Source organism: Oncorhynchus kisutch, unplaced genomic scaffold (assembly GCF_002021735.2).
Source record: "Oncorhynchus kisutch isolate 150728-3 unplaced genomic scaffold, Okis_V2 scaffold3378, whole genome shotgun sequence".
Lineage (NCBI taxonomy): Eukaryota > Metazoa > Chordata > Actinopteri > Salmoniformes > Salmonidae > Oncorhynchus > Oncorhynchus kisutch.
This window is the reverse complement of record NW_022265323.1, coordinates 7364-140000: the sequence shown is the minus strand read 5'-3', so window position 1 is coordinate 140000 and position 132637 is coordinate 7364. Positions and strand designations below refer to the sequence as shown.

The window sequence follows — 132637 nt, the reverse complement described above, 5'->3', positions numbered from 1 at the left end:
TCGAAATGCATCCTGTTATGTGTTATCTGCTGCCCTCTAGTGGATAGAAGCGGCTCTGCAGACCTGCGAATCAGCTGGTGCGTTTATGAAGAAATGTCTCTTTCTGTTATTAGTTGTGTTGTAAAATATATTATGCGTCTAAATGTTTATTTTATTTTTTATTTACAAATAATTTAATTGTTATCATACAGCCCTAACAATATTTATAAAATATTTTGCCACTTTCCTCGTCATGTCTAGATGGGATACAGCTTTTGTCAAATTGACATTCAAGTATATTATTATTTTGTAGCATTTTAGCTAACCCGAACCATTTTCCTAACCTTAACCTAATTATCATAATAACCTGCTACGTACGTTGTCCTAAACTTACTACGAAACGTGAATTTTGACAAAAATCTGTATCCCTTCTCGACTAAAAAAAACACGGTCCTCCCATAATCCTCTGCTTCCATTTTAGTCCCGTCATCCACTGCGGTCTTCACCCTCTCCAGCGAGCAAGATGGCGGACAGAATAGGTACGTCTGGTTTACGGGGTTTTTATTTATTATTATTAAACTGACATATTCTTCACTTCAGCATTTTACATGCGAAACATTGTATTTTATTACATAAAAAAAGCGAGATGTTTGGAGTTAGTTGATGTTCATATGTTGTGTGTGTTTGAAGGCCGCTGTAAATCCATGATTAGAGTCAAGTCAAGGACTTTGCTGTCATGGTCATTTTTTAAATGCATGGGGAAGAGAAACACACATATAATCCCTGACAGTTTATTTTAAGGGTTGTACATTTAAACCCATTTTTAATGTTTGCTATGTGGTTAGGTATTTAACCAGGTAGGTTAGTTAAGCTAGTTAGTCTACAGGACTAATAGCCTCTGCAGCCAGTCGGGAGTTGGCAACGTGTTGTACCTTTTACCGGATAATGACCGATAACCGGTTATAACAACAGCCTTGTCTCAGCGGATCCAGGCTCAATCACAACTCCTGTGACTTTGATGTTGCTAACTATTTAACTATTTAGCTTTGTGTTCTCTAGACCGCTGTCTTAACTTATGCATCTAAGTGGTTTATGAGTATTTTACACCACTGGACTCTTTAGTGAAATACTACCAAAACACGGTAACCTTATAACCTGTAACAATGAATGCTATCTTCGGTGGTGTGTGTTTTGTGTGTGTTTATTGTGTGAGAGGGACGGCAGGTGTGTGTTTATTGTGTGAGAGGGACGGCAGGTGTGTGTTTATTGTGTGAGAGGGACGGCAGGTGTGTGTTTATTGTGTGAGAGGGACGGCAGGTGTGTGTTTATTGTGTGAGAGGGACGGCAGGTGTGTGTTTATTGTGTGAGAGGGACGGCAGGTGTGTGTTTATTGTGTGAGAGGGACGGCGGGTGTGTGTTCATTGTTTGTGTACCTGTGTCCCTAGTTCCCTTGGGTGAGAAGCGTCTGATGGATGTGAAGCTGGGAGAGTTGGGCTCCTGGTTGGGCAAGAGGGACTTCACTCCTAACGGAGTCCTCGCCAGCATCCGCAATGGTACCCCCCCCCTCCACCCTCCAACACACACAGTACCTAACATGTCCCCCCCAGGCCATGACAGAGGTTACAACCAGTACCCCCTCCCCAACACACACAGTAACATGTTGTCCCCCCCCCCCAACACACACAGTAACATGTTGTCTCCCCCCCCCCCCAACACAGTAACATGTTGTCTCCCCCCCCCCCCCCCCCCCAACACAGTAACATGTTGTCTCCCCCCCCCCCCCCAACACACACAGTAACATGTTGTCCCCCCCCCCCCAACACACACAGTAACATGTTGTCTCTCCCCCAACACACACAGTAACATGTCCGTCCGCCCCCCCCCAACACACACAGTAACATGTTGTCCCCCCCCAACACACACAGTAACATGTTGTCCCCCCCCCCAACACACACAGTAACATGTTGTCCCCCCCCCAACACACACAGTAACATGTTGTCCCCCCCCCAACACACACAGTAACATGTCTCCCCCCCCCCCCCCCCCCCAACACACACAGTAACATGTCTCTCCCTCCCCCAGGCCATGACAGATATTACAACAAGTACATCAATGTGAAGAAAGGAGGTATTGGAGGCGTGGCCATGCTGCTGGTTGGCTACGTGGCCCTCAGTTACATGTGGGAGTACGACCACCTCAGTGAGTACAGACTCTGGGAGTACGATGACCTCAGAGTCCCCACCACATACAATATCATTCACCTCAAAGCACTGTGAAGGACAATCTGATCTGACTTAACCTGCGTCCCTCTCTCTTCTCAGAGCACGACCGCTGGAGGAAGTACCACTAAAGCCCCTCTCCTGACCCAGCAGGGCAAAAGCCTGACCTCTGACCCCCTAGCTCCAGCTGTCTGTATAATACCACCGTTGTGACAAAGAATAAATAAAACTACTTCTGACATTTAACTTGATCTGCTGTGTTGTGGTTTTATTACAGTGTTGGATGTTGAGGTGTTGGGGTTTATTACAGTGTTGGATGTTGAGGTGTTGTGGTTTTATTACAGTGTTGGATGTTGAGGTGTTGTGGTTTTATTACAGTGTTGGATGTTGAGGTGTGAGGGTGTTTATTACAGTGTTGGATGTTGAGGTGTGAGGGTGTTTATTACAGTGTTGGATGTTGAGGTGTGAGGGTGTTTATTACAGTGTTGGATGTTGAGGGGTTTTATTACAGTGTTGGATGTTGAGGTGTTGTGGTTTTATTACAGTGTTGGATGTTGAGGTGTGAGGGTGTTTATTACAGTGTTGGATGTTGAGGTGTTGTGGTTTATTACAGTGTTGGATGTTGAGGTGTTGTGGTTTATTACAGTGTTGGATGTTGAGGGGTTGGGGTATTATTACAGTGTTGGATGTTGAGGTGTGAGGGTGTTTATTACAGTGTTGGATGTTGAGGTGTTGGGGGTTTATTACAGTGTTGGATGTTGAGGTGTTGTGGTTTTATTACAGTGTTGGATGTTGAGGTGTATTTTATTACAGTGTTGGATGTTGAGGTGTTGTGGTTTATTACAGTGTTGGATGTTGAGGTGTTGTGGTTTATTACAGTGTTGGATGTTGAGGGGTTGGGGTTTTATTACAGTGTTGGATGTTGAGGTGTGAGGGTGTTTATTACAGTGTTGGATGTTGAGGTGTTGGGGGTTTATTACAGTGTTGGATGTTGAGGTGTTGTGGTTTTATTACAGTGTTGGATGTTGAGGTGTTGGGGTTTATTACAGTGTTGGATGTTGAGGGGTTTTATTACAGTGTTGGATGTTGAGGGGTTTTATTACAGTGTTGGATGTTGAGGTGTTGGGGTTTTATTACAGTGTTGGATGTTGAGGTGTTGTGGTTTATTACAGTGTTGGATGTTGAGGTGTTTTATTACAGTGTTGGATGTTGAGGTGTGAGGGTGTTTATTACAGTGTTGGATGTTGAGGTGTTGTGGTTTTATTACAGTGTTGGATGTTGAGGTGTTGTGGTTTTATTACAGTGTTGGATGTTGAGGTGTTGGGGTTTTATTACAGTGTTGGATGTTGAGGTGTTGTGGTTTATTACAGTGTTGGATGTTGAGGTGTGAGGGTGTTTATTACAGTGTTGGATGTTGAGGTGTTGGGGTTTTATTACAGTGTTGGATGTTGAGGTGTTGGGGTTTTATTACAGTGTTGGATGTTGAGGTGTTGTGGTTTTATTACAGTGTTGGATGTTGAGGTGTGAGGGTGTTTATTACAGTGTTGGATGTTGAGGTGTGAGGGTGTTTATTACAGTGTTGGATGTTGAGGTGTTGTGGTTTATTACAGTGTTGGATGTTGAGGCGTGAGGGTGTTTATTACAGTGTTGGATGTTGAGGTGTTGGGGTTTTATTACAGTGTTGGATGTTGAGGTGTTGTGGTTTTATTACAGTGTTGGATGTTGAGGTGTGAGGGTGTTTATTACAGTGTTGGATGTTGAGGTGTTGTGGTTTTATTACAGTGTTGGATGTTGAGGTGTTGTGGTTTTATTACAGTGTTGGATGTTGAGGTGTGAGGGTGTTTATTACAGTGTTGGATGTTGAGGTGTTGTGGTTTTATTACAGTGTTGGATGTAGAGGCGTGAGGGTGTTTATTACAGTGTTGGATGTTGAGGGTTTTATTACAGTGTTGGATGTTGAGGTGTTGTGGTTTATTACAGTGTTGGATGTTGAGGTGTTGTGGTTTATTACAGTGTTGGATGTTGAGGTGTTGTGGTTTTATTACAGTGTTGGATGTTGAGGTGTTGGGTTTTATTACAGTGTTGGATGTTGAGGTGTTGTGGTTTATTACAGTGTTGGATGTTGAGGTGTTGTGGTTTTATTACAGTGTTGGATGTTGAGGTGTTGGGGTTTTATTACAGTGTTGGATGTTGAGGTGTGAGGGGTTTTATTACAGTGTTGGATGTTGAGGTGTGAGGGTGTTTATTACAGTGTTGGATGTTGAGGTGTTGTGGTTTTATTACAGTTGGATGTTGAGGTGTTGGGGTTTATTACAGTGTTGGATGTTGAGGTGTGAGGGTGTTTATTACAGTGTTGGATGTTGAGGTGTGAGGGTGTTTATTACAGTGTTGGATGTTGAGGTGTTGTGGTTTATTACAGTGTTGGATGTTGTGGTTTATTACAGTGTTGGATGTTGAGGTGTGAGGGTGTTTATTACAGTGTTGGATGTTGAGGTGTGAGGGTGTTTATTACAGTGTTGGATGTTGAGGTGTTGTGGTTTTATTACAGTGTTGGATGTTGAGGTGTTGGGGTTTTATTACAGTGTTGGATGTTGAGGTGTTGTGGTTTTATTACAGTGTTGGATGTTGAGGTGTTGTGGTTTTATTACAGTGTTGGATGTTGAGGTGTTGTGGTTTATTACAGTGTTGGATGTTGAGGTGTTGTGGTTTTATTACAGTGTTGGATGTTGAGGTGTTGTGGTTTATTACAGTGTTGGATGTTGAGGTGTTGTGGTTTATTACAGTGTTGGATGTTGAGGTGTTGTGGTTTTATTACAGTGTTGGATGTTGAGGCGTGAGTTATTATTCGCTAGTTAAAATGACTTGTGGACATCTATTTTTATTTTTTCAGTTAAATGGGGAAACGTTAAAGTGAAATAAGTGTCACATACGTGTTTATCAGATGTTGGTGCTCCAATAGTGCAGTAATATCTAACGGGCACAACTTGATGCTCCATGTCAGAGCGACTTAGAGACAGTATATACATTTTATTTTACTTTATTGTTTATCCTCAAAGCCATTGGATGAATCCCTGAACATATTCCAGTCTGTGCTAGCAGTCCTGTAGCGTAGCATCCGCGTCATCTGACCACTTCCGTATTGAGCGAGTCACTGGTACTTCCTGCTTTAGTTTTTGCTTGGAACCAGGAATCAGGAGGACAGAATTCATGCGAATGACGGGGATTTGGGCCTGGCCTCCGGGAAGCAGTATATTCTTCGCATCGGACTCATTAAAGGAAAAAATCTTTGTCCAGTTCGTGGTGAGTGATCGCTGTTCTGATGTCCAGAAGGTATTTGCGGTCATAAGTGACAAGGGCAGCAACATTATGTACAATTTATTTTTTAAATAACCAAAAGAGCACAGTTGGTTAGAAACCTGTAAATCGGTGCCATTATCTACAACAAAACAGGAGGATCAAGAGAATGACGAGAACAAGTTTATTGTATTTTACAGACCAGGAGGAGCAGGTTTATTGTATTTTACAGACTAGACCAGGAGGAACAGGTTTATTGTATTTTACAGACCAGGAGGAACAGGTTTATTGTATTTTACAGACCAGGAGGAACAGGTTTATTGTATTTTACAGACCAGGAGGAACAGGTTTATTGTATTTTACAGACCAGGAGGAGCAGGTTTATTGTATTTAACAGACCAGGAGGAGCAGGTTTATTGTATTTTACAGACTAGACCAGGAGGAACAGGTTTATTGTATTTTACAGACCAGACCAGGAGGAACAGGTTTATTGTATTTTACAGACTAGGAGGAACAGGTTTATTGTATTTTACAGACCAGGAGGAACAGGTTTATTGTATTTAACAGACTAGACCAGGAGGAACAGGTTTATTGTATTTTACAGACCAGGAGGAACAGGTTTATTGTATTTTACAGACTAGACCAGGAGGAACAGGTTTATTGTATTTTACAGACCAGGAGGAACAGGTTTATTGTATTTTACAGACCAGGAGGAACAGGTTTATTGTATTTTACAGACCAGGAGGAACAGGTTTATTGTATTTTACAGACCAGGAGGAACAGGTTTATTGTATTTTACAGACTAGACTAGGAGGAACAGGTTTATTGTATTTTACAGACTAGGAGGAACAGGTTTATTGTATTTAACAGACCAGGAGGAACAAGTGTATTGTATTTTACAGACTAGACCAGGAGGAACAGGTTTATTGTATTTTACAGACCAGGAGGAACAAGTGTATTGTATTTTACAGACTAGACCAGGAGGAACAGGTTTATTGTATTTTACAGACTAGACCAGGAGGAACCGGTTTATTGTATTTTACAGACCAGGAGGAACAGGTTTATTGTATTTTACAGACCAGGAGGAACAGGTTTATTGTATTTAACAGACTAGACCAGGAGGAACAGGTTTATTGTATTTTACAGACCAGGAGGAACAGGTTTATTGTATTTTACAGACCAGGAGGAACAGGTTTATTGTATTTTATAGAACTAGACCAGGAGGAACAGGTTTATTGTATTTTACAGACCAGGAGGAACAGGTTTATTGTATTTTACAGACCAGGAGGAACAGGTTTATTGTATTTTACAGACCAGGAGGAACAGGTTTATTGTATTTTATAGAACTAGACCAGGAGGAACAGGTTTATTGTATTTTACAGACTAGACCAGGAGGAACAGGTTTATTGTATTTTACAGACTAGACCAGGAGGACCAGGTTTATTGTATTTTACAGACCAGACCAGGAGGAACAGGTTTATTGTATTTTACAGACTAGACCAGGAGAAACAAGTATATTGTATTTTACAGACCAGACCAGGAGGAACAGGTTTATTGTATTTAACAGACTAGACCAGGAGGAACAGGTTTATTGTATTTAACAGACCAGGAGGAACAGGTTTATTGTATTTTACAGACCAAGAGGAACAGGTTTATTGTATTTTACAGACTAGACCAGGAGGAACAGGTTTATTGTATTTTACAGACCAGGAGGAACAGGTTTATTGTATTTTATAGAACTAGACCAGGAGGAACAGGTTTATTGTATTTTACAGACTAGACCAGGAGGAACAGGTTTATTGTATTTTACAGACTAGACCAGGAGGAACAGGTTTATTGTATTTTACAGACCAGGAGGAACAGGTTTATTGTATTTTACAGACTAGACCAGGAGGAACAGGTTTATTGTATTTTACAGACCAGGAGGAACAGGTTTATTGTATTTTATAGAACTAGACCAGGAGGAACAGGTTTATTGTATTTTACAGACTAGACCAGGAGGAACAGGTTTATTGTATTTTACAGACTAGACCAGGAGGAACAGGTTTATTGTATTTTACAGACCAGGAGGAACAGGTTTATTGTATTTTACAGACCAGACCAGGAGGAACAGGTTTATTGTATTTTACAGACTAGACCAGGAGAAACAAGTATATTGTATTTTACAGACCAGACCAGGAGGAACAGGTTTATTGTATTTAACAGACTAGACCAGGAGGAACAGGTTTATTGTATTTAACAGACCAGGAGGAACAGGTTTATTGTATTTTACAGACCAAGAGGAACAGGTTTATTGTATTTTACAGACTAGACCAGGAGGAACAGGTTTATTGTATTTTACAGACTAGACCAGGAGGAATAGGTTTATTGTATTTTACAGACTAGACCAGGAGGAACAAGTGTATTGTATTTTACAGACTAGACCAGGAGGAACAGGTTTATTGTATTTTACAGACTAGACCAGGAGGAACAGGTTTATTGTATTTTACAGACCAGGAGGAACGAGACTGACCTGAACAGGTTTGTTGTATTTTACAGACCAGGAGGAACAGGTTTATTGTATTTTACAGACCAGGAGGAACAGGTTTATTGTATTTTACAGACTAGACCAGGAGGAACAGGTTTATTGTATTTTACAGACTAGGCCAGGAGGAACAGGTTTATTGTATTTTACAGACCAGGTTTATTGTATTTTACAGACTAGGAGGAACAGGTTTATTGTATTTTACAGACTAGACCAGGAGGAACAAGTGTATTGTATTTTACAGACTAGACCAGGAGCAACAGGTTTATTGTATTTTACAGACCAGGAGGAACAGGTTTATTGTATTTTACAGACTAGACCAGGAGGAACAGGTTTATTGTATTTTACAGACCAGGAGGAACAAGAGACTGACCTGAACAGGTTTATTGTATTTTACAGACTAGGAGGAACAGGTTTATTGTATTTTACAGACCAGGAGGAACAGGTTTATTGTATTTTACAGACTAGACCAGGAGGAACAGGTTTATTGTATTTTACAGACCAGGAGGAACAAGAGACTGACCTGAACAGGTTTATTGTATTTAACAGACCAGGAGCAACAGGTTTATTGTATTTTACAGACCAGAAGGAACAGGTTTATTGTATTTTACAGACCAGGAGGAACAAGAGACTGACCTGAACAGGTTTATTGTATTTTACAGACCAGGAGGAACAGGTTTATTGTATTTTACAGACCAGGAGGAACAGGTTTATTGTATTTTACAGACTAGACCAGGAGGAACAGGTTTATTGTATTTTACAGACCAGGAGGAACAAGAGACTGACCTGAACAGGTTTATTGTATTTAACAGACCAGGAGCAACAGGTTTATTGTATTTTACAGACCAGAAGGAACAGGTTTATTGTATTTTACAGACCAGGAGGAACAAGAGACTGACCTGAACAGGTTTATTGTATTTTACAGACCAGGAGGAACAGGTTTATTGTATTTTACAGACCAGGAGGAACAGGTTTATTGTATTTTACAGACTAGACCAGGAGGAACAGGTTTATTGTATTTTACAGACCAGGAGGAACAAGAGACTGACCTGAACAGGTTTATTGTATTTTACAGACCAGGAGGAACAGGTTTATTGTATTTTACAGACCAGGAGGAACAGGTTTATTGTATTTTACAGACTAGACCAGGAGGAACAGGTTTATTGTATTTTACAGACTAGGAGGAACAGGTTTATTGTATTTTACAGACCAGGAGGAACAGGTTTATTGTATTTAACAGACCAGGAGGAACAGGTTTATTGTATTTAACAGACCAGGAGGAACAGGTTTATTGTATTTTACAGACCAGGAGGAACAGGTTTATTGTATTTTACAGACTAGACCAGGAGGACCAGGTTTATTGTATTTAACAGACTAGACCAGGAGGACCAGGTTTATTGTATTTAACAGACTAGACCAGGAGGAACAAGTGTATTGTATTTTACAGACTAGACCAGGAGGAACAGGTTTATTGTATTTTACAGACTAGACCAGGAGGAACAGGTTTATTGTATTTTACAGACCAGGAGGAACGAGACTGACCTGAACAGGTTTGTTGTATTTTACAGACCAGGAGGAACAGGTTTATTGTATTTTACAGACCAGGAGGAACAGGTTTATTGTATTTTACAGACTAGACCAGGAGGAACAGGTTTATTGTATTTTACAGACTAGGCCAGGAGGAACAGGTTTATTGTATTTTACAGACCAGGTTTATTGTATTTTACAGACTAGGAGGAACAGGTTTATTGTATTTTACAGACTAGACCAGGAGGAACAAGTGTATTGTATTTTACAGACTAGACCAGGAGCAACAGGTTTATTGTATTTTACAGACCAGGAGGAACAGGTTTATTGTATTTTACAGACTAGACCAGGAGGAACAGGTTTATTGTATTTTACAGACCAGGAGGAACAAGAGACTGACCTGAACAGGTTTATTGTATTTAACAGACCAGGAGCAACAGGTTTATTGTATTTTACAGACCAGAAGGAACAGGTTTATTGTATTTTACAGACCAGGAGGAACAAGAGACTGACCTGAACAGGTTTATTGTATTTTACAGACCAGGAGGAACAGGTTTATTGTATTTTACAGACCAGGAGGAACAGGTTTATTGTATTTTACAGACTAGACCAGGAGGAACAGGTTTATTGTATTTTACAGACCAGGAGGAACAAGAGACTGACCTGAACAGGTTTATTGTATTTAACAGACCAGGAGCAACAGGTTTATTGTATTTTACAGACCAGAAGGAACAGGTTTATTGTATTTTACAGACCAGGAGGAACAAGAGACTGACCTGAACAGGTTTATTGTATTTTACAGACCAGGAGGAACAGGTTTATTGTATTTTACAGACCAGGAGGAACAGGTTTATTGTATTTTACAGACTAGACCAGGAGGAACAGGTTTATTGTATTTTACAGACCAGGAGGAACAAGAGACTGACCTGAACAGGTTTATTGTATTTTACAGACCAGGAGGAACAGGTTTATTGTATTTTACAGACCAGGAGGAACAGGTTTATTGTATTTTACAGACTAGACCAGGAGGAACAGGTTTATTGTATTTTACAGACTAGGAGGAACAGGTTTATTGTATTTTACAGACCAGGAGGAACAGGTTTATTGTATTTAACAGACCAGGAGGAACAGGTTTATTGTATTTAACAGACCAGGAGGAACAGGTTTATTGTATTTAACAGACCAGGAGGAACAGGTTTATTGTATTTTACAGACCAGGAGGAACAGGTTTATTGTATTTTACAGACTAGACCAGGAGGACCAGGTTTATTGTATTTAACAGACTAGACCAGGAGGACCAGGTTTATTGTATTTAACAGACTAGACCAGGAGGAACAGGTTTATTGTATTTAACAGACCAGGAGGAACAGGTTTATTGTATTTTACAGACCAGGAGAAACAGGTTTATTGTATTTTACAGACCAGGAGAAACAGGTTTATTGTATTTTACAGACCAGGAGGAACAGGTTTATTGTATTTTACAGACCAGGAGGAACAAGAGACTGACCTGAACAGGTTTATTGTATTTAACAGACCAGGAGCAACAGGTTTATTGTATTTTACAGACTAGACCAGGAGGAACAAGAGACTGACCTGAACAGGTTTGTTGTATTTTTACAAAACTAGAACATACTGAAATTGTGTGTAATCTACAAAAGGCAACACAGATCGGTCAGACCAGATCTCACCACCTCCTCCTCCTCCTCCTCTGGGGGGAAAAAGCTGTGAAAGGATCCAACACAGCAACATCACAGCTCAAGAGTTCTATTTCAATTCATTGAAGGTTGAGTCTGAAGCCAGTAAAATGGGGTATTCAGGATGAACAACAGGTCAGACCCTTGGTTAGAATGTATACTAGTCTCTTCACTCACATACAAGAAGGTCTGAAGATCGGATATCGTTCCAATATGTTGATCGAAACCTGGGTCGAATCGTTCAACGTTTGAGTCCATGGATGAACCAAAATCAAGGCTTCAGATAAACCACAGTTGGCTCCGTTACACACTTCCTCTACCCTCCCTGAAGCACATGAAGCAATCTGACAGAATTGTATGGATAGAAGTACCAATCCCAGCTTGGGTCCCAAAAGTGTCCCGGGGTTAAAGGTTAATCCAACAGAAGGATTTGATCAAAGCGTCAGAAGCACTGTCCAATCTAGAAACAGGTCTGTCTGTCCGTTCTAGAAACAGGTCTGTCTGTCCGTTCTAGAAACAGGTCTGTCTGTCCGTTCTAGAAACAGGTCTGTCTGTCCGTTCTAGAAACAGGTCTGTCTGTCCGATCTAGAAACAGGTCTGTCTGTCCGATCTAGAAACAGGTCTGTCTGTCCGATCTAGAAACAGGTCTGTCGGTCCGATCTAGAAACAGGTCTGTCTGTCCGTTCTAGAAACAGGTCTGTCTGTCCGTTCTAGAAACAGGTCTGTCGGTCCGTTCTAGAAACAGGTCTGTCGGTCCGTTCTAGAAACAGGTCTGTCTGTCTGTCCGATCTAGAAACAGGTCTGTCTGTCCAGAGGTCCAGGGTTCCTGACGACTCAGCGAAGGACTTGGAAGTTTTCAAAATAGCATCTCAATCTACAGACGTTGTGCTCTGCTCTCCGCTGTCTTCCAGCTGAACGGAGTCCAACCACGGCGTTGTGAGAGAGTTACTGTCCACTGAGGAAGGCCAGGTGTCCTTTGGTGCATTTATTGGCATAGTGGCCCTTCTCACCACACTACAGACAGAGAGAGAGAGAGAGAGACGAGTGTTAATCACAGAGATGGAGGCTGGGATTCAATCTGATCACTGGTTGTCCACAATGCGGCTTTTAAAAGGCAATTTCAGAATGCAATCTACAGCTTTTACTGTGAATGCGGGAACATTGCATTGTGGGCCAACAAATAGATTGAATCCCAGCCTGACACAAACACAGGTATATTGATATTGAAACAGGGCTGTGTGACAGACGTGTGTGGTCTCTGTTTACCTTGTAGCAGGTGACCTGGTCTAGTGGGCGTGGACCCCTGTTCCCTCCTCCCATGTTGTTGTGGTGCTGATGCATGCTGGGACCAGAGGAGTATGGCTGGCGTTGATGGTGTTGATGCTGGTGAGGACCTGCACCTCCCCCGGGATTGGTCAGCTGGATGAGTGACAGGGACGAGCGGCCAAGCGAAGGCATCGGCTTGGACGAGGACAGGTAGAGAGGAAAGAAATATAATTAAGTTGAATATAAAGAGCGAAGTGCAGTGTGTGTGAAAGAGAGAGGGAGAGAGACAGGGAGAGAGAGAGACAGAGAGAGAGAGAGAGACAGAGAGAGAGACAGAGAGAGAGAGACAGAGAGAGAGAGACAGAGAGAGAGAGACAGAGAGAGAGAGACAGAGAGAGAGAGACAGGGAGAGAGAGACAGGGAGAGAGAGACAGGGAGAGACAGACACAGAGAGAGACACAGAGAGAGACACAGAGAGAGACACAGAGAGAGACACAGAGAGAGAGAGACAGGGAGAGACAGAGAGAGAGAGAGAGAGAGGGATGGGGCGAGAGAGAGAGACAGAGAGGGACGGGGAGAGAGAGACAGAGAGAGAGAGACAGAGAGGGACGGGGAGAGAGAGACAGGGAGAGAGAGACAGGGAGAGAGAGAGACAGGGAGAGAGAGACAGGGAGAGAGAGAGAGAGGGACGGGGCGAGAGAGAGAGACAGAGAGAGGGACGGAGAGAGAGGGACGGGGAGAGAGAGACGGGGAGAGAGAGACAGGGAGAGAGAGACAGGGAGAGACAGAGAGAGACAGAGAGAGGGACGGGGAGAGAGAGACAGGGAGAGAGAGAGACAGAGAGAGACAGAGAGAGACAGAGAGAGAGGGAGAGACGGGGCGAAAGAGAGAGATGGGGTGAGAGAGCGACTGTGTGTGTCCTACCTTCTGGTGACCCAGTATCTGTGCTGGTAGAGGAGGCTGTTCTGTGGCTCCCATCGGCAGCTCAAACCGCGGGCTGCAGAAACACACTCATTATTCTGGACTCATTTCATCTCACGGCCTGCGCCCTAAATGCTATGACTTTTACAGTGCACCACTTGACCCAGAGGGCTCTGAGAGGACTCAGAATCAGAGAGGATTATGGTTACTGTAGTATTACCTCCTCCTGGATTCAGAGAGGATATAAATATGACCAAGAGGTGCTACTCAGGATGGAGGGGCGTTAACTCAAATTCTAATCTGGAACTCAAAGCCAGTTCCACTGCTATTCACCACGCAGAGTAACAGTTGAATACCTCTACAGTATCCCAGACCAGGCAGGGTAACAGTTGAATACCTCTGCAGTATCCCAGACCAGGCAGGGTAACAGTTGAATACCTCTACAGTATCCCAGACCAGGCAGGGTAACAGTTGAATACCTCTGCAGTATCCCAGTATCCCAGACCAGGCAGTCTAACAGTTGAATACCTCTGCAGTATCCCAGACCAGGCAGGATAACAGTTGAATACCTCTACAGTATCCCAGTATCCCAGACCAGGCAGGGTAACAGTTGAATACCTCTGCAGTATCCCAGACCAGGCAGGGTAACAGTTGAATATCTCTGCAGTATCCCAGACCAGGCAGGGTAACAGTTGAATATCTCTGCAGTATCCCAGACCAGGCAGGGTAACAGTTGAATATCTCTACAGTATCCCAGTATCCCAGACCCAGGCAGGGTAACAGTTGAATATCTCTACAGTATCCCAGACCAGGCAGGGTAACAGTTGAAGATCTCTACAGTATCCCAGACCAGGCAGGGTAACAGTTGAATACCTCTGCAGTATCCCAGACCAGGCAGGGTAACAGATGAATACCTCTGCAGTATCCCAGACCAGGCAGGGTAACAGTTGAATACCTCTGCAGTATCCCAGACCAGGCAGGGTAACAGTTGAATACCTCTGCAGTATCCCAGACCAGGCAGGGTAACAGTTGAATACCTCTGCAGTATCCCAGACCAGGCAGGGTAACAGTTGAATATCTCTACAGTATCCCAGTATCCCAGACCAGGCAGGGTAACAGTTGAATACCTCTACAGTATCCCAGACCAGGCAGGGTAACAGTTGAATACCTCTGCAGTATCCCAGACCAGGCAGGGTAACAGTTGAATACCTCTGCAGTATCCCAGACCAGGCAGGGTAACAGTTGAATATCTCTGCAGTATCCCAGACCAGGCAGGGTAACAGTTGAATACCTCTACAGTATCCCAGACCAGGCAGGGTAACAGTTGAATACCTCTACAGTATCCCAGACCAGGCAGGGTAACAGTTGAATACCTCTGCAGTATCCCAGACCAGGCAGGGTAACAGTTGAATACCTCTGCAGTATCCCAGACCAGGCAGGGTAACAGTTGAATATCTCTGCAGTATCCCAGACCAGGCAGGGTAACAGTTGAATACCTCTGCAGTATCCCAGACCAGGCAGGGTAACAGTTGAATACCTCTGCAGTATCCCAGTATCCCAGACCAGGCAGGGTAACAGTTGAATACCTCTGCAGTATCCCAGACCAGGCAGGGTAACAGTTGAATACCTCTGCAGTATCCCAGTATCCCAGACCAGGCAGGGTAACAGTTGAATACCTCTGCAGTATCCCAGTATCCCAGACCAGGCAGGGTAACAGTTGAATACCTCTGCAGTATCCCAGTATCCCAGACCAGGCAGGGTAACAGTTGAATACCTCTGCAGTATCCCAGACCAGGCAGGGTAACAGTTGAATATCTCTGCAGTATCCCAGACCAGGCAGGGTAACAGTTGAATATCTCTGCAGTATCCCAGACCAGGCAGGGTAACAGTTGAATATCTCTACAGTATCCCAGTATCCCAGACCAGGCAGGGTAACAGTTGAATATCTCTACAGTATCCCAGACCAGGCAGGGTAACAGTTGAAGATCTCTACAGTATCCCAGACCAGGCAGGGTAACAGTTGAATACCTCTGCAGTATCCCAGACCAGGCAGGGTAACAGTTGAATACCTCTGCAGTATCCCAGACCAGGCAGGGTAACAGTTGAATACCTCTGTAGTATCCCAGACCAGGCAGTCCTAACAGTTGAATACCTCTGTAGTATCCCAGACCAGGCAGGGTAACAGTTGAATACCTCTGCAGTATCCCAGTATCCCAGACCAGGCAGGGTAACAGATGAATATCTCTACAGTATCCCAGACCAGGCAGGGTAACAGTTGAAGATCTCTACAGTATCCCAGACCAGGCAGGGTAACAGTTGAATACCTCTACAGTAGAGGTTATAAAAGGTGAATATTGAACAGACTGAATAAGAGAATAAACTCACTGCATGAATTTACAGGACCGGCCCTCTGGACAGAAACCAACCAAGTAGTTCATACAGATTACTCTTCTGGTGTGGCGATGTCTACAGTCTGGACCTGTGGAGGAGGGAGAGAGAGAGAGAGGTAGGGAGGAGGGAGGTAATGGAGGAGAGAGAGAGAGAGAGAGGAGGGAGGGAGGAGAGAGGGAGAGAGGAGAGAGAGAGAGGGGAGGGAGGGAGAGAGAGAGGGGAGTGAGAAAGAGAGAGAGGGGAGTGAGAGGGAGAAGAGAGGGAGGAGAGAGAGGTGATTCAACATGTAGAATCATCAGGAAGTGAACAGGAAATGACAGTTGATGTTCTGAGGAGAAGAGACACCTGCTGCTGTGAACCATTGGTTGGTTTAGTCTTTTAGTGCTGGAGCAGTGTGAGTGAGTGAGTAGAGAGAGAGAAGAGGAGAGAGAGAGGAGAGGGAGGAGAGAGAGGGGGGAGAGGGGAGAGAGAGAAGAGGAGAGAGAGCGAGAGAGAGGGGAGGAGAGAGAGGGAAGGGAGAGGGAGGAGAGAGAGGGGGGAGAGGGGAGAGAGAGAAGAGGAGAGAGAGCGAGAGAAGAGGAGAGAGGGAAGGGAGAGAGAGGGGGGAGAGGGGAGAGAGAGAAGAGGAGAGAGAGGGGAGAGAGAGAAGAGGAGAGGAGAGAGAAGCGAGAGAGGGGAGGAGAGAGAGCGAGAGAGGGGAGGAGAGAGAGGGGAGGAGAGAGAGGGAAGGGAGAGGGAGGAGAGAGAGGGAGGAGAGGGGAGAGAGAGAAGAGAAGAGAAGAGGAGAGAGAGCGAGAGAGAGGGAGGAGAGAGAGGGAAGGGAGAGGGAGGAGAGAGAGGGAAGGGAGAGGGAGGAGAGGAGAGGGAAGGGAGAGGGAGGAGAGAGAGGGAGGAGAGAGAGGGAGGAGAGGGGAGAGAGAGAAGGAGGAGAGGGGAGAGAGAGAAGAGAAGAGAAGAGAGAAGCGAGAGAGAGGGAGGGAGAGAGAGGGGAGGAGAGAGAGGGAAGGGAGAAGGAGGAGAGAGAGGGAAGGGAGAGGGAGGAGAGAGAGAGGGAAGGGAGAGGGAGGAGAGAGAGGGGAGGAGAGGGGAGAGAGAGAAGGAGGAGAGGGGAGAGAGAGAAGAGAAGAGAAGAGAGAGCGAGAGAGAGGGGAGGATGAGAGGGAGGAGAGAGAGGGAAGGGAGAAGGAGGAGAGAGAGGGAAAGGGAGAGGGAGGAGAGAGAGGGGGGGAAGAGGGGAGAGAGAGAAGAGAAGAGGAGAGAAGAGGAGAGAGAGCGAGAGAGTGAGAGGGGAGGAGAGAGAGGGAAAGGGAGCGGAGGAGGAGAGAGAGGGGAGAGAGAGAAGAGAAGAGAAGAGGAGAGAGAGCGAGAGGACGTACCATGTTTGCAGAAGCCTCTGTCATACCAGGGACAGTCTTTGATCTTAGACTCTGGGTCGATGTGGAGGAACGGACACTCCCTTGTTACTGCACTCTCCTAGACACACAGAGACATGCACAGTTAGCAGATACAGATGGGGGGGCACAGTAGACAGTTAGCAGATACAGATGGGGGGGGCACCAGTAGACAGTTAGCAGATACAGATGGGGGGGGCACAACCAGTAGACAGTTAGCAGATACAGATGGGGGGGGCCACCAGTAGACAGTTAGCAGATACAGATGGGGGGGGCACCAGTAGACAGTTAGCAGATACAGATGGGGGGGGGCACCAGTAGACAGTTAGCAGATACAGATGGGGGGGGCACCAGTAGACAGTTAGCAGATACAGATGGAGGGGGCACCAGTAGACAGTTAGCAGATGGGGGGGGCACCAGTAGACAGTAGCAGATACAGATGGAGGGGGGCACCAGTAGACAGTTAGCAGATACAGATGGAGGGGCACCAGTAGACAGTTAGCAGATACAGATGGGGGGGCACCAGTAGACAGTTAGCAGATACAGATGGGGGGGGGGGCACCAGTAGACAGTTAGCAGATACAGATGGGGGGGGCACCAGTAGACAGTTAGCAGATGGAGGGGCACCAGTAGACAGTTAGCAGATACAGATGGGGGGGGCACCAGTAGACAGTTAGCAGATACAGTTGGGGGGGCACAGTAGACAGTTAGCAGATACAGATGGGGGGGCACCAGTAGACAGTTAGCAGATACAGATGGGGGGGGCACCAGTAGACAGTTAGCAGATACAGATGGGGGGGCACCAGTAGACAGTTAGCAGATACAGATGGGGGGGCACCAGTAGACAGTTAGCAGATACAGATGGGGGGGCACTGCAGTAGACAGTTAGCAGATACAGATGGGGGGGCACCAGTAGACAGACAGTTAGCAGATACAGATGGGTGGGGCACCAGTAGACAGTTAGCAGATACAGATGGGGGGGGCACCAGTAGACAGTTAGCAGATGAGGGGCACCAGTAGACAGTTAGCAGATACAGATGGGGGGGCACCAGTAGACAGTTAGCAGATACAGATGGGGGGGGGGCACCAGTAGACAGTTAGCAGATACAGATGGGGGGAGGGCACCAGTAGACAGTTAGCAGATACAGATGGGGGGGGCACCAGTAGACAGTTAGCAGATACAGATGGAGGGGCACCAGTAGACAGTTAGCAGATACAGATGGGGGGGGGGGGGGGCACCAGTAGACAGTTAGCAGATACAGATGGGGGGGCACCAGTAGACAATTAGCAGATACAATGGGGGGCACCAGTAGACAGTTAGCAGATACAGACGGGGGGGCACCAGTAGACAGTTAGCAGATACAGATGCGGGGGGACACTGCAGTAGACAGTTAGCAAGATACAGATGGGGGGGCACCAGTAGACAGTTAGCNGGGAGGAGAGAGAGGGAAGGGAGAAGGAGGAGAGAGAGGGAAGGGGAGAGGGAGGAGAGAGAGGGAAGGGAGAGAGAGGGAGGAGAGAGAGGGAGGGAGGGGGAGGAGAGAGAGAGAGAGAGAGAGGAGCGGGGAAGGAGAGAAGAGAAGAGAAAGAGAGAGCGAGAGAGAGGGAGGAGAGAGAGGGGAGGCGAGAGAGGGAGGGAGAAAGAAGAGGAGAGAGAGGGAAGGGAGAGGGGAGGAGAGAGAGGGGGAGAGGGGGAGGAGAGAGAGAAGAGGGAGAAGAGGAGAGAGGAGCGAGGAGTGGAGGGGAGGAGAGAGAGGGAAAGGGAGACGGAGGGGAGAGAGAGGGGAGAGAGAGAGAGAGAGCGAAGAGAAGAGGAGAGAGAGCGAGAGGACGTACCATGTTTGAGCAGAAGCCTGTCATACCAGGGACAGTCTTTGATTAGACGCTGGGTCGATGTGGAGGAACGGACCACTCCTTGTTACTGCACTCTCCTAGAACAGAGACATGCACAGTTAGCAGATACAGATGGGGGGGCACCAGTAGACAGTTAGCAGATACAGATGGGGGGGGCCACCAGTAGACAGTTAGAGATACAGATGGGGGGGCACCAGTAGACAGTTAGCAGATACGATGGGGGGGGCACCAGTAGACAGTTAGCAGATACAGATGGGGGGGGCACCAGTAGACAGTTAGCAGATACAGATGGGGGGGGGCACCAGTAGACAGTTAGCAGATACGAGGGGGGGGGCACCAGTAGACAGTTAGCAGATACAGATGGAGGGGGCACCAGTAGACAGTTAGCAGAGGGGGGGGGCACCAGTAGACAGTTAGCAGATACAGATGGGGGGCACCAGTAGACAGTTAGCAGATACAGAGGGAGGGCACCAGTAGACAGTTAGCAGATACAGATGGGGGGGCACCAGTAGACAGTTAGCAGATACAGATGGGGGGGGGGGGCACCAGTAGACAGTAGCAGATACAGATGGGGGGGGCACCAGTAGACAGTTAGCAGATGGAGGGGCCCCAGTAGACATTAGCGAAGATACAGATGGGGGGGGCACCAGTAGACAGTTAGCAGATACAGTTGGGGGGGCACCAGAGGACAGTTAGCAGATACAGATGGGGGGGGCACCAGTAGACAGTTAGCAGATACAGATGGGGGGGGCACCAGTAGACAGTTAGCAGATACAGATGGGGGGGGGGCACCAGTAGACAGTTAGCAGATACAGATGGGGGGGGCACCAGTAGACAGTTAGCAGATACAGATGGGGGGGCACCAGTAGACAGTTAGCAGATACAGATGGGGGGGCACCAGTAGACAGACAGTTAGCAGATACAGATGGGGGGGCACCAGTAGACAGTTAGCAGATACAGATGGGGGGGGCACCAGTAGACAGTTAGCAGATGAGGGGCACCAGTAGACAGTTAGCAGATACAGATGGGGGGGCACCAGTAGACAGTTAGCAGATACAGATGGGGGGGGGGGCACCAGTAGACAGTTAGCAGATACAGATGGGGGGAGGGCACCAGTAGACAGTTAGCAGATACAGATGGGGGGGGCACCAGTAGACAGTTAGCAGATACAGATGGGGGGCACCAGTAGACAGTTAGCAGATACAGATGGGGGGGGGGGCACCAGTAGACAGTTAGCAGATACAGATGGGGGGGCACCAGTAGACAGTTAGCAGATACAGATGGGGGGCACCAGTAGACAGTTAGCAGATACAGACGGGGGGGGCACCAGTAGACAGTTAGCAGATACAGATGGGGGGGACACAGTAGACAGTTAGCAGATACAGATGGGGGGGCACCAGTAGACAGTTAGCAGATACAGATGGGGGAGGGGGCACCAGTAGACAGTTAGCAGATACAGATGGGGGGGGCACCAGTAGACAGTTAGCAGATAGAGATGGGGGGCACCAGTACAGTTAGCAGATACAGATGGGGGGGCACCAGTAGACAGTTAGCAGATACAGAGGGGGGCACCAGTAGACAGTTAGCAGATACAGATGGGGGGGGGGGCACCAGTAGACAGTTAGCAGATACAGATGGAGGGGGGGGGCACAGTAGACAGTTAGCAGATACAGATGGGGGGGGCACCAGTAGACAGTTAGCAGATACAGATGGGGGGGGCACCCAGTAGACAGTTAGCATGATACAGATGGGGAGGACACCAGTAGACAGTAGCAGATACAGATGGGCGGCCAACCAGTAGACAGACAGTTAGCACGATACAGATGGCGTGGGGGCACCAGTAGGACAGTGTAGCAGATACAAGATGGGGGGGGGCACCAGTGGCACCGTAGACAGTTAGCAGATGGAGGGGCACCAGAGTAGGACAGTTAGCAGAACAGATGCGGGGGCACCAGGTAGACAGTTAGGCACGTATGGAGGGGCACCAGTAGACATTTAGCCAGCTACAGATGGGGCGTGCCACCAGTAGGACAGATTAGCCGATACAGATGGGGCGTGCACCAGTAGACAGTTAGCAGATACAGAGGCGGGGGGGCAACCAGTAGACAGTAGCACGATACAGATGAGAGGAGGGGGGGACCAGTAGACAGTTAGCAGGATACTAGATGGTGGGGGCCACCAGTTAGGACAGTTAGGCTAGATACAGATGGGGGGGCACCAGTAGACAGTAGCAGATACAGATGGAGGGGGGCACCAGTAGACAGTTAGCAGATACAGATGGGGGGGCACCAGTAGACAGTTAGCAGATGGAGGGGGCACCAGTACAGTTAGCAAGATACAGACGGGGGGGCACCAGTAGGACAGTTAGCAGATACAGATGGAGGGGCACCAGTAGACAGTTAGCAGATACAGATGGGGGGGCACCAGTAGACAGTTAGCAGATACAGATGGGGGGGCACCAGTAGACAGTCAGCAGATACAGATGGAGGGGGGCACCAGTAGACAGTTAGCAGATACAGATGGGGGGGGGCACCAGTAGACAGTTAGCAGATACAGACGGGGGGGCACCAGTAGACAGTTAGCAGACACAGATGGAGGGGCACCAGTAGACAGTTAGCAGATACAGATGGGGGGGGGGGGGGGGGGGGGCACCAGTAGACAGTTAGCAGATACAGACGGGGGAGGGCACCAGTAGACAGTTAGCAGATACAGATGGGGGGGCAACCAGTAGACAGTTAGCAGATACAGATGGAGGGGCACCAGTAGACAGTTAGCAGATACAGATGGGGGGGGGCACCAGTAGACAGTTAGCAGATACAGATGGGGGGGGCACCAGTAGACAGTTAGCAGATACAGATGGGGGGGCACCAGTAGACAGTTAGCAGATACAGATGGGGGGGGCACCAGTAGACAGTTAGCAGATACAGATGGAGGGGCACCAGTAGACAGTTAGCAGATACAGATGGGGGGGGGGGGGGGGCACCAGTAGACAGTTAGCAGATACAGATGGGGGGGCACCAGTAGACAATTAGCAGATACAGATGGGGGGCACCAGTAGACAGTTAGCAGATACAGACGGGGGGGCACCAGTAGACAGTTAGCAGATACAGATGCGGGGGGACACTGCAGTAGACAGTTAGCAGATACAGATGGGGGGGGCACCAGTAGACAGTTAGCAGATACAGATGGGGGGGGGGCACCAGTAGACAGTTAGCAGATACAGATGGGGGGGCACCAGTAGACAGTTAGCAGATACAGATGGGGGAGGGGCACCAGTAGACAGTTAGCAGATACAGATGGGGGGGCACCAGTAGACAGTAGCAGATAGAGATGGGGGGGCACCAGTACAGTTAGCAGATACAGATGGGGGGGCACCAGTAGACAGTTAGCAGATACAGACGGGGGGGGCACCAGTAGACAGTTAGCAGATACAGATGGAGGGAGGCACCAGTAGACAGTTAGCAGATACAGACGGGGGGGGCACCAGTTAGACAGTTAGCAGATACAGATGGGGGGGGCACCAGTAGACAGTTAGCAGATACAGATGGAGGGGCACCAGTAGACAGTTAGCAGATACAGATGGGGGGGGGGGGGGGGCACCAGTAGACAGTTAGCAGATACAGATGGGGGGGCACAGTAGACAATTAGCAGATACAGATGGGGGGCACCAGTAGACAGTTAGCAGATACAGACGGGGGGGGCACCAGTAGACAGTTAGCAGATACAGATGCGGGGGGACACTGCAGTAGACAGTTAGCAGATACAGATGGGGGGGCACCAGTAGACAGTTAGCAGATACAGATGGGGGAGGGGGCACCAGTAGACAGTTAGCAGATACAGATGGGGGGGGCACCAGTAGACAGTTAGCAGATAGAGATGGGGGGCACCAGTACAGTTAGCAGATACAGATGGGGGGGCACCAGTAGACAGTTAGCAGATACAGACGGGGGGGGCACCAGTAGACAGTTAGCAGATACAGGTCTCTTTATGTAGTGTTGTCTCTCTTGTTGTGATGTGTGTTGTTGTCTTTAGGTCTCTCTTTATGTAGTGTTGTCTCTCTTGTTGTGATGTGTGTTGTTGTCTGAGGTCTCTCTTTATGTAGTGTTGTCTCTCTTGTTGTGATGTGTGTTGTTGTCTGAGGTCTCTCTTTATGTAGTGTTGTCTCTCTTGTTGTGATGTGTGTTGTTGTCTGAGGTCTCTTTATGTAGTGTTGTCTCTCTTTATGTAGTGTTGTCTCTCTTGTTGTGATGTGTGTTGTTGTCTTTAGGTCTCTCTTTATGTAGTGGTGTTGTGGTGTCTCTTGTTGTTATGTGTGTTGTCTTTAGGTCTCTCTTTATGTAGTGTTGTCTCTCTTGTTGTGATGTGTGTTGTTGTCTTTAGGTCTCTCTTTATGTAGTGGTGTTGTGGTGTCTCTTGTTGTGATGTGTGGTTGTCTTTAGGTCTCTCTTTATGTAGTGTTGTCTCTCTATGTAGTGTTGTCTCTCTTGTCGTGATGTGTGTTGTTGTCTGAGGTCTCTTTATGTAGTGTTGTCTCTATGTAGTGTTGTCTCTCTTGTCGTGATGTGTGTTGTTGTCTGAGGTCTCTTTATGTAGTGGTGTTGTGGTGTCTCTTGTTGTTATGTGTGTTGTCTTTAGGTCTCTCTTTATGTAGTGGTGTTGTGGTGTCTCTTGTTGTTATGTGTGTTGTCTTTAGGTCTCTCTTTATGTAGTGGTGTTGTGGTGTCTCTTGTTGTTATGTGTGTTGTCTTTAGGTCTCTCTTTATGTAGTGTTGTCTCTCTTGTTGTTATGTGTGTTGTCTTTAGGTCTCTCTTTATGTAGTGTTGTCTCTCTTGTTGTTATGTGTGTTGTCTTTAGGTCTCTCTTTATGTAGTGTTGTGGTGTCTCTTGTTGTTATGTGTGTTGTCTTTAGGTCTCTCTTTATGTAGTGTTGTGGTGTCTCTTGTTGTTATGTGTGTTGTCTTTAGGTCTCTCTTTATGTAGTGTTGTCTCTCTTTATGTAGTGTTGTCTCTCTTGTTGTTATGTGTGTTGTCTTTAGGTCTCTCTTTATGTAGTGTTGTCTCTCTTGTTGTTATGTGTGTTGTCTTTAGGTCTCTCTTTATGTAGTGGTGTTGTGGTGTCTCTTGTTGTTATGTGTGTTGTCTTTAGGTCTCTCTTTATGTAGTGTTGTCTCTCTTGTTGTTATGTGTGTGTTGTCTTTAGGTCTCTCTTTATGTAGTGGTGTCTCTCTTGTTGTTATGTGTTGTTGTCTTTAGGTCTCTATTTAGTGTTGTCTCTCTTGTTGTGATGTGTGTTGTCTTTAGGTCTCTCTTTATGTAGTGGTGTCTCTCTTGTCTCTGTTGTTTTGTCCTATAATTGATTTGTATGTTTAATCCCAGGCCCCGTCCCCGCAGGAGGCCGTCATTGTAAAATAAGAAATTGTTCTTAACTGCCTGGTTCAATAAAAGGTGACATAAACCCCCAGCGACGTACCGAACTTGGAGTAGAAGTAACACTCGGGCATCTTGGTCATGTCGTACTCGTGTAGGAACTCACACTGGTCTCCCTTCTTACAGAGTCCTCTGAGCCAATGTTTACACACCACCGTCTTCTCCCCACTGATGTGACGGAACGGACACATCCCACCTGCAGCAACACACACACTGGGGTCAGTTCCTATCCACACACACACACTGGGTCAGTTCCTATCCACACACACACACTGGGTCAGTTCCTATCCACACACACACACTGGGTCAGTTCCTATCCACACACACACACTGGGTCAGTTCCTATCCACACACACACACTGGTCAGTTCCTATCCACACACACACACTGGGTCAGTTCCTATCCACACACACACACTGGGTCAGTTCCTATCCACACACACACACACTGGGTCAGTTCCTATCCACACACACACACTGGGTCAGTTCCTATCCACACACACACACTGGGTCAGTTCCTATCCACAAACACACAGGGTCAGTTCCTACACACACAGGGTCAGTTCCTATCCACACACACACTGGGTCAGTTCCTACACACACTGGGTCAGTTCCTATCCACACACACACCGGGTCAGTTCCTATCCACACACACACCGGGTCAGTTCCTATCCACACACACACCGGGTCAGTTCCTATCCACACACACCACGGGTCAGTTCCTATCCACACACACACCGGGTCAGTTCCTATCCACACACACACCAGGTCAGTTCCTATCCACACACACACCGGGTCAGTTCCTATCCACACACACACCGGGTCAGTTCCTATCCACACACACACCGGGTCAGTTCCTATCCACACACACACCGGGTCAGTTCCTATCCACACACACACACCGGGTCAGTTCCTATCCACACACACACCGGGTCAGTTCCTATCCACACACACACCGGGTCAGTTCCTATCCACACACACACCGGGTCAGTTCCTATCCACACACACACCGGGTCAGTTCCTATCCACACACACACCGGGTCAGTTCCTATCCACACACACACTGGGTCAGTTCCTATCCACACACACACTGGGTCAGTTCCTATCCACACACACTGGGTCAGTTCCTATCCACACACACTGGGACAGTTCCTATCCACACACACACTGGGTCAGTTCCTATCCACACACACACTGGGCCAGTTCCTATCCACACACACACTGGGCCAGTTCCTATCCACACACACTGGGCCAGTTCCTATCCACACACACTGGGTCAGTCCCTATACACACACACACTGGGTCAGTCCCTATCCACACACACACTGGGTCAGTTCCTATCCACACACACACTGGGTCAGTTCCTATCCACACACACTGGGCCAGTTCCTATCCACACACACTGGGTCAGTCCCTATACACACACACACTGGGTCAGTCCCTATCCACACACACACAGGGTCAGTTCCTATCCACACACACACAGGGTCAGTTCCTATCCACACACACACTGGGTCAGTTCCTATCCACACACACACTAGTCAATTCATTAAATACATTTACACACAGACACTTACAGATCAGTTTATACACACATCCCCCAGCAGACACACACACACACACTTGTAGAGGAGGCTGTAGTAGCCACATAGAGAGAACTCATCACCGATAATACTCTCACCTTTGAGACAGGCTGCTCTCATGAAGAACTCACACACAGCAGCCCCGGACTCTGCACAGACACAGGAAGTTACAATACAAAACCATACATAATCCTCAAACTCTGCAAAAACACCTAACAATAAAACCAGTTAAGAAGTTAGCTAGCCAAGCTATGCTACCAAGCTAAAACTACAACAGTACCTAGCTAACGTTAGCTAACTGGCTAACTTAGTAAGTAGCGACTACTTACTGTCCATCCCGGGGAAAGGGAGAGGCTGAGCCCCCAGCTGCTGCTCCACAGCTATCTCTAGATCAAACTTGATGTGGTCCACGGTGGCTATCAGGTCCTGCATGATGGCAGGTCTCACTACGCTCCGACCAGACAGAAACAAGCTAGCCTAGCTTAGCAGTCTAACCCCGCTCCGACCAGACAGAAACAAGCTAGCTTAGCCTAGCCTAGCTGTCTAATGGCAGTTAGCAATCAGCTAATCTGTGAAATCTCGCTTTTGGTAGCTGATATATCAACCATAAAAAGGCGTGGGAGCTAGATTGCTTTGTCTAGCTAATTGTATATATTTTTTAATGTGTAGAAATCAACAGTGGGAAAAGTTAGATTAACTAAGACAGGTCTTGTTGATCTGCCATCTTGTTTCTCCTGCCTCCAGAAGGCGGGCAGGTTGAACTCTAACCTTTGACCTGGAGGGGGGTTAAAAGGCCGACTAATCGATCTATGAGAGAGTCTGGATGTGAACTTGCCAGAAGATGCCGACCCTATAATTACGCTTGTTTACACAGAGCTGCACTGGGGTCAGAATGCAACCATGGTTACATTAAGCTCCCCATTGAGCTAGTGTGAGATATGGGCTGGAAAGGGTAACGCACTGGGATAAGCCACCATACTCCAAAGGCAGTTAACCCACTGTTCCTAGGCCGTCATTGAAAATAAGAATTTGTTCTTTAACTGACTTGCCTAGTTAAATAAAGGTTAAATAAATAAAAATATTTAAAAAATTCACACTACTTGTTTTCCAGGAAAACTGCCATTTTTATCCTCATGTGGTAACCACCGCAGCCATTTTGAAATGCGTTAGCCAATCAGCTCTTTTGTTGTTCAACACAAACATGTCATTTCATGATGGCTGCTGTGAATAATGCTAGTTAGCATGAGGACGAAAAGTGACGTTTTTCGGGGGGGGGGGGAATAAGCGGTATTTCAATCTTCTCGGTGGAGCAGTGAGGATGAAGGTAACATTTGGAGTGCAGTGGCATATCCCATCCCTGTATCGAGGTACGTTTTTCAACCCGTATCCCATCCCTGTTTCGAGGTACGTTTTTCAACCCGTATCTCACGCTGGCGCCACATAAAATATCAATAGGCTGGACTCTCTTACCATTTAAAGCCTTTTAATGTTATTTTACTATTTGACCCACAATCCAGCCAGTCCTTCATCACTCAGAAGAAAAGTTCCCACCCACACACTGGGTGTACCTAGCTAACATATCTGTTAACTAGCCTAGTTCCAGGGTGCGCATGATTTACATCCTGGGGTAGCCCGTTTCACCCAGGAAGGGATCTTTTTTTTTATTGTCAGGGTTTAGATCTTTAGTGAGTGTATGTCAGAGATGGTGAAATGGGCCCAGACAACAGCACAAAGGGCGAGAAGGTCGAGACACTAATACATCATGCAAAGCAGAAACAACTGACAGTAAGAGAGTCCATGATTGAGTCTTTGAATGAAGAGATGGAGATAAAACTGTCCAGTTTGAGTGTTCAAATGTCCATTATCAGGTAAAATCACTACCTTCTCTCTACCTAACTACCCTCTGTCTTCTACCTTCTACACTGAAATTCTCCTCTCTAACTCCTCTCTGTCTTCTACACTGAAATCCTCCTCTCTAACTCTCCTCTGTCTTCTACACTGAAATTCTCCTCTCTAACTCCTGTCTGTCTTCTACACTGAAATCCTCCTCTCTAACTCCTGTCTGTCTTCTACACTGAAACGACTGGACAAGAGAAAACAGAATACACCACTTTTACATCCCGTTATCAGATGTCTAGGATGGAGAAGAGAAGGGGATGGAAGAGGAGGCCACAAGAGGGGCGGGACCCAGGGTTCCAGAGCATCAAATTCCTGATGCATTGTGGGTATATTGACTGTGAGTAGTTATTTATGATACAGCCTTTTGTCAGAAAAATAACCAAATAAATACATGGACCTGTCTAACCTGTTGATGGTATTATATCAGTCAAATATAATCATGATTTAGCTACACTGAACAAGTTACAGTTCATATGTGGAAATCAGTCCATTTAAATTAATTCATTAGGCCCTAATCTATGGATTTGACATGACTGGGAATACAGATATGCATCTGTCGATCACAGACACACCAGTCAGTATCTGGGGTGGATCAGAACCAGTCAGTATCTGGGGTGGATCAGAACCAGTCAGTATCTGGTGTGGATTAGAACCAGTCATTATCTGGGGTGGATCAGAACCAGTCAGTATCTGGTGTGGATCGGAACCAGTCAGTATCTGGTGTGGATCAGAACCAGTCAGTATCTGGTGTGGATCAGAACCAGTCAGTATCTGGTGTGGATCAGAACCAGTCAGTATCTGGGGTGGATCAGAACCAGTCAGTATCTGGTGTGGATCAGAACCAGTCAGTATCTGGGGTGGATCAGAACCAGTCAGTATCTGGGGTGGATCAGAACCAGTCAGTATCTAGTGTGGATCAGAACCAGTCAGTATCTGGGGTGGATCAGAACCAGTCAGTATCTGGGGTGGATCAGAACCAGTCAGTATCTGGTGTGGATCGGAACCAGTCAGTATCTGGTGTGGATCGGAACCAGTCAGTATCTGGTGTGGATCGGAACCAGTCAGTATCTGGTGTGGATCAGAACCAGTCAGTATCTGGTGTGGATCAGAACCAGTCAGTATCTGGTGTGGATCAGAACCAGTCAGTATCTGGTGTGGATCAGAACCAGTCAGTATCTGGTGTGACCACAATTTCCTTCACGCTGCATGACACCTCCTTTGCATACAGTTGATCAGGCTGTTGATTGGGGCCCGGAAAATTTTATCCAACTCCTCTTCAATGGCTGTGAGAAGTTGCTGGATATTGGCGGGAACTGGAACATGCTGTGGTACAAGTTGATCAAGAGCATCTGAACACTTTTTTCCCCCCAGCTCCTAGTTGTTTTGAACGCACTGAAGTCGGAGATTTCCGAGTTCCCGGTTGTTTTGAATGCACTGAAGTCGGAGATTTCCGAGTTCCCGGTTGTTTTGAACGCACTGAAGTCGGAGATTTCCGAGTTCCCGGTTGTTTTGAGCGCACTGAAGTCGGAGATTTCCGAGTTCCCGGTTGTTTTGAATGCACTGAAGTCGGAGATTTCCGAGTTCCCGGTTGTTTTGAACGCACTGAAGTCGGAGATTTCCGAGTTCCCGGTTGTTTTGAGCGCACTGAAGTCGGAGATTTCCGAGTTCCCGGTTGTTTTGAACTCACTGATGTCGGAGATTTCCGAGTTCCCGGTTGTTTTGAACGCGGCAAAAGCCCCAATTGAATGAAATAGAATTGAGTGACGTACATATCGTGCGAGGATCGAGCTGAAGCTGAAAAACCTCTACGGGGTGACGTCAATAAGAAGCGACGGTGAGCAGGCCTACGAAATCAATACACAAAAATAGGACGGGGGAGAAATAAGGTTGTTGTTGTTTTTGGTTAAATAAATCCGTTTGATTCAACACAATGCCGAAAGTGAAGAGGAGCAGGAAACCACCTCCGGATGGCTGGGAGTTGATTGAACCGACATTGGACGAATTAGACCAAAAAATGAGAGAAGGTAATTGTAGCTAGGTAATAATGTTAGCCACCTAAGCTAGTTAAGTCCGTACCAAACGAGGCTCCGCTAACATCATGTCTACACAATGTTGACATTTGTTTAGGATATTTAACCAGTCAACTAGTACTCATTTCGCTAGCTATGTTCCCAAGCTGTTTTATGGTATGACGAGCTGTGACAGCCAGATGCCTACCGCTGTCTGCCGTTAACTTATTTACTCGTGTCTGTATGGTTCCTATTTCCTATTGTGTGTTCTTGTTCAGATACCCTCGAAAATCATGACCCAAAATGTTGACGTTATATAGGTAGCTTCTAAGTTAACTACACTGAATAAAAATATAAACGCAACATGCAACACATTTAAAAAATGTTACTGAGTTATTATATAATGAAATCCTTAAACTGAAAAAAATTATTTAGGCCCTAATCTGTGGATTTCACATGACAGGGGATACAGATATGCATCTGTTGGCCAGTCAGTATCTGGTGTGACCACCGTTTGTCTCATGCAGCGTGACACATCTCCTTCTCATAGAGTTGATCAGGATGTTGATTGTGGCCTGTTGGAATGTTGTCCCACTCCTCTTCAATGGCTGTGTGAAGTTGCTGGATATTGGTGGGAACTGGAACACGCTGTCGTACACGTCGATCCAGAGCATCCCAAACATGCTCAGTGGGTGACATGTCTGGTGAGTTTGCAGGCCATGGAAGAACTGGGACATGTTCAGCTTCCAGGAATTATGTAGAGATCCTTGCGACATGAGGCCGTACATTATCATGCTGAAGCATGAGGTGATGGTGGCGAATAAACGGCGCAACAATGGGCCTCAGGATCTCGTCACGGGTATCTCTGTGCATTCAAATTGCCATCAATAACATGCAATTGAGTTAGTTGTATGTAGCTTATGCCTGCCCATACCATAACCCCACAACCACCATGGGGCACTTTGTTCACAATGTTGACATCAGCAAACCACTCGCCCACACAATGCCATACATGCTGTCGAAACCAGGATTAATCTGTGAAGAGCATAATTCACCAGCATACCAGGGGCCATCGAAGATGAGCATTTGCCCACTGAAGTTGGTTACGAAGCCGAACTGCAGTCAGGTCGAGACCCTGGTGAGGAAAACGGGCACGCAGATGAGTTTCTGACAGTTTGTGGAGAAATTATTTAGCTGAGCAAACCTACAGTTTCATCAAGTCTCCGGGTCGCTGGTCTCAGACTATCCCATGTGGATGTGGAGGACCTGGGCTGGTGTGGTTTGTGGGTGTTAAGCTGGTTGGACACACTGCCAAATTCTCTAAAATGACGGAGGTGGCTTATGGTAGAGGAATGAACATTGAATTCTCTGGCAACAGCTCTGGTGGACATTCCTGCAGTCAGCATGCCAATTGCACGCTCCCTCAACTTGAGACATCTGTGGCATTGTGTTGTGACAAAACTTCACATTTTAGAGTGGCCTTTTATTATCCCCAGCGCAAGGTGCACCTGTGTAACGATCATGCTGTTTTAATCAGCTTCTTGATAATCCACACCTGTCAGGTGGGTGGATTATCTTGGCAAAGGAGAAATGCTCACGAACAGGGAGGTAAACAAAGTTGTGCAAAAAAATTTGGTGTGTGAAAAAAAAACTGTGTAGAATTGTAGGAAGTGTCTTAAAATGTCAAAACAACATTTGAAAGAGATTAGTTTCTTTTTTTAAATGAAATTTCTGGGATTTAAAAAATAATAATAATTTCAGGTCATGAAACAGGGGACCACTTTACATGTTGCGTTTTTATTTAGTTGTTCAGTAGACCAACCAGCCAGCCAGTAGCTATTTAGCTAGCTACAATATAAAGGTGATGTATGAATTAATGTGAATCTTGGATAACGGTTATCTTGGATAATGTGAATCTTGGATAATTCCTGTATTTTATTGATGACGAGCTGTGATTGTCTCCTTCCAGCCGAGACGGAGCCTCACGAGGGAAAGCGGAAGGTGGAGTCCCTGTGGCCGATATTCAGACTGCATCATCAGAGGAGCAGATATATCTTCGACTTGTTCTACAAGAGAAAGGCCATCAGCAGAGGTAGATGGTATATAAGAGGAAGGCCGTCAGCAGAGGTAGATGGTATATAAGAGGAAGGCCGTCAGCAGAGGTAGATGGTCTATAAGAGGAAGGCCGTCAGCAGAGGTAGATGGTCTATAAGAGGAAGGCCGTCAGCAGAGGTAGATGGTCTATAAGAGGAAGGCCGTCAGCAGAGGTAGATGGTCTATAAGAGGAAGGCCGTCAGCAGAGGTAGATGGTCTATAAGAGGAAGGCCGTCAGCAGAGGTAGATGGTCTATAAGAGGAAGGCCGTCAGCAGAGGTAGATGGTCTATAAGAGGAAGGCCGTCAGCAGAGGTAGATGGTCTATAAGAGGAAGGCCGTCAGCAGAGGTAGATGGTCTATAAGAGGAAGGCCGTCAGCAGAGGTAGATGGTATATAAGAGGAAGGCCGTCAGCAGAGGTAGATGGTATATAAGAGGAAGGCCGTCAGCAGAGGTAGATGGTATATAAGAGGAAGGCCGTCAGCAGAGCTCCTGTAGTGACCTCCAGGACAGGCTCCTGTAGTGACCTCCAGGACAGGCTCCTGTAGTGACCTCCAGGACAGGCTCCTGTAGTGACCTCCAGGACAGGCTCCTGTAGTGACCTCCAGGACAGGCTCCTGTAGGGACCTCCAGGACAGGCTCCTGTAGGGACCTCCAGGACAGGCTCCTGTAGGGACCTCCAGGACAGGCTCCTGTAGGGACCTCCAGGACAGGCTCCTGTAGGGACCTCCAGGACAGGCTCCTGTAGGGACCTCCAGGACAGGCTCCTGTAGGGACCTCCAGGACAGGCTCCTGTAGGGACCTCCAGGACAGGCTCCTGTAGGGACCTCCAGGACAGGCTCCTGTAGGGACCTCCAGGACAGGCTCCTGCAGGGACCTCCAGGACAGGCTCCTGCAGTGACCTCCAGGACAGGCTCCTGCAGTGACCTCCAGGACAGGCTCCTGCAGTGACCTCCAGGACAGGCTCCTGCAGTGACCTCCAGGACAGGCTCCTGCAGTGACCTCCAGGACAGGCTCCTGTAGTGACCTCCAGGACAGTGACCTCCAGGACAGGCTGCTGTAGGGACCTCCAGGACAGGCTGCTGTAGGGACCTCCAGGACAGTGACCTCCAGGACAGGCTCCTGCAGTGACCTCCAGGACAGGCTCCTGCAGGGACCTCCAGGACAGGCTCCTGCAGGGACCTCCAGGACAGGCTCCTGCAGGGACCTCCAGGACAGGCTCCTGCAGGGACCTCCAGGACAGGCTCCTGCAGTGACCTCCAGGACAGGCTCCTGCAGTGACCTCCAGGACAGACTCCTGTAGGGACCTCCAGGACAGGCTGCTGTAGGGACCTCCAGGACAGGCTACTGTAGTAACTACAGGACAGGGTTAATGTTTAGTTGGCTTATTTTTTGGGTTGGGTTTTTATGTATAATGCTCTGTGTGTCTGTGTGTGTGTGTGTGTGTGTGTGTAGAACTGTATGACTACTGTATAAAGGAGAGTTATGCTGATAAGAACCTGATCGCTAAGTGGAAGAAGCAGGGATACGAGAACCTGTGCTGCCTTCGCTGCATCCAGACACGAGACACCAACTTTGGAACCAACTGCATCTGTCGAGTTCCCAAGAGCAAACTGGAGGTGGTGAGTACAACTACACAATACTATAGTACTACTACACTACTATACCATATCAATACACTGTACATCTGTAGAGTTCCCAAGAGCAAACTGGAGGTGGTGAGTACTATAGTACTACTACACTATAATACAATACTATAGTACTATAATACAATACTATAGTACTACTACACAATACTATAGTACTACTACACAATACTATAGTACTACTATACCATATCAATACACTACATCTGTAGAGTTCCCAAGAGCAAACTGGAGGTGGTGAGTACTATAGTACTACTACACTATAATACAATACTATAGTACTACTACACAATACTATAGTACTACTACACAATACTATAGTACTACTATACCATATCAATACACTACATCTGTAGAGTTCCCAAGAGCAAACTGGAGGTGGTGAGTACTACTACACAATTATATAGTACTACTACACTATAATACTACTGCAACACAATACTACTACACTATAATACTACTGCAACACAATACTATAGTACTACTACACTACTATACCATATCAATACACTGTACATCTGTAGAGTCCCCAAGAGCAAACTGCTACACAATACTACTACACTGTAGTACTACTACACTATAATACTACTACACTATAATACTACTGCACTATCTATACACATCACTACTACACTATAATACTACTGCACTATAATACTACTACCCTATAATACTACTGCACTATAATACTACTGCACTATAATACTACTACACTTTAATACTACTGCACTACAATAATACTACACTCTAATACTACTGCACTATTATACTACTGCACTATACACATCAATATGACACTATAATAATACTACACTATAATACTACTACACTATAATACTACTGCACTATACACATCACTACTACACTATAATACTACTGCACTATAATACTACTGCACTATAATACTACTGCACTATAATACTACTACCCTATAATACTACTGCACTATAATACTACTGCACTATAATACTACTACACTTTAATACTACTGCACTACAATAATACTACACTCTAATACTACTGCACTATTATACTACTGCACTATACACATCAATATGACACTATAATAATACTACACTATAATACTACTACACTATAATACTACTGCACTATACACATCACTACTACACTATAATACTACTGCACTATAATCCTACTGCACTATAATACTACTGCACTATAATACTACAGCACTATAATACTACTGCGCTATAATACTACTACACTACAATAATACTACACTCTAATACTACTGCACTATTATACTACTGCACTATACACATCAATATGACACTATAATACTACTACACTATAATACTACTACACTATAATACTACTAAACTATAATACTACTGCACTATACACATCACTACTGCACTATAATACTACTGCACCATAATACTACTCCACTATAATACTACAACAATATAATACTACTACACTATAATACTACTGCACTATAATACTACTGCACTATAATACTACTACACTATAATACTACTACACTATAATACTACTACCCTATAATACTACTGCACTATACTACTACTGCACTATAATACTACTGCACTATAATACTACTACACTTTAATACTACTGCACTATAATACTACTACACTTTAATACTACTGCACTATAATACTACTACACTACAATAATATTACACTCTAATACTACTGCACTATTATACTACTGCACTATACACATCAATATGACACTATAATACTACTACACTATAATACTACTGCACTATACACATCACTACTACACTATAATACTACTGCACTATAATACTACTGCACTATAATACTACTGCACTATAATACTACTACACTACAATAATACTACACTCTAATACTACTGCACTATTATACTACTGCACTATACACATCAATATGACACTATAATACTACTACACTATAATACTACTACACTATAATACTACTGCACTATACACATCACTACTGCACTATAATACTACTGCACTATAATACTACTGCACTATAATACTACTGCACTATAATACTACTACACTATAATACTACTACACTACAATAATACTACACTCTAATACTACTGCACTATTATACTACTGCACTATACACATCAATATGACACTATAATACTACTACACTATAATACTACTACACTATAATACTACTGCACTATACACATCACTACTACACTAGAATACTACTGCACTATAATACTACTGCACTATAATACTACTGCACCATAATACTACTCCACTATAATACTACAGCACTATAATACTACTACACCATAATACTACTCTACTATAATACTACTGCACTATAATACTACTGCACTATAATACTACTGCACTATAATACCACTGCACTATAATACCACTGCACTATAATACTACTGCACTATAATACCACTACACTATAATACCACTGCACTATAATACTACTACAATATAATACTACTGCGCTATAATACTACTGCACTATAGACATCACTACTACACTATAATACTACTACACTGTAGTACTACTGCACTATAATACTACTGCACTATAATACTACTGCACTATACACATCACTACTGCACTATAATACTACTACACGATAATACTACTGCACTCTAGTACTACTGCACTCTAGTACTACTGCACTATAATACTACTACACTATAATACTACTACACTGTAGTACTACTGCACTATAATACTACTGCACTACAATAATACTACACTCTAATACTGCTACATTATAATACTACTATACTATAATACTACTTTCGGTACACTGTCATTTTATATCTCACACACACCTGAGGTGTATTCATTAGTGCACACCATAGCAAAACATGTTGCAACGAGAACGATGGTTCCTTATTGGACAAATTCATGTTTGTTCCTCCCCATTTCAGTTGCTAGTGGGTTAACCCCTCTCTCTCTCGCTCTCTCTCTCTCGCTCTGTCTGTCTTGTCTGTCTGTCTCTGTCTCTCTCCCTCTCTACAGGGGAGGATTATAGAGTGCACCCACTGTGGCTGCCGAGGCTGCTCGGGCTGAATCGTCAGGATCATCGCCTGGCTGTTCTACTCTGGCTCGTCTAGTCAGGTCTGGATCGCCTGGCTGTTTTGCTGTGGGGATCGTCTGGCCTGGCTGTTCTGTTCTGGATCGTCAGTTATTTTCTACGGGACATCAGGGCTCATCTACTCCACCTGTGTGCTTCATTACCCTGGAGTGTCTAATCTCAAATACACCCCTAGTTTCTACCCCCCTACTCTCTAGCCCACTACTCTCTAGCCCACTACTCTCTATTCCCTAGTCTCTACCCCCAAGTCTCTACCCCCAAGTCTCTACCCCCTACTCTCTACGCCCTACTCTCTGCCCCCTACTCCCTACTCTCTAGCCCCTACTCTCTACCTCTCTACTCCCCGTATAGGGGTGTCTTTGTGATTGGGCAAGGTTATTGTTACCATTCCAGCTGTGTAGTACACACGGTGGTCATTCTTAAGTGCTATTGTACCTCATTTCCAATGAAGAGGGCTGTGGGAGAGGGAAGGGTGGGATGGGAGCCTTTTTCTGCTGTTGAACATGTCATTGCTTTCAACCTGATGAATCTTGTTTTGTTTGTACCTTTTTATAATTTCTATTAAAACTCTCTTGTTTTAAATAATGCCGTCTGTGTGTATGTCATGGATGGGATCTGAACCAGGGTCTCCCACGTTGGAAAAACCATGCGTCTTGACCATTGGACCAAGAGGACAATGTGAATTCACATGCCACGGCTGCCTCATCACACCATTGGACCAAGAGGACAATGTGAATTCACATGGCACGGCTGCCTCATTGGCCAAGAGGACAATGTGAATTCACATGGCACGGCTGCCTCATTGGCCAAGAGGACAATGTGAATTCACATGGCACGGCTGCCTCATTGGCCAAGAGGACAATGTGAATTCACATGGCACGGCTGCCTCATCAGACACCTCTCTGCAGTCAGAGTCTGAGTTCTGAGACAATGAGTTCTCTCTGGTCTCTCTAACAACGTCTCCTCTAGTCTCTAACAACATCTCTTCTAGTCTCTAGTCTATCTAATACTAGAACACTGGGTTCCACCTTGACATCTCTGACCTGTTTACCTCAATACATTAATACTAGAACACTGGGTTCCACCTTGACATCTCTGACCTGTTTACCTCAATACATTAATACTAGAACACTGGGTTCCACCATCTCTGACCTGTTTACCTCAATAGATTAATCTAGAACACTGGGTTCCACCTTGACATCTCTGACCTGTTTACCTCAATACATTAATCTAGAACACTGGGTTCCACCTTGACATCTCTGACCTGTTTACCTCAATACATTAATACTAGAACACTGGGTTCCACCATCTCTGACCTGTTTACCTCAATAGATTAATCTAGAACACTGGGTTCCACCATCTCTGACCCGTTTACCTCAATAGATTAATCTAGAACACTGGGTTCCACCATCTCTGACCCGTTTACCTCAATAGATTAATCTAGAACACTGGGTTCCACCTTGACATCTCTGACCCGTTTACCTCAATAGATTAATCTAGAACACTGGGTTCCACCTTGACATCTCTGACCCGTTTACCTCAATACATTAATCTAGAACACTGGGTTCCACCTTGACATCTCTGACCCGTTTACCTCAATAGATTAATCTAGAACACTGGGTTCCACCATCTCTGACCTGTTTACCTCAATACATTAATCTAGAACACTGGGTTCCACCATCTCTGACCTGTTTACCTCAATACATTAATCTAGAACACTGGGTTCCACCTTGACATCTCTGACCTGTTTACCTCAATACATTAATCTAGAACACTGGGTTCCACCATCTCTGACCCGTTTACCTCAATAGATTAATCTAGAACACTGGGTTCCACCATCTCTGACCTGTTTACCTCAATACATTAATCTAGAACACTGGGTTCCACCATCTCTGACCTGTTTACCTCAATACATTAATCTAGAACACTGGGTTCCACCATCTCTGACCTGTTTACCTCAATACATTAATCTAGAACACTGGGTTCCACCATCTCTGACCTGTTTACCTCAATACATTAATCTAGAACACTGGGTTCCACCATCTCTGATCTGTTTACCTCAATACATTAATCTAGAACACTGGGTTCCACCATCTCTGACCTGTTTACCTCAATAGATTAATCTAGAACACTGGGTTCCACCCTCTCTGACCCGTTTACCTCAATAGATTAATCTAGAACACTGGGTTCCACCTTGACATCTCTGACCCGTTTACCTCAATAGATTAATCTAGAACACTGGGTTCCACCTTGACATCTCTGACCCGTTTACCTCAATAGATTAATCTAGAACACTGGGTTCCACCTTGACATCTCTGACCCGTTTACCTCAATACATTAATCTAGAACACTGGGTTCCACCTTGACATCTCTGACCCGTTTACCTCAATAGATTAATCTAGAACACTGGGTTCCACCATCTCTGACCTGTTTACCTCAATACATTAATCTAGAACACTGGGTTCCACCATCTCTGACCTGTTTACCTCAATAGATTAATCTAGAACACTGGGTTCCACCTTGACATCTCTGACCTGTTTACCTCAATACATTAATCCACCATCTCTGACCCGTTTACCTCAATAGATTAATCTAGAACACTGGGTTCCACCATCTCTGACCTGTTTACCTCAATACATTAATCTAGAACACTGGGTTCCACCATCTCTGACCTGTTTACCTCAATACATTAATCTAGAACACTGGGTTCCACCATCTCTGACCTGTTTACCTCAATACATTAATCTAGAACACTGGGTTCCACCATCTCTGACCTGTTTACCTCAATACATTAATCTAGAACACTGGGTTCCACCATCTCTGACCTGTTTACCTCAATACATTAATCTAGAACACTGGGTTCCACCATCTCTGACCTGTTTACCTCAATACATTAATCTAGAACACTGGGTTCCACCATCTGACCTGTTTACCTCAATACATTAATACTAGAACACTGGGTTCCACCATCTCTGACCTGTTTACCTCAATACATTAATACTAGAACACTGGGTTCCACCATCTCTGACCTGTTTACCTCAATACATTAATCTAGAACACTGGGTTCCACCTTGACATCTCTGACCCGTTTACCTCAATACATTAATCTAGAACACTGGGTTCCACCATCTCTGACCTGTTTACCTCAATAGATTAATCTAGAACACTGGGTTCCACCATCTCTGACCTGTTTACCTCAATAGATTAATCTAGAACACTGGGTTCCACCATCTCTGACCTGTTTACCTCAATAGATTAATCTAGAACACTGGGTTCCACCATCTCTGACCTGTTTACCTCAATAGATTAATCTAGAACACTGGGTTCCAGGATTAACTGTATTTAGTCTCTTAATAACGGCATAAGGGTGAACACATGTTGATTCTTGGCATACTGGGAGGTGCTGTACGGTCTTGACTACATTCTTGTAAGGAACAGGGCCTGCGGTGTTTATTCACAGAATTTTGGATGAATGTAGTTTAATATATATATATATATATATATATATATATATTCAACATAATTTCTACATCCCTACAACAGTTCTTGAACACAGACAGAGGAGAGATGACCAAGACTCTGATGTCAGGGAAGCTGGATGAAAGCAACCTGACGTTCTGTGAGGGAGACCTGAGAGAGAGGCATTGATGTCAGGGAAGTGGTCAGTGTAGCCCGGAGGTATTGCACACAGATCTATGAGGAAGACCTGAGAGAGGGACATTGATGTCAGGGAAGTGGTCAGTGTAGCCCGGAGGTACTGCACACAGATCTATGAGGAAGACCTGAGAGAGGGACATTGATGTCAGGGAAGTGGTCAGTTTAGCCCGGAGGTATTGCACACAGATCTATGAGGGAGACCTGAGAGAGGGACATTGATGTCAGGGAAGTGGTCAGTGTAGCCCGGAGGTATTGCACACAGATCTATGAGGGAGACCTGAGAGAGGGACATTGATGTCAGGGAAGTGGTCAGTGTAGCCCGGAGGTACTGCACACAGATCTCCAGGGACTATGGGCCGTTTCGGGAGTAAAGGTGAAACTACTTTGTGCATCTTGACCATTCAGGGGTTTCTGGCTGTTGTCTGTTTTTCTCACATTCATCAATGACAATCCAATGTCTGAACCACAGTCAACCTCATTAAACAAAACTTCAGGTGCTTTTCAGTGACAAACATCCCATTGGGCAAAACAACTGGTTGATTCTAATCCTTGTGATGACATTGAATCCAGGTGGTTTGATTGGGTTGATTTTACCAGCTAAGTTTCCTGAGAACACATTCTCATTAACAACCTGGGGAATAGTCACAGGGGAGAGGGGGGGGGGGTGAATGAGCCAATTAGAAGCTGGGGATGAGTATGTAAATGTGAACACATTCTCATTAACAACCTGGGGAATAGTCACAGGGGAGAGGGGGGGGGGGTGAATGAGCCAATTAGAAGCTGGGGATGAGTATGTAAATGTGAACACATTCTCATTAACAACCTGGGGAATAGTCACAGGGGAGAGGGGGGGGGGGGGTGAATGAGCCAATTAGAAGCTGGGGATGAGTATGTAAATGTGATATTTTGGTTATTTATTTGTAATACATTTCCACAAATTTCTATGAACCCGATTTTGCTTTGTCATTATGGGGTATTGTGATGTCATTATGGGGTATTGTGATGTCATTATGGGGTATTGTGTGTAGATTGATGACAATTTTAATATTTAAAAAAAAAATCAATTTAAGAATAAGGCTGTAATGTAACACAATGTGGGAAAAGACAAGGGGTCTGCATTAAAGACATTTGATGAGGGCTGCATTAAAGACATTTCATGAGTCCTAAAGACATTTGATGAGGCCTACATTAAAGACATTTGATGAGGGCTGCATTAAAGACATTTGATGAGGCCTAAAGACATTTGATGAGGCCTACATTAAAGACATTTGATGAGGCCTACATTAAAGACATTTCATGAGTCCTAAAGACATTTGATGAGGCCTACATTAAAGACATTTGATGAGGGCTGCATTAAAGACATTTGATGAGGCCTACATTAAAGACATTTGATGAGGCCTACATTAAAGACATTTCATGAGTCCTAAAGACATTTGATGAGGCCTACATTAAAGACATTTGATGAGGGCTGCATTAAAGACATTTGATGAGGCCTACATTAAAGACATTTCATGAGTCCTAAAGACATTTGATGAGGCCTACACTAAAGACATTTGATGAGCCCTACATTAAAGACATTTGATGAGCCCTAAAGACATTTGATGAGGCCTACATTAAAGACATTTGATGAGGGCTACATTAAAGACATTTGATGAGGCCTACATTAAAGACATTTCATGAGTCCTAAAGACATTTGATGAGGCCTACACTAAAGACATTTGATGAGCCCTACATTAAAGACATTTGATGAGCCCTAAAGACATTTGATGAGGCCTACATTAAAGACATTTGATGAGGGCTGCATTAAAGACATTTGATGAGGCCTACATTAAAGACATTTCATGAGTCCTAAAGACATTTGATGAGGCCTACACTAAAGACATTTGATGAGCCCTACATTAAAGACATTTGATGAGCCCTAAAGACATTTGATGAGGCCTACATTAAAGACATTTGATGAGGCCTGCATTAAAGACATTTGATGAGGCCTGCATTAAAGACATTTGATGAGGCCTGCATTAAAGACATTTGATGAGGCCTGCATTAAAGACATTTGATGAGGCCTGCATTAAAGACATTTGATGAGGCCTGCATTAAAGACATTTGATGAGGCCTGCATTAAAGACATTTGATGAGGCCTGCATTAAAGACATTTGATGAGGCCTGCATTAAAGACATTTGATGAGGCCTGCATTAAAGACATTTGATGAGGCCTGCATTAAAGACATTTGATGAGGGCTGCATTAAAGACATTTGATGAGGCCTACATTAAAGACATTTCATGAGTCCTAAAGACATTTGATGAGGCCTACACTAAAGACATTTGATGAGCCCTACATTAAAGACATTTGATGAGCCCTAAAGACATTTGATGAGGCCTACATTAAAGACATTTGATGAGGGCTGCATTAAAGACATTTGATGAGGCCTACATTAAAGACATTTCATGAGTCCTAAAGACATTTGATGAGGCCTACACTAAAGACATTTGATGAGCCCTACATTAAAGACATTTGATGAGCCCTAAAGACATTTGATGAGGCCTACATTAAAGACATTTGATGAGGGCTGCATTAAAGACATTTGATGAGGCCTGCATTAAAGACATTTCATGAGTCCTAAAGACATTTGATGAGGCCTACACTAAAGACATTTGATGAGCCCTACATTAAAGACATTTGATGAGCCCTAAAGACATTTGATGAGGCCTACATTAAAGACATTTCATGAGTCCTAAAGACATTTGATGAGGCCTACACTAAAGACATTTGATGAGCCCTAAAGACATTTGATGAGGCCTGCATTAAAGACATTTGATGAGGCCTACATTAAAGACATTTCATGAGCACTACATTAAAGACATTTCATGGGGGCTGTGGTGGTGTGGGGGCTGTGCTTTGGCAAAGTGGGTGGGGTTATATCCTTCCTGTTTGGCCCTGTCCGGGGGTGTCCTCGGATGGGGCCACAGTGTCTCCTGACCCCTCCTGTCTCAGCCTCCAGTATTTATGCTGCAGTAGTTTATGTGTCGGGGGGCTGGGGTCAGTTTGTTATATCTGGAGTACTTCTCCTGTCCTATTCGGTGTCCTGTGTGAATCTAAGTGTGCGTTCTCTAATTCTCTCCTTCTCTCTTTCTTTCTCTCTCTCGGAGGACCTGAGCCCTAGGACCATGCCCCAGGACTACCTGACATGATGACTCCTTGCTGTCCCCAGTCCACCTGGCCATGCTGCTGTTCCAGTTTCAACTGACCTGAGCCCTAGGACCATGCCCCAGGACTACCTGACATGATGACTCCTTGCTGTCCCCAGTCCACCTGGCCATGCTGCTGCTCCAGTTTCAACTTCCACCTGACTGTGCTGCTGCTCTAGTTTCAACTGTTCTGCCTTATTATTATTCGACCATGCTGGTCATTTATGAACATTTGAACATCTTGGCCATGTTCTGTTATAATCTCCACCCGGCACAGCCAGAAGAGGACTGGCCACCCCACATAGCCTGGTTCCTCTCTAGGTTTCTTCCTAGGTATTGGCCTCTCTAGGGAGTTTTTCCTAGCCACCGTGCTTCTCCACCTGCATTGCTTGCTGTTTGGGGTTTTAGGCTGGGTTTCTGTACAGCACTTTGAGATATCAGCTGATGTACGAAGGGCTATATAAATACATTTGATTTGATTTGATTTGATTTCATGAGCCCTACATTAAAGACATTTCACGAGGCCTACACCTATGCTCCGTTGTGTAAATAAATTAAACTAGCTCCAGTAGGCTAATATTTTTGAGTGTGAACTGTATCACTGTATTGTATTATATGGACTGAAGTTACACACATTGTTTAAACCAATTCTGGTGCTCAAATGTGGTCTTCAAAGTTACAAATATTTTGAAGACCACATTTATACGCTAGTGAATTTGATTTACATGTTGTAATATAATAGGGCCTATTTGTATAATTAGTAGACTGACACATTTACATATATATATATAGTGTATATATAGTATATAAACACCTTCCATAATAGTTCCCCTAATGTTATTAGTATATATATAGTATATAAACACCTTCCATAATAGTTCCCCTAATGTTATTAGTATATATATATATATAGTATATAAACACCTTCCATAATAGTTCCCCTAATGTTATTAGTATATATATAGTATATAAACACCTTCCATAATAGTTCCCCTAATGTTATTAGTATATATATAGTATATAAACACCTTCCATAATAGTTCCCCTAATGTTATTAGTATATATATATATAGTATATAAACACCTTCCATAATAGTTCCCCTAATGTTATTAGCCTGCCTCCTCTTTCTCTCTCTCTAGTGTTTCTTCATTCCGTCCTAACTTCATCAGTCTAATGACATTCTTGAATAACTAGAATTAGATGCAGAAGGCTTTCACTTCTCTTCACCAAGACTGAATGGTTATGGGTCTGAATGGTTATGGGTCTGAATGGTTATAGGTCTGAATGGGTATGGGTCTGAATGGTTATAGGTCTGAATGGTTATGGGTCTGAATGGTTATGGGTCTGAATGGTTATGGGTCTGAATGGTTATGGGTCTGAATTAATAACTGCTATAGTCTACCACCATCTGAATGGTTATGGGTCTGAATGGTTATGGGTCTGAATGGTTATGGGTCTGAATTAATAACTGCTATAGTCTACCACCATCTGAATGGTTATGGGTCTGAATGGTTCTGGGTCTGAATGGTTCTGGGTCTGAATGGTTATGGGTCTGAGTGGTTATGGGTCTGAATGGTTATGGGTCTGAATGGTTATGGGTCTGAATTAATAACTGCTATAGTCTACCACCATCTGAATGGTTATGGGTCTGAATGGTTCTGGGTCTGAAAGGTTCTGGGTCTGAATGGTTATGGGTCTGAATGGTTATGGGTCTGAGTGGTTATGGGTCTGAATGGTTATGGGTCTGAATTAATAACTGCTATAGTCTACCACCATCTGAATGGTTCTGGGTCTGAATGGTTCTGGGTCTGAATGGTTATGGGTCTGAATGGTTATGGGTCTGAATGGTTATGGGTCTGAATGGTTATGGGTCTGAATTAATAACTGCTATAGTCTACCACCATCTGAATGGTTATGGGTCTGAATGGTTCTGGGTCTGAATGGTTCTGGGTCTGAATGGTTATGGGTCTGAATGGTTATGGGTCTGAATGGTTATTGGTCTGAATGGTTATGGGTCTGAATTAATAACTGCTATAGTCTACCACCATCTGAATGGTTATGGGTCTGAATGGTTCTGGGTCTGAATGGTTCTGGGTCTGAATGGTTATGGGTCTGAGTGGTTCTGGGTCTGAATGGTTATGGGTCTGAATGGTTATGGGTCTGAATGGTTATTGGTCTGAATGGTTATGGGTCTGAATGGTTCTGGGTCTGAATGGTTCTGGGTCTGAATGGTTATGGGTCTGAGTGGTTATGGGTCTGAATGGTTATGGGTCTGAATGGTTATGGGTCTGAATTAATAACTGCTATAGTCTACCACCATCTGAATGGTTATGGGTCTGAATGGTTCTGGGTCTGAAAGGTTCTGGGTCTGAATGGTTATGGGTCTGAATGGTTATGGGTCTGAGTGGTTATGGGTCTGAATGGTTATGGGTCTGAATTAATAACTGCTATAGTCTACCACCATCTGAATGGTTCTGGGTCTGAATGGTTCTGGGTCTGAATGGTTCTGGGTCTGAATGGTTATGGGTCTGAATGGTTATGGGTCTGAATGGTTATGGGTCTGAATTAATAACTGCTATAGTCTACCACCATCTGAATGGTTATGGGTCTGAATGGTTCTGGGTCTGAATGGTTCTGGGTCTGAATGGTTATGGGTCTGAATGGTTATGGGTCTGAATGGTTATTGGTCTGAATGGTTATGGGTCTGAATGGTTATGGGTCTGAATTAATAACTGCTATAGTCTACCACCATCTGAATGGTTATGGGTCTGAATGGTTATGGGTCTAAATGGTTATGGGTCTGAATGGTTATGGGTCTGAATGGTTTTGGGTCTGAATTAATAACTGCTATAGACTACCACCATCTGAATGGTTATGGGTCTGAATGGTTATGGGTCTGAATGGTTATGGGTCTGAATGGTTATGGGTCTGAATTAATAACTGCTATAGTCTACCACCATCTGAATGGTTATGTGTCTGAATGGTTCTGGGTCTGAATGGTTCTGGGTCTGAATGGTTATGGGTCTGAATGGTTATGGGTCTGAATGGTTCTGGGTCTGAATGGTTATGGGTCTGAATTAATAACTGCTCCATCCTACCACCATCTGAATGGTTATGGGTCTGAATGGTTATGGGTCTGAATGGTTATGGGTCTGAATTAATAACTGCTCCATCCTACCACCATCTGAATGGTTATGGGTCTGAATGGTTATGGGTCTGAATGGTTATGGGTCTGAATGGTTATGGGTCTGAATTAATAACTGCTCCATCCTACCACCATCTGAATGGTTATGGGTCTGAATGGTTATGGGTCTGAATGGTTATGGGTCTGAATGGTTATGGGTCTGAATGGTTATGGGTCTGAATTAATAACTGCTCCATCCTACCACCATCTGAATGGTTATGGGTCTGAATTAATAACTGCTCCATCCTACCACCATCTGAATGGTTATGGGTCTGAATGGTTATGGGTCTGAATGGTTATGGGTCTGAATGGTTATGGGTCTGAATGGTTATGGGTCTGAATTAATAACTGCTCCATCCTACCACCATCTGAATGGTTATGGGTCTGAATGGTTATGGGTCTGAATTAATAACTGCTCCATCCTACCACCATCTGAATGGTTATGGGTCTGAATGGTTATGGGTCTGAATGGTTATAGGTCTGAATGGTTATAGGTCTGAATGGTTATGGTCTGAATTAATAACTGCTCCATCCTACCACCATCTGAATGGTTATGGGTCTGAATGGTTATGGGTCTGAATGGTTATGGGTCTGAATGGTTATGGGTCTGAATTAATAACTGCTCCATCCTACCACCATCTGAATGGTTATGGGTCTGAATTAATAACTGCTCCATCCTACCACCATCTGAATGGTTATGGGTCTGAATGGTTATGGGTCTGAATTAATAACTGCTCCATCCTACCACCATCTGAATGGTTATGGGTCTGAATGGTTATGGGTCTGAATGGTTATGGGTCTGAATTAATAACTGCTCCATCCTACCACCATCTGAATGGTTATGGGTCTGAATGGTTATGGGTCTGAATGGTTATAGGTCTGAATGGTTATGGGTCTGAATTAATAACTGCTCCATCCTACCACCATCTGAATGGTTATGGGTCTGAATTAATAACTGCTCCATCCTACCACCATCTGAATGGTTATGGGTCTGAATTAATAACTGCTCCATCCTACCACCATCTGAATGGTTATGGGTCTGAATGGTTAGTGGTCTGAATGGTTATGGGTCTGAATTAATAACTGCTCCATCCTACCACCATCTGAATGGTTATGGGTCTGAATTAATAACTGCTCCATCCTACCACCATCTGAATGGTTATGGGTCTGAATGGTTAGTGGTCTGAATGGTTATGGGTCTGAATTAATAACTGCTCCATCCTACCACCATCTGAATGGTTATGGGTCTGAATGGTTATGGGTCTGAATGGTTATAGGTCTGAATGGTTATGGGTCTGAATTAATAACTGCTCCATCCTACCACCATCTGAATGGTCATGGGTCTGAATTAATAACTGCTCCATCCTACCACCATCTGAATGGTTATGGGTCTGAATTAATAACTGCTCCATCCTACCACCATCTGAATGGTTATGGGTCTGAATTAATAACTGCTCCATCCTACCACCATCTGAATGGTTATGGGTCTGAATTAATAACTGCTCCATCCTACCACCATCTGAATGGTTATAGGTCTGAATGGTTATGGGTCTGAATTAATAACTGCTCCATCCTACCACCATCTGAATGGTTATGGGTCTGAATTAATAACTGCTCCATCCTACCACCATCTGAATGGTTATGGGTCTGAATTAATAACTGCTCCATCCTACCACCATCTGAATGGTTATGGGTCTGAATGGTTTTGGGTCTGAATGGTTATGAGTCTGAATGGTTCTGGGTCTGAATGGTTATGGGTCTGAATTAATAACTGCTCCATCCTACCACCATCTGAATGGTTATGGGTCTGAATGGTTATGGGTCTGAATTAATAACTGCTCAATCCTACCACCATCTGAATGGTTATGGGTCTGAATTAATAACTGCTCCATCCTACCACCATCTGAATGGTTATGGGTCTGAATTAATAACTGCTCCATCCTACCACCATCTGAATGGTTATGGGTCTGAATTAATAACTGCTCCATCCTACCACCATCTGAATGGTTATGGGTCTGAATTAATAACTGCTCCATCCTACCACCATCTGAATGGTTATGGGTCTGAATTAATAACTGCTCCATCCTACCACCATCTGAATGGTTATGGGTCTGAATTAATAACTGCTCCATCCTACCACCATCTGAATGGTTATGGGTCTGAATTAATAACTGCTCCATCCTACCACCATCTGAATGGTTATGGGTCTGAATTAATAACTGCTCCATCCTACCACCATCAGGCGTTCGCTCTTCATTCAAACCCCTGAGTTCTATTGGCTGAATTAATAACTGCTCCATCCTACCACCATCAGGCGTTCGCTCTTCATTCAAACCCCTGAGCTCTATTGGCTGAATTAATAACTGCTCCATCCTACCACCATCTGAATGGTTATGGGTCTGAATGGTTATGGGTCTGAATTAATAACTGCTCCATCCTACCACCATCTGAATGGTTATGGGTCTGAATGGTTATGGGTCTGAATGGTTATAGGTCTGAATGGTTATAGGTCTGAATGGTTATAGGTCTGAATGGTTATGGTCTGAATTAATAACTGCTCCATCCTACCACCATCTGAATGGTTATGGGTCTGAATGGTTATGGGTCTGAATGGTTATGGGTCTGAATTAATAACTGCTCCATCCTACCACCATCTGAATGGTTATGGGTCTGAATTAATAACTGCTCCATCCTACCACCATCTGAATGGTTATGGGTCTGAATGGTTATGGGTCTGAATGGTTATGGGTCTGAATGGTTATGGGTCTGAATGGTTATGGGTCTGAATTAATAACTGCTCCATCCTACCACCATCTGAATGGTTATGGGTCTGAATGGTTATGGGTCTGAATGGTTATGGGTCTGAATTAATAACTGCTCCATCCTACCACCATCTGAATGGTTATGGGTCTGAATGGTTATGGGTCTGAATGGTTATAGGTCTGAATGGTTATGGGTCTGAATTAATAACTGCTCCATCCTACCACCATCTGAATGGTTATGGGTCTGAATTAATAACTGCTCCATCCTACCACCATCTGAATGGTTATGGGTCTGAATTAATAACTGCTCCATCCTACCACCATCTGAATGGTTATGGGTCTGAATGGTTAGTGGTCTGAATGGTTATGGGTCTGAATTAATAACTGCTCCATCCTACCACCATCTGAATGGTTATGGGTCTGAATTAATAACTGCTCCATCCTACCACCATCTGAATGGTTATGGGTCTGAATGGTTAGTGGTCTGAATGGTTATGGGTCTGAATTAATAACTGCTCCATCCTACCACCATCTGAATGGTTATGGGTCTGAATGGTTATGGGTCTGAATGGTTATAGGTCTGAATGGTTATGGGTCTGAATTAATAACTGCTCCATCCTACCACCATCTGAATGGTCATGGGTCTGAATTAATAACTGCTCCATCCTACCACCATCTGAATGGTTATGGGTCTGAATTAATAACTGCTCCATCCTACCACCATCTGAATGGTTATGGGTCTGAATTAATAACTGCTCCATCCTACCACCATCTGAATGGTTATGGGTCTGAATGGTTATGGGTCTGAATGGTTATGAGTCTGAATGGTTCTGGGTCTGAATGGTTATGGGTCTGAATTAATAACTGCTCCATCCTACCACCATCTGAATGGTTATGGGTCTGAATGGTTATGGGTCTGAATTAATAACTGCTCCATCCTACCACCATCTGAATGGTTATGGGTCTGAATTAATAACTGCTCCATCCTACCACCATCTGAATGGTTATGGGTCTGAATTCATAACTGCTCCATCCTACCACCATCTGAATGGTTATGGGTCTGAATTAATAACTGCTCCATCCTACCACCATCTGAATGGTTATGGGTCTGAATTAATAACTGCTCCATCCTACCACCATCTGAATGGTTATGGGTCTGAATTAATAACTGCTCCATCCTACCACCATCTGAATGGTTATGGGTCTGAATTAATAACTGCTCCATCCTACCACCATCTGAATGGTTATGGGTCTGAATTAATAACTGCTCCATCCTACCACCATCAGGCGTTCGCTCTTCATTCAAACCCCTGAGTTCTATTGGCTGAATTAATAACTGCTCCATCCTACCACCATCAGGCGTTCGCTCTTCATTCAAACCCCTGAGCTCTATTGGCTGAATTAATAACTGCTCCATCCTACCACCATCTGAATGGTTATGGGTCTGAATGGTTATGGGTCTGAATTAATAACTGCTCCATCCTACCACCATCTGAATGGTTATTGGCTGAATTAATAACTGCTCCATCCTACCACCATCAGGCGTTCACTCTTCATTCAAACCCCTGAGTTCTATTGGCTGAATTAATAACTGCTCCATCCTACCACCATCAGGCGTTCGCTCTTCATTCAAACCCCTGAGCTCTATTGGCTACTGTTTGTAAACATAGAGTTTCCTCATCCAATAGTCTATTGGTATAAGAAATGGAACAGAAAACGATGTCCAGCAACCTGTTCTAGGCTTCTTCTGCATGGGACTCCAAGGAGTGTGTTTCAAGGAGAGAGGCCTGTGGGGAACATTTCACAAGAGACAGAGGCTATCAGTTAGAACCTTATTATGCATAATCTCATTAATTAGCTAAATATAAGGCGAATACTGCATTGCATTTATTACCTGAAGGAGGTAGGCCAGGACAACTATATATAGAGTCTGTAGGTCTGTTGTGACTGTCTGTCTTTGACAGGGTGGGACCTAAGGTGCTATAACTGATCCTATTGGTCTGTTATGACTGTCTGTCTTTGACAGGGTGGGACCTAAGGTACAATAACTGATCCTATTGGTCTGTATTGACTGTCTGTCTTTGACAGGGTGGGACCTAAGGTACAATAACTGATCCTAATTGGTCTGTTATAACCGTCTGTCTTTGACTGGGTGGGACCTAAGGTGCTATAACTGATCCTATTGGTCTATTATGACTGTCTGTCTTTGACAGGGTGGGACCTAAGGTACAATAACTGATCCTAATTGGTCTGTTATAACCGTCTGTCTTTGACTGGGTGGGACCTAAGGTACTATACTATCTATCATATCACTATAACCATTTAAATGCTGTTCTGAATGTACCATGTTGTATCATAATAATTATTTCATAATTCAACTATTTATAGGCACTTTAATCAAGATATTTGTACAGTACGGTATTATTTCATCACTGTCTATCAGTTTCATTGGAAAGTTCAGATGTTTCTGTTATGTGTTTTTATTGGCTAACAGCGAGAAAGGGGGCGTGGACATCATGTCTCTCTGTACACTGATTGGTTTATAGGTTTCGCGGACTTTGTATTCCTAGTAAACTCAATTTGCATGTTTGTCTTTCTCCAAACGTCAGATTTCCAACGGTGACAGCTGCACAGCCGAGCGACCCGGTGGGTACCCAGCTAAATAACTCTTTAGTTGTTATATTTCATGCCTTTTGCACACATTGTATATAGACCCCACCCTTCGTTTTCTACTGTGTTATTGACTTGTTAATTGTTTACTCCATGTGTAACTCTTTGTTGTCTGCTCACACTGCTATGCTTTATCTTGGCCAGGTCGCAGTTGCAAATGAGAACTTGTTCTCAACTAGCCTACCTGGTTAAATAAAGGTGAAATAAAAATAAATAAATAAATAAATATTTACGCTTTTTGTACGCTATTCACAAATAAAATGGCTCGATTAGCGTGCGGTTTTTGGGGTGACGTTTGACACTTTTTCTAGCTAGAAACTCATAGCTAAGTTAGCTATGATACAATGTGTAACTTTTTCTTGAATATGTGAGTCCTATTTAAAAAAAAAAAGGATTATGCATTAACTCAAATGTTCTATTTAGTCAAATCGGCTCGTAATATCGTAAATGTAGTGAAACAGTTAGACCGCATGTCACGAGACAGCTGAACCTGCTGGCTGACTTGAGGGTCAGTGCTATGCGGGATCCTCGGGACGGTCGTACTCTAACTGACCCGTACCTTACCCTACAGATAGACACAATGACCCGTACCTTACCCTACAGATAGACGCAATGACCCGTACCTTACCCTACAGATAGACACAATGACCCGTACCTCACCCTACAGATAGACACAATGACCCGTACCTCACCCTACAGATAGACACAATGACCCGTACCTCACCCTACAGATAGACACAATGACCCGTACCTCACCCTACAGATAGACACAATGACCCGTACCTCACCCTACAGATAGACACAATGACCCGTACCTCACCCTACAGATAGACACAATGACCCGTACCTCACCCTACAGATAGACACAATGACCCGTACCTCACCCTACAGATAGACACAATGACCCGTACCTTACCCTACAGATAGACGCAATGACCCGTACCTTACCCTACAGATAGACGCAATGACCCGTACCTTACCCTACAGATAGACGCAATGACCCGTACCTTACCCTACAGATAGACGCAATGACCCGTACCTTACCCTACAGATAGACACAATGACCCGTACCTTACCCTACAGATAGAGACTCTGGACGCTCTATCTTTCATACAAAGGTATGAAGAGCGTCCAGAGTCTCTCTCTTTCATACAAAGGTATGAAGAGCGTCCAGAGTCTCTCTTTCATACAAAGGTATGAAGAGCGTCCAGAGTCTCTCTCTTTCATACAAAGGTATGAAGAGCGTCCAGAGTCTCTCTCTTTCATACAAAGGTATGAAGAGCGTCCAGAGTCTCTCTCTTTCATACAAAGGTATGAAGAGCGTCCAGAGTCTCTCTCTTTCATACAAAGGTATGAAGAGCGTCCAGAGTCTCTCTCTTTCATACAAAGGTACGAGGAGCGTCCAGAGTTTCTCTCTTTCATACAAAGGCATGAGGAGCGTCCAGAGTTTCTCTCTCTTTCATACAAACGCATGAGGAGCGCCCACAAAGTGTTTTGTGTGTGGAAGTGCTTAGTAATGAGTCTCTGATAACGAACACATTTAATAAAACGACACGTCCTGATCAAACATCCACATCATGATGGTAAACCCAGAGAGTTATTTCAGAACAGGACAGAATGATTCAGGAAACTGGGCTTCGACTTTGGACCAGTCACTCAACTAGCAAGACATTGTTGTCATTTTCTAACAGTTGATGATCATCAGAAATCAGGGACTAACTAACTAACTCTCTCAGTAGATGTGACTTCCTCTTTCTAACAATCCCCTGGTCTTGTACACAGATAATATCTAACATTCACCAAAGCCAGCTACTGATAGTTCAACCCAGATGGTATATGATCAGGCCTACTGTACATCTGACTGTAGAAATGACTGTTGAAAACTAGTCTAGGTTGGAACTGTTGATCAGGCTTACTGGACATCTGACTGTAGAAATGACTGTTGAAAACTAGTCTAGGTTGGAACTGTTGATCAGGCCTACTGGACATCTGACTGTAGAAATGACTGTTGAAAACTAGTCTAGGTTGGAACAGTTGATCAGGCCTACTGGACATCTGACTGTAGAAATGACTGTTGAAAACTAGTCTAGGTTGGAACTGTTGATCAGGCCTACTGGACATCTGACTGTAGAAATGACTGTTGAAAACTAGTCTAGGTTGGAACTGTTGATCAGGCCTACTGGACATCTGACTGTAGAAATGACTGTTGAAAACTAGTCTAGGTTGGAACTGTTGATCAGGCCTACTGGACATCTGACTGTAGAAATGACTGTTGAAAACTAGTCTAGGTTGGAACTGTTGATCAGGCCTACTGGACATCTGACTGTAGAAATGACTGTTGAAAACTAGTCTAGGTTGGAATTGTTGATCAGGCCTACTGGACATCTGACTGTAAAAATGACGGTTGAAAACTAGTCTAGGTTGGAACTGTTGATCAGGCCTACTGGACATCTGACTGTAAAAATGACTGTTGAAAACTAGTCTAGGTTGGAACAGTTGATCAGGCCTACTGGACATCTGACTGTAGAAATGACTGTTGAAAACTAGTCTAGGTTGGAACTGTTGATCAGGCCTACTGGACATCTGACTGTAGAAATGACTGTTGAAAACTAGTCTAGGTTGGAACAGTTGATCAGGCCTACTGGACATCTGACTGTAGAAATGACTGTTGAAAACTAGTCTAGGTTGGAACTGTTGATCAGGCCTACTGGACATCTGACTGTAGAAATGACTGTTGAAAACTAGTCTAGGTTGGAACTGTTGATCAGGCCTACTGGACATCTGACTGTAGAAATGACTGTTGATAACTAGTCTAGGTTGGAACTGTTGATCAGGCCTACTGGACATCTGACTGTAGAAATGACTGTTGAAAACTAGTCTAGGTTGGAACTGTTGATCAGGCCTACTGGACATCTGACTGTAGAAATGACTGTTGAAAACTAGTCTAGGTTGGAACTGTTGATCAGGCCTACTGGACATCTGACTGTAGAAATGACTGTTGAAAACTAGTCTAGGTTGGAACTGTTGATCAGGCCTACTGGACATCTGACTGTAGAAATGACTGTTGATAACTAGTCTAGGTTGGAACTGTTGATCAGGCCTACTGGACATCTGACTGTAGAAATGACTGTTGAAAACTAGTCTAGGTTGGAACTGTTGATCAGGCCTACTGGACATCTGACTGTAGAAATGACTGTTGAAAACTAGTCTAGGTTGGAACTGTTGCTGTTAAAATACAATAATAATTGTTATTCTGAACTGGAATAAACTGATTGAAGCAAGATGCTTTTTGAGGAAAACAGGAAGTTTGAGAGATCTCCAGGGTTATCTATCCCTGAGAGAATGGGTTTGGTTATGGAGACCAGAGAGTTCTCTGGGGTTATCTAATGGGTTTGGTTGTGGAGACCAGAGGGATCTCCAGGGTTATCTAATGGGTTTGGTTGTGGAGACCAGAGGGATCTCCAGGGTTTGGTTGTGGAGACCAGAGATCTCCAGGGTTGACTGAGAACCCACTCACACAGTTCTGGGTTGTTCATCTACAAACAGGAAGTGGTCTCCTGACTGAGAACCCACCTCACACAGTTCTGGGTTGTTCATCTACAAACAGGAAGTGGTCTCCTGACTGAGAACCCACCTCACACAGTTCTGGGTTGTTCATCTACAAACAGGAAGTGGTCTCCTGACTGAGAACCCACCTCACACAGTTCTGGGTTGTTCATCTACAAACAGGAAGTGGTCTCCTGACTGAGAACCCACCTCACACAGTTCTGGGTTGTTCATCTACAAACAGGAAGTGGTCTCCTGACTGAGAACCCACCTCACACAGTTCTGGGTTGTTCATCTACAACAGGAAGTGGTCTCCTGACTGACAGAGAACACAGTTCTGGGTTGTTCATCTACAACAGGAAGTGGTCTCCTGACTGAGAACCCACCTCACACAGTTCTGGGTTGTTCATCTACAAACAGGAAGTGGTCTCCTGACTGAGAACCCACCTCACACAGTTCTGGGTTGTTCATCTACAAACAGGAAGTGGTCTCCTGACTGAGAACCCACCTCACACAGTTCTGGGTTGTTCATCTACAAACAGGAAGTGGTCTCCTGACTGAGAACCCACCTCACACAGTTCTGGGTTGTTCATCTACAAACAGGAAGTGGTCTCCTGACTGAGAACCCACCTCACACAGTTCTGGGTTGTTCATCTACAAACAGGAAGTGGTCTCCTGACTGAGAACCCACCTCACACAGTTCTGGGTTGTTCATCTACAAACAGGAAGTGGTCTCCTGACTGAGAACCCACTCACACAGTTCTGCGTTGTTCATCTACAAACAGGAAGTGGTCTCCTGACTGAGAACCCACCTCACACAGTTCTGGGTTGTTAATCTACAAACAGGAAGTGGTCTCCTGCCTGAGAACCCACTCACACAGTTCTGGGTTGTTCATCTACAACAGGAAGTGGTCTCCTGACTGACAGAGAACACAGTTCTGGGTTGTTCATCTACAACAGGAAGTGGTCTCCTGACTGACAGAGAACACAGTTCTGGGTTGTTCATCTACAACAGTTCCAACCTAGACAGATATGTCAGAGTGTTTTTAATGGGGGAAAATAAACATGAATAGATATTTATATGGATATTTAATGTCATTGTTATTTGTTTTAGGTATAAGGGCTGAAATGTACCGATATTTATGTATAGTTGGTCTATTACCACCTGAAGGGAACGAACCTCTGGTCTATTACCACCTGAAGGGCTGAAATGTACCGATATTTATGTATAGTTGGTCTATTACCACCTGAAGGGAACGAACCTCTGGTCTATTACCACCTGAAGGGAACGAACCTCTGGTCTATTACCACCTGAAGGGCTGAAATGTACCGATATTTATGTATAGTTGGTCTATTACCACCTGAAGGGAACGAACCTCTGGTCTATTACCACCTGAAGGGAACGAACCTCTGGTCTATTACCACCTGAAGGGCTGAAATGTACCGATATTTATGTATAGTTGGTCTATTACCACCTGAAGGGAACGAACCTCTGGTCTATTACCACCTGAAGGGAACGAACCTCTGGTCTATTACCACCTGAAGGGCTGAAATGTACCGATATTTATGTATAGTTGGTCTATTACCACCTGAAGGGAACGAACCTCTGGTCTATTACCACCTGAAGGGAACGAACCTCTGGTCTATTACCACCTGAAGGGCTGAAATGTACCGATATTTATGTATAGTTGGTCTATTACCACCTGAAGGGAACGAACCTCTGGTCTATTACCACCTGAAGGGAACGAACCTCTGGTCTATTACCACCTGAAGGGCTGAAATGTACCGATATTTATGTATAGTTGGTCTATTACCACCTGAAGGGAACGAACCTCTGGTCTATTACCACCTGAAGGGAACGAACCTCTGGTCTATTACCACCTGAAGGGAACGAACCTCTGGTCTATTACCACCTGAAGGGCTGAAATGTACCGATATTTATGTATAGTTGGTCTATTACCACCTGAAGGGAACGAACCTCTGGTCTATTACCACCTGAAGGGAACGAACCTCTGGTCTATTACCACCTGAAGGGAACGAACCTCTGGTCTATTACCACCTGAAGGGCTGAAATGTACCGATATTTATGTATAGTTGCATATTTTACTACGCTTGGGTCCCAGGAAAACTGAATGTCTAATTTGGGTGCCAGGCTGAACAGGTTAAAGAACCCCCTGCTTTACACGCTACAACACAGAATGGGTGACTTTATCTAGCGAGTTTGGTTTGGGTCCCAGACTGAAAAGGTTAAAGAACCCCCTGCTTTACACGCTACAACACAGAATGGGTGACTTTATCTAGCGAGGTTAGTTTGGGTCCCAGGCTGAAAAGGTTAAAGAACCCCCTGCTTTACACGCTACAACACAGAATGGGTGACTTTATCTAGCGAGGTTAGTTTGGGTCCCAGGCTGAACAGGTTAAAGAACCCCCTGCTTTACACGCTACAACACAGAATGGGTGACTTTATCTAGCGAGGTTAGTTTGGGTCCCAGGCTGAAAAGGTTAAAGAACCCCCTGCTTTACACGCTACAACACAGAATGGGTGACTTTATCTAGCGAGGTTAGTTAGCTGACGGTGGCTGGCCTCTTTAAATTGGACAAACAAGATAACAGAAGTCATGAGTCCAGCTGCTGTTGCATCAGACACAGAGTGGCAGTGACAGGGGTGGCACCCTATTCCCTACATAGTCCACTATTTCCACCAGGACCATACCAAATGGCACCCTATTCCCTACATAGTCCACTATTTCCACCAGAACCATACCAAATGGCATCCTATTCCCTACATAGTCCACTATTTCCACCAGGACCATACCAAATGGCATCCTATTCCCTACATAGTCCACTATTTCCACCAGAACCATACCAAATGGCATCCTATTCCCTACATAGTCCACTATTTCCACCAGAACCATACCAAATGGCATCCTATTCCCTACATAGTCCACTATTTCCACCAGGACCATACCAAATGGCACCCTATTCCTTACACACTGTTCCAGTGATAACCTGACTAAATATAGTCCTGAATACCAGATGACCTGACTAAATATAGTCCTGAATACCAGATGACCTGACTAAATATAGTCCTGTTGGTTTAAACATGTCTGTTCCAGTGATAACCTGACTAAATACAGTCCTGTTGGTTTAAACATGTCTGTTCTAGTGATAACCTGACTAAATATAGTCCTGTTGGTTTAAACATGTCTGTTCCAGTGATAACCTGACTAAATATAGTCCTGTTGGTTTAAACATGGCTGTTCCAGTGATATCCTGACTAAATATAGTCCTGAATACCAGATAACCTGACTAAATATAGTCCTGTTGGACTATTTCCACCAGGACCATACCAAATGGCACCCTATTCCCTACATAGTCCACTATTTCCTCCAGAACCATACCAAATGGCATCCTATTCCCTACATAGTCCACTATTTCCACCAGAACCATACCAAATGGCATCCTATTCCCTACATAGTCCACTATTTCCACCAGAACCATACCAAATGGCATCCTATTCCCTACATAGTCCACTATTTCCACCAGAACCATACCAAATGGCATCCTATTCCCTACATAGTCCACTATTTCCACCAGAACCATACCAAATGGCATCCTATTCCCTACATAGTCCACTATTTCCACCAGAACCATACCAAATGGCATCCTATTCCCTACATAGTCCACTATTTCCACCAGGACCATACCAAATGGCACCCTATTCCTTACACACTGTTCCAGTGATAACCTGACTAAATATAGTCCTGAATACCAGATGACCTGACTAAATATAGTCCTGTTGGTTTAAACATGGCTGTTCCAGTGATAACCTGACTAAATATAGTCCTGTTGGTTTTAACATGGCTGTTCCTGTGATAACCTGACTAAATATAGTCCTGTTGGTTTAAACATGGCTGTTCCAGTGATAACCTGACTAAATACAGTCCTGAATACCAGATGACCTGACTAAATATAGTCCTGTTGGTTTAAACATGTCTGTTCTAGTGATAACCTGACTAAATATAGTCCTGTTGGTTTTAACATGGCTGTTCCAGTGATAACCTGACTAAATATAGTCCTGTTGGTTTAAACATGGCTGTTCCAGTGATATCCTGACTAAATATAGTCCTGTTGGTTTAAACATGGCTGTTCCTGTGATATCCTGACTAAATATAGTCCTGTTGGTTTAAACATGGCTGTTCCAGTGATATCCTGACTAAATATAGTCCTGAATACCAGATAACCTGACTAAATATAGTCCTGTTGGACTAAACATGGATGTTCCTGTGATAACCTGACTAAATATAGTCCTGAATACCAGATAACCTGACTAAATATAGTCCTGTTGGTTTAAACATATCTGTTTTAGTGATAACCTGACTAAATACAGTCCTGTTGGTTTAAACATGGCTGTTCCAGTGATAACCTGACTAAATATAGTCCTGAATACCAGATGACCTGACTAAATATAGTCCTGTTGGTTTAAACATGTCTGTTCTAGTGATAACCTGACTAAATACAGTCCTGAATACCAGATGACCTGACTAAATATAGTCCTGAATACCAGATGACCTGACTAAATATAGTCCTGTTGGTTTAAACATGGCTGTTCCTGTGATAACCTGACTAAATATAGTCCTGAATACCAGATAACCTGACTAAATATAGTCCTGAATACCAGATATCCTGACTAAATATAGTCCTGTTGGTTTAAACATGGCTGTTCCTGTGATAACCTGACTAAATATAGCCCTGAATACTATATTTTCCCAACAACTGATATTTAGAGGGGTTGGCAAAAGATACTGTTGAATCTTATTTGGCATAGCTTAACTAACTAACTGTCTGTCTGTCTTGTCTCATAGCTTAACTAACTAACTAACTAACTAACTAACTGGCTGTCTTGTCTCATAGCTTAACTAACTAACTAACTGTCTGTCATGTCTCATAGCTTAACTAACTAACTAACTAACTGGCTGTCTTGTCTGTGTCTGTAGATCAGTACCAGTCGTCATGTCTCACAGCTTTAACTAACTAACTAACTAACTAACTAACTAACTAACTAACTAACTATCTGTCTTGTCTGTAGATCAGTACCAGTCGTCATGTCTCACAGCTTTAACTAACTAACTAACTAACTAACTAACTAACTGGCTGTCTTGTCTGTGTCTGTAGATCAGTACCAGTCGTCATGTCTCATAGCAACGGTACCAGTCACCATGTCAGTAAGGACGTGTGGGAGTCTCACAACAAGATGATGCAGGAGCCACTCAGCTCCAACGACTCTGAGGTACGTCACACGGGGGGTGGGGTGGGGGGGGGGGGGGGGGGGGGGGGGAGTTTGTGTGTGTGTGTTTGTGTGTGTGTGGGTGTGTGTATGTATTTTTTTTTTACCTTTATTTAACCAGGCAAGTCAGTTAAGAACATATTCTTATTTTCAATGACGGCCTGGGAACAATGGGTTAACTGCCTGTTCAGGGGCAGAACGACAGATTTGTACCTTGTCAGCTCGGGGGTTTGAACTTGCAACCTTCCGGTTACTAGTCCAATGCTCTAACCACTAGGCTACGCTGCCGCCCCATGTATGTATGAGGCCGGGATTGAAACCGATCGCCCTTTGTCGACAATGCGTCCTCCAAAAGGCAATTTTTGCGGAGCCCCGCATTCACAGTAAACACTGTGAGCTCAATCAGAAAGGACCTTTTGAAATGTGAATGTTGTTGACGAAGGGATCTGATTGGTTCCTGGTGTGAGTGTCTGATTGGTTCCTGGTGTGAGTGTCTGATTGGTTCCTGGTGTGAGTGTCTATAAGGCTGTGTGTTTAAGCCTGGTTTCTATATTCTAGAATCCACATGGTGATAAAATATGCACATTTTCCCTCCGATGGTGTTTCTACCTAAACTGACTCGTTGCTGTTGATGACGTCACTTTTACGTTTCCTCGTACCGAATATAAAGGGCAATGTGTTTCAGCCAGGTAACTACAGGCCAGGTAACTACAGGCCAGGTAACTACAGGCTGGGTTAAGGCCAGGTAACTACAGGCTGGGTTAAGGCCAGGTAACTACAGGCTGGGTTAAGGCCAGGTAACTACAGGCTGGGTTAAGGCCAGGTAACTACAGGCTGGGTTAAGGCCAGGTAACTACAGGCTGGGTTAAGGCCAGGTAACTACAGGCCGGGTTGAGGCCAGGTAACTACAGGCTGGGTTAAGGCCAGGTAACTACAGGCCGGGTTGAGGCCAGGTAACTACAGGCTGGGTTAAGGTCAGGTAACTACAGGCCGGGTTGAGGTCCGGTAACTACAGGCTGGGTTAAGGCCAGGTAACTACAGGCCAGGTAACTACAGGCTGGGTTAAGGCCAGGTAACTACAGGCCAGGTAACTACAGGCTGGGTTAAGGCCAGGTAACTACAGGCTGGGTTAAGGCCAGGTAACTACAGGCCGGGTTGAGGCCAGGTAACTACAGGCTGGGTTAAGGCCAGGTAACTACAGGCCGGGTTGAGGCCAGGTAACTACAGGCTGGGTTAAGGTCAGGTAACTACAGGCCGGGTTGAGGTCCGGTAACTACAGGCTGGGTTAAGGCCAGGTAACTACAGGCCAGGTAACTACAGGCTGGGTTAAGGCCAGGTAACTACAGGCCAGGTAACTACAGGCTGGGTTAAGGCCAGGTAACTACAGGCCGGGTTGAGGCCAGGTAACTACAGGCTGGGTTGAGGCCAGGTAACTACAGGCCGGGTTGAGGACAGGTAACTACAGGCCAGGTAACTACAGGCTGGGTTAAGGTCAGGTAACTACAGGCCGGGTTGAGGTCCGGTAACTACAGGCTGGGTTAAGGCCAGGTAACTACAGGCCAGGTAACTACAGGCTGGGTTAAGGCCAGGTAACTACAGGCCGGGTTGAGGCCAGGTAACTACAGGCCGGGTTGAGGCCAGGTAACTACAGGCCGGGTTGAGGCCAGGTAACTACAGGCTGGGTTGAGGCCAGGTAACTACAGGCCAGGTAACTACAGGCCAGGTAACTACAGGCTGGGTTAAGGCCAGGTAACTACAGGCCGGGTTGAGGCCAGGTAACTACAGGCCGGGTTGAGGCCAGGTAACTACAGGCTGGGTTGAGGCCAGGTAACTACAGGCCGGGTTGAGGCCAGGTAACTACAGGCCGGGTTGAGGCCAGGTAACTACAGGCTGGGTTAAGGCCAGGTACTACAGGTCGGGTTGAGGCCAGGTAACTACAGGCCGGGTTGAGGCCAGGTAACTACAGGCTGGGTTAAGGCCAGGTACTACAGGCCGGGTTGAGGTCCGGTAACTACAGGCCGGGTTGAGGCCAGGTAACTACAGGCTGGGTTGAGGCCAGGTAACTACAGGCCAGGTAACTACAGGCCAGGTAACTACAGGCTGGGTTGAGGCCAGGTAACTACAGGCCGGGTTGAGGCCAGGTAACTACAGGCTGGGTTGAGGCCAGGTAACTACAGGCCAGGTAACTACAGGCCAGGTAACTACAGGCTGGGTTGAGGCCAGGTAACTACAGGCTGGGTTAAGGCCAGGTAACTACAGGCCGGGTTGAGGCCAGGTAACTACAGGCTGGGTTAAGGTCAGGTAACTACAGGCCGGGTTAAGGTCAGGTAACTACAGGCCGGGTTGTGTTAGGTGTGTATTATAATGATTAATGAATCAGTGTATTATCTAGGTGTATTATAATGAATCGGTGTATTGTCTAGGTGTATTATAATGAATTGGTGTATTATCTAGGTGTATTATAATGAATCGGTGTATTATCTAGGTGTATTATAATGAATCAGTGTATTGTCTAGGTGTATTATAATGAATCAGTGTATTGTCTAGGTGTATTATAATGAATCAGTGTATTGTCTAGGTGTATTATAATGAATCAGTGTATTGTCTAGGTGTATTATAATGAATTGGTGTATTATCTAGGTGTATTATAATGAATCGGTGTATTATCTAGGTGTATTATAATGAATCGGTGTATTGTGTGTATTATAATGAATTGGTGTATTGTCTAGGTGTATTATAATGAATCGGTGTAGTATAATGAATCGGTGTATTATCTAGGTGTATTATAATGAATCAGTGTATTGTCTAGGTGTATTATAATGAATCAGTGTATTGTCTAGGTGTATTATAATGAATCGGTGTATTATCTAGGTGTATTATAATGAATCAGTGTATTGTCTAGGTGTATTATAATGAATTGGTGTATTATCTAGGTGTATTATAATGAATCGGTGTATTGTCTAGGTGTATTATAATGAATCAGTGTATTGTCTAGGTGTATTATAATGAATTGGTGTATTATCTAGGTGTATTATAATGAATCAGTGTATTATCTAGGTGTATTATAATGAATCGGTGTATTGTCTAGGTGTATTATAATGAATCTGTGTATTGTCTAGGTGTATTATAATGAATCAGTGTATTGTCTAGGTGTATTATAATGAATCAGTGTATTGTCTAGGTGTATTATAATGAATCAGTGTATTGTCTAGGTGTATTATAATGAATCGGTGTATTGTCTAGGTGTATTATAATGAATCGGTGTATTGTCTAGGTGTATTATAATGAATCAGTGTATTGTCTAGGTGTTCTCCATCATCAAGAGAGAGAAGCACCGTCAGACCTTTGGCCTGGAGCTGATCGCATCAGAGAACTTCACCTCCAGAGCTGTTCTAGAAGCCCTGGGCTCCTGTATGAACAACAAGTACTCAGAGGGGTATCCTGGACAGAGGTAGGCACTATGAAGCTCTATGAACCTGTATTTAACCAGTCACTCAGAGGGGTATCCTGGACAGAGGTAGGCACTATGAAGCTATGAACCTGTATTTAAACAGTCACTCAGAGGGGTATCCTGGACAGAGGTAGGCACTATGAAGCTATGAACCTGTATTTAAACAGGGAGTCACTCAGAGGGGTATCCTGGACAGAGGTAGGCACTATGAAGCTATGAACCTGTATTTAAACAGTCACTCAGAGGGGTATCCTGGACAGAGGTAGGCACTATGAAGCTATGAACCTGTATTTAACCAGTCACTCAGAGGGGTATCCTGGACAGAGGTAGGCACTATGAAGCTATGAACCTGTATTTAACCAGGGAGTCACTCAGAGGGGTATCCTGGACAGAGGTAGGCACTATGAAGCTATGAACCTGTATTTAAACAGGGAGTCACTCAGAGGGGTATCCTGGACAGAGGTAGGCACTATGAAGCTATGAACCTGTATTTAAACAGGGAGTCACTCAGAGGGGTATCCTGGACAGAGGTAGGCACTATGAAGCTATGAACCTGTATTTAAACAGGGAGTCACTCAGAGGGGTATCCTGGACAGAGGTAGGCACTATGAAGCTATGAACCTGTATTTAACCAGTCACTCAGAGGGGTATCCTGGACAGAGGTAGGCACTATGAAGCTATGAACCTGTATTTAAACAGTCACTCAGAGGGGTAACCTGGACAGAGGTAGGCACTATGAAGCTATGAACCTGTATTTAAACAGTCACTCAGAGGGGTATCCTGGACAGAGGTAGGCACTATGAAGCTTTATGAACCTGTATTTAACCTACCTCTGTCCAGGATACCCCTCTGAGGTAAGAAAAGCAATCGCATCCTGTAGCAAAAGTCTTCAATCAATAATAAGAAATACCAGGAAGGCACCAGAATATCTAACTGGGAAGAGACTATATGGCTTTAGTCAGGTGGTTAGAGTATAGACTACATGGCTTTAGGTGGTTAGAGTATAGACTATATGGCTTTAGGTGGTTAGAGTATAGACTATATGGCTTTAGGTGGTTAGAGTATAGACTATATGGCTTTAGGTGGTTAGAGTATAGACTATATGGCTTTAGGTGGTTAGAGTATAGACTATATGGCTTTAGGTGGTTAGAGTATAGACTATATGGCTTTAGGTGGTTAGAGTATAGACTATATGGCTTTAGGTGGTTAGAGTATAGACTATATGGCTTTAGGTGGTTAGAGTATAGACTATATGGCTTTAGGTGGTTAGAGTATAGACTATATGGCTTTAGGTGGTTAGAGTATAGACTATATGGCTTTAGGTGGTTAGAGTAGAGACTATATGGCTTTAGGTGGTTAGAGTATAGACTATATGGCTTTAGGTGGTTAGAGTATAGACTATATGGCTTTAGGTGGTTAGAGTATAGACTATATGGCTTTAGGTGGTTAGAGTATAGACTATATGGCTTTAGGTGTTAGAGTATAGACTATATGGCTTTAGGTGGTTAGAGTATAGACTATATGGCTTTAGGTGGTTAGAGTATAGACTATATGGCTTTAGGTGGTTAGAGTATAGACTACATGGCTTTAGGTGGTTAGAGTATAGACTATATGGCTTTAGGTGGTTAGAGTATAGACTATATGGCTTTAGGTGGTTAGAGTATAGACTATATGGCTTTAGGTGGTTAGAGTATAGACTATATGGCTTTAGGTGGTTAGAGTATAGACTATATGGCTTTAGGTGGTTAGAGTATAGACTACATGGCTTTAGGTGGTTAGAGTATAGACTATATGGCTTTAGGTGGTTAGAGTATAGACTATATGGCTTTAGGTGGTTAGAGTATAGACTATATGGCTTTAGGTGGTTAGAGTATAGACTATATGGCTTTAGGTGGTTAGAGTATAGACTATATGGCTTTAGGTGGTTAGAGTATAGACTATATGGCTTTAGGTGGTTAGAGTATAGACTATATGGCTTTAGGTGGTTAGAGTATAGACTATATGGCTTTAGGTGGTTAGAGTATAGACTATATGGCTTTAGGTGGTTAGAGTAGAGACTATATGGCTTTAGGTGGTTAGAGTAGAGACTATATGGCTTTAGGTGGTTAGAGTAGAGACTATATGGCTTTAGGTGGTTAGAGTATAGACTATATGGCTTTAGTCAGGTGGTTAGAGTATAGACTATATGGCTTTAGGTGGTTAGAGTATAGACTATATGGCTTTAGGTGGTTAGAGTATAGACTATATGGCTTTAGGTGGTTAGAGTATAGACTATATGGCTTTAGGTGGTTAGAGTATAGACTATATGGCTTTAGGTGGTTAGAGTATAGACTATATGGCTTTAGTCAGGTGGTTAGAGTATAGACTATATGGCTTTAGGTGGTTAGAGTATAGACTATATGGCTTTAGGTGGTTAGAGTATAGACTACATGGCTTTAGTCAGGTGGTTAGAGTATAGACTATATGGCTTTAGGTGGTTAGAGTATAGACTATATGGCTTTAGGTGGTTAGAGTATAGACTATATGGCTTTAGGGTGGTTAGAGTATAGACTATATGGCTTTAGGTGGTTAGAGTATAGACTATATGGCTTTAGGTGGTTAGAGTATAGACTATATGGCTTTAGGTGGTTAGAGTATAGACTATATGGCTTTAGGTGGTTAGAGTATAGACTATATGGCTTTAGGTGGTTAGAGTATAGGACCTATATGGCTTTAGGTGGTTAGAGTATAGACTATATGGCTTTAGGGTGGTTAGAGTATAGACTATATGGCTTTAGGGTGGTTAGAGTATAGACTATATGGCTTTAGGTGGTTAGAGTATAGACTATATGGCTTTAGGTGGTTAGAGTATAGACTATATGGCTTTAGGTGGTTAGAGTATAGACTATATGGCTTTAGGTGGTTAGAGTATAGACTATATGGCTTTAGGTGGTTAGAGTATAGACTATATGGCTTTAGGTGGTTAGAGTATAGACTATATGGCTTTAGGTGGTTAGAGTATAGACTATATGGCTTTAGGTGGTTAGAGTATAGACTATATGGCTTTAGGTGGTTAGAGTATAGACTATATGGCTTTAGGTGGTTAGAGTATAGACTATATGGCTTTAGGGTGGTTAGAGTATAGACTATATGGCTTTAGGTGGTTAGAGTATAGACTATATGGCTTTAGGTGGTTAGAGTATAGACTATATGGCTTTAGTCAGGTGGTTAGAGTATAGACTATATGGCTTTAGTCAGGTGGTTAGAGTATAGACTATATGGCTTTAGTCAGGTGGTTAGAGTATAGACTATATGGCTTTAGTCAGGTGGTTAGAGTATAGACTATATGGCTTTAGTCAGGTGGTTAGAGTATAGACTATATGGCTTTAGTCAGGTGGTTAGAGTATAGACTATATGGCTTTAGTCAGGTGGTTAGAGTATAGACTATATGGCTTTAGTCAGGTGGTTAGAGTATAGACTATATGGCTTTAGTCAGGTGGTTAGAGTATAGACTATATGGCTTTAGTCAGGTGGTTAGAGTATAGACTATATGGCTTTAAGGTGGTTAGAGTATAGACTATATGGCTTTAGGTGGTAGAGTATAGACTATATGGCTTTAGTCAGGGTGGTTAGAGTATAGACTATATGGCTTTAGGTGGTTAGAGTATAGACTATATGGCTTTAGGTGGTTAGAGTATAGACTATATGGGCTTTAGGTGGTTAGAGTATAGACTATATGGCTTTAGGTGGTTAGAGTATAGACTATATGGCTTTAGGTGGTTAGAGTATAGACTATATGGCTTTAGGTGGTTAGAGTATAGACTATATGGCTTTAGTCAGGTGGTTAGAGATAGACTATATGGCTTTAGGTGGTTAGAGTATAGACTATATGGCTTAGGTGGTTAGAGTATAGACTATATGGCTTTAGGTGGTTAGAAGTATAGACTATATGGCTTTAGGTGGTTAGAGTATAGACTATATGGCTTTAGGTGGTTAGAGTATAGACTATATGGCTTTAGTCAGTTGGTTAGAGTATAGACTATATGGCTTTAGTCAGGTGGTTTAGAGTATAGACTATATGGCCTTTAGTCAGGTGGTTAGAGTATAGACTATATGGCTTTAGTCAGGTGGTTAAGAGTATAGGACTATATGGCTTTAGTCAGGTGGTTAGAGTATAGACTATATTGGCTTTAGGTGGTTAGAGTATAGACTATATGGCTTTAGGTGGTTAGAGTATAGACTATATGGCTTTAGGTGGTTAGAGTATAGACTATATGGCTTTAGGTGGTTAGAGTATAGACTATATGGCTTTAGGTGGTTAGAGTATAGACTATATGGCTTTAGTCAGGTGGTTAGAGTATAGACTATATGGCTTTAGGTGGTTAGAGTATAGACTATATGGCTTTAGGTGGTTAGAGTATAGACTATATGGCTTTAGTCAGGTGGTTAGAGTATAGACTATATGGCTTTAGTCAGGTGGTTAGAGTATAGACTATATGGCTTTAGTCAGGTGGTTAGAGTATAGACTACATGGCTTTAGGTGGTTAGAGTATAGACTATATGGCTTTAGGTGGTTAGAGTATAGACTATATGGCTTTAGGTGGTTAGAGTATAGACTATATGGCTTTAGTCAGGTGGTTAGAGTATAGACTATATGGCTTTAGGTGGTTAGAGTATAGACTATATGGCTTTAGGTGGTTAGAGTATAGACTATATGGCTTTAGTCAGTGGTTAGAGTATAGACTATATGGCTTTAGGTGGTTAGAGTATAGACTATATGGCTTAGGTGGTTAGAGTATAGACTATATGGCTTTAGGTGGTTAGAGTATAGACTATATGGCTTTAGGTGGTTAGAGTATAGACTATATGGCTTTAGGTGGTTAGAGTATAGACTATATGGCTTTAGGTAGTTAGAGTATAGACTATATGGTTTTAGGTGGTTAGAGTATAGACTATATGGCTTTAGTCAGGTGGTTAGAGTATAGACTATATGGCTTTAGGTGGTTAGAGTATAGACTATATGGCTTTAGGTGGTTAGAGTATAGACTATATGGCTTTAGGTGGTTAGAGTATAGACTATATGGCTTTAGGTGGTTAGAGTATAGACTATATGGCTTTAGGTGGTTAGAGTATAGACTATATGGCTTTAGGTGGTTAGAGTATAGACTATATGGCTTTAGGTGGTTAGAGTATAGACTATATGGCTTTAGGTGGTTAGAGTATAGACTATATGGCTTTAGGTGGTTAGAGTATAGACTATATGGCTTTAGGTGGTTAGAGTATAGACTATATGGCTTTAGGTGGTTAGAGTATAGACTATATGGCTTTAGGTGGTTAGAGTATAGACTATATGGCTTTAGTCAGGTGGTTAGAGTATAGACTATATGGCTTTAGTCAGGTGGTTAGAGTATAGACTATATGGCTTTAGGTGGTTAGAGTATAGACTATATGGCTTTAGGTGGTTAGAGTATAGACTATATGGCTTTAGGTGGTTAGAGTATAGACTATATGGCTTTAGGTGGTTAGAGTATAGACTATATGGCTTTAGGTGGTTAGAGTATAGACTATATGGCTTTAGGTGGTTAGAGTATAGACTATATGGCTTTAGGTGGTTAGAGTATAGACTATATGGCTTTAGGTGGTTAGAGTATAGACTATATGGCTTTAGTCAGGTGGTTAGAGTATAGACTATATGGCTTTAGTCAGGTGGTTAGAGTATAGACTATATGGCTTTAGGTGTTAGAGTATAGACTATATGGCTTTAGGTGGTTAGAGTATAGACTATATGGCTTTAGGTGGTTAGAGTATAGACTATATGGCTTTAGGTGGTTAGAGTATAGACTATATGGCTTTAGTCAGGTGGTTAGAGTATAGACTATATGGCTTTAGTCAGGTGGTTAGAGTATAGACTATATGGCTTTAGGTGGTTAGAGTATAGACTATATGGCTTTAGGTGGTTAGAGTATAGACTATATGGCTTTAGGTGGTTAGAGTATAGACTATATGGCTTTAGGTGGTTAGAGTATAGACTATATGGCTTTAGGTGGTTAGAGTATAGACTATATGGCTTTAGGTGGTTAGAGTATAGACTATATGGCTTTAGGTGGTTAGAGTATAGACTATATGGCTTTAGGTGGTTAGAGTATAGACTATATGGCTTTAGGTGGTTAGAGTATAGACTATATGGCTTTAGTCAGGTGGTTAGAGTATAGACTATATGGCTTTAGGTGGTTAGAGTATAGACTATATGGCTTTAGGTGGTTAGAGTATAGACTATATGGCTTTAGGTGGTTAGAGTATAGACTATATGGCTTTAGGTGGTTAGAGTATAGACTATATGGCTTTAGGTGGTTAGAGTATAGACTATATGGCTTTAGTGGTTAGAGTATAGACTATATGGCTTTAGGTGGTTAGAGTATAGACTATATGGCTTTAGGTGGTTAGAGTATAGACTATATGGCTTTAGGTGGTTAGAGTATAGACTATATGGCTTTAGGTGGTTAGAGTATAGACTATATGGCTTTAGGTGGTTAGAGTATAGACTATATGGCTTTAGGTGGTTAGAGTATAGACTATATGGCTTTAGTCAGGTGGTTAGAGTATAGACTATATGGCTTTAGGTGGTTAGAGTATAGACTATATGGCTTTAGGTGGTTAGAGTATAGACTATATGGCTTTAGGTGGTTAGAGTATAGACTATATGGCTTTAGGTGGTTAGAGTATAGACTATATGGCTTTAGGTGGTTAGAGTATAGACTATATGGCTTTAGGTGGTTAGAGTATAGACTATATGGCTTAGGGTTAGAGTATAGACTATATGGCTTTAGGGTAGAGTATAGACTATATGGCTTTAGGTGGTTAGAGTATAGACTATATGGCTTTAGGTGGTTAGAGTATAGACTATATGGCTTTAGGTGGTTAGAGTATAGACTATATGGCTTTAGGTGGTTAGAGTATAGACTATATGGCTTTAGGTTGGTTAGAGTATAGACTATATGGCTTTAGGTGGTTAGAGTATAGACTATATGGCTTTAGGTGGTTAGAGTATAGACTATATGGCTTTAGGTGGTTAGAGTATAGACTATATGGCTTTAGGTGGTTAGAGTATAGACTATATGGCTTTAGGTGGTTAGAGTATAGACTATATGGCTTTAGGTGGTTAGAGTATAGACTATATGGCTTTAGGTGGTTAGAGTATAGACTATATGGCTTTAGGTGGTTAGAGTATAGACTATATGGCTTTAGGTGGTTAGAGTATAGACTATATGGCTTTAGTAGGTGGTTAGAGTATAGACTCTATGGCTTTAGTCAGGTGGTTAGAGTATAGACTATATGGCTTTAGGGTGGTTAGAGTATAGACTATATGGCTTTAGGTGGTTAGAGTATAGACTATATGGCTTTAGGTGGTTAGAGTATAGACTATGGCTTTAGGTGGTTAGAGTATAGACTATATGGCTTTAGGTGGTTAGAGTATAGACTATATGGCTTTAGGTGGTTAGAGTATAGACTATATGGCTTTAGGTGGTTAGAGTATAGACTATATGGCTTTAGGGTGGTTAGAGTATAGACTATATGGCTTTAGTCAGGTGGTTAGAGTATAGACTATATGGCTTAGTCAGGTGGTTAGAGTATAGACTATATGGCTTTAGGTGGTTAGAGTATAGACTATATGGCTTTAGGTGGTTAGAGTATAGACTATATGCTTTAGGTGGTTAGAGTATAGACTATATGGCTTTAGGTGGTTAGAGTATAGACTATATGGCTTTAGGTGGTTAGAGTATAGACTATATGGCTTTAGGTGGTTAGAGTATAGACTATATGGCTTTAGGTGGTTAGAGTATAGACTATATGGCTTTAGGTGGTTAGAGTATAGACTATATGGCTTTAGGTGGTTAGAGTATAGACTATATGGCTTTAGGTGGTTAGAGTATAGACTATATGGCTTTAGGTGGTTAGAGTATAGACTATATGGCTTTAGGTGGTTAGAGTATAGACTATATGGCTTTAGGTGGTTAGAGTATAGACTATATGGCTTTAGGTGGTTAGAGTATAGACTATATGGCTTTAGGTGGTTAGAGTATAGACTATATGGCTTGGAGATCTCCAGGGTTATCTAATGGGTTTGGTTGTGGAGACCAGAGATCTCCAGGGTTATCTAATGGGTTTGGTTGTGGAGACCAGAGATCTCCAGGTTTATCTAATGGGTTTGGTTGTGGAGACCAGAGGGATCTCCAGGGTTGTCTAATGGGTTTGGATGTGGAGACCAGAGATCTCCAGGGTTATCTATCCCTGAGAGAATGGGTTTGGAGACCAGAGACAACATATTGTTGAGACACATGTTTCCATGTGTGTGTGTAGGTACTACGGCGGTACAGAACATGTTGATGAGTTGGAGCGTCTGTGTCAGAGGAGAGCTCTGGAGGCCTACGGACTGGACGCTGACAAGTGGGGAGTTAACGTACAGCCATACTCAGGTAGTACCCCCCCCCCCCTAAACAGGGACACATACTCAGGTAGTACCCCCCCCCCACTACACAGAGAGCTCTGGAGGCCTACGGACTGGACGCTGACAAGTGGGGAGTTAACGTACAGCCATACTCAGGTAGTACCCCCCCCCCCCCCCTACACAGGGACACGTACTCAGGTAGTACCCCCCCCCCCACACACACAGGGACACACACACACACTACGCAGAGACACACACACACTACGCTGAGACACACACACACACACTACTCAGAGACACACACACACTACTCAGAGACACACTACGCAGAGACAGAGACACACTACGCAGAGACAGAGACACACTACGCAGAGACACACACACACACACACACTACGCAGAGACACACACACACACACACTACGCAGAGACACACACACACACACTACGCAGAGACACACACACACACACTACGCAGAGACACACACACACACTACGCAGAGACACACTACGCAGACACACACACACACTACGCAGAGACACACACACACACTACGCAGAGACACACACACACACACACTACGCAGAGACACACACACACACACTACGCAGAGACACACACACACACACACATACTACGCAGAGACACACACACACACACTACGCAGAGACACACACACTACACAGAGACACGCACACTACGCAGAGACACACACACACACACACACACTACGCAGAGACACACACACTACGCAGAGACACACACACTACACAGAGACACGCACACTACGCAGAGACACACACACACACACACTACGCAGATACACACACACACTACGCAGAGACACACACACACACACACTACGCAGAGAGACACACACACACACTACGCAGAGACACACACACACTACGTAGAGACACACACACACACACACGCTACACAGAGACACACACACACTACACAAAGACACACACACTACACAGAGACACACACACTAACTAGGTGGAGGTGTAACCAGGCCATCCCAGTACAGCTCTGTAGGGTCTAACTAGGTGTAACTAGGCCATCCCAGTACAGCTCTGTAGGGTCTAACTAGGTGTAACCAGGCCATCACAGTACAGCTCTGTAGGGTCTAACTAGGTGTAACCAGGCCATCCCAGTACAGCTCTGTAGGGTCTAACTAGGTGGAGGTGTAACCAGGCCATCCCAGTATAGCTCTGTAGGGTCTAAATAGGTGTAACCAGGCCATCCCAGTACAGCTCTGTAGGGTCTAACTAGGTGTAACCAGGCCATCCCAGTACAGCTCTGTAGGGTCTAACTAGGTGGAGGTGTAACCAGGCCATCCCAGTACAGCTCTGTAGGGTCTAACTAGGTGGAGGTGTAACCAGGCCATCCCAGTATAGCTCTGTAGGGTCTAAATAGGTGTAACCAGGCCATCCCAGTACAGCTCTGTAGGGTCTAACTAGGTGGAGGTGTAACCAGGCCATCCCAGTACAGCTCTGTAGGGTCTAACTAGGTGGAGGTGTAACCAGGCCATCCCAGTACAGCTCTGTAGGGTCTAACTAGGTGGAGGTGTAACCAGGCCATCCCAGTACAGCTCTGTAGGGTCTAACTAGGTGTAACCAGGCCATCCCAGTACAGCTCTGTAGGGTCTAACTAGGTGGAGGTGTAACCAGGCCATCCCAGTACAGCTCTGTAGGGTCTAACTAGGTGTAACCAGGCCATCCCAGTACAGCTCTGTAGGGTCTAACTATGTGGAGGTGTAACCAGGCCATCCCAGTACAGCTCTGTAGGGTCTAACTAGGTGGAGGTGTAACCAGGCCATCCCAGTACAGCTCTGTAGGGTCTAACTAGGTGTAACCAGGCCATCCCAGTACAGCTCTGTAGGGTCTAACTAGGTGTAACCAGGCCATCCCAGTACAGCTCTGTAGGGTCTAACTAGGTGGAGGTATAACCAGGCCATCCCAGTACAGCTCTGTAGGGTCTAACTAGGTGGAGGTGTAACCAGGCCATCCCAGTACAGCTCTGTAGGGTCTAACTAGGTGGAGGTGTAACCAGGCCATCCCAGTACAGCTCTGTAGGGTCTAACTAGTTGTAACCAGGCCATCCCAGTACAGCTCTGTAGGGTCTAACTAGGTGGAGGTATAACCAGGCCATCCCAGTACAGCTCTGTAGGGTCTAACTAGGTGGAGGTGTAACCAGGCCATCCCAGTATAGGTCTGTAGGGTCTAACTAGGTGGAGGTGTAACCAGGCCATCCCAGTACAGCTCTGTAGGGTCTAACTAGGTGGAGGTGTAACCAGGCCATCCCAGTACAGCTCTGTAGGGTCTAACTAGGTGTAACCAGGCCATCCCAGTACAGCTCTGTAGGGTCTAACTAGGTGGAGGTGTAACCAGGCCATCCCAGTACAGCTCTGTAGGGTCTAACTAGGTGGAGGTGTAACCAGGCCATCCCAGTACAGCTCTGTAGGGTCTAACTAGGTGTAACCAGGCCATCCCAGTACAGCTCTGTAGGGTCTAACTAGGTGGAGGTGTAACCAGGCCATCCCAGTACAGCTCTGTAGGGTCTAACTAGGTGTAACCAGGCCATCCCAGTACAGCTCTGTAGGGTCTAACTAGGTGGAGGTGTAACCAGGCCATCCCAGTACAGCTCTGTAGGGTCTAACTAGGTGTAACCAGGCCATCCCAGTACAGCTCTGTAGGGTCTAACTAGGTGGAGGTATAACCAGGCCATCCCAGTACAGCTCTGTAGGGACTAACTAGGTGGAGGTGTAACCAGGCCATCCCAGTACAGCTCTGTAGGGTCTAACTAGGTGGAGGTGTAACCAGGCCATCCCAGTACAGCTCTGTAGGGTCTAACTAGTTGTAACCAGGCCATCCCAGTACAGCTCTGTAGGGTCTAACTAGGTGGAGGTATAACCAGGCCATCCCAGTACAGCTCTGTAGGGTCTAACTAGGTGGAGGTGTAACCAGGCCATCCCAGTACAGCTCTGTAGGGTCTAACTAGGTGTAACCAGGCCATCCCAGTACAGCTCTGTAGGGTCTAACTAGGTGGAGGTGTAACCAGGCCATCCCAGTACAGCTCTGTAGGGTCTAACTAGGTGGAGGTGTAACCAAGCCATCCCAGTACAGCTCTGTAGGGTCTAACTAGGTGTAACCAGGCCATCCCAGTACAGCTCTGTAGGGTCTAACTAGGTGTAACCAGGCCATCCCAGTACAGCTCTGTAGGGTCTAACTAGGTGGAGGTATAACCAGGCCATCCCAGTACAGCTCTGTAGGGTCTAACTAGGTGGAGGTATAACCAGGCCATCCCAGTACAGCTCTGTAGGGTCTAACTAGGTGGAGGTGTAACCAGGCCATCCCAGTACAGCTCTGTAGGGTCTAACTAGGTGGAGGTGTAACCAGGCCATCCCAGTACAGCTCTGTAGGGTCTAACTAGTTGTAACCAGGCCATCCCAGTACAGCTCTGTAGGGTCTAACTAGGTGGAGGTATAACCAGGCCATCCCAGTACAGCTCTGTAGGGTCTAACTAGGTGGAGGTGTAACCAGGCCATCCCAGTATAGGTCTATAGGGTCTAACTAGGTGGAGGTGTAACCAGGCCATCCCAGTACAGCTCTGTAGGGTCTAACTAGGTGGAGGTGTAACCAGGCCATCCCAGTACAGCTCTGTAGGGTCTAACTAGGTGTAACCAGGCCATCCCAGTACAGCTCTGTAGGGTCTAACTAGGTGTAACCAGGCCATCCCAGTACAGCTCTGTAGGGTCTAACTAGGTGTAACCAGGCCATCCCAGTACAGCTCTGTAGGGTCTAACTAGGTGGAGGTATAACCAGGCCATCCCAGTACAGCTCTGTAGGGTCTAACTAGGTGGAGGTATAACCAGGCCATCCCAGTACAGCTCTGTAGGGTCTAACTAGGTGGAGGTGTAACCAGGCCATCCCAGTACAGCTCTGTAGGGTCTAACTAGGTGGAGGTGTAACCAGGCCATCCCAGTACAGCTCTGTAGGGTCTAACTAGTTGTAACCAGGCCATCCCAGTACAGCTCTGTAGGGTCTAACTAGGTGGAGGTGTAACCAGGCCATCCCAGTACAGCTCTGTAGGGTCTAACTAGGTGTAACCAGGCCATCCCAGTACAGCTCTGTAGGGTCTAACTAGGTGGAGGTGTAACCAGGCCATCCCAGTACAGCTCTGTAGGGTCTAACTAGGTGTAACCAGGCCATCCCAGTACAGCTCTGTAGGGTCTAACTAGGTGGAGGTATAACCAGGCCATCCCAGTACAGCTCTGTAGGGTCTAACTAGGTGGAGGTGTAACCAGGCCATCCCAGTATAGGTCTGTAGGGTCTAACTAGGTGGAGGTGTAACCAGGCCATCCCAGTACAGCTCTGTAGGGTCTAACTAGGTGGAGGTGTAACCAGGCCATCCCAGTACAGCTCTGTAGGGTCTAACTAGGTGTAACCAGGCCATCCCAGTACAGCTCTGTAGGGTCTAACTAGGTGTAACCAGGCCATCACAGTACAGCTCTGTAGGGTCTAACTAGGTGGAGGTGTAACCAGGCCATCCCAGTACAGCTCTGTAGGGTCTAACTAGGTGGAGGTGTAACCAGGCCATCCCAGTATAGCTCTGTAGGGTCTAACTAGGTGTAACCAGGCCATCCCAGTACAGCTCTGTAGGGTCTAACTAGGCGATGTGTTTGTAGGCTCCCCTGCTAACTTTGCTGTGTACACGGCGATCGTGGAGCCTCATGGGAGGATCATGGGTCTGGACCTCCCTGATGGAGGTCACCTGACGCACGGCTTCATGACGGACAAGAAGAAGATCTCTGCCACATCCATCTTCTTTGAGTCCATGCCATACAAGGTAAACAACAACAACAACAACACCTCCATCTTCTTTGAGTCCATGCCCTACAAGGTAAACAACAACAACACATCCACCTTCTTTGAGTCCATGCCCTACAAGGTAAACAACAACACATCCGTCTTCTTTGAGTCCATGCCCTACAAGGTAAACAACAACAACAACAAATCCATCTTCTTTGAGCCCATGCCCTACAAGGTAAACAACAACAACAACAACAACAACACCTCCATCTTCTTTGAGTCCATGCCCTACAAGGTGAACAACAACAACAACACATCCATCTTCTTTGAGTCCATGCCCTACAAGGTAAACAACAACAACACATCCATCTTCTTTGAGTCCATGCCCTACAAGGTAAACAACAACAACAACAACACATCCATCTTCTTTGAGTCCATGCCCTACAAGGTAAACAACAACAACAACACATCCACCTTCTTTGAGTCCATGCCCTACAAGGTAAACAACAACAACACATCCATCTTCTTTGAGTCCATGCCCTACAAGGTAGAGAGAGGAGCCGGGGCAGAGAGAGAGGAGCAGAGAGAGAGGAGCAGAGAGAGAGGAGCAGAGAGAGAGGAGCAGAGAGAGAGGAGCAGAGAGAGAGGAGCAGAGAGAGAGGAGCAGAGAGAGGAGCCGGGGCATAGAGAGAGGAGCATAGAGAGAGGAGCATAGAGAGAGGAGCATAGAGAGAGGAGCATAGAGAGGGTAGCCGGTGCATAGAGAGAGGAGAGGAGCAGAGACACACACCACACAGTTTATTTGAGATCAACGTCCTTCTGCCTGCCTGTCCAGCCAAGGTAACCACGGGGAGAACAGAACTGTCTGACGCACCGTTCTGTCATCACACCAGAGATGGGCCTTGACACGGTTAGTTGGTTGTGTCAGTCTTGTCTTTATGTTGCAACAATGTTGCTGTGCAAAGGCCTTGACCACACGGAGTTGTCTCACTGACCTTTACCCATCCTCAACACCTGATTGGCTGATTTAAATGACGTGGTAAAGGGCTGGATAGGACCGAGGTACTGTGCAGCCCTCTTTATTGACCTATCGGAGGCTTTCCATACTGTAGACCAAAGATCTAAGATCGTCTGCAGTCGTTCTGATCGGGCCTCATTTTATTGGTAAGTCAGGTTTCCGGGTCGAGAGCTTCCTTAGTGTTCAAATCACTAAGGACTTAAAGTTCCCGGAGTGTTCCTTAAAGTTCCCGGAGTGTTCCTTAACGTTCCCGGAGTGTTCCTTAAAGTTCCCGGAGTGTTCCTTAAAGTTCCCGGAGTGTTCCTTAACGTTCCCGGAGTGTTCCTTAAAGTTCCCGGAGTGTTCCTTAAAGTATTCCTCCTTTGAGTCCCGGAGTATTTCTCCTTTGAGTCCCTGAGTATTTCTCCTTTGAGTCCCTGAGTATTTCTCCTTTGAGTCCCTGAGTATTTCTCCTTTGAGTCCCTGAGTATTCCTCCTTTGAGTCCCGGAGTGTTCCTTTGAGTCCCTGAGTATTCCTCCTTTGAGTCCCGGAGTATTCCTCCTTTGAGTCCCGGAGTATTCCTCCTTTGAGTCCCGGAGTATTCCTCCTTTGAGTCCCTGAGTATTTCTTTGAGTCCCGGAGTATTCCTCCTTTGAGTCCCTGAGTATTTCTTTGAGTCCCTGAGTATTCCTCCTTTGAGTCCCGGAGTATTTCTTTGAGTCCCGGAGTATTTCTTTGAGTCCGGAGTATTTCTTTGATTTCTCAATGCCAGAAACACATATAATAGTAACTTAGAGCACCCCAAGAAAACATTCCCAAATGTACAAATCCTTAAATCAATTCTCATAAAGTTATTCTAAAAGTTGGGTTAGATTTTTTTTCTCCAAATCTGTTTGAATTTCAGAGATCACGTGATCAAAGCCAACCAGCTGTAAACACGTCAACCATGTTGGTATTTAACTGCTGCTGATGTCATAGATAGTACCAGCCTATGGGAAACAGCCGTTTTCAAGGTGTTTGTGGTGGCTGTGCGTGGTGCTAATTCGGTCGTTCTGTGGTTGTTTTCTCTACAGCCCGAGTGCTGCCTAAAGGTGTTTATGGTGGTGCTAATTCGGTTGTTCTGTGGCTCTCGGGGGTTGTTTTCTATACAGCCTGCCCGAGTGCTGCCTAAAGGTGTTGGTGCTAATTCGGTTGTTCTGTGGCTCTCGGGGGTTGTTTTCTATACAGCCTGCCCGAGTGCTGCCTAAAGGTGTTGGTGCTAATTCGGTTGTTCTGTGGCTCTCGGGGGTTGTTTTCTATACAGCCTGCCCGAGTGCTGCCTAAAGGTGTTGGTGCTAATTCAGTCGTTCTGTGGCTCTCGGGGGGTTGTTTTCTATACAGCCTGCCCGAGTGCTGCCTAAAGGTGTTTATGGTGGCTGTGCGTGGTGCTAATTCGGTCGTTCTGTGGCTCTCGGGGGGTTGTTTTCTATACAGCCCGAGTGCTGCCTAAACAGAAATGCGATGCTTTGGCCACAGGGATCGGGTGGCATTCCGTAGAAGCGCAGGGGCCATGCTTTTTTTGGTCCGTGGGAGGGGGGGGAGGGGAGGGAAGTGTATTTCTCGATCGTAGGATCAATGTGGCTTCTTGTTGAAGAGGCAGCAGATAATGGTAGCTTTCTAGAGCTTTCTCTCCTCTTTCTCCATTTCTGAATTGGGGGCCATTTTCTTTCTAGCTGACAAAAAAAAAACACTTTGTAGACAAATGTATGTGGACAACCCTTTTCAAATGAGTGGATTATGTTTCAGCCACGTCCGTTGCTGACAGGTGTATAAAGTCATGGACTCTACAAGGTGCTGAAAGTGTTCCCCCAAGGATGCTGGCCCGCTGTGGCATTATATAACAATAATAACTCGAGACAGTTTTCTCCAAAGGGACATGCGTTCATATGGATGGGTGGTCCCAGCGGGAATCAAACCCACTATCATATGGATGGGTGGTCCCAACAGGAATCAAACCCACTATCATATGGATGGGTGGTCCCAGCTGGAATCAAACCCACTATCATACGGATGGGTGGGGCCAGCGGGGATCAAACCCACTATCATATGGATGGGTGGTCCCAGCTGGAATCAAACCCACTATCATACGGATGGGTGGTCCCAACAGGAATCAAACCCACTATCATACGGATGGGTGGTCCCAACAGGAATCAAACCCACTATCATATGGATGGGTGGTCCCAGCGGGAATCAAACCCACTATCATATGGATGGGTGTTCCCAACAGGAATCAAACCCACTCATATGGATGGGTGGTCCCAACAGGAATCAAACCCACTATCATACGGATGGGTGGTCCCAACAGGAATCAAACCCATTATCATACGGATGGGTGGTCCCAACAGGAATCAAACCCACTATCATACGGATGGGTGGTCCCAGCGGGAATCAAACCCACTATCATATGGATGGGTGGTCCCAACAGGAATCAAACCCACTATCATACGGATGGGTGGTCCCAACAGGAATCAAACCCACTATCATATGGATGGGTGGTCCCAGCAGGAATCAAACCCACTATCATACGGATGGGTGGTAATCAAACCCACTATCATATGGATGGGTGGTAATCAAACCCACTATCATATGGATGGGTGGTCCCAGCGGGAATCAAACCCACTATCATATGGATGGGTGGTAATCAAACCCACTATCATACAGATGGGTGGTAATCAAACCCACTATCATATGGATGGGTGGTCCCAGCGGGAATCAAACCCACTATCATACGTATGGGTAGTCCCAGCAGGAATCAAACCCACTATCATACGGATGGGTGGTAATCAAACGCACTATCATACGGATGGGTGGTCCCAGCGGGAATCAAACCACTACCATATGGATGGGTGGTAATCAAACCCACTATCATATGGATGGGTGGTAATCAAACCCACTATCATATGGATGGGTGGTAATCAAACCCACTATCATATGGATGGGTGGTAATCAAACCCACTATCATATGGATGGGTGGTCCCAGCGGGAATCAAACCCACTATCATACGGATGGGTGGCCCCAGCGGGAATCAAACCCACTATCATACGGATGGGTGGTAATCAAACCCACTATCATATGGATGGGTGGTAATCAAACCCACTATCATATGGATGGGTGGTCCCAGCGGGAATCAAACCCACTATCATACGGATGGGTGGTAATCAAACCCACTATCATATGGATGGGTGGTAATCAAACCCACTATCATATGGATGGGTGGTCCCAGCGGGAATCAAACCCACTATCATATGGATGGGTGGTAATCAAACCCACTATCATACGGATGGGTTGTCCCAGCAGGAATCAAACCCGCTATCATATGGATGGGTGGTAATCAAACCCACTGTCATATGGATGGGTGGTAATCAAACCCACTATCATATGGATGGGTGGTCCCAGCGGGAATCAAACCCACTATCATATGGATGGGTGGTAATCAAGCCCACTATCATATGGATGGGTGGTAATCAAACCCACTATCATATGGATGGGTGGTAATCAAACCCACTATCATATGGATGGGTGGTCCCAGCGGGAATCAAACCCACTATCATATGGATGGGTGGTAATCAAACCCACTATCATATGGATGGGTGGTCCCAGCGGGAATCAAACCCACTATCATATGGATGGGTGGTAATCAAACCCACTATCATACGGATGGGTTGTCCCAGCAGGAATCAAACCCACTATCATATGGATGGGTGGTAATCAAACCCACTATCATATGGATGGGTGGTAATCAAACCCACTATCATATGGATGGGTGGTAATCAAACCCACTATCATATGGATGGGCAGTAATCAAACCCACTATCATACAGATGGGTGGTAATCAAACCCACTATCATATGGATGGGTGGTCCCAGCGGGAATCAAACCCACTATCATATGGATGGGTGGTAATCAAACCCACTATCATATGGATGGGTGGTCCCAGCGGGAATCAAACCCACTATCATACGGATGGGTGGTAATCAAACCCACTATCATATGGATGGGTGGTCCCAACAGGAATCAAACCCACAATCATACGGATGGGTGGTCCCAGCGGGAATCAAACCACTATCATATGGATGGGTGGTAATCAAACCCACTATCATATGGATGGGTGGTAATCAAACCCACTATCATATGGATGGGTGGTAATCAAACCCACTATCATATGGATGGGTGGTCCCAGCGGGAATCAAACACACTATCATACGGATGGGTGGTCCCAGCGGGAATCAAACCCACTATCATACGGATGGGTGGTAATCAAACCCACTATCATATGAATGGGTGGTAATCAAACCCACTATCATATGGATGGGTGGTAATCAAACCCACTATCATATGGATGGGTGGTCCCAGCGGGAATCAAACCCACTATCATACGGATGGGTGGTCCCAGCGGGAATCAAACCCGCTATCATATGGATGGGTGGTCCCAGCGGGAATCAAACCCACTATCATATGGATGGGTGGTCCCAGCGGGAATCAAACCCACTATCATATGGATGGGTGGTAATCAAACCCACTATCATACGGATGGGTGGTCCCAGCGGGAATCAAACCCACTATCATATGGATGGGTGGTAATCAAACCCACTATCATGCAGATGGGTGGTAATCAAACCCGCTATCATACGGATGGGTGGTCCCAGCAGGAATCAAACCCACTATCATATGGATGGGTGGTAATCAAACCCACTATCATACGGATGGGTGGTCCCAGCAGGAATCAAACCCACTATCATACGGATGGGTGGTCCCAGCAGGAATCAAACCCACTATCATACGTATGGGTGGTCCCAGCAGGAATCAGACCCACTATCATACGGATGGGTGGTCCCAGCAGGAATCAAACCCACTATCATACGGATGGGTGGTCCCAGCAGGAATCAAACCCACTATCATACGTATGGGTGGTCCCAGCAGGAATCAAACCCACTATCATACAGATGGGTTGTCCCAGCAGGAATCAAACCCACTATCATATGGATGGGTGGTCCCAGCAGGAATCAAACCCACTATCATATGGATGGGTGGTCCCAGCAGGAATCAAACCCACTATCATACGGATGGGTGGTCCCAACAGGAATCAAACCCACTATCATATGGATGGGTGGTCCCAGCGGGAATCAAACCCACTATCATATGGATGGGTGTTCCCAACAGGAATCAAACCCACTATCATATGGATGGGTGGTAATCAAACCCACTCATATGGATGGGTGGTCCCAACAGGAATCAAACCCACTATCATACGGATGGGTGGTCCCAACAGGAATCAAACCCATTATCATACGGATGGGTGGTCCCAACAGGAATCAAACCCACTATCATACGGATGGGTGGTCCCAGCGGGAATCAAACCCACTATCATATGGATGGGTGGTCCCAACAGGAATCAAACCCACTATCATACGGATGGGTGGTCCCAACAGGAATCAAACCCACTATCATATGGATGGGTGGTCCCAGCAGGAATCAAACCCACTATCATACGGATGGGTGGTAATCAAACCCACTATCATATGGATGGGTGGTCCCAGCGGGAATCAAACCCACTATCATATGGATGGGTGGTAATCAAACCCACTATCATATGGATGGGTGGTCCCAGCGGGAATCAAACCCACTATCATACGGATGGGTGGTAATCAAACCCACTATCATATGGATGGGTGGTCCCAACAGGAATCAAACCCACTATCATACGGATGGGTGGTCCCAGCGGGAATCAAACAACTATCATATGGATGGGTGGTAATCAAACCCACTATCATATGGATGGGTGGTAATCAAACCCACTATCATATGGATGGGTGGTAATCAAACCCACTATCATATGGATGGGTGGTCCCAGCGGGAATCAAACACACTATCATACGGATGGGTGGTCCCAGCGGGAATCAAACCCACTATCATACGGATGGGTGGTAATCAAACCCACTATCATATGAATGGGTGGTAATCAAACCCACTATCATATGGATGGGTGGTAATCAAACCCACTATCATATGGATGGGTGGTCCCAGCGGGAATCAAACCCACTATCATACGGATGGGTGGTCCCAGCGGGAATCAAACCCGCTATCATATGGATGGGTGGTCCCAGCGGGAATCAAACCCACTATCATATGGATGGGTGGTCCCAGCGGGAATCAAACCCACTATCATACGGATGGGTGGTCCCAGCGGGAATCAAACCCACTATCATATGGATGGGTGGTAATCAAACCCACTATCATGCAGATGGGTGGTAATCAAACCCACTATCATACGGATGGGTGGTCCCAGCAGGAATCAAACCCACTATCATATGGATGGGTGGTAATCAAACCCACTATCATACGGATGGGTGGTCCCAGCAGGAATCAAACCCACTATCATACGGATGGGTGGTCCCAGCAGGAATCAAACCCACTATCATACGTATGGGTGGTCCCAGCAGGAATCAGACCCACTATCATACGGATGGGTGGTCCCAGCAGGAATCAAACCCACTATCATACGGATGGGTGGTCCCAGCAGGAATCAAACCCACTATCATACGTATGGGTGGTCCCAGCAGGAATCAAACCCACTATCATACAGATGGGTTGTCCCAGCAGGAATCAAACCCACTATCATATGGATGGGTGGTCCCAGCAGGAATCAAACCCACTATCATACGGATGGGTGGTCCCAGCAGGAATCAAACCCACTATCATACGGATGGGTGGTCCCAACAGGAATCAAACCCACTATCATATGGATGGGTGGTCCCAGCGGGAATCAAACCCACTATCATATGGATGGGTGTTCCCAACAGGAATCAAACCCACTATCATATGGATGGGTGGTAATCAAACCCACTCATATGGATGGGTGGTCCCAACAGGAATCAAACCCACTATCATACGGATGGGTGGTCCCAACAGGAATCAAACCCATTATCATACGGATGGGTGGTCCCAACAGGAATCAAACCCACTATCATACGGATGGGTGGTCCCAGCGGGAATCAAACCCACTATCATATGGATGGGTGGTCCCAACAGGAATCAAACCCACTATCATACGGATGGGTGGTCCCAACAGGAATCAAACCCACTATCATATGGATGGGTGGTCCCAGCAGGAATCAAACCCACTATCATACGGATGGGTGGTAATCAAACCCACTATCATATGGATGGGTGGTAATCAAACCCACTATCGTATGGATGGGTGGTCCCAGCGGGAATCAAACCCACTATCATATGGATGGGTGGTAATCAAACCCACTATCTTACAGATGGGTGGTAATCAAACCCACTATCATATGGATGGGCGGTCCCAGCGGGAATCAAACCCACTATCATACGTATGGGTGGTTCCAGCAGGAATCAAACCCACTATCATACGGATGGGTGGTAATCAAACGCACTATCATACGGATGGGTGGTCCCAGCGGGAATCAAACCACTACCATATGGATGGGTGGTAATCAAACCCACTATCATATGGATGGGTGGTAATCAAACCCACTATCATATGGATGGGTGGTAATCAAACCCACTATCATATGGATGGGTGGTCCCAGCGGGAATCAAACCCACTATCATACGGATGGGTGGCCCCAGCGGGAATCAAACCCACTATCATACGGATGGGTGGTAATCAAACCCACTATCATATGGATGGGTGGTAATCAAACCCACTATCATATGGATGGGTGGTCCCAGCGGGAATCAAACCCACTATCATACGGATGGGTGGTAATCAAACCCACTATCATATGGATGGGTGGTAATCAAACCCACTATCATATGGATGGGTGGTCCCAGCGGGAATCAAACCCACTATCATATGGATGGGTGGTAATCAAACCCACTATCATACGGATGGGTTGTCCCAGCAGGAATCAAACCCACTATCATATGGATGGGTGGTAATCAAACCCACTGTCATATGGATGGGTGGTAATCAAACCCACTATCATATGGATGGGTGGTCCCAGCGGGAATCAAACCCACTATCATATGGATGGGTGGTAATCAAGCCCACTATCATATGGATGGGTGGTAATCAAACCCACTATCATATGGATGGGTGGTAATCAAACCCACTATCATATGGATGGGTGGTCCCAGCGGGAATCAAACCCACTATCATATGGATGGGTGGTAATCAAACCCACTATCATATGGATGGGTGGTCCCAGCGGGAATCAAACCCACTATCATATGGATGGGTGGTAATCAAACCCACTATCATACGGATGGGTTGTCCCAGCAGGAATCAAACCCACTATCATATGGATGGGTGGTAATCAAACCCACTATCATATGGGTGGGTGGTAATCAAACCCACTATCATATGGATGGGTGGTAATCAAACCCACTATCATATGGATGGGCAGTAATCAAACCCACTATCATATGGATGGGTGGTAATCAAACCCACTATCATATGGATGGGTGGTCCCAGCGGGAATCAAACCCACTATCATATGGATGGGTGGTAATCAAACCCACTATCATATGGATGGGTGGTCCCAGCGGGAGTCAAACCCACTATCATACGGATGGGTGGTAATCAAACCCACTATCATATGGATGGGTGGTCCCAACAGGAATCAAACCCACTATCATACGGATGGGTGGTCCCAGCGGGAATCAAACCACTATCATATGGATGGGTGGTAATCAAACCCACTATCATATGGATGGGTGGTAATCAAACCCACTATCATATGGATGGGTGGTAATCAAACCCACTATCATATGGATGGGTGGTCCCAGCGGGAATCAAACACACTATCATACGGATGGGTGGTCCCAGCGGGAATCAAACCCACTATCATACGGATGGGTGGTAATCAACCCCACTATCATATGAATGGGTGGTAATCAAACCCACTATCATATGGATGGGTGGTAATCAAACCCACTATCATATGGATGGGTGGTCCCAGCGGGAATCAAACCCACTATCATACGGATGGGTGGTCCCAGCGGGAATCAAACCCGCTATCATATGGATGGGTGGTCCCAGCGGGAATCAAACCCACTATCATATGGATGGGTGGTCCCAGCGGGAATCAAACCCACTATCATATGGATGGGTGGTAATCAAACCCACTATCATACGGATGGGTGGTCCCAGCGGGAATCAAACCCACTATCATATGGATGGGTGGTAATCAAACCCACTATCATGCAGATGGGTGGTAATCAAACCCACTATCATACGGATGGGTGGTCCCAGCAGGAATCAAACCCACTATCATATGGATGGGTGGTAATCAAACCCACTATCATACGGATGGGTGGTCCCAGCAGGAATCAAACCCACTATCATACGGATGGGTGGTCCCAGCAGGAATCAAACCCACTATCATACGTATGGGTGGTCCCAGCAGGAATCAGACCCACTATCATACGGATGGGTGGTCCCAGCAGGAATCAAACCCACTATCATACGGATGGGTGGTCCCAGCAGGAATCAAACCCACTATCATACGTGTGGGTGGTCCCAGCAGGAATCAAACCCACTATCATACAGATGGGTTGTCCCAGCAGGAATCAAACCCACTATCATATGGATGGGTGGTCCCAGCAGGAATCAAACCCACTATCATATGGATGGGTGGTAATCAAACCCACTATCATATGGATGGGTGTTCCCAACAGGAATCAAACCCACTATCATACGGATGGGTGGTCCCAACAGGAATCAAACCCACTATCATATGAATGGGTGGTCCCAGCAGGAATCAAACCCACTATCATATGGATGGGTGGTAATCAAACCCACTATCATACGGATGGGTGGTCCCAGCGGGAATCAAACCCACTATCATATGGATGGGTGGTAATCAAACCCACTATCATACGGGTGGGTGGTCCCAGCAGGAATCAAACCCACTATCATACGGATGGGTGGTCCCAGCAGGAATCAAACCCACTATCATATGTATGGGTGGTCCCAGCAGGAATCAGACCCACTATCATACGGATGGGTGGTCCTAGCAGGAATCAAACCCACTATCATATGGATGGGTGGTAATCAAAGCCACTATCATACGGATGGGTGGTCCCAGCAGGAATCAAACCCACTATCATACGGATGGGTGGTCCCAGCAGGAATCAAACCCACTATCATACAGATGGGTTGTCCCAGCAGAAATCAAACCCACTATCATATGGATGGGTGGTCCCAGCAGGAATCAAACCCACTATCATACGGATGGGTGGTCCCAGCAGGAATCAAACCCACTATCATATGGATGGGTGGTCCCAGCGGGAATCAAACCCATTATCATACGGATGGGTGGTCCCAGCAGGAATCAAACCCACTATCATATGGATGGGTGGTAATCAAACCCACTATCATACGGATGGGTGGTCCCAACAGGAATCAAACCCACTATCATACGGATGGGTGGTCCCAGCAGGAATCAAACCCACTATCATATGGATGGGTGGTAATCAAACCCACTATCATATGGATGGGTGTTCCCAACAGGAATCAAACCCACTATCATATGGATGGGTGGTCCCAGCAGGAATCAAACCCACTATCATACGGATGGGTGGTAATCAAACCCACTATCATATGGATGGGTGGTCCCAACAGGAATCAAACCACTACCATACGGATGGGTGGTAATCAAACCCACTATCATATGGATGGGTGGTAATCAAACCCACTATCATATGGATGGGTGGTCCCAACAGGAATCAAACCACTACCATACGGATGGGTGGTAATCAAACCCACTATCATATGGATGGGTGGTCCCAACAGGAATATACAATACAGTGACGTTAATCTGTGTTGTATCAGGTGGATCCTAGTGACGTTAATCTGTGTTTTATCAGGTGGATCCAGACACTGGTCTCATCAACTACGACTAGTGACGTTAATCTGTGTTGTATCAGGTGGATCCTAGTGACGTTAATCTGTGTTGTATCAGGTGGATCCTAGTGACGTTAATCTGTGTTGTATCAGGTGGATCCAGACACTGGTCTCATCAACTACGACTAGTGACGTTAATCTGTGTTGTATCAGGTGGATCCTAGTGACGTTAATCTGTGTTGTATCAGGTGGATCCTAGTGACGTTAATCTGTGTTGTATCAGGTGGATCCAGACACTGGTCTCATCAACTACGACTAGTGACGTTAATCTGTGTTGTATCAGGTGGATCCTAGTGACGTTAATCTGTGTTGTATCAGGTGGATCCTAGTGACGTTAATCTGTGTTTTATCAGGTGAATCCAGACACTGGTCTCATCAACTACGACTAGTGACGTTAATCTGTGTTGTATCAGGTGGATCCAGACACTGGTCTCATCAACTACGACTAGTGACGTTAATCTGTGTTGTTTGTATCAGGTGGATCCTAGTGACGTTAATCTGTGTTGTATCAGGTGGATCCTAGTGACGTTAATCTGTGTTGTATCAGGTGGATCCTAGTGACGTTAATCTGTGTTGTATCAGGTGGATCCTAGTGACGTTAATCTGTGTTGTATCAGGTGGATCCAGACACTGGTCTCATCAACTACGACTAGTGACGTTAATCTGTGTTGTATCAGGTGGATCCTAGTGACGTTAATCTGTGTTGTATCAGGTGGATCCTAGTGACGTTAATCTGTGTTGTATCAGGTGGATCCAGACACTGGTCTCATCAACTACGACCGACTGGAGGAGAACGCCCGGCTGTTCCACCCTAGACTGATCATCGCAGGTAACACACACCACCATCATCATCATCATCATCATATACACACACACCACCATCATCATCATCATCATCATCATCATATACACACACACCACCACCACCACCATCATCATCATCATATACACACACACACCCACCACCACCACCACCACCATCATCATCATCATATACACACACACACCACCAGCAGGTCCTGTCGCCAGCTGTATCACATTGTGTCCAATCAGACTATAGATCCTCTCTGTTCGGGGACAGAATCTCCTGTTGTATCATTTGGGCCTGGTTTCTCAGACACAGAATCTCCTGTTGTATCATTTGGGCCTGGTTTCTCAGACACAGAATCTCCTGTTGTATCATTTGGGCCTGGTTTCTCAGACACAGAATCTTCTGTTGACATTGTATCATTTGGGCCTGGTTTCTCAGACACAGAATCTTCTGTTGACATTGTATCATTTGGGCCTGGTTTCTCAGACACAGAATCTCCTGTTGTATCTTTTGGGCCTGGTTTCTCAGACACAGAATCTCCAGTTGTATCTTTTGGGCCTGGTTTCTCAGACACAGAATCTCCTGTTGTATCTTTTGGGCCTGGTTTCTCAGACACAGAATCTCCTGTTGTATCATTTGGGCCTGGTTTCCCAGACACAGAATCTCCTGTTGACAGTTTCATTGTATCATTTGGGCCTGGTTTCCCAGACACAGAATCTCCTGTTGACACTGTATCATTTGGGCCTGGTTTCCCAGACACAGAATCTCCTGATGAAATATCTTGTCCAGGACTTTCCAATGTCATTAGCTGTAAAAAATAATTTGCCATCGTTTGGTGCATCTTTTTAACTACAAAACATCGAAATCTGTCATTTTCACAGTTGATGTTGGGAATGGTGCTGAAGATGATGTTTAAAAAACGAGACCGTTTCCTGTTAACCGTCTTCTCTCCAGGTACCAGCTGTTATTCCCGTAACCTTGACTACGCTCGGCTGCGTCGTATCGCAGATGAGAACGGAGCTTTCCTATTGGCCGACATGGCACACATCAGCGGACTGGTGGCGGCCGGGGTCGTCCCGTCTCCGTTCGAGTACTGTGACGTGGTCTCCACGACGACCCACAAGACGCTGCGGGGCTGTCGCTCTGGGGTCATCTTCTACAGAAAGGGTACGGAGAGGAGGGGGGGTATCATGCTGGTCTCTCTCTCTCTGTGGGGTTTAGTGTGTGTATCATGCTGGTCTCTCTCTCTGTGGGGTTTAGTGTGTGTATCATGCTGGTCTCTCTCTGTGTGGGGTTTAGTGTGTGTATCATGCTGGTCTCTCTCTCTGGTTTAGTGTGTATCATGCTGGTCTCTCTCTCTGTGTGGTTTAGTGTGTGTATCATGCTGGTCTCTCTCTCTCTCTGTGGGGTTTAGTGTGTGTATCATGCTGGTCTCTCTCTCTCTGTGGGGTTTAGTGTGGGTATCATGCTGGTCTCTCTGTGTGGTTTATTGTGTGTATCATGCTGGTCTCTCTCTCTCTGTGGGGTTTAGTGTGTGTATCATGCTGGTCTCTCTCTCTGTGGGGTTTAGTGTGGGTATCATGCTGGTCTCTCTCTGTGTGGGGTTTAGTGTGTGTGTCATGCTGCTCTCTCACTCTGTGGGGTTTCGTGTGTGTGTCATGCTGGTCTCTCTCTCTGGGGGGTTTAGTGTGTGTGTCATGCTGGTCTCTCTCTCTGTGGGGTTTATTGTGTGTATCATGCTGGTCTCCCTCTCTGAGGGGTTTAGTGTGTGTAACTTGCTGGTCTCTATCTCTGTGTGGGGTTTAGTGTGTATCATGCTGGTCTCTCTCTGTGTGGGGTTTAGTGTGTGTATCATGCTGGTCTCTCTCTGTGGGGTTTAGTGTGTGTATCATGCTGGTCTCTCTCTCTCTGTGGGGTTTAGTGTGTGTATCATGCTGGTCTCTCTCTCTGTGGGGTTTAGTGTGTGTATCATGCTGGTCTCTCTCTCTGTGGGTTTAGTGTGTGTATCATGCTGGTCTCTCTCTCTGTGGGGTTTAGTGTGTGTATCATGCTGGTCTCTCTCTGTGGGGTTTAGTGTGTGTATCATGCTGGTCTCTCTCTCTGTGGGGTTTAGTGTGTGTATCATTCTGGTCTCTCTCTGTGGGGTTTAGTGTGTGTATCTTGCTGGTCTCTCTCTGTGGAATTAGTGAGTGTATCATGTTGGTCTCTCTCTGTGTGGGGTTTAGTGTGTGTATCTTGCTGGTCTCTCTCTGTGGGTTTAGTGTGTGTATCATGTTGGTCTCTCTCTGTGTGGGGTTTAGTGTGTGTATCATGCTGGTCTCTCTCTGTGTCCCTGTCCTCCAGGAATACGTAGTGTGGACCCTAAGGGAAAGGAGACTCTGTATAATCTGGAGTCTCTCATCAACCAGGCAGTATTCCCAGGACTACAGGGAGGACCCCACAACCACGCCATCGCAGGTACAGGCACTTCTCTGGACACCTATATTGGCTTTATATACAGGCACCTACACAGACATCTCTAAGGTGGATATTAACTAGGACACCTCACTACCACACTATGACAGGTAAAGTAGCCAGGACACCTCACTATGACAGGTACAGTAGCCAGGACACCTCACTATGACAGGTAAAGTAGCCAGGACACCTCACTACCTCACTATGACAGGTAAAGTAGCTAGGACACCTCACTACCACACTATGACAGGTAAAGTAGCCAGGACACCTCACTATGACAGGTAAAGTAGCCAGGACACCTCACTATGACAGGTACAGTAGCCAGGACACCTCACTACCTCACTATGACAGGTAAAGTAGCTAGGACACCTCACTACCACACTATGACAGGTAAAGTAGCCAGGACACCTCACTATGACAGGTAAAGTAGCCAGGACACCTCACTACCTCACTATGACAGGTAAAGTAGCTAGGACACCTCACTACCACACTATGACAGGTAAAGTAGCCAGGACACCTCACTATGACAGGTACAGTAACCAGGACACCTCACTATGACAGGTAAAGTAGCCAGGACACCTCACTACCTCACTATGACAGGTAAAGTAGCCAGGACACCTCACTATGACAGGTACAGTAACCAGGACACCTCACTATGACAAGTACAGTAGCCAGGACACCTCACTATGACAGGTAAAGTAGCCAGGACACCTCACTACCTCACTATGACAGGTAAAGTAGCCAGGACACCTCACTATGACAGGTACAGTAACCAGGACACCTCACTATGACAAGTACAGTAGCCAGGACACCTCACTATGACAGGTACAGTAACCAGGACACCTCACTATGACAGGTACAGTAACCAGGACACCTCACTATGACAGGTACAGTAGCCAGGACACCTCACTATGACAGGTAAAGTAGCCAGGACACCTCACTATGACAGGTACAGTAACCAGGACACCTCACTATGACAAGTACAGTAACCAGGACACCTCACTATGACAGGTACAGTAACCAGGACACCTCACTATGACAGGTACAGTAACCAGGACACCTCACTATGACAGGTACAGTAACCAGGACACCTCACTATGACAGGTAAAGTAGCCAGGACACCTCACTATGACAGGTACAGTAGCCAGGACACCTCACTATGACAGGTACAGTAGCCAGGACACCTCACTATGACAGGTACAGTAGCCAGGACACCTCACTATGACAGGTACAGTAACCAGGACACCTCACTATGACAGGTACAGTAACCAGGACACCTCACTATGACAGGTACAGTAGCCAGGACACCTCACTATGACAGGTACAGTAGCCAGGACACCTCACTATGACAGGTACAGTAACCAGGACACCTCACTATGACAGGTACAGTAACCAGGACACCTCACTATGACAGGTACAGTAGCCAGGACACCTCACTATGACAGGTACAGTAACCAGGACACCTCACTATGACAGGTACAGTAACCAGGACACCTCACTATGACAGGTACAGTAGCCAGGACACCTCACAGTGACAGGTACAGTAACCAGGACACCTCACTATGACAGGTACAGTAACCAGGACACCTCACTATGACAGGTACAGTAACCAGGACACCTCACTATGACAGGTACAGTAGCCAGGACACCTCACTATGACAGGTACAGTAACCAGGACACCTCACTATGACAGGTACAGTAACCAGGACACCTCACTATGACAGGTACAGTAACCAGGACACCTCACTATGACAGGTAAAGTAGCCAGGACACCTCACTATGACAGGTACAGTAGCCAGGACACCTCACTATGACAGGTACAGTAGCCAGGACACCTCACTATGACAGGTACAGTAACCAGGACACCTCACAGTGACAGGTACAGTAACCAGGACACCTCACTATGACAGGTACAGTAACCAGGACACCTCACTATGACAGGTACAGTAACCAGGACACCTCACTATGACAGGTACAGTAACCAGGACACCTCACTACGACAGGTACAGTAACCAGGACACCTCACTATGACAGGTACAGTAACCAGGACACCTCACAGTGACAGGTACAGTAACCAGGACACCTCACTATGACAGGTACAGTAACCAGGACACCTCACTATGACAGGTACAGTAACCAGGACACCTCACTATGACAGGTACAGTAGCCAGGACACCTCACTATGACAGGTACAGTAACCAGGACACCTCACTATGACAGGTACAGTAACCAGGACACCTCACTACCTCACTATGACAGGTACAGTAACCAGGACACCTCACTATGACAGGTACAGTAGCCAGGACACCTCACTATGACAGGTACAGTAGCCAGGACACCTCACTATGACAGGTACAGTAACCAGGACACCTCACTATGACAAGTACAGTAGCCAGGACACCTCACTATGACAGGTACAGTAGCCAGGACACCTCACAGTGTGTGTGGTGTTCTAATATACAGTGCCTTCGGAAAGTATTCAGACCCCTTGACTTTTTCCACATTTTGTTACGTTACATCCTTATTCTAACATTGATTGATTGAATAGGATTTTTTTTAAATCTACACTCGATACTCCATAATGACATCACAATACCTAATAATGACATCACAATACCCCATAATGACATCACGATGCTCCATAATGACATCACAATACCCCATAATGACATCACAATACCCCATAATGACATCACGATGCTCCATAATAACATCACAATACCCCATAATGACATCACAATACCCCATAATGACATCACAATACCCCATAATGACATCACGGTGCTCCATAATGACATCACAATACCCCATAATGACATCACAATACCCCATAATGACATCACGATGCTACATAATGACATCACAATACCCCATAATGACATCACAATACCCCATAATGACATCACGATGCTCCATAATGACATCACAATACCCCATAATGACATCACAATACCCCATAATGACATCACGATGCTCCATAATGACAAAGTGAAAACAGGTTTTTAGAATTGTTGGCAAATGTATAATTAGAATAAAAACATACCTTATTTATAATAAGTATTCAGACCCTTTAGTTAGTTAGTATTACTAGTTAATTAGTATTACTTATTTAGTATTCAGACCCAGATGCATCCTGTTTCCATTGATCATCCTTGAGATGTTTGTGCATGTCGGAGCAAACACCGAGCCATGAGGTAAAACAATTTGTCCGTAGAGCTCCGAGACGGGATTGTGTCGAGGCACAGATCTGGGGAAGGGTACCAAAAGAATATCTGCAGCATTGAAGGTCCCCAAGAACACAGTGGGTCTCCATCACTCCCGAGTGGCGCAGCGGTCTAAGCCACAGCATCTCAGTGCTAGAGGCGTCACTACAGACTCTGGTTTGATTCCAGGCTGTATCACAACCAGCCATTATTGGGAGTGCAATAGGGCGGCGCACAATTGGCCCAGCGTCGCCCGGGTTGTGGTAGGCCGTCATTGTAAATAAGGATTTGTTCTTAACTGACTTGCCTAGTTAAATAAAGGTTAAGTTAAACCTAAATGGAAAAAGTTTGTAAGCACCAAAATTCTTCCTAGAGCTGGCCGGAAAACTGAGCGATCGGGGGAGAAGGGCCTTGGTCAGGGAGGTGACCAAAGACCCGATGGTCACTGACAGAGCTCCAGAGTTCCTCAGTGTTGATGGGAGAACCTTGCAGAAGGACAACCATCTCTGCAGCACTCCACCAATCAGGCCTTTATGGTAGAGTGGCCAGACGGAAGCCACTCCTCAGTAAAAGGCACATGACAGCCCGCTTGGAGTTTGCCAAAAGGCACCTAAAGGACAGACCATGAGAAACAAGGTTCTTTGGTCTGATAAAACCAATATTGAAGTCTTTGGCATGAATGCTAAGCTTCATGTCTGAAGGAAACCTGGCACCATGACGGTGAAGCACGGTGGTGGCAGCATCCCTACGGTGAAGCATGGTGGTGGTAGCATCATGCTGTGGGGATGTTTTTTAGCTGCAGGGACTGGGAGACTAGTCAGGATCGAGGGAAAGATGAACAGAGCAAAGTGCAGAGAGATCCTTAATGAAAAGGTGCTCCAGAGCGCTCAGGACTTCAGACTAGGGAGAAGGTTCACCTTCCAACAGGACAACGACCCTAAGCACACAGCCAAGACAACACAGGAGTGGCTTCAGGACAAGTCTCTGAATGTCCTTGAATGGGCCAGCCAGAGCCCGGACTTGAACCTGATTGAACATCTCTACAGAGACCTGAAAATAGCTATGCAGTGACACTCCCTGTCCAACCTGACAGAGCTTGAGAGGATCTGCAAGAAACTCCCCAAATACAGGTGTGCCAAGCTTGTAGCATCATACCCAAGAAGACTCGAGGCTGTAATCGCTGTCAAAGGTGCTTCAACAAAGTCCTGAGTAAAAGGTCTGAATACTGATGTAAATGTGGTATTAAAAAAATATATAATTATAAGTTTGCAAAAAATTCCAAAAACCCGTTTTTGCTTTGTCATTATGGTGTATTGTGATGTCATTATGGGGTATTGTGATGTCATTATGGGGTATTGTGATGTCGTTATGGGGTATTGTGATGTCATTATGGGGTATTGTGATGTCATTATGGGGTATTGTGATGTCGTTATGGGGTATTGTGATGTCATTATGGGGTATTGTGATGTCATTATGGGGTATTGTGATGTCATTATGGGGTATTGGGATGTCATTATGGGGTATTGGGATGTCATTATGGGGTATTGGGATGTCATTATGGGGTATTGGGATGTCATTATGGGGTATTGGGATGTCATTATGGGGTATCGTGATGTCATTATGGGGTATCGTGATGTCATTATGGGGTATCGGGATGTCATTATGGGGTATCGGGATGTCATTATGGGGTATTGTGATGTCATTATGGGGTATTGTGATGGCATTATGGGGTATTGTGATGTCATTATGGGGTATTGTGATGTCATTATGGGGTATTGTGATGTCATTATGGGGTATTGTGTGTAAATTGATAAGGGGAAAAAAATATTGAATCCACTTTAGAATGATGCTGTAACGTAACAAAATGTGGAAAAAGCCAAGTTGGTCTCAATACTTTCTGAATGCACTGTGTGTTTCTCCAGGTGGAACAGGCTCTGACCCCAGAGTTTAAGGGTTAGTGTTTCTCCAGGTGGAGCAGGCTCTGACCCCAGAGTTTAAGGGTTAGTGTGTGTGTTTCTCCAGGTGGTGGCCCTGAAGCAGGCTCTGACCCCAGAGCTTAAGGGTTAGTGTTTCTCCAGGTGGAGCAGGCTCTGACCCCAGAGTTTAAGTGTTAGTGTGTGTGTGTTTCTCCAGGTGGTGGCCCTGAAGCAGGCTCTGACCCCAGAGTTTAAGGGTTGGTGTGTGTGTGTGAATGTTTCTCTAGGTGTGGCGGTGGCCCTGAAGCAGGCTCTAACCCCAGAGTTTAAGGGTTGGTGTGTGTGTGTGAATGTTTCTGTAGGTGTGACGGTGGCCCTGAAGCAGGCTCTGACCCCAGAGTTTAAGGGTCAATGTGTGTGTGTGAATGTTTCTCTAGGTGTGGCGGTGGCCCTGAAGCAGGCTCTGACCCCAGAGTTTAAGGGTTAATGTGTGTGTGTGAATGTTTCTCTAGGTGTGGCGGTGGCCCTGAAGCAGGCTCTGACCCCAGAGTTTAAGGCGTATCAGTACCAGGTGCTCTCTAACTGCAGAGCTATGGCCAACGCCCTCATCAACCACGGGTACAAGATCGTCACCGGTGAGACAGTAATGTCATGGTTGTGGTTAACAGACTGCAACCTGTGTTAATGTTGTGTTAATGTTGCTGTAGGGTTGTGGTTAACAGACTGTAACCTGTGTTAATGTTGCTGTAGGGTTGTGTTAATGTTGTTGTAGGGTTGTGTTAATGTTGCTGTAGGGTTGTGTTAATGTTGCTGTAGGGTTGTGTTAATGTTGCTGTAGGGTTGTGTTAATGTTGTTGTAGGGTTGTGTTAATGTTGCTGTAGGGTTGTGTTAATGTTGTTGTAGGGTTGTGTTAATGTTGCTGTAGGGTTGTGTTAATGTTGTTGTAGGGTTGTGTTAATGTTGCTGTAGGGTTGTGTTAATGTTGCTGTAGGGTTGTGTTAATGTTGCTGTAGGGTTGTGTTAATGTTGCTTTAGGTTGTGTTAATGTTGTTGTAGGGTTGTGTTAATGTTGCTGTAGGGTTGTGTTAATGTTGTTGTATGGTTGTGTTAATGTTCTCCAGGGGGTTCTGATAACCATCTGATCTTACTGGACCTGAGGCCCAACGGGACGGACGGAGGACGAGCTGAGAAGGTTCTAGAAGCTGCTGCCATCGCCTGCAACAAGAACACCTGTCCAGGTAAGTAACAGACACAGTCCTCTGTAGGTGGTGAGAGTGCTCTGTGTCCCAGTTGTCTGTATATGGTAACAGACACAGTCCTCTGTAGGTGGTGAGAGTGCTCTGTGTCCCAGTTGTCTGTATATGGTAACAGACACAGTCCTCTGTAGGTGGTGAGAGTGCTCTGTGTCCCAGTTGTCTGTATATGGTAACAGACACAGTCCTCTGTAGGGGGTGAGAGTGCTCTGTGTCCCAGTTGTCTGTATATGGTAACAGACACAGTCCTCTGTAGGGGGTGAGAGGGCTCTGTGTCCCAGTTGTCTGTATATGGTAACAGACACAGTCCTCTGTAGGTGGTGAGAGGGCTCTGTGTCCCAGTTGTCTGTATATGGTAACAGACACAGTCCTCTGTAGGTGGTGAGAGTGCTCTGTGTCCCAGTTGTCTGTATATGGTAACAGACACAGTCCTCTGTAGGTGGTGAGAGGGCTCTGTGTCCCAGTTGTCTGTATATGGTAACAGACACAGTCCTCTGTAGGTGGTGAGAGGGCTCTGTGTCCCAGTTGTCTGTATATGGTAACAGACACAGTCCTCTGTAGGTGGTGAGAGTGCTCTGTGTCCCAGTTGTCTGTACATGCATGTATATACATAATGTGTGTGTGTGTGTATATACATAATGTGTGTGTGTGTGTGTGTGTAGGTGATAAGAGTGCGTTGCGTCCCAGCGGTCTGAGGTTCGGCTCTCCTGCTCTGACCTCCAGAGGAATGGTTGAAGACGACTTCAGGAAGGTCGCAGAGTTCATCCACAGAGGTGACCCCTAACCCCTGACCTCTGTGTCTATAGACATAGTGCTGACCCTAGATGTCCAGCTAGCAGACCAAGGCCACCTCTAACCCCCTGACCTCTGTGTCTATAGACATAGTGCTGACCCTAGATGTCCAGCTAGCAGACCAAGGCCACCTCTAACCCCTGACCTCTGTGTCTATAGACATAGTGCTGACCCTAGATGTCCAGCTAGTAGACCAAGGCCACCTCTAACCCCCTGACCTCTGTGTCTATAGACATAGTGCTGACCCTAGATGTCCAGCTAGCAGACCAAGGCCACCTCTAACCCCTGACCTCTGTGTCTATAGACATAGTGCTGACCCTAGATGTCCAGCTAGTAGACCAAGGCCACCTCTAACCCCCTGACTTCTGTGTCTATAGACATAGTGCTGACCCTAGATGTCCAGCTAGTAGACCAAGGCCACCTCTAACCCCCTGACCTCTGTGTCTATAGACATAGTGCTGACCCTAGATGTCCAGCTAGCAGACCAAGGCCACCCCTAACCCCCTGACCTCTGTGTCTATAGACATAGTGCTGACCCTAGATGTCCAGCTAGCAGACCAAGGCCACCTCTAACCCCTGACCTCTGTGTCTATAGACATAGTGCTGACCCTAGATGTCCAGCTAGCAGACCAAGACCACCTCTAACCCCTTGACCTCTCACCCCTCGTTCTCCCTACAGGTATCCAGGTGACCCTGGACATCCAGGCCTCTCTGCAGCCCAAGGCGACCCTGAAGGAGTTTAAGGAGGCCCTGGCAGGGGAGGGGAAGCACCAGGAGAGGGTAGCAGAGCTGAGGGGGGAGGTGGAGGCTTTCGCTGGGGGGTTCCCCATGCCTGGTCTGGAGGAACTTTAAAGTTTTCAAGATGAAATGTTTTCATGTCACCTGCCACATCATCATACCTCTTGAATATCCTTTATCTTGAAAACTTGTCTGCTGACCTGCAAAACTGACAGGTTCCTTCTCTGCTGTCCTCTGCCTTACCGGTTTGACTGACTGTTTCCTTCTCTGCTGTCCTCTGCCTTACCGGTTTGACTGACTGTTTCCTTCTCTGCTGTCCTCTGCCTTACCGGTTTGACTGACTGGTTTGTCCTCTGCCTTAACGGTTTGACTGACTGTTTCCTTCTCTGCTGTCCTCTGCCTTACCGGTTTGACTGACTGTTTCCTTCTCTGCTGTCCTCTGCCTTAACGGTTTGACTGACTGGTTTGTCCTGTCTTACCGGTTTGACTGACTGTTTCCTTCTCTGCTGTCCTCTGCCTAAACAGTTTGACTGACTGGTTTGTCCCCTGCCTTAACAGTTTGACTGACTGTTTCCTTCTCTGCTGTCCTCTGCCTTAACAATTTGACTGACTGGTTTGTCCCCTGCCTTAACGGTTTGACTGACTGGTTTGTCCTCTGCCTTAACAGTTTGACTGACTGGTTTGTCCTCTGCCTTACCGGTTTGACTGACTGTTTCCTTCTCTGCTGTCCTCTGCCTTAACAGTTTGACTGACTGGTTTGTCCCCTGCCTTAACGGTTTGACTGACTGTTTCCTTCTCTGCTGTCCTCTGCCTTAACAGTTTGACTGACTGGTTTGTCCCCTGCCTTAACGGTTTGACTGACTGTTTCCTTCTCTGCTGTCCTCTGCCTTAACAGTTTGACTGACTGGTTTGTCCCCTGCCTTACCGGTTTGACTGACTGTTTCCTTCTCTGCTGTCCTCTGCCTTAACAGTTTGACTGACTGGTTTGTCCCCTGCCTTAACGGTTTAATGTACTGAAACCCAAGACAAATAAAACTCAGATGTGGAACACACCTCGGTCTCTAGCGTCTCTTTATCTTCAGAAGATGAACTGTAGATAGCATGTGTGGATCAATGGATGTGATTAGAGCGTGCATTGTGGGTAGATATAGAGCCCGTCGGCCATTAGGATTGGGTTCCAGATACACACATTTATCATGTTTCCATTGAGAGAGAAAGATGACTGTGGAGGAACCGACTGGAGAGGAACCGACTGGAGAGGAACCGACTGGAGAGGAACCGACTGGAGAGGAACCGACTGGAGAGGAACTGACTGGAGAGGAACTGACTGGAGAGGAACTGACTGTGGAGGAACTGACTGGAGAGGAACTGACTATAGAGGAACTGACTGGGGAGGAACTGACTGGAGAGGAACTGACTGGAGAGGAACTGACTATAGAGGAACTGACTGGAGAGGAACTGACTATAGAGGAACTGACTATAGAGGAACTGACTGGAGAGGAACTGACTATAGAGGAACTGACTGGAGAGGAACTGACTATAGAGGAACTGACTGGGGAGGAACTGACTGGGGAGGAACTGACTGGGGAGGAACTGACTATAGAGGAACTGACTATAGAGGACCTGACTATAGAGGAACTGACTGGAGAGGAACTGACTATAGAGGACCTGACTATAGAGGACCTGACTATAGAGGAACTGACTGGGGAGGTACTGACTGGGGAGGAACTGACTGGAGAGGAACTGACTGGAGAGGGACTGACTGGGGAGGAACTGACTATAGAGGAACTGACTATAGAGGACCTGACTATAGAGGAACTGACTGGGGAGGAACTGACTATAGAGGAACTGACTATAGAGGAACTGACTGGAGAGGAACTGACTGGGGAGGAACTGACTGGAGAGGAACTGACTATAGAGGAACTGACTATAGAGGAACTGACTATAGAGGAACTGACTATAGAGGAACTGACTATAGAGGAACTGACTATAGAGGACCTATAGAGGAACTGACTATAGAGGAACTGACTATAGAGGAACTGACTATAGAGGAACTGACTAGAGGAACTGACTGGGGAGGAACTGACTGGGGAGGAACTGACTGGGGAGGAACTGACTGGGGAGGAACTGACTGGGGAGGAACTGACTGGAGAGGAACTGACTATAGAGGAACTGACTATAGAGGACCTGACTGGAGAGGACCTGACTGGGGAGGAACTGACTGGGGAGGAACTGACTGGGGAGGAACTGACTGGAGAGGAACTGACTGGAGAGGAACTGACTATAGAGGAACTGACTATAGAGGAACTGACTGGGGAGGAACTGACTGGGGAGGAACTGACTGGAGAGGAACTGACTATAGAGGAACTGACTATAGAGGACCTGACTGGAGAGGAACTGACTATAGAGGAACTGACTGGAGAGGAACTGACTGGGGAGGAACTGACTGGAGAGGAACTGACTATAGAGGAACTGACTATAGAGGAACTGACTGGGGAGGAACTGACTGGGGAGGAACTGACTGGGGAGGACCTGACTGGAGAGGAACTGACTGGGGAGGAACTGACTGGGGAGGAACTGGCTGTGTTTTATCTGACCGGAGAGGAACCGGCTGTGTTTTATCTGACTGGAGAGGAACCGGCTGTGTTTTATCTGACTGGAGAGGAACCGGCTGTGTTTTATCTGACTGGAGAGGACCCGGCTGGAGAGGAACCGGCTGTGTTTTATCTGACTGGAGAGGAACCGGCTGTGTTTTAACTTACTGGAGAGGAACCGGCTGTGTTTTATCTGACTGGAGAGGAACCGGCTGGAGAGGAACAGGCTGTGTTTTATCTGACTGGAGAGGAACCGGCTGTAGAGGAACCGGCTGTTTTATCTGACTGGAGAGGAACCGGCTGTGTTTTATCTGACTGGAGAGGAACCGGCTGGAGAGGAACCGGCTGTGTTTTATCTGACTGGAGAGGAACCGGCTGTGTTCAATCTGACTGGAGAGGAACCGGCTGTGTTTTATCTGACTGGAGAGGAACCGGCTGTAGAGGAACCGGCTGTGTTTTATCTGACTGGAGAGGAACCGGCTGTGTTTTATCTGACTGGAGAGGAACCGGCTGTAGAGGAACCGGCTGTGTTTTATCTGACTGGAGAGGAACCGGCTGTGTTTTATCTGACTGGAGAGGAACCGGCTGGAGAGGAACCGGATGTGTTTTAACTTACTGGAGAGGAACCGGCTGTGTTTTATCTGACTGGAGAGGACCCGGCTGGAGAGGAACCGGCTGTGTTTTATCTGACTGGAGAGGAACCGGCTGGAGAGGAACCGGCTTTATTTATCCGGCTGGAGAGGAACCGGCTGTGTTTTATCCGGCTGGAGAGGAACCGGCTGTGTTTTATCTGACTGGAGAGGAACCGGCTGTGTTTTATCTGACTGGAGAGGAACCGGCTGTGTTTTATCTGACTAGAGGAACCGGCTGTAGAGGAACAGGCTGTGTTTTATCTGACTGTAGAGGAACCGGCTGTGTTTTATCTGACTGGAGAGGAACCGGCTGTGTTTTATCTGACTGGAGAGGAACCGGGTGTGTTATATCTGACTGGAGAGGAACCGGCTGTGTTTTATCTGACTGGAGAGGAACCGGCTGTGTTTTATCTGACTGGAGAGGAACCGGGTGTGTTATATCTGACTGGAGAGGAACCGGCTGTGTTTTATCTGACTGGAGAGGAACCGGGTGTGTTATATCTGACTGGAGAGGAACCGGCTGTGTTTTATCTGACTGGAGAGGAACCGGCTGTGTTTTATCTGACTGGAGAGGAACCGGGTGTGTTTTATCTGACTGGAGAGGAACCGGCTGTGTTTTATCTGACTGGAGAGGAACCGGCTGTGTTTTATCTGACTGGAGAGGACCCGGCTGGAGAGGAACCGGCTGTGTTTTATCTGACTGGAGAGGAACCGGCTGTAGGAGGAACCTGCTGTGTTTTATCTGACTGGAGAGGAACCGGCTGTGTTTTATCTGACTGGAGAGGAACCGGCTGTGTTTTATCTGACTGGAGAGGAACTGGCTGTAGAGGAACCGGCTGTAGAGGAACCGGCTGTGTTTTATCTGACTGGAGAGGAACCGGCCGTGTTTTATCTGACTGGAGAGGAACCGGCTGGAGAGGAACCGGCTGTGTTTTATCTGACTGGAGAGGAACCTGCTGGAGAGGAACCGGCTGTGTTTTATTTGACTGGAGAGGAACCGGCCGTAGAGGAACCGGCTGTGTTTTATCTGACTGCAGAGGAACCGGCTGGAGAGGAACCGGCTGTGTTTTATCTGATTGGAGAGGAACCGGCTGGAGAGGAACTGGCTGTGTTTTATCTGACTGGAGAGGAACCGGCTGTGTTTTATCTGACTGGAGAGGAACCGGGTGTGTTTTATCTGACTGGAGAGGAACCGGGTGTGTTTTATCTGACTGGAGAGGAACCGGGTGTGTTTTATCCGGCTGGAGAGGAACCGGCTGTGTTTTATCTGACTGGAGAGGAACCGGCTGTGTTTTATCTGACTGGAGAGGAACCGGCTGTGTTTTATCTGACTGTAGAGGAACCGGCTGTAGAGGAACCGGCTGTGTTTTATCTGACTGGAGAGGAACCGGCTGTAGAGGAACCGGCTGTGTTTTATCTGACTGGAGAGAAACCGGCTGGAGAGGAACCGGCTGTGTTTTATCTGACTGGAGAGGAACCGGCTGGAGAGGAACCAGCTGTAGAGGAACCGGCTGTGTTTTATCTGACTGTAGAGGAACCGGCTGTGTTTTATCTGACTGTAGAGGAACCGGCTGTAGAGGACCCGGATGTGTTTTATCTGACTGGAGAGGAACCGGCTGGAGAGGAACCGGCTATGTTTCATCTTTGATATTGATCATTATCAGGTTGGATCCGTCTCCGTAACAACACCCAACAAATGACGGAGACTCCAAGAACTTCCAAATCGACAGAAACATTCAACAATTTAATGTCATTATAATAACAATAAATCAGCATCAAAATGGTGTGAACCAGACATTCAGCTCTGTTTAACACTGGTCCTGGATCAGTCTTATGGTCAGTTATATATCACCCCTCTAATGGTGGCCGTTAGGACTGGAGGAGAGGAAGCTGATTCTAGATCAGTCTTATGGTCAGTTATATATCACCCCTCTAATGGTGGCCGTTAGGACTGGAGGGGAGGAAGCTGATTCTAGATCAGTCAGCCGAAACACTTCTGGTTCTCATCCGAGACTCATTCACACCTGGGGACATCAGGTGAGACTCATTCACACCTGGGGACATCAGGTGAGACTCATTCACACCTGGGGACATCGGGTGAGACTCATTCACACCTGGGGACATCAGGTGAGACTCATTCAACAGCTATACATAACTAGGTGAAACCAGACCTGATGAAACACGACAGCTATACATAACTAGGTGAAACCAGACCTGATGAAACACGACAGCTATACAGAACTAGGTGAAACCAGACAGCTATACATAACTAGGTGAAACCAGACAGCTATACATAACTAGGTGAAACCAGACCTGATGAAACACGACAGCTATACATAACTAGGTGAAACCAGACAGCTATACATAACTAGGTGAAACCAGACCTGATGAAACACGACAGCTATACATAACTAGGTGAAACCAGACCTGATGAAACAAGACAGCTATACAGAACTAGGTGAAACCAGACAGCTATACAGAACTAGGTGAAACCAGACAGCTATATAGAACTAGGTGAAACCAGACAGCTATACATAACTAGGTGAAACCAGACAGCTATACAGAACTAGGTGAAACCAGACAGCTATATAGAACTAGGTGAAACCAGACAGCTATACAGAACTAGGTGAAACCAGACAGCTATACATAACTAGGTGAAACCAGACAGCTATACAGAACTAGGTGAAACCAGACCTGATGAAACCAGACAGCTATACATAACTAGGTGAAACCAGACCTGATGAAACCAGACAGCTATACATAACTAGGTGAAACCAGACCTGATGAAACCAGACAGCTATACAGAACTAGGTGAAACCAGACAGCTATACAGAACTAGGTGAAACCAGACAGCTATACATAACTAGGTGAAACCAGACAGCTATACAGAACTAGGTGAAACCAGACCTGATGAAACCAGACAGCTATACAGAACTAGGTGAAACCAGACCTGATGAAACCAGACAGCTATACATAACTAGGTGAAACCAGACCTGATGAAACCAGACAGCTATACAGAACTAGGTGAAACCAGACCTGATGAAACCAGACAGCTATACAGAACTAGGTGAAACCAGACCTGATGAAACCAGACAGCTATACATAACTAGGTGAAACCAGACCTGATGAAACCAGACAGCTATACAGAACTAGGTGAAACCAGACCTGATGAAACACGACAGCTATACATAACTAGGTGAAACCAGACAGCTATACAGAACTAGGTGAAACCAGACAGCTATACAGAACTAGGTGAAACCAGACAGCTATACAGAACTAGGTGAAACCAGACAGCTATACAGAACTAGGTGAAACCAGACAGCTATACAGAACTAGGTGAAACCAGACCTGATGAAACCAGACAGCTATACATAACTAGGTGAAACCAGACAGCTATACATAACTAGGTGAAACCAGACAGCTATACATAACTAGGTGAAACCAGACAGCTATACAGAACTAGGTGAAACCAGACAGCTATACAGAACTAGGTGAAACCAGACCTGATGAAACCAGACAGCTATACATAACTAGGTGAAACCAGACCTGATGAAACCAGACAGCTATACAGAACTAGGTGAAACCAGACCTGATGAAACACGACAGCTATACATAACTAGGTGAAACCAGACAGCTATACAGAACTAGGTGAAACCAGACCTGATGAAACCAGACAGCTATACAGAACTAGGTGAAACCAGACCTGATGAAACACGACAGCTATACATAACTAGGTGAAACCAGACAGCTATACATAACTAGGTGAAACCAGACAGCTATACAGAACTAGGTGAAACCAGACCTGATGAAACCAGACAGCTATACAGAACTAGGTGAAACCAGACAGCTATACATAACTAGGTGAAACCAGACAGCTATACAGAACTAGGTGAAACCAGACAGCTATACATAACTAGGTGAAACCAGACCTGATGAAACCAGACAGCTATACAGAACTAGGTGAAACCAGACCTGATGAAACACGACAGCTATACAGAACTAGGTGAAACCAGACCTGATGAAACACGACAGCTATACAGAACTAGGTGAAACCAGACAGCTATACAGAACTAGGTGAAACCAGACAGCTATATAGAACTAGGTGAAACCAGACAGCTATACATAACTAGGTGAAACCAGACAGCTATATAGAACTAGGTGAAACCAGACAGCTATACATAACTAGGTGAAACCAGACCGCTATACAGAACTAGGTGAAACCAGACCTGATGAAACCAGACAGCTATACAGAACTAGGTGAAACCAGACCTGATGAAACCAGACAGCTATATAGAACTAGGTGAAACCAGACAGCTATACAGAACTAGGTGAAACCAGACAGCTATACATAACTAGGTGAAACCAGACCGCTATACAGAACTAGGTGAAACCAGACCTGATGAAACCAGACAGCTATACAGAACTAGGTGAAACCAGACCTGATGAAACCAGACAGCTATACATAACTAGGTGAAACCAGACCTGATGAAACCAGACAGCTATACAGAACTAGGTGAAACCAGACAGCTATACAGAACTAGGTGAAACCAGACAGCTATATAGAACTAGGTGAAACCAGACAGCTATATAGAACTAGGTGAAACCAGACAGCTATACAGAACTAGGTGAAACCAGACCTGATGAAACCAGACAGCTATACATAACTAGGTGAAACCAGACAGCTATACAGAACTAGGTGAAACCAGACCTGATGAAACACGACAGCTATACATAACTAGGTGAAACCAGACCTGATGAAACCAGACAGCTATACATAACTAGGTGAAACCAGACAGCTATACATAACTAGGTGAAACCAGACCGCTATACAGAACTAGGTGAAACCAGACCTGATGAAACCAGACAGCTATACAGAACTAGGTGAAACCAGACCTGATGAAACCAGACAGCTATACATAACTAGGTGAAACCAGACCTGATGAAACCAGACAGCTATACATAACTAGGTGAAACCAGACCTGATGAAACACGACAGCTATACATAACTAGGTGAAACCAGACCTGATGAAACCAGACAGCTATACATAACTAGGTGAAACCAGACCTGATGAAACCAGACAGCTATACAGAACTAGGTGAAACCAGACCTGATGAAACACGACAGCTATACATAACTAGGTGAAACCAGACAGCTATACATAACTAGGTGAAACCAGACAGCTATATAGAACTAGGTGAAACCAGACAGCTATACAGAACTAGGTGAAACCAGACAGCTATACAGAACTAGGTGAAACCAGACCTGATGAAACCAGACAGCTGTACATAACTAGGTGAAACCAGACCTGATGAAACCAGACAGCTATACATAACTAGGTGAAACCAGACAGCTATACATAACTAGGTGAAACCAGACCTGATGAAACCAGACAGCTGTACATAACTAGGTGAAACCAGACCTGATGAAACCAGACAGCTATACATAACTAGGTGAAACCAGACAGCTATATAGAACTAGGTGAAACCAGACAGCTATACAGAACTAGGTGAAACCAGACAGCTATACAGAACTAGGTGAAACCAGACAGCTATACATAACTAGGTGAAACCAGACCTGATGAAACCAGACAGCTATACAGAACTAGGTGAAACCAGACCTGATGAAACCAGACAGCTATACATAACTAGGTGAAACCAGACCTGATGAAACCAGACAGCTATACAGAACTAGGTGAAACCAGACCTGATGAAACCAGACAGCTATACATAACTAGGTGAAACCAGACAGCTATACAGAACTAGGTGAAACCAGACCTGATGAAACCAGACAGCTATACATAACTAGGTGAAACCAGACCTGATGAAACCAGACAGCTATACATAACTAGGTGAAACCAGACCTGATGAAACCAGACAGCTATACAGAACTAGGTGAAACCAGACCTGATGAAACCAGACAGCTATACATAACTAGGTGAAACCAGACCTGATGAAACCAGACAGCTATACATAACTAGGTGAAACCAGACAGCTATACAGAACTAGGTGAAACCAGACAGCTATACAGAACTAGGTGAAACCAGACAGCTATACAGAACTAGGTGAAACCAGACAGCTATACAGAACTAGGTGAAACCAGACAGCTATACATAACTAGGTGAAACCAGACCTGATGAAACTAGACAGCTATACAGAACTAGGTGAAACCAGACAGCTATACAGAACTAGGTGAAACCAGACAGCTATACAGAACTAGGTGAAACCAGACAGCTATACAGAACTAGGTGAAACCAGACCTGATGAAACACGACAGCTATACAGAACTAGGTGAAACCAGACAGCTATACAGAACTAGGTGAAACCAGACAGCTATACATAACTAGGTGAAACCAGACAGCTATACATAACTAGGTGAAACCAGACCTGATGAAACTAGACAGCTATACAGAACTAGGTGAAACCAGACAGCTATACAGAACTAGCTGAAACCAGACAGCTATACATAACTAGGTGAAACCAGACTGCTATACAGAACTAGGTGAAACCAGACCTGATGAAACCAGACAGCTATACAGAACTAGGTGAAACCAGACCTGATGAAACCAGACAGCTATACAGAACTAGGTGAAACCAGACCTGATGAAACACGACAGCTATACATAACTAGGTGAAACCAGACCTGATGAAACTAGACAGCTATACAGAACTAGGTGAAACCAGACAGCTATACAGAACTAGGTGAAACCAGACCTGATGAAACCAGACAGCTATACATAACTAGGTGAAACCAGACAGCTATACAGAACTAGGTGAAACCAGACCTGATGAAACCAGACAGCTATACATAACTAGGTGAAACCAGACCTGATGAAACCAGACAGCTATACATAACTAGGTGAAACCAGACCTGATGAAACCAGACAGCTATACAGAACTAGGTGAAACCAGACCTGATGAAACCAGACAGCTATACATAACTAGGTGAAACCAGACAGCTATACAGAACTAGGTGAAACCAGACAGCTATACAGAACTAGGTGAAACCAGACAGCTATACAGAACTAGGTGAAACCAGACAGCTATACATAACTAGGTGAAACCAGACAGCTATACATAACTAGGTGAAACCAGACCTGATGAAACTAGACAGCTATACAGAACTAGGTGAAACCAGACAGCTATACAGAACTAGGTGAAACCAGACAGCTATACATAACTAGGTGAAACCAGACCTGATGAAACCAGACAGCTATACATAACTAGGTGAAACCAGACAGCTATACATAACTAGGTGAAACCAGACTGCTATACAGAACTAGGTGAAACCAGACAGCTATACAGAACTAGGTGAAACCAGACAGCTATACAGAACTAGGTGAAACCAGACAGCTATACATAACTAGGTGAAACCAGACCTGATGAAACCAGACAGCTATACAGAACTAGGTGAAACCAGACCTGATGAAACCAGACAGCTATACATAACTAGGTGAAACCAGACCTGATGAAACCAGACAGCTATACAGAACTAGGTGAAACCAGACCTGATGAAACCAGACAGCTATACAGAACTAGGTGAAACCAGACAGCTATACAGAACTAGGTGAAACCAGACCTGATGAAACCAGACAGCTATACATAACTAGGTGAAACCAGACAGCTATACAGAACTAGGTGAAACCAGACCTGATGAAACCAGACAGCTATACATAACTAGGTGAAACCAGACCTGATGAAACCAGACAGCTATACATAACTAGGTGAAACCAGACCTGATGAAACCAGACAGCTATACATAACTAGGTGAAACCAGACAGCTATACAGAACTAGGTGAAACCAGACAGCTATACAGAACTAGGTGAAACCAGACAGCTATACAGAACTAGGTGAAACCAGACAGCTATACATAACTAGGTGAAACCAGACAGCTATACATAACTAGGTGAAACCAGACCTGATGAAACTAGACAGCTATACAGAACTAGGTGAAACCAGACAGCTATACAGAACTAGGTGAAACCAGACAGCTATACATAACTAGGTGAAACCAGACAGCTATACATAACTAGGTGAAACCAGACAGCTATACAGAACTAGGTGAAACCAGACAGCTATACAGAACTAGGTGAAACCAGACCTGATGAAACCAGACAGCTATACATAACTAGGTGAAACCAGACTGCTATACAGAACTAGGTGAAACCAGACTGCTATACAGAACTAGGTGAAACCAGACTGCTATACAGAACTAGGTGAAACCAGACTGCTATACAGAACTAGGTGAAACCAGACTGCTATACAGAACTAGGTGAAACCAGACCTGATGAAACCAGACAGCTATACATAACTAGGTGAAACCAGACAGCTATACATAACTAGGTGAAACCAGACCTGATGAAACACGACAGCTATACAGAAATAGGTGAAACCAGACAGCTATACATAACTAGGTGAAACCAGACAGCTATACAGAACTAGGTGAAACCAGACAGCTATACATAACTAGGTGAAACCAGACAGCTATACAGAACTAGGTGAAACCAGACAGCTATACATAACTAGGTGAAACCAGACAGCTATACAGAACTAGGTGAAACCAGACAGCTATACAGAACTAGGTGAAACCAGACCTGATGAAACCAGACTGCTATACAGAACTAGGTGAAACCAGACAGCTATACAGAACTAGGTGAAACCAGACCTGATGAAACCAGACTGCTATACATAACTAGGTGAAACCAGACAGCTATACATAACTAGGTGAAACCAGACAGCTATACAGAACTAGGTGAAACCAGACAGCTATACATAACTAGGTGAAACCAGACAGCTATACAGAACTAGGTGAAACCAGACAGCTATACATAACTAGGTGAAACCAGACCTGATGAAACACGACAGCTATACATAACTAGGTGAAACCAGACCTGATGAAACCAGACAGCTATACATAACTAGGTGAAACCAGACCTGATGAAACACGACAGCTATACATAACTAGGTGAAACCAGACAGCTATACAGAACTAGGTGAAACCAGACAGCTATACATAACTAGGTGAAACCAGACAGCTATACAGAACTAGGTGAAACCAGACCTGATGAAACCAGACAGCTATACAGAACTAGGTGAAACCAGACAGCTATACAGAACTAGGTGAAACCAGACCTGATGAAACCAGACTGCTATACAGAACTAGGTGAAACCAGACAGCTATACAGAACTAGGTGAAACCAGACCTGATGAAACCAGACAGCTATACAGCACTAGGTGAAACCAGACAGCTATATAGAACTAGGTGAAACCAGACAGCTATACAGAACTAGGTGAAACCAGACCTGATGAAACCAGACAGCTATACATAACTAGGTGAAACCAGACAGCTATACAGAACTAGGTGAAACCAGACCTGATGAAACCAGACAGCTATACAGCACTAGGTGAAACCAGACAGCTATATAGAACTAGGTGAAACCAGACAGCTATACAGAACTAGGTGAAACCAGACCTGATGAAACCAGACAGCTATACATAACTAGGTGAAACCAGACAGCTATACAGAACTAGGTGAAACCAGACAGCTATACAGAACTAGGTGAAACCAGACCTGATGAAACACGACAGCTATACATAACTAGGTGAAACCAGACAGCTATACATAACTAGGTGAAACCAGACTGCTATACAGAACTAGGTGAAACCAGACAGCTATACAGAACTAGGTGAAACCAGACTGCTATACAGAACTAGGTGAAACCAGACAGCTATACATAACTAGGTGAAACCAGACCTGATGAAACACATGGTGAGGCTGTTTTAGTTTCTGGCATTCAGCCAATCTGTAACAATCAGAAGAATAAAATATACATCTAATCAGCTTGACCTTTCAAACAAACAGGAAGACGGAATGACCTTTGTAAAGGAAACGCCAACATAGTGTTTTAATAGGGCGTTGGGTCTCCACCAATCAGAACAGCTTCAATGCACCTTGGCATCGATTCTACAAGTGTCTGGAAAGTGTATGGGAGGGATGAGGCACCATTCTTCAACGAGGGAATTCCATCGTTTGGTGTTTTGTTGATGGTGGTGGGAAAACGCCATCTCAGAATCTCCCAGTGTGCAATGGGGTTGAGATCTGGTGACTGAGACGGCCGAGGCGTACGGTTCACATCGTTTTCACGCTCATCAAACCAATCAGTGACCACTTGTTCCCTGTGGATGGAGGGCATAACCATGGTAGCCAAAATAATGGCCTGCCCAGGATATTCATACACGAACCTAAGCATGATGGGATGTTAATTGCTTAATTAAGTCAGGAACCACACCTGTGTGGAAGTACCTGCTGTCAACATACTTTGTGTCCCTCATTTACACAAGGGTTTTGACCTGTAGATGGTAGAACAGCAGTTAGGATATCGGAGGGAAACTAGCTGGTTGCAATGGTCTGGTAACAGGTTATAGATGGAATGGTCTGGTAACAGGTTATAGATGGAATGGTCTGGTAACAGGTTATAGATGGAATGGTCTGGTAACAGGTTATAGATGGAATTGTCTGGTAACAGGTTATAGATGTGTAGATGGAATGGTCTGGTAACAGGTTATAGATGGAATGGTCTGGTAACAGGTTGTAGATGGAATGGTCTGGTAACAGGTTGTAGATGGAATGGTCTGGTAACAGGTTATAGATGTGTAGATGGAATGGTCTGGTAACAGGTTATAGATGTGTAGATGGAATGGTCTGGTAACAGGTTATAGATGGAATGGTCAGGTAACAGGTTATAGATGGAATGGTCTGGTAACAGGTTATAGATGTGTAGATGGAATGGTCTGGTAACAGGTTATAGATGGAATGGTCTGGTAACAGGTTATCGCGTCAATCCACAAACATTTGGTCAACATCTCAGTAAAACGGTGGTCGTCGCGTCAACGTTTAAAAACGACCCCCTTACACCCTCATGCTGACGTCACAACACTCCCACGTTACTACGACAACGTTACTCCCACAACGTTACTACGACAACGTTACTACGACAACCTTCGAAAAACAGTTTCAATACGTCACATTTAGTAGTAGTTTTAAAAAGTGTCCAGGGAGACACTGGATGGTTACTATGGGGAAAGTGGTTGCCGCCGCCCGGGTGTAGTAGCGCCGTAACTAGGAACGTACAGAGTAGGAACTGTCGGACGTTTCACCCCCGGGGACGAGCCGCACCGGGTGTAGTAGCGCCGTAACTAGGAACGTACAGAGTAGGAACTGTCGGACGCTTCACCCCCGGGGACGAGCCGCACCGGGTGTAGTAGCGCCGTAACTAGGAACGTACAGAGTAGGAACTGTCGGACGCTCCACCCCCGGGGACGAGCCGCAAGGGGTGTAGTAGCGCCGTAACTAGGAACGTACAGAGTAGGAACTGTCGGACGCTTCACCCCCGGGGACGAGCCGCTCCGGGTGTAGTAGCGCCGTAACTAGGAACGTACAGAGTAGGAACTGTCGGACGCTTTACCCCCGGGGACGAGTCGCACCGGGTGACACATTTCAAATGGACTTTAGATTCATTAGGAGCCCCCATCAGCAATACATTGATTACACAGAGCAGGGTTTAGATTCATTAGGATCCCCCATCAGCAATACATTGATTACACAGAGCAGGGTTTAGATTCATTAGGATCCCCCATCAGCAATACATTGATTACACAGAGCAGGGTTTAGATTCATTAGGATCCCCCATCAGCAATACATTGAATACACAGAGCAGGGTTTGGAAAACAAATTGGCATAAAACAAACTATTTAAATGTATTTTGGGAAGAGCTGTGGTCACCATTTATGGACAGGAATACATTAAAAGCAGCGTTTCTCAAACTCGGTCCTGGGGACCCCAATGGGTACTACCTTTTGGTGTTTTTCCCCTAGCACCATACAACCTAGGGTCCCCAGGACCGAGTTTGGGGAAACGCTGCTTTGGATATATATTTTAAATATATAAAACCCAACATCCCTACGGTGTTAAGGACCTAGTTCCTGGTTGTTGTTGTTACATATTTCCTGGTTGTTGTTGTTACATATTTCCTGGTTGTTGTTGTTACATAGTTCCTGGTTGTTGTTGTTACATATTTCCTGCTTGTTGTTGTTACATATTTCCTGGTTGTTGTTGTTACATATTTCCTGGTTGTTGTGTTACATATTTCCTGGTTGTTGTTGTTACATATTTCCTGGTTGTTGTTGTTACATATTTCCTGGTTGTTGTTGTGTTACATATTTCCTGGTTGTTGTTGTGTTACATAGTTCCTGGTTGTTGTTACATATTTCCTGGTTGTTGTTGTTACATATTTCCTGGTTGTTGTTGTTACATATTTCCTGGATGTTGTTGTTACATATTTCCTGGTTGTTGTTGTTACATATTTCCTGGTTGTTGTTGTGTTGTTACATATTTCCTGGTTGTTGTTGTGTCGTTACATATTTCCTGGTTGTTGTTGTTACATATTTCCTGGTTGTTGTTGTTACATATTTCCTGGATGTTGTTGTCGTTACATATTTCCTGGTTGTTGTTGTTACATATTTCCTGGTTGTTGTTGTGTTGTTACATATTTCCTGGTTGTTGTTGTGTCGTTACATATTTCCTGGTTGTTGTTGTTACATATTTCCTGGTTGTTGTTGTTACATATTTCCTGGTTGTTGTTGTTACATATTTCCTGGTTGTTGTTGTGTTACATATTTCCTGGTTGTTGTTGTTACATATTTCCTGGTTGTTGTTGTGTTACATATTTCCTGGTTGTTGTTGTTGTCACATATTTCATGGTTGTTGTTGTTGTTGTTGTTACATAATTCCTGGTTGTTGTTACATATTTCCTGGTTGTTGTTGTTGTCGTTACATATTTCCTGGTTGTTGTTGTGTTGTTACATATTTCCTGGTTGTTGTTGTGTTGTTACATATTTCCTGGTTGTTGTCGTTACATATTTCCTGGTTGTTGTTGTTGTTGTTACATAATTCCTGGTTGTTGTTACATATTTCCTGGTTGTTGTTGTCGTTACATATTTCCTGGTTGTTGTTGTTGTCGTTACATATTTCCTGGTTGTTGTTGTGTTGTTACATATTTCCTGGTTGTTGTTGTGTTGTTACATATTTCCTGGTTGTTGTCGTTACATATTTCCTGGTTGTTGTTGTGTTGTTACATATTTCCTGGTTGTTGTTGTGTTGTTACATATTTCCTGGTTGTTGTTGTTACATATTTCCTGGTTGTTGTTGCATATTTCCTGGTTGTTGTTGTCGTTACATATTTCCTGGTTGTTGTTACATATTTCCTGGTTGTTGTTGTCGTTACATATTTCCTGGTTGTTGTTGTGTTGTTACATATTTCCTGGTTGTTGTTGTGTTGTTACATATTTCCTGGTTGTTGTTGTTACATATTTCCTGGTTGTTGTTGTTGTTACATATTTCCTGGTTGTTGTTACATATTTCCTGATTGTTGTTGTTGTTACATATTTCCTGGTTGTTGTTGTGTCGTTACATATTTCCTGGTTGTTGTTGTTACATATTTCCTGGTTGTTGTTGTTACATATTTCCTGGATGTTGTTGTTACATATTTCCTGGTTGTTGTTGTTACATATTTCCTGGTTGTTGTTGTGTTGTTACATATTTCCTGGTTGTTGTTGTGTCGTTACATATTTCCTGGTTGTTGTTGTTACATATTTCCTGGTTGTTGTTGTTACATATTTCCTGGATGTTGTTGTCGTTACATATTTCCTGGTTGTTGTTGTTACATATTTCCTGGTTGTTGTTGTGTTGTTACATATTTCCTGGTTGTTGTTGTGTCGTTACATATTTCCTGGTTGTTGTTGTTACATATTTCCTGGTTGTTGTTGTTACATATTTCCTGGTTGTTGTTGTTACATATTTCCTGGTTGTTGTTGTGTTACATATTTCCTGGTTGTTGTTGTTACATATTTCCTGGTTGTTGTTGTGTTACATATTTCCTGGTTGTTGTTGTTGTCACATATTTCATGGTTGTTGTTGTTGTTGTTGTTACATAATTCCTGGTTGTTGTTACATATTTCCTGGTTGTTGTTGTTGTCGTTACATATTTCCTGGTTGTTGTTGTGTTGTTACATATTTCCTGGTTGTTGTTGTGTTGTTACATATTTCCTGGTTGTTGTCGTTACATATTTCCTGGTTGTTGTTGTTGTTACATAATTCCTGGTTGTTGTTACATATTTCCTGGTTGTTGTTGTCGTTACATATTTCCTGGTTGTTGTTGTTGTCGTTACATATTTCCTGGTTGTTGTTGTGTTGTTACATATTTCCTGGTTGTTGTTGTGTTGTTACATATTTCCTGGTTGTTGTCGTTACATATTTCCTGGTTGTTGTTGTGTTGTTACATATTTCCTGGTTGTTGTTGTGTTGTTACATATTTCCTGGTTGTTGTTGTTACATATTTCCTGGTTGTTGTTGCATATTTCCTGGTTGTTGTTGTCGTTACATATTTCCTGGTTGTTGTTACATATTTCCTGGTTGTTGTTGTCGTTACATATTTCCTGGTTGTTGTTGTGTTGTTACATATTTCCTGGTTGTTGTTGTGTTGTTACATATTTCCTGGTTGTTGTTGTTACATATTTCCTGGTTGTTGTTGTTGTTACATATTTCCTGGTTGTTGTTACATATTTCCTGATTGTTGTTGTTGTTACATATTTCCTGGTTGTTGTTGTGTTGTTACATATTTCCTGGTTGTTGTTGCATATTTCCTGGTTGTTGTTGTTGTTGTTACATATTTCCTGGTTGTTGTGTTGTTACATATTTCCTGGTTGTTGTTGTGTTGTTACATATTTCCTGGTTGTTGTTGTGTTGTTACATATTTCCTGGTTGTTGTTGTTACATATTTCCTGGTTGTTGTTGTTACATAATTCCTGGTTGTTGTTACATATTTCCTGGTTGTTGTTGTCGTTACATATTTCCTGGTTGTTGTTGTTGTCGTTACATATTTCCTGGTTGATGTTGTGTTGTTAAATATTTCCTGGTTGTTGTTGTGTTGTTACATATTTCCTGGTTGTTGTTGTTACATATTTCCTGGTTGTTGTTGTTACATATTTCCTGGTTGTTGTTGCATATTTCCTGGTTGTTGTTGCATATTTCCTGGTTGTTGTTGTCGTTACATATTTCCTGGTTGTTGTTACATATTTCCAGGTTGTTGTTGTCGTTACATATTTCCTGGTTGTTGTTGTGTTGTTACATATTTCCTGGTTGTTGTGTTGTTACATATTTCCTGGTTGTTGTTGTTACATATTTCCTGGTTGTTGTTGTTGTTACATATTTCCTGGTTGTTGTTACATATTTCCTGGTTGTTGTTGTTGTTACATATTTCCTGGTTGTTGTTGTTGTTACATATTTCCTGGTTGTTGTTGTGTTGTTACATATTTCCTGGTTGTTGTGTTGTTACATATTTCCTGGTTGTTGTTGTTACATATTTCCTGGTTGTTGTTGTTGTTACATATTTCCTGGTTGTTGTTACATATTTCCTGGTTGTTGTTGTTGTTACATATTTCCTGGTTGTTGTTGTTGTTACATATTTCCTGGTTGTTGTTGTGTTGTTACATATTTCCTGGTTGTTGTTACATATTTCCTGGTTGTTGTTGTGTTGTTACATATTTTCTGGTTGTTGTTGTGTCGTTACATATTTCCTGGTTGTTGTCGTTACATATTTCCTGGTTGTTTTGTTGTTACATATTTCCTGGTTGTTGTTACATATTTCCTGGTTGTTGTTGTGTTGTTACATATTTCCTGGTTGTTGTTGTTGTTGTTACATATTTCCTGGTTGTTGTTGTGTCGTTACATATTTCCTGGTTGTTGTTGTTGTTACATATTTCCTGGTTGTTGTGTTACATATTTCCTGGTTGTTGTGTTGTTACATATTTCCTGGTTGTTGTTACATATTTCCTGGTTGTTGTTGTGTTGTTACATATTTCCTGGTTGTTGTTGTTACATATTTCCTGGTTGTTGTTGTGTCGTTACATATTTCCTGGTTGTTGTTGTGTTGTTACATATTTCCTGGTTGTTGTTGTTGTCGTTACATATTTCCTGGTTGTTGTTGTGTTGTTACATATTTCCTGGTTGTTGTTATATATTTCCTGGTTGTTGTTGTTGTTACATATTTCCTGGTTGTTGTTGTCGTTACATATTTCCTGGTTGTTGTTGTGTTGTTACATATTTCCTGGTTGTTGTTGTGTTGTTACATATTTCCTGGGTGTTGTTGTTACATATTTCCATGTTGTTGTTGTGTTGTTACATATTTCCTGGTTGTTGTTACATATTTCCTGGATGTTGTTGTTGTTACATATTTCCTGGTTGTTGTTACATATTTCCTGGTTGTTGTTGTGTTGTTACATATTTCCTGGTTGTTGTTGTCGTTACATATTTCCTGGTTGTTGTTGTGTTACATATTTTCTGGTTGTTGTTGTGTTGTTACATATGTCCTGGTTGTTGTTGTTACATATTTCCTGGTTGTTGTTGTTGTTACATATTTCCTGGTTGTTGTTGTTACATATTTCCCGGTTGTTGTTGTGTTTTTACATATTTCCTGGTTGTTGTTACATATTTCCTGGTTGTTGTTGTGTCGTTATATATTTCCTGGTTGTTGTTGTGTTGTTACATATTTCCTGGTTGTTGTTGTGTTACATATTTCCTGGTTGTTGTTGTTGTTACATATTTCCTGGTTGTTGTTGTTGTTACATATTTCCTGGTTGTTGTTACATATTTCCTGGTTGTTGTTGTTACATATTTCCTGGTTGTTGTTGTGTTGTTACATATTTCCTGGTTGTTGTTACATATTTCCTGGTTGTTGTTGTTGTTACATATTTCCTGGTTGTTGTTGTGTTGTTACATATTTCCTGGTTGTTGTTGTGTCGTTACATATTTCCTGGTTGTTGTTGTATATTTCCTGGTTGTTGTTGTGTCGTTACATTGCACTGCTCCCTTTACATGTTACTTCCAGGTTCAAATATCACAATATTTAAGCATCAGGTTGAAATGGGGAAAATAATGTACCTGTGAAAATAGCTCGCCAATATCGTCTGATGTACACTTAAAGTAGGAAGTTTAAATACACCTTAGCCAAATACATTTAAACTCAGTTTTTCACAATTTCTGACATTTAATCCAAGTAAAAAATCCCAGTTTTAGGTCAGTTAGGATCACCACTTTATTTTAAGAATGTGAAATGTCAGAATAATAGTAGAGAGAATGATTTATTTCAGCTTTTATTTCTTTCATCACATTCCCAGTGGGTCAGAGGTTTACATACACTCAATTAGTATTTGGTAGCATTGCCTTTAAATTGTTTAACTTGGGTCAAACGTTTTGGGTAGCCTTCCACAATCTTCCCACAATAAATTGGGTGAATTTTTGCTCATTCCTCCTGACAGTAATCTGTCTGTAAACAATTGTTGGAAAAATGACTTGTGTCATCCACAAAGTAGATGTCCTAACCGACATGCCAAAACTATAGTTTGTTAACAAGAAATGTGTGGAGTGGTTGAAAAACGAGTTTTAGTGACTCCAACCTAAGTGTATGTAAACTTCCGACTCCAACTGTATGTATTATATGAACGGTGACCATCTGAAAATCCATTTAAGTCCTGTTTTAAATCAGATTTCTTCCCAGCATGCTCCACGTATGCCATTTTAAATATGGCTTCAAGTACTGCTTTATCTTCAGGTTATTATGGTGCATCTGACAGTCCCTCTGTATAGAGATAATACTCAATAACAGGGAAATGGTTCACATCTGACAGTCCCTCTGTATAGAGATAATACTCAATAACAGGGAAATGGTTCACATCTGACAGTCCCTCCTCTGCAGAGAGATAATACTCAATAACAGGGAAACGGTTCACATCTGACAGTCCCTCCTCTGCAGAGAGATAATACTCAATAACAGGGAAACGGTTCACATCTGACAGTCACTCCTCTGTATAGAGATAATACTCAATAACAGGGAAATGGTTCACATCTGACAGTCCCTCCTCTGTAGAGAGATAATACTCAATAACAGGGAAATGGTTCACATCTGACAGTCCCTCCTCTGCAGAGAGATAATACTCAATAACAGGGAAACGGTTCACATCTGACAGTCCCTCCTCTGTATAGAGATAATACTCAATAACAGGGAAATGGTTCACATCTGACAGTCCCTCCTCTGTAGAGAGATAATACTCAATAACAGGGAAATGGTTCACATCTGACAGTCCCTCCTCTGTAGAGAGATAATACTCAATAACAGGGAAATGGTTCACATCTAACAGTCCCTCCTCTGTAGAGAGATAATACTCAATAACAGGGAAATGGTTCACATCTGACAGTCCCTCTGTATAGAGATAATACTCAATAACAGGGAAATGGTTCACATCTGACAGTCCCTCCTCTGTAGAGCGATAATACTCAATAACAGGGAAATGGTTCACATCTGACAGTCCCTCTGTATAGAGATAATACTCAATAACAGGGAAATGGTTCACATCTGACAGTCCCTCCTCTGTAGAGAGATAATACTCAATAACAGGGAAATGGTTCACATCTAACAGTCCCTCCTCTGTAGAGAGATAATACTCAATAACAGGGAAATGGTTAACATCTGACAGTCCCTCTTCTGTAGAGAGATAATACTCAATAACAGGGAAATGGTTCACATCTAACAGTCCCTCCTCTGTAGAGAGATAATACTCAATAACAGGGAAATGGTTCACATCTGACAGTCCCTCCTCTGTAGAGTACCACAGTAGAGTCATAGGACCCAATAACAGGGAAATGGTTCACATCTGACAGTCCCTCGTCTGTAGAGTACCACAGTACAGTCATAGGACCCATAAACAGGGAAATGGTTCACATCTGACAGTCCCTCCTCTGTAGAGTACCACAGTACAGTCATAGGACCCATAAACAGGGAAATGGTTCACATCTGACAGTCCCTCCTCTGTAGAGAGATAATACTCAATAACAGGGAAATGGTTCACATCTGACAGTCCCTCTGTATAGAGATAATACTCAATAACAGGGAAATGGTTCACATCTGACAGTCCCTCCTCTGCAGAGAGATAATACTCAATAACAGGGAAACGGTTCACATCTGACAGTCCCTCCTCTGCAGAGAGATAATACTCAATAACAGGGAAACGGTTCACATCTGACAGTCCCTCCTCTGTAGAGAGATAATACTCAATAACAGGGAAATGGTTCACATTTGACAGTCCCTCCTCTGTAGAGAGATAATACTCAATAACAGGGAAATGGTTCACATCTGACAGTCCCTCCTCTGTAGAGAGATAATACTCAATAACAGGGAAATGGTTCACATCTAACAGTCCCTCCTCTGTAGAGAGATAATACTCAATAACAGGGAAATGGTTCACATCTGACAGTCCCTCCTCTGTAGAGAGATAATACTCAATAACAGGGAAATGGTTCACATCTGACAGTCCCTCTGTATAGAGATAATACTCAATAACAGGGAAATGGTTCACATCTGACAGTCCCTCCTCTGTAGAGAGATAATACTCAATAACAGGGAAATGGTTCACATCTAACAGTCCCTCCTCTGTAGAGAGATAATACTCAATAACATGGAAATGGTTCACATCTGACAGTCCCTCCTCTGTAGAGAGATAATACTCAATAACAGGGAAATGGTTCACATCTGACAGTCCCTCTGTATAGAGATAATACTCAATAACAGGGAAATGGTTCACATCTGACAGTCCCTCCTCTGTAGAGAGATAATACTCAATAACAGGGAAATGGTTCACATCTAACAGTCCCTCCTCTGTAGAGAGATAATACTCAATAACAGGGAAATGGTTCACATCTGACAGTCCCTCCTCTGTAGAGAGATAATACTCAATAACAGGGAAATGGTTCACATCTAACAGTCCCTCCTCTGTAGAGAGATAATACTCAATAACAGGGAAATGGTTCACATCTGACAGTCCCTCCTCTGTAGAGAGATAATACTCAATAACAGGGAAATGGTTCACATCTGACAGTCCCTCCTCTGTAGAGTACCACAGTAGAGTCATAGGACCCAATAACAGGGAAATGGTTCACATCTGACAGTCCCTCGTCTGTAGAGTACCACAGTACAGTCATAGGACCCATAAACAGGGAAATGGTTCACATCTGACAGTCCCTCCTCTGTAGAGTACCACAGTACAGTCATAGGACCCATAAACAGGGAAATGGTTCACATCTGACAGTCCCTCCTCTGTAGAGTACCACAGTACAGTCATAGGACCCAATAACAGGGAAATGGTTCAAATTGTTTTTCCCAGAATACAGTTCAGGATCTTAAAATAAGGGCTGTGTAAATCTCTCTTGGACAAGGTGATTCTTTAAATCAAATATAGGTTGCCTTTATTCCCCCCGCCCCCCCCCCCACACACAAAAAAAAAGAATGCTAATTAGCTGCTAATGTGGCTATCATAAAGAACTACAAATACCATGATGATCTGGACAAGAGACTGACGAATCGAGACAAAGGTAAGAATCTCTGTATTAACTATCTAATGTTAGCTAAATGTAGTTATTAATAAATTAGCTACATTTAATTTAAATGGACAATTCTGCGAACTGTCTTGTGTAAGTTTTTTAATTGACACAATATCTGTTAGCAAAGGTGTCAGCTAGAGATGACGTGCAGGAGCATGCTGGGATTTGTAGTTTTGCATGTCTACTTTGATGCTAATTAGCATTTTCAAATCAGAGTAAACAGCCGAATATATTGATTTAAAGTCACCTTGTCCGAGAGAGATTAACATGGTGGAAAAATGATTGGAACCATTTCCCTATTTGACCGCTAGGTTTTATGGGAATTATGACACCACTAAGGGGCTCTATAAATCAATGATGTGTATAAACCCTGGATGGCTGACAGGGGGGTGCTGTATTGAAGCCACCGGGCAGCCATTTTGGCTCTCCTTAATGATGTGTATAAACCCTGGATGGCTGACAGGGGGGTGCTGTATTGAAGCCACCGGGCAGCCATTTTGGCTCTCCTTAATGTGTATAAACCCTGGATGGCTGACAGGGGGGTGCTGTATTGAAGCCACCGGGCAGCCATTTTGGCTCTCCTTAATGATGTGTATAAACCCTGGATGGCTGACAGGGGGGTGCTGTATTGAAGCCACCGGGCAGCCATTTTGGCTCTCCTTAATGTGTATAAACCCTGGATGGCTGACAGGGGGGTGCTGTATTGAAGCCACCGGCAGCCATCTTGGCTCTCAATTGTAAATAATATGTTGGAAGATATAGAAATCCATTTACTAATGTCACAACACGTTTATTCCATTATACACCTTAAATGTATAATTTTACACATGTGAGCTACACCAAAAAAATAAACGTCCCCCCCCCCTCTTAAAAATACTAATGTTACTGTCCCAAACTACAACAACAACAAATACTGAAATACATGTAATTTGGTCCTCGAAACCTTTAATTGAAATGCTGTAGAATTCCATTCCATCCTATGGAGGACTGTCAAAATGGCCGACCGGTGGCTTAAAGCCTCTAAATGGCCAAAACAAAGCATCAGCAGTCCTGAGTTTATATACACGTCGTTGGTTACAGATGCAGTAACGAGCTAAATCCAACTGAACAAAACAATGGGAACGCCGTTGCCATGGAAACGTGTCGGGGGTTAAGATCCCCAAGCTTCCTCATTGTCCCCCCCCCCCCCCCCCCCCTACCCCAAAGCTAAATTAGCCTACATTTAAGTTGTTGTCTATTTCACACGATGTTGAGGTATAATGCTTGTGTGGACGTTAACATCAACTCATCGTCACCAATCAAGTGCATCCGTTTTTTTTTTTAAACGACATGACTACCATCAACGATTTCTGTATGCTAGCTATGCTACCAGCTTATACGGATGGGAGTTAGCATTTAGCGGTCACCTCTTCTTCTAAACCTGAAAAAAGGACAACTGCTACATGTTTACAGGGAAAACAGTCCAATATATCGGGACTTAAGTAACTACATCGTGGGTTTGTTACAAATGATCCTGTTTTGTTAGATTAGATGTGTTGAATGGGCACCAATCTGGTCTTTTTACAACGGCAACGTTCCTAAGCAACTGTAGTAGTCCTGTGGTTCCGTGGACAACATGCAACGTCACGGGAGACAGACCGGCACGAGACAGACCGGCACGAACGCACACAGAACATATTAACGTTTCACACACAACACACACACTTCTCGCTCAGATCAGAAGGACGGTTCATAGTGACTTGTCAATCATCAAAATCAGGGTCCAGGCCCCCCCCCCCCCCCAAGGTTAGGACATTCATCGGAAGGAGGACTTGATGGACAGCATGATTGACGTGAACACTGCTACTTTACATTCACTAAACCCCCTCAGTCTCTCCTGGTTACCTAGGAGACAGAGACAGGCCCTCAGTCTCTCCTGGTTACCTAGGAGACAGAGACAGGCCCTCAGTCTCTCCTGATTACCTAGGAAACAGAGACAGGCCCTCAGTCTCTCCTGGTTACCTAGGAGACAGAGACAGGCCCTCAATCTCTCCTGGTTACCTAGGAGACAGAGACAGGCCCTCAATCTCTCCTGGTTACCTAGGAGACAGAGACAGGCCCTCAGTCTCTCCTGATTACCTAGGAGACAGAGACGGGCCCTCCCGTCTCCAACCCAGAGTGAATCTACCGCAGATCTGTCTCCTCCGGTGTTGTTTTGAGGAGGTGAGTAGAGAGGACTTGAAGGCTCTCAGGAGATTCGACCCCAGTCAGTGTTTCAGATCAGATCTTGTATAGGAGACTGGTGGTGTAGTTAAAGGTGAAGCTGGGTGGAGCTCTGCTCCTAGTAGCAGACTGATGGATGGTAGGGTCTAGGTACTGCTCTGGGGTTATAGCACCCCCAGTGGTAGGGTCTAGGTACTGCTCGGGGGTTATAGCACCCCCAGTGGAAGGGTTTAGGTACTGCTCTGGGGTTATAGCGCCCCCAGTGGTAGGGTCTAGGTACTGCCCTGTATTCACTCTGCCTCCAGTATTAGACTCAGGGTCTTGTTGGTTTATAGTGCCCCCAGTGGTAGGGTCTAGGCCCGTCTCTGGGGTTATAGTGCCCCCAGTGGTAGGGTCTAGGTACTGCTCTGGGTTTATAGTGCCCCCAGTGGTAGGGTCTAGGTACTGCTCTGGGGTTATAGCACCCCCAGTGGCAGGGTCTAGTATGTTGTTAGCTTCCAGGTCCTGCTGTGTGGTTCCAGGCGTGTTGTCCTTCTCCAGGTGGGGTTGTGTCGTAACAGCACCTACTGAGGTACTGTCCAGGTGCTGCTGGTTGGTTCCAGGCGTGTTGTCCTTCTCCAGGTGGGGTTGTGTCGTAACAGCTCCTACTGAGGTACTGTCCAGGTAGTGCTGTGTGATCAGCTGACTCAGGTACATCAGGATGGAACAGTCGTCTTCCCCAAGCCTGAGCTGATCCCTCAGGAAGCCCCTCGTCCTCTCCTCCACTTCCTGTCTCTGCTCCAGGTGGCTGATGGGAAGGTGGAGGTGATGCGTAAAGCTAAGGAGGAAGGCCCGGGAAGCCAGTCTACTGAGCACGTTCTGGAGATGAAGGAAGTAGGTGGAACCTCGACGCAGACGGGTTCGGTGGTCCGCCACGTTGGCCAGGAGGGTTCCGCGGTAGCCGGGGCAACGGAGGGTCTTCCGGTCGGCGTCCAGGACGGAGATGTAACGGCTGTAGCGAGACAGAGAGCAGAGCATGCTGGTCCCCACGGGAGACGCCATCCTGGGGGGTAAAGAGGGAGGAGAACTTCAGTCTGAGTGAGATGCATAGCGCCTCGTTAAAGTCTAGACAGATTTTATATTGATCAATGGGGGAAATGATCCCAAATAAATGCACTTTTTATAGTTTAATTTAAGGCCGCAAAATGAGAACTATGCAAGGGGTGTGTAGACTTGAATTAGGCTGTCTGTATGAGTAGGAGCTAGGAGGCATGTCTACTGTATATAGGGTAGGAGCTAGGAGGCATGTCTACTGTATATAGGGTAGGAGCTAGGAGGCATGTCTACTGTATATAGGGTAGGAGGCGGCATGTCTACTGTATATAGGGTAGGAGGCGGCATGTCTACTGTATATAGGGTAGGAGGCATGTCTACTGTATATAGGGTAGGAGGCATGTCTACTGTATATAGGGTAGGAGGCATGTCTACTGTATATAGGGTAGGAGGCGGAGGCATGTCTACTGTATATAGGGTAGGAGGCGGAGGCATGTCTACTGTATATAGGGTAGGAGGAGGCATGTCTACTGTATATAGGGTAGGAGGCATGTCTACTGTATATAGGGTAGGAGGCATGTCTACTGTATATAGGGTAGGAGGCATGTCTACTGTATATAGGGTAGGAGGCATGTCTACTGTATATAGGGTAGGAGGCATGTCTACTGTATATAGGGTAGGAGGCGGAGGCATGTCTACTGTATAGACCGTATATAGGCTAGTTATAACAGGATGCTGTAGAACACAGGCACCGCCCCTTCCTCCTCCTCCTCACCTCTGCAGTCCTATGAGTTTCCATCGCTGTAGGTCAGTGAGGCTGAAGGGGCAGGACAACCAGGGCTGGACCCTCTCCCCACAGCGCCCGGGTCCAGGCACGTAGAGGGCCAGAGCGGACACCAGCCTCCTGACCCTCCCCTCCTCAGATCCCAGGACCACCAGGGTTCGACCACTCAGTAGGGACCACAGGGCATGCAGGGCAAACGGATACTGACGCACAAACCTGGAGGTAGAGGCCGAGAGAGAGATGATCACATGTTATTGGTCACATACACGTTTTTAGCAATGTTATTGAGGGTGTTCCTAGCTCCAACAGTAATATCTAATGCTTGTGTTTCTAGCTCCAACAGTCAGTAATATCTAATGCTTGTGTTTCTAGCTCCAACAGTACAGTAATATCTAATGCTTGTGTTTCTAGCTCCAACAGTACAGTAATATCTAATGCTTGTGTTTCTAGCTCCAACAGTACAGTAATATCTAATGATTGTGTTTCTAGCTCCAACAGTAATATATAATGCTTGTGTTTCTAGCTCCAACAGTAATATCTAATGCTTGTGCTTCTAGCTCCAACAGTAATATCTAATGCTTGTGTTTCTAGCTCCAACAGTAATATCTAATGCTTGTGTTTCTAGCTCCAACAGTAATATCTAATGATTGTGTTTCTAGCTCCAACAGTAATATCTAATGATTGTGTTTCTAGCTCCAACAGTAATATCTAATGATTGTGTTTCTAGCTCCAACAGTAATATCTAATGATTGTGTTTCTAGCTCCAACAGTAATATCTAATGCTTGTGTTTCTAGCTCCAACAGTAATATCTAATGCTTGTGTTTCTATTCTCCAACAGTAATATCTAATGCTTGTGTTTCTAGCTCCAACAGTAATATCTAATGATTGTGTTTCTAGCTCCAACAGTAATATCTAATGATTGTGTTTCTAGCTCCAACAGTAATATCTAATGATTGTGTTTCTAGCTCCAACAGTAATATCTAATGATTGTGTTTCTAGCTCCAACAGTAATATCTAATGCTTGTGTTTCTAGCTCCAACAGTAATATCTAATGCTTGTGTTTCTAGCTCCAACAGTAATATCTAATGCTTGTGTTTCTAGCTCCAACAGTAATATATAATGCTTGTGTTTCTAGCTCCAACAGTACAGTAATATCTAATGCTTGTGTTTCTAGCTCCAACAGTACAGTAATATCTAATGCTTGTGTTTCTAGCTCCAACAGTACAGTAATATCTCATGCTTGTGTTTCTAGCTCCAACAGTAATATCTAATGCTTGTGTTTCTAGCTCCAACAGTAATATCTAATGATTGTGTTTCTAGCTCCAACAGTAATATCTAATGATTGTGTTTCTAGCTCCAACAGTAATATCTAATGATTGTGTTTCTAGCTCCAACAGTAATATCTAATGATTGTGTTTCTAGCTCCAACAGTAATATCTAATGCTTGTGTTTCTAGCTCCAACAGTAATATCTAATGCTTGTGTTTCTATTCTCCAACAGTAATATCTAATGCTTGTGTTTTCTAGCTCCAACAGTAATATCTAATGATTGTGTTTCTAGCTCCAACAGTAATATCTAATGATTGTGTTTCTAGCTCCAACAGTAATATCTAATGATTGTGTTTCTAGCTCCAACAGTAATATCTAATGATTGTGTTTCTAGCTCCAACAGTAATATCTAATGCTTGTGTTTCTAGCTCCAACAGTAATATCTAATGCTTGTGTTTCTAGCTCCAACAGTAATATCTAATGCTTGTGTTTCTAGCTCCAACAGTAATATATAATGCTTGTGTTTCTAGCTCCAACAGTACAGTAATATCTAATGCTTGTGTTTCTAGCTCCAACAGTACAGTAATATCTAATGCTTGTGTTTCTAGCTCCAACAGTACAGTAATATCTCATGCTTGTGTTTCTAGCTCCAACAGTAATATCTAATGCTTGTGTTTCTAGCTCCAACAGTAATATCTAATGCTTGTGTTTCTAGCTCCAACAGTAATATCTAATGCTTGTGTTTCTAGCTCCAACAGTAATACCTAATGCTTGTGTTTCTAGCTCCAACAGTAATATCTAATGCTTGTGTTTCTAGCTCCAACAGTAATACCTAATGCTTGTGTTTCGAGCTCCAACAGTAATATCTAATGCTTGTGTTTCTAGCTCCAACAGTAATATATAATGCTTGTGTTTCTAGCTCCAACAGTACAGTAATATATAATGATTGTGTTTCTAGCTCCAACAGTACAGTAATATCTAATGCTTGTGTTTCTAGCTCCAACAGTAATATATAATGATTGTGTTTCTAGCTCCAACAGTACAGTAATATCTAATGCTTGTGTTTCTAGCTCCAACAGTAATATATAATGATTGTGTTCCTAGCTCCAACAGTAATATCTAATGCTTGTGTTTCTAGCTCCAACAGTACAGTAATATCTAATGCTTGTGTTTCTAGCTCCAACAGTAATATCTAATGCTTGTGTTTCTAGCTCCAACAGTACAGTAATACCTAATGCTTGTGTTTCTAGCTCCAACAGTAATATCTAATGCTTGTGCTTCTAGCTCCAACAGTCAGTAATATATAATGCTTGTGTTTCTAGCTCCAACAGTACAGTAATATCTAATGATTGTGTTTCTAGCTCCAACAGTAATATCTAATGCTTGTGTTTCTAGCTCCAACAGTAATATCTAATGCTTGTGTTTCTAGCTCCAACAGTAATATATAATGATTGTGTTCCTAGCTCCAACAGTAATATCTAATGCTTGTGTTTCTAGCTCCAACAGTACAGAGATTCGTTAAGGCTTGTGTTTCTAGCTCCAACAGTAATATATAATGCTTGTGTTTCTAGCTCCAACAGTAATATCTAATGCTTGTGTTTCTAGCTCCAACAGTAATATCTAATGCTTGTGTTTCTAGCTCCAACAGTAATATCTAATGCTTGTGTTTCTAGCTCCAACAGTAATATCTAATGATTGTGTTTCTAGCTCCAACAGTAATATCTAATGATTGTGTTTCTAGCTCCAACAGTAATATCTAATGATTGTGTTTCTAGCTCCAACAGTAATATCTAATGATTGTGTTTCTAGCTCCAACAGTAATATCTAATGCTTGTGTTTCTAGCTCCAACAGTAATATCTAATGCTTGTGTTTCTAGCTCCAACAGTAATATCTAATGCTTGTGTTTCTAGCTCCAACAGTAATATATAATGCTTGTGTTTCTAGCTCCAACAGTACAGTAATATCTAATGCTTGTGTTTCTAGCTCCAACAGTACAGTAATATCTAATGCTTGTGTTTCTAGCTCCAACAGTACAGTAATATCTCATGCTTGTGTTTCTAGCTCCAACAGTAATATCTAATGCTTGTGTTTCTAGCTCCAACAGTAATATCTAATGCTTGTGTTTCTAGCTCCAACAGTACAGTAATATCTAATGCTTGTGTTTCTAGCTCCAACAGTAATATCTAATGCTTGTGTTTCTAGCTCCAACAGTACAGTAATATCTAATGCTTGTGTTTCTAGCTCCAACAGTAATACCTAATGCTTGTGTTTCTAGCTCCAACAGTAATATCTAATGCTTGTGTTTCTAGCTCCAACAGTAATACCTAATGCTTGTGTTTCGAGCTCCAACAGTAATATCTAATGCTTGTGTTTCTAGCTCCAACAGTAATATATAATGCTTGTGTTTCTAGCTCCAACAGTACAGTAATATATAATGATTGTGTTTCTAGCTCCAACAGTACAGTAATATCTAATGCTTGTGTTTCTAGCTCCAACAGTAATATATAATGATTGTGTTTCTAGCTCCAACAGTACAGTAATATCTAATGCTTGTGTTTCTAGCTCCAACAGTAATATATAATGATTGTGTTCCTAGCTCCAACAGTAATATCTAATGCTTGTGTTTCTAGCTCCAACAGTAATATCTAATGATTGTGTTTCTAGCTCCAACAGTAATATCTAATGCTTGTGTTTCTAGCTCCAACAGTACAGTAATACCTAATGCTTGTGTTTCTAGCTCCAACAGTAATATCTAATGCTTGTGCTTCTAGCTCCAACAGTCAGTAA

At 44.5% G+C, this 132637-nt stretch overlaps 5 protein-coding genes and 1 long non-coding RNA gene across 10 annotated transcripts; 3 read left to right on the top strand and 3 right to left on the bottom strand.

Moving 5' to 3' along the window:
- The first annotated feature begins 460 nt into the window (after window positions 1–460).
- On the top strand, window positions 461–2449 carry LOC116371566 (ATP synthase subunit f, mitochondrial-like). Its single transcript, XM_031820427.1, has 4 exons — window positions 461–518; window positions 1425–1532; window positions 2062–2178; window positions 2301–2449. The coding sequence occupies exons 1-4, from the start codon at window positions 503–505 to the stop codon at window positions 2327–2329; spliced, it is 270 nt and encodes an 89-aa protein (XP_031676287.1). The 5' UTR covers window positions 461–502; the 3' UTR covers window positions 2330–2449.
- Window positions 2450–11046: 8597 nt separating this feature from the next.
- LOC109886605 (cleavage and polyadenylation specificity factor subunit 4) lies at window positions 11047–26835 on the bottom strand. Its single transcript, XM_031820426.1, has 9 exons — window positions 26400–26835; window positions 26169–26219; window positions 24532–24684; window positions 19119–19137; window positions 17192–17271; window positions 15810–15903; window positions 13428–13500; window positions 12504–12698; window positions 11047–12251 (listed from the first exon to the last, which is right to left on the bottom strand). The coding sequence occupies exons 1-9, from the start codon at window positions 26500–26502 to the stop codon at window positions 12183–12185; spliced, it is 837 nt and encodes a 278-aa protein (XP_031676286.1). The 5' UTR covers window positions 26503–26835; the 3' UTR covers window positions 11047–12182.
- Window positions 26836–27263: 428 nt separating this feature from the next.
- Window positions 27264–37296, top strand: LOC109886604 (protein BUD31 homolog). Of its 3 annotated transcripts, XM_031820423.1 has the most exons (5): window positions 27264–27938; window positions 28201–28291; window positions 31948–32070; window positions 33527–33693; window positions 36708–37296. In XM_031820423.1, exons 2-5 carry the CDS (start codon window positions 28201–28203, stop codon window positions 36756–36758), a joined length of 432 nt encoding a protein of 143 aa, XP_031676283.1. In that variant the 5' UTR covers window positions 27264–27938; the 3' UTR covers window positions 36759–37296. The 3 variants fall into 3 exon arrangements, with proteins under 3 accessions (XP_031676283.1, XP_031676282.1, XP_031676281.1); XM_031820422.1 differs by having other exon boundaries at window positions 27264–28291; XM_031820421.1 differs by lacking the exons at window positions 27264–27938; window positions 28201–28291 and adding an exon at window positions 29777–29993.
- Window positions 37297–52126: 14830 nt separating this feature from the next.
- LOC116371563 (serine hydroxymethyltransferase, cytosolic) lies at window positions 52127–101902 on the top strand. Of its 3 annotated transcripts, XM_031820419.1 has the most exons (13): window positions 52127–52220; window positions 60966–61080; window positions 64383–64528; window positions 72866–72929; window positions 73058–73109; window positions 77648–77808; window positions 90430–90511; window positions 91448–91660; window positions 92837–92950; window positions 98579–98701; window positions 99189–99305; window positions 99983–100093; window positions 100792–101902. In XM_031820419.1, the coding sequence occupies exons 2-13, from the start codon at window positions 60982–60984 to the stop codon at window positions 100962–100964; spliced, it is 1455 nt and encodes a 484-aa protein (XP_031676279.1). In that variant the 5' UTR covers window positions 52127–52220; window positions 60966–60981; the 3' UTR covers window positions 100965–101902. The 3 variants fall into 3 exon arrangements, with proteins under 3 accessions (XP_031676279.1, XP_031676278.1, XP_031676280.1); XM_031820418.1 differs by lacking the exon at window positions 73058–73109 and having other exon boundaries at window positions 72866–72981; XM_031820420.1 differs by lacking the exons at window positions 52127–52220; window positions 60966–61080; window positions 64383–64528; window positions 73058–73109 and adding an exon at window positions 65278–65318 and having other exon boundaries at window positions 72866–72981.
- Window positions 101903–105799: 3897 nt separating this feature from the next.
- On the bottom strand, window positions 105800–106320 carry LOC116371564 (uncharacterized). The gene is made up of 2 exons (XR_004208967.1): window positions 106131–106320; window positions 105800–106100 (listed from the first exon to the last, which is right to left on the bottom strand). It is a non-coding gene; the product is annotated as an uncharacterized LOC116371564 (long non-coding RNA).
- A 17632-nt stretch (window positions 106321–123952) lies between these two features.
- LOC116371565 (mucin-13-like) lies at window positions 123953–128858 on the bottom strand. Its single transcript, XM_031820425.1, has 2 exons — window positions 128572–128858; window positions 123953–127806 (listed from the first exon to the last, which is right to left on the bottom strand). Exon 2 carries the CDS (start codon window positions 127803–127805, stop codon window positions 126822–126824), a length of 984 nt encoding a protein of 327 aa, XP_031676285.1. The 5' UTR covers window position 127806; window positions 128572–128858; the 3' UTR covers window positions 123953–126821.
- Window positions 128859–132637: the final 3779 nt, after the last annotated feature.

Bases quoted from the DNA above. Each gene is read 5' to 3' on its own strand.
- LOC116371566 (XM_031820427.1), top strand. The intron at 1,533-2,061 runs GTACCCCCCCCC...TCCCTCCCCCAG, and splicing joins CCTCGCCAGCATCCGCAATG to GCCATGACAGATATTACAAC. The intron at 2,179-2,300 runs GTGAGTACAGAC...CTCTCTTCTCAG, and splicing joins GTGGGAGTACGACCACCTCA to AGCACGACCGCTGGAGGAAG.
- LOC109886605 (XM_031820426.1), bottom strand. From the start codon at position 26,502: ATGCAGGACCTGATAGCCACCGTGGACCACATCAAGTTTGATCTAGAG. The intron at 26,220-26,399 runs GTAAGTAGTCGC...GTGTCTGTGCAG, and splicing joins CCCTTTCCCCGGGATGGACA to AGTCCGGGGCTGCTGTGTGT. The intron at 12,252-12,503 runs GTAAACAGAGAC...CTCTGTCTGTAG, and splicing joins ACCAGGTCACCTGCTACAAG to TGTGGTGAGAAGGGCCACTA.
- LOC109886604 (XM_031820421.1), top strand. From the start codon at position 29,900: ATGCCGAAAGTGAAGAGGAGCAGGAAACCACCTCCGGATGGCTGGGAG. The intron at 29,994-31,947 runs GTAATTGTAGCT...GTCTCCTTCCAG, and splicing joins AGACCAAAAAATGAGAGAAG to CCGAGACGGAGCCTCACGAG. The intron at 32,071-33,526 runs GTAGATGGTATA...GTGTGTGTGTAG, and splicing joins GAGAAAGGCCATCAGCAGAG to AACTGTATGACTACTGTATA.
- LOC116371563 (XM_031820419.1), top strand. From the start codon at position 60,982: ATGTCTCATAGCAACGGTACCAGTCACCATGTCAGTAAGGACGTGTGG. The intron at 98,702-99,188 runs GTGAGACAGTAA...AATGTTCTCCAG, and splicing joins CGGGTACAAGATCGTCACCG to GGGGTTCTGATAACCATCTG. The intron at 99,306-99,982 runs GTAAGTAACAGA...GTGTGTGTGTAG, and splicing joins CAACAAGAACACCTGTCCAG to GTGATAAGAGTGCGTTGCGT.
- LOC116371565 (XM_031820425.1), bottom strand. From the start codon at position 127,805: ATGGCGTCTCCCGTGGGGACCAGCATGCTCTGCTCTCTGTCTCGCTAC.